General features: G+C 36.1%; 2 protein-coding genes across 3 annotated transcripts; both read right to left on the bottom strand.

Annotated features, from left to right (window-relative positions):
• Nucleotides 1-793: 793 nt before the first annotated feature.
• On the bottom strand, nucleotides 794-61,974 carry LOC129269418 (BAI1-associated protein 3-like). Its single transcript, XM_064105742.1, has 31 exons — nucleotides 61,833-61,974; nucleotides 57,267-57,416; nucleotides 54,952-55,045; nucleotides 50,586-50,672; nucleotides 49,226-49,333; nucleotides 47,502-47,561; nucleotides 46,141-46,207; nucleotides 36,374-36,563; nucleotides 35,964-36,008; nucleotides 34,345-34,422; nucleotides 32,743-32,827; nucleotides 32,214-32,315; nucleotides 28,493-28,689; nucleotides 27,288-27,405; nucleotides 25,219-25,343; nucleotides 24,141-24,231; nucleotides 23,314-23,583; nucleotides 22,492-22,622; nucleotides 21,641-21,764; nucleotides 19,509-19,577; nucleotides 18,964-19,038; nucleotides 14,522-14,623; nucleotides 13,688-13,972; nucleotides 12,449-12,528; nucleotides 11,026-11,092; nucleotides 9,732-9,782; nucleotides 9,260-9,415; nucleotides 7,797-7,923; nucleotides 6,963-7,086; nucleotides 6,500-6,699; nucleotides 794-5,642 (listed from the first exon to the last, which is right to left on the bottom strand). Exons 2-31 carry the CDS (start codon nucleotides 57,362-57,364, stop codon nucleotides 5,551-5,553), a joined length of 3,498 nt encoding a protein of 1,165 aa, XP_063961812.1. The 5' UTR covers nucleotides 57,365-57,416; nucleotides 61,833-61,974; the 3' UTR covers nucleotides 794-5,550.
• An 11,606-nt stretch (nucleotides 61,975-73,580) lies between these two features.
• On the bottom strand, nucleotides 73,581-96,377 carry LOC129269417 (coiled-coil domain-containing protein 40-like). Of its 2 annotated transcripts, none has more exons than XM_054906915.2 (19): nucleotides 96,199-96,377; nucleotides 89,465-89,538; nucleotides 88,989-89,017; nucleotides 88,179-88,629; nucleotides 86,769-86,953; nucleotides 85,442-85,745; nucleotides 84,892-85,049; nucleotides 83,922-84,062; nucleotides 83,053-83,156; nucleotides 82,426-82,669; nucleotides 81,912-82,094; nucleotides 81,201-81,446; nucleotides 80,528-80,741; nucleotides 79,398-79,567; nucleotides 78,744-78,835; nucleotides 78,217-78,337; nucleotides 76,870-77,058; nucleotides 74,823-74,981; nucleotides 73,581-74,169 (listed from the first exon to the last, which is right to left on the bottom strand). In XM_054906915.2, the coding sequence occupies exons 1-19, from the start codon at nucleotides 96,210-96,212 to the stop codon at nucleotides 73,921-73,923; spliced, it is 3,327 nt and encodes a 1,108-aa protein (XP_054762890.2). In that variant the 5' UTR covers nucleotides 96,213-96,377; the 3' UTR covers nucleotides 73,581-73,920. The 2 variants fall into 2 exon arrangements, with proteins under 2 accessions (XP_054762890.2, XP_054762889.2); XM_054906914.2 differs by having other exon boundaries at nucleotides 89,450-89,538; nucleotides 96,199-96,281.
• Nucleotides 96,378-121,896: the final 25,519 nt, after the last annotated feature.

Here is a 121,896-nt window from a genome sequence, read left to right as displayed (position 1 = left end):
CATCTCAGTGACATGCAAATGAGACAGTCGATGATGACCATCACTCACTATTTCTTTTGTTTTTTATTGTTTAAATTATACAATATTTCATATTTTACAGATTTGACAATAAGGACCAACTTGACTGAACCACAAAATGTAAAAAAAAATGGAAATCCATGTTTTCAGGGAGGAATGAAACTTAGTTTCACATGACAATGAAGAGAAAATCAAAATATTTCATATTTCATATAATGAAATACAAAAGAAATAGTGAGTGGATGACGTCATCAGTCTCCTCATTTGCATACCGACCAGGATGTACATATAACTGTTTTGTGAAATTAAGCAAAACTATAAAATGTCATAACTTTCTTATTTTACATCCGATTTTGATGAAATTTTCAGTGTTACGCTTGTTGGATTTTTCTCTTTTTATTCAAATCAACTAATAGTTGGGGTGGACTTGGCCTTTAAGTTTCGCTTAATTTAACAAAATAGTATATTCACTATAGTGAGGGACATCATAGACTCTCTCATTTGCATGTCAGTGAGTTGTGCATATAACTGTTTTGTGAAAAATAAGCAATTTTTTTAATTTTCGTAACTTTCTTATTTTGATAAAATCTTCACTGTTATGCTTATTTGAGTTTTCTCTATTGATTAAAATCAACATTTTTCTGTGGTGGACTTGACCTTTAAAGAACTACTGTCAGGTTCATAAACAGCACTTTATTAAATATCAAACAGCATTTTTACAGTGTGCAAGTAAATCAGAAATATGGTTAGAGTAATCAAAGACACAAAATGAGTGTTTAGAAGCCATCAGGATTTATTTGCATTTCAAGATAGTTGCAAATTTGATTTTTAATCATACAAGTCATCTGGCAAACCTTCTTATTCAACAATAACATTGACAATATAGTATTCATTTTACAGTTACACTGATATAATATGATTTCACAGATATCTAGAAAATAATGATTCTATGGACATATAAACAAACATATCTCATATATGCATCTATCAAAATTGACTACAGTAAAGTCTATCATCTAATAAATAAAATAAAATATTTACATACCTCATGTACAAGTATATAATGAATAAGAAATTAACAAATTTTATGGAGGGAAAGGTAGATATTTTTGTATAGTCTTTATCATAACTGAATTATAAATATATTTCAACCAGTCTTAAAAAAAATCATAAACCAATAAATACCCTTGACTATTAATACCCTTAATCCGGTCATCCATAAAAAAAAAAAACAATATTTACTATTTCCTGCACTTCACAAGTCAAATATATTAAATGGCATATATCAAAATGAAAGATATTTTTATTTCATTATTTCCTCAATGCTGTATAATCGTATACAAATTTTCTTGATAATTATGAAATATAAAGATAGATTGGATCTCATTAAGAATGATGAAGAGAGGAATAAGATCTTTCCTAAAAAAACGAAATTGATAGGTACATAATCACAAAATATAGCATCTTTCAAAAACAAGGAATTATTTTTGTTGTAAGGCATTTTGATTGAGATGAAAGACCTGTATAGGCACAGAATAGAACTCTGGAATGATTTCAGATCAATGCATTAAGCTCCTTAAAAAAATGTTTTAACATATATACAGCATTACACAAATGCTGTGAAACATCACTTAGGTGAACATCATAAATCACTGAAAATTCATTTATGTAGTGCAATGTATACAATCATGTAGAATAATATAAAACTACACATATAGTAATGCCTGTATGTAGAAATAGAAATTTGCTTTTAAAAAAAAATCATGAAAGATTTTTTTCCCTAAATACTATTCATAGACATCATTGCATTTTCCTTCAGATTTCGAATTCATCCACCCCTCTCACATTTTTCCCATATGGCCCTGGGACCAAACCAACCACAAAATTATTCTACATTGTACAAATAACATACATATATATGTAGTGGAATCCACTTAGAACACAATTACCGTGTTTACATGTGATCGGCTTTTGGTTCAGAACCAAAAGCCGATGCAGAATCAGCTTTTGGGTTTATCTTGCACCGCGTTTACACGCTGCATCGTGTCAAAAACCTGAAATAATTCCCGCACCAACAATATATGTCATAATAAAGACAACGCTGGATCCGTGCGCTTATACGTACGTCATAATGGTAAAGTAAATGAATATGCGCATCAATTGCTGATGCAGAATCGGCTTTCTGTTTACACGTAGAAAAAAAAATTATTCTGCATCGGCTCGCGGTTCTTAACCTACTACTTTGGTGGTGCAAAATTGCCGATTCTGAACCGAGAGCCGATGCACGTTAATCGCGTTTACACACAATGAAAAAGCCGATTATGCATCGGCTTGCGATTCTGAACTGCGAGCCAATGCAGGGTGTAAACACGGTAAATATTGATACAACAAAAGACCTGCAGAATATTGTAAAGTAACCCTTTTTTGTGTTTTTCTTAATAGAACAATATTGAAATACTATATGGAATAACGTTCATTGATTCCTCATTAGCCAAAAGACATTCATTCACACAAGACAAAACATTAATAACAGATACATGTTGGCAATAGCAAGCTTAAGTCACTGACAGTCAAGATGAACAAGTAACAAATATATAAAAATTATCTTTTTGGTTTGTGCTTTGCATAATAATGATTTATAAGCACTTAGATAAGTACAGTGTATGTCTCGACCACCTTTAAAGATCTCATTTATTATTACCATTTATTGTGATAAAACTAAGACCCTGATATACTTTATATATATTAAAAGGTTAAGTTTTTGATGAGGAATGTGTTATTAGGAATATCGGAAGTATCTGAATAAAAGTTTGTTGACTAAATCTTGTTCAGCATCGACTAGTCAAAAATACCTTGTATTAATTATACATGCACTTGTGCAAATATTAATGATAAGTGGCGGTGGGTTAAAAAAGTGTACTTTATTGTACAACGCCTACTTAGCTTGTTGTACGCGAGCAAATGTGAGGCTGAATGTCAAACATTCGTACCGTTGCACACAAGACGTACCATACAAAATGTACCGTTGCACGGCTTTAGGAGGCGACGTCACAATACGATTTAATTCATTGCGCTCAGTATGAAAATTCAATGCGCGTATAAGCCTGCTGGCTAAATGCGCAATGCTGCCCAAGGTCATGTGCGCTTGTGGGATTTTGCTTTTCGCTTTTGATTTTTGCTCCCTTTTCATAGATTACTGCAGGGAAAAACTCTTGTTTTTTTCATATTTTCACTAAATTCCAAGGCGTTGTACAACACAAATAGCGAATATTCTTATTCGTGCAATGGTGAAAATAATACTGTTTTGCATTCGGTGAAAGAAAGAGATGCTCTATTCAACTCAACGCCTTGTTGAATAGAGCATCTTTCTTTCACCTCATGTGAAATCTTGCACCATCGCACTCATGCCTATTCGCTATTTGTATACTGTCCAATCATGAAAACTTTTCATTTTTATCCATTATATGTTTAACTTGAGAAAGAAAAAAAAACAAGATGATGGAACAGAAAACTAAAAATATCACTGAATGTAATTGTAATCAATACCTTCTTCCTATCATTTTTTTACAGCCTGATGTGAGAAATATGGCATACATAATATGACATTACCATGACAACAGAGTAACCAATACATTCAAGAATGTGTCTTGTATATCTTCACTCTGAGATCCCCAAATCAGATTATTTATATCCTGAAACAATTCTATTTTGGAATGGGATGAAAACAATAAAACCAGCATTAACTGAGTTTCAATGAAATGACCTATATCATTGCCATTAATGTTGGGTAGGAAAGAAGAAATATAGCATACCTCAGAAAAGTGGACTATAGTTATCATTTAGTCAAGACTTAGACCAGGATACCATCTTGATACTTAATCATATACCTAGGGTACCATCATATACATCTACAGTCATTGCCTGATTTAGCACCACACAAGTTGACACGTTATCCAAGTATATATTCCTCTCATAAATACAGCTATTGATTTGTTGGTAATGTAATTCAAATTTTGCATTTGAAGTTTGTATAACTTACAGCTATGTCAACAGTCCCAGCATATATTTGATTTGGACAAAAGTTCCACTGTACTTGCAAGCATATGTAGATTGAAATAAAAATACTTATATTTCTCTCTTTACCCCAAAATGAAGTAGAGTGTAAGGTCAAAAGTACAAATGGGTAAAAATCCTTTGTTATACATTCTGTGCATATCAATTTGAAAGACATCAGGATCACGACAAACATGTACAATGATTTATTTTCTGAGAAAAATCATACCAATATGAATGCATTTCTGGCATACAATTAGATACAATCCCACAATAAATTGTAGACATACTAATTCCTGACCTCAAGGTTCCATTCACAAGTTAAGCTTAACCGCTTACAAAATACGCATTTTATAAACTGTACATAAATGCAAGGTTGGATGTCAGATTGTGTTCGAGGTAAATCACCAGATCTGTTGGGGCTCTGATAATGATTTTACTTTCTTTTAATCTTACTTTAATTGTCATAGTAATCAGAAAGTAGGTTTACCACTTGCTTATATCATGTACTTTTGATTTGTGAGCGGGTCCATGGGCACAATCTTGCACACTTCAACCAATCAAAAAAGTACACCTTCAAAATCTGTCTTGATGATTACCATAAAAGATGAGAAAAAAAATCGCGATTCTCAGAAAAATAACTCATGCTTTCTGTTTGCTAAAACAAATCCCGGTGTTCTTCACATGTTCTTCAAGGTTTAAAGTATGCTTTTTCAATTTGACCTTCTTGCAAACTACAGTGTTCCATTAAGCTTTATTTAGATATTTCCTCAACTTGTATTGTGTGGTTATGATTGTAATATGATTGAAATAAAACACCCCACCAAATTAAGGAAGCATATGCTACAGGAAACTACAGCCAAGTGACCCTGTCCTGGGAATAGAGACCCTGCATCCCTCCTTATTGCTTCTAGACCAAAACCCTGTTCCATTGTAGAGAAGAGAGGGGGGGGGGGCAGTGTAAGTAAGAAGTCACTGCTCTTTCAAATCCAGTCAGGTACATAAAACAAAATAATAAAGCCTGTGTATGATTGAAAATATTTGTTTTAACTATTCACAATCAACTAAAAAAATTGGCCTCAACATTCACCAAGTAAAGGATACCTAAAAAATTTGTTCCGTGTGAATAACATGGACCGAGATGCAGAGCTGAAAGCTTTTTTTTCCATTGGGAATGGCAATGAAGGCACTCACCAGTCTGTAAGAACAGGCAGTCATATTCACATGAGTTGTAGAATTGCTAGCTCCTCCTAGCTGCTGCTCAAGAATCATGTACTGTGCAAGCCAATAATTCTGTACATAGATATCTTCATGATTCCCCACTACTATATTCTGCATATATGATCATGATGTCAGCTTTGCCTTCACGCAAAACAAATTTGACAAGTAAGTCATAAATCTCTTAAGCCATTGGCTCTTTACAGTTCTAAAAATAAACCATATCAGAACTTCTAGCTCATACAGCGATTCTCATTTCCCTCATTTTAGTTTATGAAGCTTGAGAAATTCTGCAGCTTCTTTGTCCGAGGACCTTTCTTTGAGAGTCTGGACATACATCCATGCTTCATCATCTGAATAAAAAACAGAAATGGAGAAGGTTTAAAAAATATAACATGTAGCACTTAATGAGAGCAGAAAAAAAAAAATGATTAGGGATGATCGTAATACTATTCAGACCATTTATAGTACAATAGCACAATATTATGTCTCAGTGAACATAAATGAACAGGGGAAATCATGAAAATGGAGTAGCAGATAAGAAATTAAGTTGGAAACTGAAGGCAAAGTTATCATTGATGACAAAATTACAAATGAGGACAAAATAGAAAATGATGGGAAAGGTAGCAATGATGGCTCAGATGACATCAAGGGCCAAAGACACACACTCATATGCCATCAAGGGCCTAAGACACACACTCAGATGTCATCAAATGACCCAAAACACATACTAAGATCACACCAAGGGCCCCAAGTCACACACAAAGATGCCATCAAGGACCTAAGACACACACTCAGATGCCATCAAAGGACCTAAGACACACACTAAGATCACATCAAGAGCCTAAGACACACACTCAGATTCCTTCAAGGGCCAAAGACACACACAAAAATCACATCAAAGGCCCAAGACACAAACTAAGATACCATCAAGGGCCTAAGACACACACTAAGATACCATCAATGGCCTAAGACACACACTCATATGCCATCAACAGCCCAAAACATACACTCAGATGCCATCAAGGGCCCAAGACACACACTAAGATCACATCAAGGGCCCAAGTCACACATTAAGATGCCATCAAGGGCTCCAAGATACATACTAAGATGCCATCAAGGGCCCGTGACACACACTCAGATGCCATCAATAGCCCAAGACACCCTAAAAGAAAGAGGCCATCAAGTGCCTTAGATAATGACTACTAACCTTTGGTTACAGCTGGCAAAAGATGGAGAGAGATGGCTGCTTCTTCACCAAGGTTCTTGCTCTTCTTGCCATGGACACCTGGGACATCATTGATCTGCACGTAGGCCTCACCGCCAAAATCATTCCTCAAGAAGTCATAGTCCATAAGGACAAAGTGGACGGTAGCACCATAGGATAATACCTGACTGTGTGGAACATTGCTGTGATGGTGGAAGAATAGAATTTTAATACATTCATCCTTCACTTGTCAACAAGTATAAGTAACATGACATTGAAAGAACAGATTTCCATTATTATTCATCAAACAGCAAATTCAGAATACAATACATATCACATGTAGATGAAATTAAAGCTAACAATTAATTAAGAGAGTCTCCAGTGGAGACAGTGCACATAATATGAAACGATGCAGTTCTGTTGACTTGACAAGAGCTTTGATACATGTAATTTAATTTGAACTCACAATTCAAAGGTCTCGTCAAAGAGTGGATGCAGCGTCTTCTTGATGACCTGCGTCTTCTGAAAGTGACTTTGAGGAAAGACATGATGAGGCTGTAGGTACACTATCACATATGGATCACTCAGACCTGTAACACGAAAAACAAGCATTAATGCCTTCAAATTGGCAACATCCACTTTTTGCATGTATGAGTTTGTTTTCAGGGAGAGAGCAACATTTCTATGATGTACTTCAACATCTACAACCTAAAGTGTGGGCCGAACCTGGAGGCCAATCCACACAAGAGTTCAGTATGACTTCAATAATGTTGCACTGTATCACACAAAGTGGAGATGGAGTATTAAAGGGCAATGGCCAAGTGTGAGGTGAATCCTGTTACCCATGTTCGATGGGGACAAAACCACTTTGAAAACTTAGGACTACTGACTTACATTCCCAATTGCATGCAGTATTATGGAATTGCTTTATTTCCAAAATTTTGAGAAATTTATTATCTAAAAAAATGGCAAATAGGCCTCAATTTTTAGGACTTTAGAAGCAGGATTAAATCCTGCTTCTAAATTCCTAAAATTGAGACCTATATGCCATGGAAAGGTTATGCATTTGATAATAGCTATTATAAAAGCCCTTGTTTTTTCACCCCACTATCTGAAGCATAATACATTTTTATATGATTTGGTACAAACTGCACCCAACAGCATCACATGAATAAGAAGATGCAAAATGAATTATAATTCTTGCTTCTATGATAAGTATATATTGCCAAATTAAGAAAATTTAACAATGATACACCAGTATAATAAAGAAAAAAGTTTATACATTACACAATTTGCATACCATTGTCATCCATAGGACTGATTTGAGTAGCATTCATCACCCGGACCCTGAGTTTCTGCTGACTTTGTTTGTAATTGCACTTGACTGTTAAAATTCCTAAGGGTGAATCTGACTTGTTGGCCTCTTCCTACAATAAGATAAATGAGCAGAAATTGATTAATTGGCTTTACAGCCAGGCCACAATGCACCTGTCTATTACTGAATGCTGTAATTCCCATAGGTTTTTAATAGAACATTCAGTTCCAGCAAGCAACTGGTTGAAAACTGTCAACAATCATATATATGTGTCCTTGTTCTTGGTAGCAAGTTCACATTCTCTGTAAATTAATTGTTTTGAGAAATACCCCTTTCTTATTGACAGATATAGAGGCCCTTTTGCAGATTGAGGAATAGACAGAATAATCGTAAACTCAACTCAAGTGCTGTGTGAATGTTGATATTAACACGTTTTAGTCCGACATAAAAATTTACCTAGACTCATATTTGGACTCACAACTGTTCCTCATCTAATCACAACCGTCTCAATCTCAAACTCATCTCTTGTGTGACCACATTTCAACCAGATATAAATCTCAAATAATTGCTGCAAGAATCTCAAAATTTAATACGTATCAATTTAAAATGCATCTCAATCACTCTCAGACTCACCATTGGGAGCTGATCTAAACTCAACTTAACTCAATCTCAAATTACAAGTGTCTAAATCCCACACTTCCCTGTTGCATGACCGAACCCATGACACTTCAATCAGTCCCCTAGTGAAATACCAAACTTGCTGAGTTTACAGACTGCATTCTTGAATGCAGGAGACTCAATCACATCCATGGGTAACCTTTCCCCTTCTCAGACTCAACTCTTATTCTCTCATAAACTCAAACATGTCTTAATCTTAAATTCACCTGTTGCATGACCCGAGCCATGAGATAGTCTTCTATCAGTCTCTTGGTGGAAGTACCAAACTTGCTGAGTTTACCCATGGCTTCCTTGTATATGGGACACTCAATCACATCCATGTGTAACCTTTCCCCTTCTCAGACTCAAGTCTTATTCTCTCATAAACTCAAACATGTCTTAATCTTAAATTCACCTGTTGCATGACCCGAGCCATGAGATAGTCTTCTATCAGTCTCTTGGTGGAAGTTCCAAACTTGCTGAGTTTACCCATGGCTTCCTTGTATATGGGACACTCAATCACATCCATGTGTAACCTTTCCCCTTCTCAGACTCAAGTCTTATTCTCTCATAAACTCAAACATGTCTTAATCTTAAATTCACCTGTTGCATGACCCGAGCCATGAGATAGTCTTCTATCAGTCTCTTGGTGGAAGTACCAAACTTGCTGGGTTTACCCATGCCTTCCTTGAACATGGGACACTCAATCACATCCATGGGTTACCTTTCCCCTTCTCAGACTCAAGTCTTATTCTCTCATAAACTCAAACATTTCTTAATCTTAAATTCACCTGTTGCATGACCCGAGCCATGAGATAGTCTTCTATCAGTCTCTTGGTGGAAGTACCAAACTTGCTGAGTTTACCCATGGCTTCCTTGTATATGGGACACTCAATCACTTTCATGGGCAACCCTTTCCCTTCTGCATGGAAGAAGTTTCCAATGACCTGGAGATAAAGATAATGAAGAACTTCGATAATCATTTCCCCCATGATAAAAAATAAAAATTAGCAAAATTATTTCATGAAATGTTCTTTTATCTGCACATTTCATTCAGGAAAGAACTTGAATCAAAATTGAACCACCTTGATCTATTAACTGTAGATTCTTGTAATTCCATCACCTGAGTTTCAAAGCACACTTGTGTATAACCCCAAGTCAATATTGTCTAATGTGACTGATATTACACGTCAGTCATACCTCTATCAAGGCCCGTGTATATAACATGTATTTGAATAAAAGGTACCGGGTAGTCTCACTTACATCATAAGCATCATGCATTCTCTGACCAATCAGGGGATGTTGATTCAGCGTCTGTTAAATAAAAAACAATAACAACAAACAAATGTGAAGACTTTTCACTCTACAAATAGATGACAAGACTGTGCCTTATATCATAATGCTTGATTTCAATATCTTATTCTGAAATTCTGCAATTCATGATCGATAAAAACTCAGAGTGCACTAATGACAAAACAGAAATGGGTATGATATAAAGTTATCCACATAATCATTAGAAAGCATGCATTTCCATGACAATTGTGTTAATGGCTCATTAAATGTCACCATTTTAGTACTTTTAACTTAAAATGGTAACCCTCACGTCTAACTTGTCACTGATGGTAGTAATATGCTTAAGAAAATGTGACACAGAAAGTTAGCCAGGACATACACAGACTGAATATAATATAGACTCAGAGTAATAATTGTGGATCAACCTCCCTCATGGTATCAGATTCATAACAGACTTTTAACGATTCAAATCTGTGTTTAAAACATACCTTTTTGAGAAGCACTTACATTTATAGCCATACAAAAAATTAAACAAACCTTCCACATGCATAGAGACCATTAATTCATATGGTATTATGCATCAATAAGAACTGAATTTCATCACTGTTATCAATATAAAAGATGAAATACTGCATTGCATAATGGATGTATGAATCTTACATTCTTTGCTTATTATTGGCCTGATCTAAAATTTTAAAAAATCTAGAACAAACATATGTCAGAACAGAAGCAATGGAGGAGCAACATTTCTTTGACAAAAACCTTATGACCTGAATTCACAAAGGTGGTTTTTAAAACCATCAGTTGAACCCATGATTTATGCAAGATACTCATGTTTACGCTTATTTACCTCATATATTAAAAATTGTCCAATGCTGATGCGCGCTTTTGTCACAGTGTGCCAAATTGACGCCTGTTGCCATTGTTATCCACGCTATTTTATTCATCAATCCACTTTTTTGAATTAATGAGTCCACTCTTCAAACAGTGGACTCATGAATAAAATAGCGTACTTAACCATGGCAGCAGGCGTCAATTTGGCACACTGTGACAAAATCGCGCATCAGCATTGGACATTTTTTAATATACGCGGTAAATAAGCATAATTTATACAGGAAATCTACATAAACCATGGGTTCAACCAATGGTTTTCAAAACCACCTTTGTGACTTCGGGCCTTTATGTTTTAAAGCTCATAGAACACATGCAATATCTTTTGAGAGGCTATTAATCTGGATAGAATGATAAATTTATATGATTTTACCTTGTATCCATTGTTGATCATTTCTTTCAGGATGTTTAACACAACAAGCCACAGCTCTTCTAGAATTCTGACAAGAATTACAAGAAAGAAATAAATCACATTACACTTTATTGCTAGCTATCCTGATAACACTAACTTACAGGGTCAGCAATGTGAATTATGAGTAACATCTAATAATATTTGTGAAAACTTCAAATATTCAATTCTTTATACCTTAAGATAATTCATATTTCGCAGAGTGCTCAGAGGTGGGGCGGATCATGGAGAGATATGGCCATAGAAAACATGCAAGGAGTATTAGGGCAATTCTATGGGAAACAAAACTATTTGTTCATTCTATCTCCATTTTCTTCTTTTCAACTGCTCTTCATAAACTGTTCAAGGCAGGATAATTAGAGGGTTTTACACCCTTTCACATGAAGAACAGAGTGGAAACAAATCATTTCAGGTAAGTCTCACATACAGGGGGTAGGATGTACATTATACTTGATATAATTTCCCATTATAAAGTGGGAGGCAAGTACATGTTAGAGGGGTGTGTTGAGGATCAATACTGACAATAGGCAAAGTGAAGGAAGGGGACAGTGTGACTTGCGTGTGGTATAAAGGCATCACTACATTGATCAAATCATGATAAAAGGATGCACGTATAAATCAATAAAGATAAGAGTTACATATCAAGTGTGCATTGATTCTTAAGCATGACTCTAAGGTCCGTATTTTGAAGTCAGGTTTAACTCAGACTCCGGTCTAACTATGTGCTACAATTATGGGGAGCCAAAAACTAAAAAATTCTGTTTACATTGTATATTTCTTATGTTTACTATTTTGTTTCCATTTGCTTTCATAATGAAGAAAAATCCTTCAGTTATCATTCTCAGCAGTTATGAATGATTTGAGCATCATGTGAGTTAATAAATTGAATTGTGGCTATCCACAGTTAAACCACTGACAACTTTAAACCAGGGTTTTAGAATATGGGCCAATGTCACACTTAACTCTTTGTGAAACATCCCTCATATCTTTTAAAAACTACAATACATAACATATCAAAAGGCAAGATATGTACAAATTTATTTTAAAAAAACCAATCCTTATTTTTCAGCGCGAAGAAAACATTTTGGGAGATGAGCATCCAAAGAAAGGGTCTTACATTTTATTAATGCTTCATTCAAATCAATAAAATCAACTCAAAACCAACTGATGGTATGTCGGTGGATATAATGTATTTAGATTTAATCAACTTGGAGTCACTTTTGCTGGGTTGACAGTGGTAGAACACCTGAAATGTCTGAATTCAATAATTGTCAATAAATGTCTGAATTCAATAATAAATCTTTGTTTTATGTATCAAACAAAGCTCACTGGTCATAATAAAATGCTACATTTAAGAAAAAAATCCAGCAATAAATGTGCTCTTTACCTTTGGAAGTTAGCCTTCAGCAGACAACTATGTAATGTGATAAGATTGCTATCAAGATATTCCATCAAAGGTGTTATCACCTGCATAATAAAATTCAAAACATTAAAATACTAAAGGTCATAAATAATAACAGAAAATTTAATGACTTAATGTAAAATACATGTATAGCCATTGTTTGAATACTGAATAAGCCAAGCTATCCAAAATGGTATGACATGTATTTCAGAAACGAATTTCCCAATTCAATAAGGCATAATTAGCACCTGTCCTGTGCAGTAAATTATAGAAAATATTCAAGGCTGGAGCTTTTGCTGAATAAATACACAATTGTCAAAATAAGCATGCAAAATATATAGAAAGCAAGCATAGATATGGACCTTGAAAGTTTTTTTTTTTTTAATTGTACTTTAAGAGTAAGTGATATTGCTATCATGGCAGACATTTGTTTTTCTTTCCAGGAATTCGCAATCTGTTAAATCTTTTCTTTGAAACAACAGGCAGTGGGTTCAAGAAAGATCAAAATCACATTGCCTTGGTTGCTAAGAATAAAATATGACAAGGGGTGGGCAGGATGTGCTTAGAGGAAATGGGTTGACCAATACTGCTCCACAATTGCAAAAGGAAGCAAGTGACATATCAACTAAATTAGAATTTAAAAAAAAATTCACCTGGGCCCTGTTTTCCAAGGAAGTGTGATAATTGATCTAATAACACTAATGATGATAATAGAGCTCAGAGCACTAATTGTCATTATAAGCCTATGGAAAGCCAGAAGCAGCTTAATTCTTTGTCTGTCTAGGTGTATGCACATAAATCTTTGTATGATAGAAGATCATTCCAAATGATGGACCAAAGTTATTACATTGCATGAGTATTTGTCATATTTAGAGAACTTAACTTGAAAGGGTATAGGCATATTGTATACATGACTATCCTGCTTCCATAGAATGCTCAATATATTGGAATGATAGGGACGTGTCTTATAACGCTTTACAAATATACTATCACCGGAGTCATAGGTTTTTGGCTTTTTTTTTTTTTGGGGGGGGGGGGGGGGCACATAAATTTAGAGATTTATGTTATGTCTATGCATTTACATCAAACTTAATCTAATTCAACTTCATTGTTATCATGATCAATATCTTTCAGGATATGTCACCTACTCCCTTTTGCCACCATAAAAGGAGACTAATCCAGGGCCCAAACCATGTACAAAGTTCAACGTTGTTTGCTACTCACATCATCAAGGTTGGTGTCTGGTGCAGCAGACATGAGCGGTGCCGTGTACTTCCTGAAGTCTGGTTCCATCTTCTCACCGACGTGTCTGATCACCTTACCAATCACATTCAACATGTCCTCGTCCGCACTGGCCAGCATGGTGTGGAGGGTCAGTCCACACTGCTCCGATCCCACCGACCCATGCTCGATGAGGAGCCCATCCAGCACCCGCTCGAAGTCCAGCTGGACGGGGAGGCTGGAGAGGTAGCGACGCACTTGCTCGATGTTGTTGACTGCGATGCAAAGCTGGTGATTTGGGGGAATAACGATGATGATGATGATAATGAAAAATTTCACAAATATATTACATAAGTGTGTAAAAATAATATGTGTAATATGAGTGATTCCCAGAATTTGTATACACCTAACTAAATGTATTGAGCATTCCCACAAAGCAGAGATGTTGGAGGGAAAACAATAAAAACATTTGCATCACAGATGGATCATTATTATTATGGTCTAATGCACAGGTTTCCTCTTGTCATGCTCTCCACTCTGACATCTAAAACTACTCTATAAGACATGTAAATCTATCTAAAAACATTAATAGGTGCAGAATCTTCCAAATAACTTATCATTCATAAAATTTCAGGAAAAATTAATATTCAAATTTTGTCAAAGTAACTTGAAGTACATTTATGAGAACTTGACCATCATGGTAACAACCATAAAACCCTTGAATGTGATTGGCTGCTGAGCCCTGTTACCATGGTAGTTACAGGAATGGCATGGTTACCACAACCAATATTAGCCCTTTCATGAAATGGGCACCTGAAGCGAATAGTAAAAAGTTACCTGGTCTGTGACGTCAAACTGACCCTCATCGTCATAGAATTTATTCTCTTCCAGTTTTTTATGGATGATATTTGCATAATCCACCGCTCCCTGACGAATATCCTGCCAATGAAATATACATATATCAATATTTTTTCTAATATAATTATCAGATTTGGCAAATGTCCAGTCTTTAAAGTATACACACAAAGAAAATTCACGAAAGTGATGATTATAGACAAATTATATATGAATGGAAAGGTCTTGTCTTTTTATACACAAATATGTCACTAAAAAGTCTTATCGATGTCGTGGAAATGCAAGAAATGAAATTATTAGAGACCATTCTAAGCCCCCCAGCCGCCCCCCAGACCGACAGTTCACGCAGTGAAAACAGTCGAGAATAATGACGTCACACAATAATCGAGCCCATCATCCCTCTGTGCACAATACACTGAATCACCTTACTGACCTCTTCAATATCTTCCGAATTTACCGTTTTCTTCATGTAATGTGACATCCGAATTCTGTTTTCGACAACTTCAGACTATAAGGGAACCAGAACTGTGTTATTTTGCCCGTTTTTTATTGAATTGTGAACTGGAAAGATCGATTTTGTCCACTCGACAGTCTTCGTTGTGTTGCTCTACTAACTATTGAAAAACTCCAAGCTGCACGGTCCCATTCACTTGCTCCCGATGCATGTTGCAGGCTACGCTGTTTGATCCAGTCAAAAGTCAAGGTAAGCATGTTTGGAAACTGTACTTGTTCTGACGATGCATTCAGGTCAGATGACAGATACAGATCTGATATAAGTTTAGAATCATGCATTTTGGCATAACTACTATTAAAATTAAAAAGTTTTTATTTTAGAAATAATGTTTTTGTACAATTCCACCCAAGGCAAGGGTTCATTACATGCCGCCACGCACAGAAAAATCAAGCCATAGAAGTCGTGTGTTGTGGACCCAAGAAGTGAGATCCCAGACGCCTCCAGGCTAAGCACGCGCGACCCACTAGTTAGAAATCCACTGCCAAACGCGGTTCGTGGTGCGGGGTTAGTATACTTAATACGTGTGAGTGGCACAATTCCAGCAGATTTTTTCTTCAGATTTCTAAAACTGGTCAGGACTCAGGCAGGCAATTAAATTATTTAGGAGCACTGAGTGGTATGGACCATGGCTGAAAATCTGCTGTTTCAGAGGAATGTTTAAGTTTTTATTATACACAGAATTATATCACCATGATGCCGATGTCATGAAGCCAGACAAATTTTCAGCAGTGATTACCCTGATTCCTGGCCAAAATCACTCACACGTATTGCGAGGTTAGTATTAGTATACTACTAGTACGTATTGCGAGGTTAGTATTAGTATACTAACCACGAACCGCGTTTGGCAGTGGATTTCTAACTAGTGGGTCGCGCGTGCTGGGATCTCACTTCTTGGGTCCACGACTTCTATTGCTTGAATTTTCTGTGCGCGGCGGCATGTAATGAACCCTTGGGTGGGCCAAAATTAGAGTCTGGTGTTTCTTTCTGATTAGAGTGTTGCTGCATATATGCGTAATGCCTTCAACAATGAAGATAAATGCAATCTTTGTAATGACACAGAGACTCAGAGAGCACCGTACCTCAAGTGATGTTCGTGTAGTCTCCACTTCACTACTGGAGTACTGCTACAGCCTACACTACGCTACACACTTACCCGGGTAGGTGTGGCGTACATGTACGGTAGTGTAGCGGTAGTGAAGTGGAGTGGGGCCTACACAAACATCACTTGAGGTAGAGCACCAGTGTTCTGAGTGGAACTTTTCAGGTGTCTAAACCTACTATCATTTGTTGTTGACCGGGAATTACATGCCACCGCACGTCATCAATCATCACGATAATTAAATTCATACTTTGATTTGATTATTTAAACTATTTCTTTTTTTCTCTCTTCTACACACAGATCTGCACAATTGCTAACTCTGGTGACTTCTGGTCTCTGCTTGCTACCTCAATCTGGGAGATTCCATCATGTCCTTTTACTATGATTTGGATATAGCCATTTTTTTCTTCACTCTTTCCAGGACCTACGGTTTGCAAGTTGTGGAATGATAATGATACAAAAGAAAAAATTTCTTTATCAATCTTGGAAACAATTTTGAGCACAGTTTTGGAGAGAACTAAGAAATTTTACTCGGACAGGAATACAGCTTGTCAAAAATAATAACACACAATTTAAAACGAAAGAACAATTTTAATGTTACTAGGGCATTTTGCGAGAAATGTTATACTCAATCACACGTCCCAAATCAAGGGAAAGTCCTTTGATTAAACATGTAGTTGAATTGCGATTGCAACTCGACCTTATTACGCTTAAATTTGAATTTAAGACTTACGCTTGATTTGCAATTGAACATAAGTTTCTTGCAGTGCCCCATAATTATGTTTTGTTATCAGATATTTAACGTGCTGATTATTCTCGAAAGGTATAACATATTTGTCCTTTTAAACGGTATTTGAATATGGGTACGCCTTTTATTTGTTTTCCACAATATTTATTGCATGTATGAACAGAAGTGAAATATTTATTGTGAAGCACTGTGAATGTTGTGTGATGGTTCATCATCAGACTGAAAGCCTGGTGGATGTGAGGAAGTGGCCTGGATGAAAGAAAAGTGAACATGTGTCCAATTACTGATTTGCATATTCTAAGACAATTTTGTTTCTGGATAAATTTTGCTATGCATTCCCTACATTAAGAGTAAAGGAGAAGTCCACGCAATCAAAAATTCATTTGAATTTAAAGAAAAATAACAAGATATTGCAGGAAATTTCATAAAAACTTTGATTCAAATTTATATAATTACTATTTTAACAGTTCCGTAAATATAACCTATTGTGATCAGATGAAGAGTTTCCTATCGTCAAATCTGCAAAGAATAAAAAACAAAATGCCACAAAAAATAGAAACGAATGTGATGTGAGTGACAACTCTAATTTGCATATCATTGTTTTGTGTATATGACTGTTTTGAGTAAAAACAACAAGGGAAATCACTCTATTCAAATAATTTTTAGTTGATGTGGACTTGACTTTTAACTCTACCCCTCCCATCCCAAATAAGAGTAGAAATAATATAATCAAGAACTTGAAAATCAAAAGCAGCAATTAAGAAGCAAGATTTGATAAATACAGGTCTGAATAGAATTTCACAAGAAAATAAAAAGAGAAAAAAAAGATGGGTAGGGACGGGGAAGGAATAAAAAAAAAATACCCAGAAAAAAAAAATCCGAGTTTCGAACCAGGGTCCTCGCACATGACAAAACAATGGCCAACGCATTTGGCCACAGACCATCGCCCTAACAGGAAGGCATTTTTAAGATATATGAAAGAAAGTCCGCTCGCCGCTGTTTCCTAATAATGCTTCGGCAATTCAACTGCAATTTCAGTCATTTCGCGATGGATATTGCCGTGTTTTTTTTGTGATTCCTGACTTTGCTACTTAATGAAATTTCATAATTTTTGTTCAGTCATAAAGAAGAATGTCTATGCTTTATATTGACTATAACATTAATGTGACGCAAGTGTGATTTCTACGTGAAAATATGCTTTGTTTATTCACCTATATTTCTTGAAAAAAAAAAAAAATTCTAAGCTAAATATCGGTCACCAAAATACGTTAAATGTGCACTTTTTTTCACTGTTCAGTAAATTCAAACTTTTATCTATATAACAAGACCAATCTTAAGAGGAATAAACAATTCTAAGAGCAAAAAACGCTGATTGGAAAGATCGTCTCCAATGGGCTGCTGTCAGCTCAGCTGCTCACTGCTCATTGTGTGACGTCACTCAGCTGGAGCTCGCAAGAGGACCGGTGGAAGGCAGAAATATGGCATGAAAATAAATCATTTTTGAGAGCTGATTTCTGCAATCTCTGATCACTATTTTGAAAAGTGAAGTTATATATCTGATTAGTAATACTTCCCCTTTACAATGATGACCACATAAAGTCATTATAAAATACTTTTGATTCTTTGGATGTATACTTTAAAGGGACTAATGAACAATAGTTTAAGATTATCTGTTTGGTATGAACAATTGACTTTTGGTTGAAAGTCAAAAGTATTAACAATACAGAATAATTTTTTGCGCAAATTTTTAGAATGAAAAAAAAACAAAAATTGTGCTTGTTGTGAGGAACAAAACAACAAAAAATTATTTTCTGTCACTTTCATTTTATTTAAGTTCTTATCTATTCTAATTTATTTAACAGTATGATGCTTCTATATCACTTTCCTGCAATAACATGTACATGAATGATTTGTAGTGCCATTCACATTTTTGGATGTCATTCATAACCTTATCCACGTAACTGTGCTCTAGTAAATGGTTACATTCATGTTTAAAATGTATGCATTGTATTAATTCAACACTTTCCTAGCTATGAATGAAAAGAATGAAAAAGACTACTTACATCTGTGACCTTGGCAATAAATACATACGCCCCAGACTTATCTGGCCAACTCAGCTTGGTCCAAAATTCCTTGATCTATGAAAGAATACAAAAACAGACATTCTGATAACAATCTTAACCTGTAGCTGACTGGAACCAGAAGGTGCCTGTACAAACTCTATTGGAATGAGACTAAAATATTGTTTCAAAATAACATCGAAGGAATATGACATCTCACAAAGTTTTTTTTTTATTTCACTTTCTCAACAAAGAACCTTTACCAATATTTCCAGTTATATCTGTTAAATGTTTTTCTTTTTTCATTTGTAATTCAAAGATCGGCAATTACAAAAAATAATAAACCCTTTTATACACCCAACTTTGATTTTATTTCATGAACTACCCAAATCATGATCATTTGAGAGCATTAGACATTTTCATAGCTACTAAAAACAAAGAAATAGTAATTTAAGGGAGATCCCACACAAAAGGCCCAGACATAAATATTTAATGAAAATTCCTAGATGTACAATGCCACCATTTGACATCTCTCACATTCCACTCACCTGAACAAAGGTTGTATTGACATCTACAGCCGATGAACTGTGCTTCACCATGGAATCAACAAGCCTCACCTGAGATCAAACAACAGAGGGCGACGTCTAAACTTAACATATATCACTCATTGAATTTTTTTTCATTTGACTACTAGGCATTATATCCTGAAAATTTTCAGCACTGATATTCCTTTGTGTTGGTTGGTTGTAAGATGCTGGTTACGTTTTACTATGGTAACTGCCAATGACAACTAGTCAGTGATGACAATTTTCTTTAAAACAATACTGGGTAACCTGGTATGTTCCTTTGTTTTGAGTTCATAAAAATCTATGTCTAGATGCAGTTTGTCGCTTTGTGAACCCTACATAAGTCATGTAAAATGTGTAATTGAGCTTAAAGCGACCTTTAATTGACAAATCATGGGGAAATCAAGGCTAATCTCGGAACAGAGAAGGGATTCAAGTCTTTCACTTGGCCGCATGCCTGGGGGTGTTATGTAATAGACGCCGGCATGTCTGGGGGGTCTATAGGAGAGCAATTAGTTAGTAGACTAACCAACCAGAAGTAAACTGCATGTTTTCACTTTTGAAACATTTAACTTCACAGAGGTTATTTTTTTTGGTTTAGCAATCAAGAGACATGCTATGAGTCTAGGAATTGGGATTGTTGGAAACTGAAACTGCGATGATCTGAAGTAAATAACCATCAAGAGTTCGGTCAAATTCGTGCTGTACGAACTTTTATCGCATTAGTCCGAAGGGCGCTCATGACGGACAGATTATATTATGCAAGTCAATTGGCCTTTTGCAAATTTCGTATTGAATCAATTTCCCCATTATTTGTCAATGGCTGGCCCCTCTAATAGGTTGAGATAAGCTGCCAATTGACATAAACATAAAGGAGAAAATCTGCTCAGTGTAATACAACATAAATCGAGTTCTCTACAAAAGGCTCTAATTTTGAAATAGTGTTGCCAATTTAGAGCTAATCACTGAAACTCCACTGAGACTTGTCAAACATTAATAACTTTCTCTAGTCCCATCTTTTCATTAACCTGTTGCTTAGTGGAAACAAGTAGTATGGTAGTGGATCGTATTACCGAACACTTTTCATGAATTCAATCATATCAAACAAATTATTCTCATCAAATTCGTCAAACTTTCACCATAAATACACAATTACCTACAAAATATAAATATGTAAAAAATTTTGCCGAAATCGTTTTTCTGTTTTATGATATTAGCTTCCAATCGAACCCCTCTTCGCATGTGAAATATTTTGGTCACTTGAAAAAGGTATCGTATTACCGAACGTGTGTTTTCTATGGGAAAAATTGAGAAAACAACAAAATCACCGATGAGGTTTTTTTACCATATCTTATTATTTCTAGAATATTAAGACTTTGAAAATGTGTTTTTGACCATTTTTCATCATCTTCCTATTCAGTTTCTCTTTGGAAGAATGTTGCAAAGTTTTGAGCGTATGAAATTATTTTCTGACGTGTATGGTGCGCGCGTTCGGTAATACAAGGCTGGTCGGTAATACAATCACTCACTATACCTGTACAAAGTGTATTTGGTGTCAAGGGATTTGTTAGTTAGCGGGTTAATATAGAAAATAATGCATATCAGTGAGGGCATTAGTACAAACTACACACACAAGGTACCGTAGGAACAGTGATAACATGCCAGACGTAATCCCAGGGATGTCTGGATTGTATCATGGGTATTGAGTCTGGACAATTATACTAATGCCCAAGTAAAATGATGTGTATGTTTCATAAGATCCTTGTTGATTTACTAACCATCTTTATCTCAAAATTATGACCGGTGTTTATAATTTACTACTGACTGCCCATCAATGGTAATAGGAAAATTTACCAGTTAGGAAAACTAAATGCCTTACTCGATGTGCACATGCATTTCATAAAATTGATTCTTCCTAAAGAGTTTCAGTTCCCTTTTATGTAGGCCTATATGATATATAAGCAATGTTGTTATCAAGTCCAGTCGATTCAACAAGGGTACAAGTCAGCAAATTACTGAGTTGCAAGTCAAGTCAAATCATCAGTGTTTCGAGTCAAAAGCTGTAAGAGTCGCAAGTCGAGTAAAGTCATTCTTCAATGGAGCTGCATAAATACCTCATCGACTTCTACAGCCTTCTGTATGCGTGCTCTGGCCTTGATCCTTGCAAGTTCAAACCACTGTTCAACAGACTTCTTGAATACCATGTAATAGTTCTTGGTCTCCAAGTCTGATCGATATCTGTAAGAAATATAGGAGACATCAATGAATACCACTATCAGCAATTGAAGCTCTAGGATAACATCTTTAAAACTAATAGTAGCATACATAATATTGCCTTTGCACATAAACTGAAAAACAGAATGCACTCAACATAAAATCACATACATGTATAACCACAATATACCTAACTAAATAATCTTTGTACATAAGTACTCACTTTTTAACCTTTATAAAAGCTTCAGATAAAAGCTTTATACATGACAATGGGTGGGTATTACACTGAGCATCTTTTCCATTCTATTCCCCCAATTTCTGCATAAACGTATCAATGGGAGATCAGAAAAGCTACTTTGATGCTACTTTGATGCTACATGTGGCAAAGCTGATAGATATGGCCTTTATTTAGTGGATACTTTAAAGTATAATTTGATGAGGAAAGCTGGTAATAGATTTACGAGGGATCAGGGCTGCATGGTTTCCCCTAACTGCCAGGGAGAGGGAGAAGAGAGCAATGGGTGTCGGATGACAGGAAACCTCCATGCAATCACTAAAAATCCCCAAATTGGCAATGCTATTTGAAACTTAGAAAACACTATTTTCACATGAGAAGTAACAAATCTTTTACTAGTAAAGACACTGTATCAATCTCTATTTATTTCTTATACATTAAATTCAAAAGGAAAAATTAAGCAGTGAAAAAAAATATAAACTTTGTCAATTAGATAAAAGTTGGAAATTGTCTCACGATTTATCAGCCGCTGCATGGAATCCCCTGACTGCCAGGTATAAGGAGAAGAGAGCAATGGGTGTCTGATGGCTGCCATGATAGGAAAGCTTTCCAACACTGGATACAAGTTCCTTGATCTCAGATATGATCTACACAAACAAACAACAAATATTATTAATATTATTGAATTTGAAACTTCCTGTGGCAGTAACTATCAAAAATTGATTGTGAGTGGTATAAAACAAGATCATTGCACCTTGAGGAGAAATGAGAGCCATTATATCAATGGGTCTGAAAAGCATGATCCATTTGTATCTTTTTAAAGTAATAATATAATACTATTTTCATTTGTATTTTTCATTATTGTAAACTAAACATTTTTTGGTTTTTATATGGTAAATAAAACCAAACTAAACCGAGGAAGATTATTACATTGGTCAGACTGTGCCCTATAAGGTAAATTGCCAATTCGTCCACTGCCAATTCGTCTACTCACCACATAGTCAACTTTCATTTGGTCTAATGCCATTCCATCCATCACCATTTCGTCCATGACCATTTCATATCCACTTCATTTTCTTTCATTTTGCACAATTAACACTTTAGTCCAATTAGACCAAATGGTATATGGACTAAATGGCTATTGGACCAACTGGTTATTAGACAGAATAGCATTAGACCAAATGAAAGAAGACCATGTGGTAAGCGGACGAACTGATGGTAGACCAAATGATAGTAGATGAGTTGGCAATTGGACAAATTGGAAATAAACCCCCTATGTTACTGCATCATCATTAATTACAACATGATATGTGTGTTTGTGTTTAACTACGACTTTACCTTTTCAGCTAATTCCATGTGTATCAGCCTGGTGAAATCAATGTCAAAGGCTTTCTTATAGATCAGAGCTGGTGGCCTGATCTGGACTTTCACATGGTTGATCATGTTCTCAATGAGATTGACCAGGATGGCAACTTTCTTAGATTCTTCTGTCTCTTCTTCCTCATCAGCGTCGACATCGTCATCGTCTTGGAAGAGAACGTTTTTCTTGGCCTCATGGACCTCCTCACACAGCAGGCTCTGCTTCACAAACCAATCTTTGGTGCTTTTCTACAAAAACAAAATTTATAATTTTACAAACAATACAACAATAAATAGTAATGAAAAAGAAGATTCTGAAGTAATTTCCTATGAAAGGACAAGAGCTGGGTTTTATAAAATCATTTTGTTTTTTGGGTTTTAACTCTTGCCTTTCAAACAGAGGGTTGTGGGTTGGAACTCCAGCCATGGAGTTGATTTTCCTCAATGACAACATGATGATGATAATAATTATGGTGATGAGAATGATGATGATATGGATTGATGATAGTGATGATGATGAGTATGATGATGATGATGACGAAGGGGATAATGATGATGACAATGATAATGGCCAAGATGATGATTAAAATAGTGGAGATGGTGATGGTGTTGATGGTAACTTTTAAATAATCATGGCTTGTTTTCGCTTCTCTTACCTTGCCTAAACTTCACAGTATTGTACTGCCATTAACAAAAGCTTGCTGCTTTAATTTTAATAATGAATTCCAAGCTTATAACAAATTTTGCCAAATTCCTTACAATTTTTCACTTTTTTAGTTCTTGTTGAAGACCAAGAATAGACTCACCTTGATGGCATCTGTGATGAGATCTTTAACATCTCCTTCAAATATATCCCATGAACGCTTCTCACTCAACTCTTTGATCACTACCATGCATCTATGCAAATCAGATAAACAACAAACAAAATACCATGTTACAACTTGAAATCTGATTATGCTTTCAAACTGTCCTACGCATATTTTGCAATTCAAAATATGCACAAATGTGGATTGTGAGTATATTATTTGATGCAAATTAGGCAATCATTAATATAACTGCTTATGTGCAAGATAACCCAATTTTGAATTGAGTTTGGCTTAAGCACATTTATGTTAAGTTTAATATCCACATTTCAAGCAACTGACCAATCACGTGACACATTACGTTTCATGAGATCAATGTTATAGTTTGCAGTGAAACACATTTTTTAAAGATAAATTGTACACTGTAACAAGCATTTGCCAATCTGTTCAGACACTTTGCTGACAATTCCAGAGAAATCCTTGGTTTTGATTGGTTCAGAAGCTCTAGAATTTAACTGAACTATGGTAACTGTCGGAGAAAGACAACTTGTTAGTGTTGACAGCTTTCATGAAACAGTCCGCTGAATAATTGTATAACTATGAGTTATGAAGTAGTCATGTAAAATAAATATACTGTGAAACTGTCTATAAAACCACCCAATGGAGATAAGAAAATCAGTCTTTATAGTCTTGATGAACAGGTTCTCGTAATACATTCAATTGTTTCATGTACTATTCAATACATCGATTTGTCTAACAGTTGAATACACAAGTCCATCCATCCCATTCACATTGATAAAGCAACCAACTCTTCATCATTTATCTTAATTTCTAATATTTACACATTTTGCATAATTTTAAACATGGAAGAATTCTTCGTTGAACTATCTTAACACATACTTCGAACTATTTCTCTTCACTGATTCAATATTTATTCATTTCATGTTTCACATAAAAAAAATTTACAATGAAATATTAATATGAATCTGCTATGCATGTATATTTTCCCATTTTATTATAATACAGGGCTTCTTTATAGGCGAATAGGGGAATAAATAAATCACTCCGAGGCGATTTTTACCTGAGAAGTAGATGAAGTTGTAGGACAGCCTCGGTGTCTCTGAATGGGAATGCTTCATGTTGCTTCTGTAACATCCTCATAGAATGATCGACAAACTCTCTACAGGACTTGCAAATATATTTCACCTGAGGTGAGAGATAAAGACATACAATTAATAGAATTAATAGTAGCAATTGATTGTAACTTTGTGCATAGTTTGCCATAGATATGCATGTACACAGGAGTTTTTAATTGCAGAATTGATAGTATGATTTTAATGTTACACGGCCCTGGGAAAACAAAAAAGGACACATGTATATACATGTACCTGTACTGTTAAAGTTCATACAAAAAGGAAATTAATATCCATTAACTTGGTGCATGTATTTAACCAAAGCCTACATCATTTATAAACCATTCATCCACACATTAAATTACAAAAATATTCTTGATATCCTTCTTGAATTGCCCCAAAATAGCCTCTTCCATGAGCGTGAAAACTCCTTATCATAAATGGGTCAGTCTGTGTGACGTCATGTCATGCCTTTAGAATATTCAAGTCACCAGTTGTTGTGCAGAAAATAATGCAAGATTCACAGAGAAACTTGTAATGTGCAGTGAGAGATCAGGGAATTTTCGGGGGGGGGGGGGGGGTCACTCAGTCTCCCATAATTTTCCTTTCTCTGTCTCGATTGTGCTCTTGACATGATGATCAACATCTTAATCATATTCCAGTATAAAAATAACATGTAGGTCGGCTTGGGGTAAGTTAAAATTACGCTCATACATGTAGTTTATTCATTGTAAATTCAGTGGACTTGACGTGCAAAGCAAGATATCATTAGTGATTCCCACACTCGGCTCCGCACCCTAGCTGGCAAAAGCTTCATCACTTGCAGATGAATATATTATTCAATGTTATTCAATTCAGTCAGCTACAAACAAGCAAACAGGAAAACTTTATTAAAACTTGAATTGATAGGCTTGTTGTTATGACAATTATTCTCAAAATATTTGAATTTGAAACCCAGGCAGTCTGGCATGATGTGGAGTACATATGATTGTAGTTCAGTCATGTAGCCCTCATATTTCCCAAATATTAGCCTCTTACATGTATATCGTATTTGTGTATTTTTGTTTATTGACATTGTTTACCTGAGCTAGTTGCTAATAATCTTAGAACCCTTCCAAAAAGAATGTTGGTGATGATTATACAGAGAAACTGTCCACTGCATTTATTGCTACATGTATATTATTCTTCTTCTGAATAAAGTAAAAATCTATCAAACAACCAGGCTTCCAGCGAGTAATATAAGCTCTGCTGTTGAGAGAGTATTTGCGTGGGCTTGTACCAGAGGCAGATCCAGGATTTTCCAAAAAGCGGAGGGGGCACATTTTCTCAAGGAAAAATTTGTCAACAAGCAAAAAAATAAAAAATATAAATATAAAGGTCTTAACTTTCAAAGGGGGGGGGGCACACTTGCGTTTTAATGGCATTTTCATATTACAAATCTTAATTGTGACTCTCAAAAGTGGGGGGAGGGGCACGGGCTTGCTGTGCCCCACCACACCCCCCCCCCCGATCTGCCACTAGTTTGTACTATGCTTCTATACAGAAACACAATACCATTATTTGACGTCACCTGAACGGACCAATATGAGTGATATTGCATTTCCGACCTTCCAGATTTTAGTGTAGTTTCTTCATTTGATATTTTCATTTGGTGTTGTTAACTGGATGGAGTTGGATGCTATTCTTTCTTTTGATCCGAAAATCTCAGTTTTTGTGATCGTCCCATCAATGGTAATGGGAACTAACTGATGAATCAACAATATGAAGTTTAAAACTAGTCAAAAAAAATTCTTGGAAGAGACCTATCGCTTGTTGTGGGTAAAATTTCATCAAATTTTTACCCTAATAACCATCCATGCACTAGGTTTTTTATGTGAACTCCAAGTTAACTTCCAGTTCAACAATGATATATCAGGATAAAAAGGAAACTGCACGCATCCATCCGTTTATTGAGGTACTGTAGCAGGGATTGTTGACCAAGACTAAAGAATGGTTGACTACCACTATATAGACTTACCATCTGCTCATCTGGAGGACCCTGGTCCCATAGGTTAGCTATTCCTGTGATGATTGATAGCATTACATTGAGATCTAGATGGGGCAAGACACACTGCTGACTGTATGCTATCCACTGACTGTATTAAGTAAAAACAGCACATTAATCGCATCATAAGGTTTATCGCGAACCAGCAAATATCAACAGAGGTCGCCGCACCGCAAAGCATGATGGAATTAAAAAGGGGACAAAGACCCAAACAAAAACAGCACAATGGTCGCCACCGGCCACCTGGCATGATAAAAATTCCTGAAAATAAGGATAAATTACGTTACTCGCAGCCGCAAGTGGAAATGTAAACAAGCAGTCGTCTGTATAGCAGCTAGCTTGCCCCCTTTTCGATCCCATGACGCATTGCGGTTCTAATTAGCGATATACCTTATTGACGGGGACACTGCACCCAAATGCCAAATTTTTCAAAGGAGTGAATATGAAAATTAGATAGAAAGGTTTTTTGATATTGTCGGATGTAATGAAATCACACTTCAAATATTAATTTAAAAAAATATCAATTTAAAAATGGGGGATTTGTTTGAGCTAAACTGACTCACTCAAATACATGTATCACTTATGCAATAAGCATACAGTCTTCTTAAAGGGGAGCATTCAAGAAACCACTCGCATAAAAAAAGATTTCCCTCATGTGCATAAATGAAGTGTTGCATAGACAGTTCCTGTTATCATGTGAATACCTGAATTATTTTGATAAAAATTCACCAGAAAAACCTGAGAGGAAAATCAGTAAATTTCTAGTATGGAAATTTTCAATGAAGTCGGAATCATTTGCAGGCCAATTATTCTTCAGCTCTTACTTCGGAACTTAACATTTAAGCCCAAATTCACTTTCAAGATAACCACTCAGAGACCCAAACTATTAAGTCCATTTTAGCTTCACCTGTGGTAAAATAATTGGAAGCTGAAAATATCAAAGTTTTGTTTACATTAAAAATTTATCAGGCTTAGTGTGCTAATTCCTCAGGCTTGAACTATTTCAGTGATCATTCTTAGACAGTTATCAATCATTTGATTGCCAATCATGCTGATCAACAGAACCTTGATGGTAATGATCTTCTTTCACCTTTAGCTATCCATAATTAAACCAGTGATCTACTCCATGATGTATAAAGTTTAACCAGCATTCAGAATACAGGTCATAGTATATGTACCTGGCGAGTTGGTATATTTCAGGAAGCTGCTGCTGTTGAGCCAGTTGATGTAAGATGGCCTTGGGTGCTTGGGGAAGCTGACCATTCCATCTGTATTGAGTCATGGCATTGTCACAGACCTCGTGATGGGTGAATTCATACCATAGGTACTGGTGGGCTGCACCCATGGCTTCTGTGCTTGCCTTGGGCGCATCTTTCTGTAAAATGGACCAATAAGAATCCTTTATTAACATTATGACCTCAGAGATGACCTCAGAGAATAGGTTGCCATTAGAATGAAGAGAATGGCAAAGTAGAATGAAATGGAGAATTGATAATGATGAGGCCTTCCTTACCAATACATAGAGAGAAAAGACTGGATAGACAGATTGTAAATATTATGCGAGGTTTCCACTTTTGCCAAACTTATCAACTTGATCAATCCTGATTAAGCTATACTGGGCATTGCTAGTTGAAGTAGGCAAAGTAATTGGGGTCAATCTGCCTTGATGAGCCTCCTACACGAGTATTTCAGACCTGCTCACCTTATATTCATGACGGAAGCTACAGCGATGTGGATCAAGGTCAAATACCGCACGATGGGTTATTTTTTTGATACAAGATGACATCTGTGACCTTTGACCCATGACCCAACATCTAATCATAATCCCTCCACATACATCTATGTATCCATGAACCAAGTTTGAAGTTGATCCCAAGAACAATTCTTCGGTTATTGCAAAAACAAGATCTTTCAATGTGCATAACAACCTCTGCGACCTTTGACCTTGATCCCTCGAAAGTAATCAGATTATTATCACACCTACATGTACAATTGGAGTAATTTTGAAGTTAATCAGTAAAATGACTTTTTAGCTATTAAGAGAATGAAAACAAGGGAGAAGGTTGGACAGACAACAGCCCCAAAATATAATGACTCGGACAACCAACAACATTGGGAACAGGCATAAAAATAACTTTCAACTTTGACCCCTAAAAAGATGACACAGCTAATGGAAAATACATCCACAACCAAGTATTCTAAACTCAACACTACATGCAGTTGGAAATGACTTCAACTTAAATAAAAACATACATGTACCATCCTTTAACTACACCCAATGTGAAACAAATACTGTAAAATAACACCGAACAACAAAAAATTCAAATCTAAGAGATGTGTACAGACTACACAGTAAACAGTGAACTCAACCAAATGTGCATATAGTAAACAAAAAAGTAATTTTTGTATTAAAGCTTTATTCCTTAAAAGATGAAACAGAGTATGCTTAACATCGTCCATAACCAAAAAAACCCCTCTAAAACTCAGAAGTAATTTTCATAGATCAAAGAGTGATCATGTGAGAAAACAAACCAACAAAAAAGAGCTAAAGTAAAATAATTAAAAGAAAGAAAAAAAAATTAAAGTGAAAGCATCATCAAAACAAGATTGTAACAAGATATGCTAGAAATAGCAGAAAAATGCAAGACGAAAAAGTGCAACATCAACTTGGGACATAAAAATGAAAGAGTTATTCTATGTGTATTTGAAACTGTGTCCATTGATATCAATATCAAAGACTACGACAAATATAAGTAGTTATATACTTTTCAAACAAAGACTTTCTATATAACATTAAGAGAAACTTCTGATAGTAAAGACACACACAACATAAGATCTAATTATTTAGGGATGATCAGTCATCAGATATCTCATCAGGGACATAAAAATGAAAAACAAAGTTCATCAACTGAAAATCTTTGTGAAACTATTAGTCATTACATCAAACAAATAGTTGTTATTTAACTCTCAGGAACAAACGGCCAGCAAAACTCCCCTCAACACTTTCAACTTACATAAACCTTGCTCTTCCTATACTGGGAAAATTTATCGCCATATTTTTTCTTGACTTTATTCATGCTTTCTTTGTTCCCTTGAGCATTGCTTGATGCTTTGGTTTCTTGTTTATTGTCAAGGATTTCTTCATGCTGGGCAAGAGTATTGTAGGATTTAAAAGGATGCAGATGTGTTTCATTTTTATTAGGACAAGGCAATATGTGAGGCAATACTACAACAATAAGAAACAGAGAAATTTATGAAATATCAACCATTGAATTACAATTATGATGAAATTTCTTTTGTTCATTTATTCAGAAATTTGAATGAATAAAACTGAACGAAATGAATCAGAATAACGGATGCATAATCAAATTGGATTTGAAGTATGTTCACTCATAAATGCATATAAAGAACAAGTGGAATGCCTCTGGCCGTCTCACCTGCATCACGCGATTCAATATAGCAGCAGTGCTGATTTTGAAAACTACTATAACTCGCACAAGATGTTCAGTGATACTTGGTTACTCTTATTTCCACGTTTTATGAACTAGACCAATACACTTATAGAGATATGATGGCAATTCAACAAATACCCCCAACGTGGCCAAAGTTCTTTGACCTTACATGACCTTTGACCTTGATCATGTGACCTGAAACTCGCACAGGATGTTCAGTGATACTTGATTACTATTATGTCCAAGTTTTATGAACTAGACCAACACACTTTCAAATTTATGGCTGTAATTCAACAAATACCCCAATTTGGCCAAAGTTCATTGACCCTAAATGACCTTTGACCTTGATCATGTGACCTGAAACTTGCACAGGATGTTCAGTAATACTTGATTACTATTATGTCCAAGTTTCATGAATCAGATCCATAAACTTTCAAAGTTATGATGGTAATTCAACAGATACCCCCAATTCGGCCAAAGTTCATTGACCCTAAATGACCTTTGACCTTGGTCATGTGATGTGAAACTCATGCAGGATGTTCAGTGATACTTGATTAACCTTATGTATAAGTTTCATGAACTAGGTCCATATATTTTCTAAGTTATGATGACATTTCAAAAACTTAACCTTAGGTTAAGATTTTGATGTTGATTCCCCCAACATGGTCTAAGTTCATTGACCCTAAATGACCTTTGACCTTGGTCATGTGACATGAAACTCAGGCAGGATGTTCAGTAATACTTGATTAACCTTATGGCCAAGTTTCATGAACTAGGTCCATATACTTTCTAAGTTATGCTGTCATTTCAAAAACTTAACCTCAGGTTAAGATTTGGTGTTGACGCCGCCGTCGCCGCCGCCGCCGCCGCCGCCGCCGCCGCCGCCGTCGCCGTCGGAAAAGCGGCGCCTATAGTCTCACTCTGCTATGCAGGTGAGACAAAAATGTGGTGAAACTCTCATTGCTAAATAAATGGTTTTTATAATATGCTCATACAGTATCTCATATTTTGGATGAACTTCTCAACTTCATACATGTATATGGGAATGTATAGAAAGGTAGAACAAATAGAATTGTTACTCTTGAAGAAACAAAGTACCTAAATACATTTTTCAAAATTTTGAATTTGAAGCAGGAATTATCATTTTGATGCACAATAAAATCCCTTGTCCTGAAACTACTACATTTACTGAGCTGGGCAGTCACAGATCATGATTATAATTCAGGAGAGCATTTCATGAAAAAAGTCAATGATTTTCACTGACTATAGTTATAAGCTACTGAAATCCTTGCATCTGATTGGCTGAGAGCAAAGTAGTTAGTAAAAATCACTGACAAAACTTTTCATGAAAAGCTTCCCAGATGTCTACATAGCAACAATACAACAAACAATAATCTGCAAGAAATGGCAATGTTACATGTATGTTGGGATCCACATGTATACATACCTTAAGTGCTAGCTGTAATTTCAGTTTGAGTTCCCCTTCAACCTTACTCTTGCCCCGGCTTTGGAGAGGAAAGGAGCATTCTAAACCATTGCTTGATATAGTCTGTGGAATGATGATGGGAAATGAAAAGGTTCAATAGATTCCATGATAGTTGCTCCTGTGAAACTTTCTCTTGTGAACGGAAAATAAGCACATTAAAGCCAAACAAAACACCATACATAACCTTCCTTCAGACTTTTAAGAATCACACCGACAATAATTTCTGAAGATACCCTTTAAAAATGCCTGTGCCATTTTTTATTTATTTATTATCATTTTTTTAGATGGAATCATGCTCTGTCTTTTCTCTTGCAATCACAACTCCCTTTTGATGCATTTGGTAGCATGGTATCTATTGTCCTGCGTCAAATTATAGAGCCAAATCACTTTGGTGATTTTGTTCCAAATGGGGTAGGAAATGATTTTTTATTCTCCAAAGTGTAACATACATGTTTATTTCCAGATACCAGATTTCTACTATCCTACTTACATTGAGTGGTATAGTAACCCAGCCAAGGAAATCATCAAGATTCTTGCCATCTTTCTTTGCTGATTGGGCGATTTCCTTGAAGAATCTAAGAGATGAAATAAACAATACCAGTATAAGAACCTTGTTTTAACTGTTTTGTGTTCTTTATTGTCTTTCCCTCCCCTACACCTACTCCTCTTCAGACTTTTCCCAATCCTTCTCATCCTTCCCCTCCTCCATTTTGTTCCTACACTGTACACCAAAAGCATGCATATACACCTTGTATAGTTAAAGGACAAGTCCACCCCAACAAAAACTTGATTTGAATAAAAAGAGAAAAATTCAACAAGCATAACACTGAAAAATTCATCAAAATCGGATGTAAAATAAGAAAGTTATGACATTTTAAAGTTTCGCTTCATTTCACAAAACAGTTATATGCACATCTCGGTCAGTATGCAAATGAGAGAACTGATGACATCACTCACTCACTATTTCTTTTGTATTTTATTATATGAAATATGAAATATTTTGATTTTCTTGTCATTGTCATGTGAAATGAAGTTTCATTCCTCCCTGAACACGTGGAATTCCATTATTTTAACATTTTGTGGTTCAGGCAAGGAGGTCCTAATCGTCAAATTCGTAAAAATTGAAATATTGTATAATTCAAACAATAAAAAACAAAAGAAATAGTGAGTGAGTGACATCATCGACTCTCTCAATTGGATGTAACTGGCTCGTTCATATAACTATTTTGTTGAAAATAAGCGAAACTTTGAAATGTCATAACTTTCTTATTTTACATCCGATTTTGATGAAATTTTCAGCATTGTGCTTGTCTGATTTTTCTCTATTGATTCAAATCAACATTTTTCTGAGGTGGACTTGACCTTTAATAATAACAATAATATATAGCATTTATGAAGCGCCGATTATCTAGTTGCCTATTCAATAGCGCACTATATATTACCCCAGCTTTAGCTCCAGCTGCAAAAGGTGCTTGGTGCATTAAAGGAATTATTCCTGCCAGGTATCCATTCACCTCACCTGGGTTGAGTGCAGCACAATGTGGGAAAATTTCTTGCTGAAGGAAAGCACCCATGGGTAGGATTCAAACCCACGTCCTTCAGATTGAGAGACGAGAGTCGTAACCATTAGACCACGACGCCCCCACGTCAAATCACTTAGTTGCATTCAAACCAGTTGAAGTAAATGGGTACCTGCTAGAATTAATTCCTTGAATGCACCGAGCACCTCTGGCAGCTTGAGCTATCTGTAGCCGGGGCAATATATAGTGGGTCATTGAAAAGGCAGCTAAATAGTCGGCACGTCATAAATGCTATATATCATTATTATCAAGTAGTTGCTATTGTAAATGGTAACTGGTGTTGATTTTTTACCTCATTGCTAAGAAAGCATGAATGCTTGTAAGCAAGTAACCAGGAGACCGACGGCTTAAGGTCCTCTCCGAGGGACCTGGTAATGAGGATAAATGCAAAGGGCACTAGCGCACCAATTAGGAATCGAACTCGGGTCACCGGAATCCGAAACCCCTGCTCTACCGACTGATCTACCGCGCCTGTAGGTTTGGCTTTGATCAAAATCATTACATCTACGTACCTTCCCATGCCCTTCAAATTGTGAACATCTCCCACACCCTTAATGATCTTCCCAACAGATGAATCCTCATCGTGGTCCCTGTAAAAATACAAAGAAGAAAAAACAAGAATAAATAACAAGAAATAAGATTGCTATGAAAAAGTAAAATTTGTCAGTCAACAACAGGTAAACTGGACATGTTTACTTCTTTTTTTCTGGCTTTGGAATGATAAATATACTAAAAATAGGTCTTGTATTTGTAAGATTTTTCTTCATGATGATGTTAATTTGGCAGCGTTCTAAGAATGAATTTGGCACATCAGAATTTATTGTTAAAGGAGAATGAAACCCTTGAAACCAGCTGAATCCATATCAAAGAGAAAAATCAAAGAAACATATTGTTGAAAGTTTGAGGAAGATTGAATGAATAATAAGAAAGTTATGAGCATTCGAATATTGAGATCACTAGTGCCATGTAGATCCTCCCAACGGCAATGCGACCAAGATCTGTGATATCACACACGTACAACTCCCTCATTACGTTAGTACTTATTTCACTTATATTCTCACTTTTATAGAGTCTATCACAAGGTGAGGTGTTTTCTTTATGAGATGACAAGTACAGAGGTTTCACAACATTATATCATTGATGAATCGTTTGTCATATGATTAGAATGAGCAAAAAGAGATGTTTTGGGGTATATTTTCAGTGTCCAAATGGGAGAGTTGTACGTGTGTGACATCACAGATCTTGGTCGCATTGCCAATGGGAGGATCTCCATAGCATTAGTGATCTCGACATTCAAATGCTCATAACTCTTTTATTGCTAGTCCTATTTTACTCAAAGTTTTGTTGATCTTATTCTTTGATTTTGCTGCTTTCACAAAAGCTAACTTGCTCCAAGAGTTTCATTCTCCTTTAAGATTTTGGAAAGAATTGATTCAAGAAACTAGTGACAGAGATATATATATCTCCATTCTTTTTTAAAGCAAGATGTAGAAATGAAAAGTTAAGAGAACATGGAAGAACCGAGGAAAATGGTTCAAAGTACATATGAATTTGGATTATATAGAATCACATTACAAATAGTTTTATCACCATCATCATCATCCTGATCATCATCATCATCGTCATCGTCATCATCATCATCATCACCATCATCATCATCATTGTCATCATCATCATCATCCTCATCATCATAATCATTATCATCATCATCATCATCAACATCATCATCATCATCCTCATCATCATCATCATCATAATCATTATCATCATCATCATCATCCTCATCATCATAATCATTATCATCATCATCATCCTCATCATCATCATCATCACCATCATCATCATCGTCATCATCATCATCCTCATCATCATAATCATTATCATCATCATCCTCATCATCATAATCATTATCATCATTACCATCATCTCCATCATCATCATCATCATCATCATCATCATCACCACCATCATCATCATCATCATCATCATCACCAATATTACCATAATAATCCTCTTTCTCATCATCAACATCACCGTTATTACTATAATCATCATTTTTACAATTATTATCATCATTATCACATTGGTGTACAAAACTGGAGGAAAAAAAATGAAAGAAGAATTAACTTACCAAACTTCAACTTGGAGCTGTTCATTGTTGACATCACCTACATCACTGTAAGGGAAGAATAATAATAAAAAAAAACATGGTAGATAAGAAGGTATTTTAGGAACAATCATTTGTAATACCACTTGGTGTTAATCTAAACACATCTAATTGAATATGTCTACAACATGCTCTGCCTACAACCTGCAAATCCAATGACCAGGTAGCTATTATTTGTAACCCAAATCGATAAATTATTTTCATTCATTTAAAAAGTTTCTATGACAATGTTCATTTCATCTAATTCTGATTTGACAAAATGGTCATTAGACAAAATGTAGACAACAATGCTTCATGAGAAAAACTGCTTTGGAAATAAATACAATTGGTCAAAGTGGGTAGTTGGTGGATAAACGTCCATAATAAAGACTTACAATCTGAACTGTTCCCTCCAGCATGGATTCAGGTTCTTCTCTTTCACTTCCGTGACACAGAGGGAGTCCTTGCTAGCGTGATCAAGCAGGAGATCATGCCTGGCTTGCGAGATCTTCCGCTTTGGAGACTCCGCCATGTTCTCACTCCACAGGGGTACGATGCCGAGAACACAGAATGGATCACTCAGACCTGTGATAGTAGAACAGATTGAGGAACCGGAGCAAAAACAAATAAACAATTGGATTCATGGGATTAGTGATAGATAATTTGATTGGGAGGGTATGTGGTATGAAACAGTAGGGGGTGAAGGAGAATACACAGTATGCTAAACAGGTGATGAAACATTTTTTTTTCTCTCTCTCTCTCTCTGTTGTTGTCACTGTCTGTATGTCTCTCATTCCATATCTCTTCCCTTCAAGTGTTTTATCCATCTTTCTGGTCTCTCAAACATACCACCTTTTCTCTCTCCTTTTATCACACTCACTGCTTCTCTCTCTGTTTCTCCCTGTAGATGTCTCTTTCCGTTTCTCTCACTCTTTCTCTCTACATGTGTCTCCCTCTTTCTATCCCCATCTTCCCCACAGCATCTCTTTACTGGTCTCTCCCAATCACATATTCTTTCCTTTACTCCTGTTTATTTACTGAAACAATATATCATCAGAAAGATGATGTCCCTATCTATATGAACTTCTTATTAACATTCTTACATAGATACTAAAAATTAACCTTTGATACTATACTAATCCCTAAGAATCAGAGTGCAAATTTATTGGATTAAAACTGCTATCAGATGAACATACAAAAGGGATTATCATAGCCTAGACTAGAATGCCTCTTTTTTACAGATAATCTGTACGAAAAAAGGAAATAACCACCCCCCCCTCAAAAGTTAGAAGTAAAATAATGTGATGATTTAAGAAAACAGAAAACAATTTAATAAAAAAAAATATATAAAGGAATTAAAGCTTCAACTGATGTTTCTTTTTTGGGACCTATTAACTGCCATGGAAACCTCACATCAAAATGGAAAATTTGCCATGGAAACCTTGATGTTGATTGGCTGCTATTAAAGTTTTCATTGCCTTGGTATAATGACAAAGTTATTATTGTCATGAATTCTACATACAACATGCTCCTAGATCTTCTACCGTACTATGAGCACGGAGCTACAAGTCAGACCAGTACCTCAACGCTATGAGTGTGTTGACAGATGTGACCATCATAAAACAAACATCTTTCAAACAAAGGCACTTGTCAAAGGAGACGTAAAATGCAAACATAAAGAAGACCAAAGTTCAATTCTGAGCTTGATTTATACCTTAATCATTCAAGAGATGACTTTATGCAGACTGATCTAGGTTTATAGATATCATGATAAGTCCCTTATTGATCTTTGCAGTATACATGTAATCAGGTTTTAATCTGGTGTTGAATTTGATGGATGATATTCACTCTTCATTGTTGGATAATTAAAATTGACAATTGATAAGATATATTACTTAATTTTCCGACAATTCAATTTATTTTATGAAAAAAGTGGAATGCCTCTGGCCGTCTCACCTGCATCAGGCGATTCAATATAGCAGCAGTGCTGATTTTGAAAACTACTATAACTCGCACAAGATGTTCAGTGATACTTGGTTACTCTTATTTCCACGTTTTATGAACTAGACCAATACACTTATAGAGATATGATGGCAATTCAACAAATACCCCCAACGTGGCCAAAGTTCTTTGACCTTACATGACCTTTGACCTTGATCATGTGACCTGAAACTCGCACAGGATGTTCAGTGATACTTGATTACTATTATGTCCAAGTTTTATGAACTAGACCAACACACTTTCAAATTTATGGCTGTAATTCAACAAATACCCCAATTTGGCCAAAGTTCATTGACCTTAAATGACCTTTGACCTTGATCATGTGACCTGAAACTTGCACAGGATGTTCAGTAATACTTGATTACTATTATGTCCAAGTTTCATGAATCAGATCCATAAACTTTCAAAGTTATGATGGTAATTCAACAGATACCCCCAATTCGGCCAAAGTTCATTGACCCTAAATGACCTTTGACCTTGGTCATGTGACGTGAAACTCATGCAGGATGTTCAGTGATACTTGATTAACCTTATGTATAAGTTTCATGAACTAGGTCCATATATTTTCTAAGTTATGATGACATTTCAAAAACTTAACCTTAGGTTAAGATTTTGATGTTGATTCCCCCAACATGGTCTAAGTTCATTGACCCTAAATGACCTTTGACCTTGGTCATGTGACATGAAACTCAGGCAGGATGTTCAGTAATACTTGATTAACCTTATGGCCAAGTTTCATGAACTAGGTCCATATACTTTCTAAGTTATGCTGTCATTTCAAAAACTTAACCTCAGGTTAAGATTTGGTGTTGACGCCGCCGCCGCCGCCGTCGCCGTCGCCGCCGCCGTCGGAAAAGCGGCGCCTATAGTCTCACTCTGCTATGCAGGTGAGACAAAAACACTCACATAAAACATGTTGCATATTGACAATTTAAGAATATGATATTTAACCCATGATGATCAATATCATCATCATAATCATCATTGATCATCATCATCATAATCATCATTGATCATCATCATCATCATCATTATAGTCCGGGGGCTGGGAGAGTTTATTCAGCTGATCGGGTACAAAAGGTTTGATGGTCCCAAGATGTTGGCATGATATCAGTGGTAAAGAAAATGTGTTGCTGCCGGGTCAAATCCTGTACGGAAGGCCCACAGGTCCCGATTTTTGTCGGCCATCTTGAATTTTTCATGAAAATCAATTATTTTCATATTTTTGCACAAACAATGGAAAAATATTAAATAAATACGCATTTCACATTGATTCAGACAGTAGAAATCGATTGCAAGTGTTTTTAGGACAGTCCGGTTAATATTTTTTGAAAAATATAAGAATTTATGCCAAAATTTTCATGTTTTTAGGCAAAAATTTGCATGTGCATTGATATCTTTCTGTTTTCTCATTAATATCAGCAATCAATGCAAAATATCAGCATTCAACACGAAAGAGAATATATTAACGAGGACATTGATATGCTTCATGACAGTATTAATGTCTTAACTTGCTTATAGATATAGGGAAAATACCTCCATATGCATTCCCCGATATTGCAATAAATTGACACCAAAAAGCAACCTCCGTCACTAGTCACACTAGTAATACCGATTTCAATGCGCTCGTTAGCTTGCCTTTCAAAAGAGTACAATAGACTCAATCGGTCTTGCCTCGCCTTTGTTGGTGTGACTAGCACGCATTAGTGCATGTAAAGGGCGCCGCGATAGAAAAGTGTTTATTACATTATGGCTATGAGGGCAAAAGGCGTTTTCTTTTATACATTTAAGCAACTTTTATGTTAATGAACCCTCTTGGAAAAGTTAGAGGAGGGATTGCCCTGCATGTCGCAAGCAATTACATTCGGACACCTCAAAACATAGTCCCGCAAGAGCCTGTCGAAGGTACCACACCCTTATCCGAAGCTTGACTACTAAAATATCTTGCCTTTTGGAGCCCTCAGTGTGGCAAAAATGATGCTTCGGTTAGGTAAAAAAACAACTTTTATTTTCTTGAAATCACTTGGAGACGAAAGAGTAGGCTTTTCTCTATCGGCTACATTTAAAGAAGTGAGGGCACAACACAGCCTACCCTCTCAGGGGGCTGCCCCAGGTCACCCATCCCGTTTTTCGTATTTTGCCCATTTCTTGGAAAATTCGTCATTTTGGAACCACATTGATGAGAAAAGTGTTTCTACTATGTAATGAAACCACTTTTATTGTTTAAACCACTTGAAGACAAAAGAGTAGACTTTCTTCTATCTGTTACATATAAAGAATTACTGGAAAATGGAAGCCACCCCGTCAGTGGGATGCAGAAAACACTCCCCTTTTTTCCGTATTTTGCAAATTTATGGAAAAATCTGCAATTTTGGAGCCCCCACTGAGGCTAAAGGGTTTTGCTGCTAAAAAGTAATCCATTTTCTTCTCTTAAAACCACATGGAGACAAAAGAGGTGCCTTTCTTCTATCAGTTACATAATAAGAGGTGCTTGTACAGCAAAGCCTACCCCCATCAGGGGCTCCTGAAATTACTCACCCCTTTTCTGTATTTTACATTTTTTATTAGAAAATCTGCGAATTTGGAGCCCAAATTGGGGCAAAAAGATGTTTCTCCTAAATAGCAAAACACTTTCCTTGTCTTAAAACCACTTGGATGCAAAAAAAGTAGTATTTTTCTATCTGCTACATTATAACGAAGTACCGCCACATCGAGCCTACCCCCTCAGGGGGCAGCTGAAATCACCCAACCCCTATTTCGCATTTTTCTAGGAAAATTCGCCATTTTGGAGCCCCAATTGAGACCAACGGCGTTTCCGCTTTGCAGAAAGTCATTTATATTGTTTTGTAACTCGTGGGAGACAAAAAGGTATGATTTTCTCCATCCGCTTCATTTGAAGACGCGCTCTCACACTGAAGCATACCCCCGCCAGGGGCTCCCAAAATTACCCACCCCTTTTCCGTATTTTACCTTTTGATTAGAAAATCTGCGAATTTGGAGCCCACATTGAGGCACAAAGATGTTTCTCCTAAACAGCAAAATACTTTCATTGTCTTAAAACCACTTGGATGCAAAAAAGTAGTATTTTCTCTATCTGCTACATTACAACGAAGTGCTGCCACATCGAAGCCTACCACCTCAGGGGGCAGCTGAAGTCACCAAACCCCTATTTCGTATTTTCCTAGGAAAATTCGCCATTTTCACGATTTTGGAACCCCAATTGAGACCAACGGCGTTTCCGCTTTGCAGAAAGTAGCTTTTATTGTTTTGTAACTCGTGGGAGAAAAAAGGTAGATTCTCTCCATCAGCTTCATTTGAAGACGTGCTCGCACAAAGATGCCCACCCCCAACAGAGGCTGCCAAATCCCCCCCTTTTGCCTATTTTCCCACTTTATTGAATAATTCGCAATTTTTGACCCCTTGTTCAGATAAATTAGCATTCCTGCTATATAATGAAGCTAAATAATTTTTTTGAAGCAACTTAAAGGTGAAAGAATAGGCTTTCTTCTACATGCAAAAAAGCTACATGCAAAAAACGTACTGGCGCATCGAAGCTACTCAATTCCAGGGCAGCTGAAGTCACCCCCACCTTTTTGCCTATTTTCCCTCTTTATTGGAAAATTCGCAGTGTTTAGCCCCATTAATGCAACAAGGTATTTCTGCTATCAAGTAAAACCATTTTTATTTTTTTCAACTCCCCTGGGCTTGGGGATGAAAGAGTAGGCTTTTTAAATAAAGAAGTGCTGCATGGCACATCGACGCCTACCCTCTTCAGGGGCTGCCGAATACTAAGTCACCCGATCCTGTTTGTCCATTTAGTCTCATTATTAGAAAATTCGTTATTTTTGAGTCGCCATTGAGGCAAAGGGCGTTTCTGATACAATAGTAAAGTCACTTTATTTTTTCAAACCACCTGGAAATTAAAAGATTTTTTTTTGAAATATCAGCTTCATATAAAAAGATGTTGGCACATCGACGCCTACCCTCTTCAGTTTCTCCAAATTGGCAGATTTTTCCCATAAATTGGCAGAATACGGGAAGGGGCCGGGTGACTTCAAGAGCCCCCTGAGGGGGTAGGCTTCTATGTGCCAGCACTTCGTTATATGTAGCAGATAAAAAAATATCAATTTTTTCTATCCAAGTGGTTTTAAGACAATGAAAGTTGTTTGCAAGATAGGAGGAACATCTTTTTGCCCCAATGTGGGCTCCAAATTCTCAGATTTTCTAATAAAAAGGTAAAATGCGGAAAAGGGGTGGGTGATTTCTGGAGCCCTTGACGGGGGTAGGCTTTGCTATACCAGCACTTCGTTATATGCAACTGATGCTATGATAACTGCTATTCTTTTGTCTACAAGTGGTTTAAGACAATGAAAGTGGTTTGATATACATAGGAGAAACATATTTTTGCCTCAATATTGGCTCCAAATTTGAAGATTTTCTAATAAAAAAAGGTAAAATACAGAAAAGGGGTGAGTAATTTCAGGAGCCCCTGACGGGGGTAGGCTTTGCTGTACAAGCACCTCTTATTATGTAACTGATAGAAGAAAGGCAACTCTTTTGTCTCCATGTGGTTTTAAGACAAGAAAACGGATTGATTTTTAGCAGAAACACCCTTTAGCCTCAGTGGGGGCTCCAAATTTGCAGATTTTTCCATAAATTTGCAAAATACGGAAAAAAGGGGATAGTGTTTTCGGCATCCCACTAACGGGGGTGGCTTCCATTTTCCAGTAATTCTTTATATGTTACAGATAGAAGAAAGTCTATTCTTTCGTTTTCAAGTGGTTTAAACAATAAAAGTGGTTTCATTACATAGTAGAAACACTTTTCTCATCAATGTGGTTCCAAAATGACGAATTTTCCAAGAAATGGGCAAAATACGAAAAAACGGGATGGGTAACCTGGGGCAGCCCCCTGAGAGGGTAGGCTTTGTTGTGCTCTCACTTCTTTAAATGTAGCCGATAGAGAAAAGCCTACTCTTTCGTCTCCAAGTGATTTCAAGAAAACAAAAGTTGTTTTTTACCTAACCGAAGCATCATTTTGCCACACTGAGGGCTCCAAAAGGCAAGATATTTTAGTAGTCAAGCTTCGGATAAGGGTGTGGTACCTTCGACAGGCTCTTGCGGGACTATGTTTTGAGGTGTCCGAATGTAATTGCTTGCGACATGCAGGGCAATCCCTCCTCTAACTTTTCCAAGAGGTTTCATTAACATAAAAGTTGCTTAAATGTATAAAAGAAAACGCCTTTTGCTCTCATAGCCATAATGTAATATACACTTTTCTATCGCGGCGCCCTTTACATGCACTAATGCGTGCTAGTCACACCAACAAAGGCGAGGCAAGACCGATTGAGTCTATTGTACTCTTTTGAAAGGCAAGCTAACGAGCGCATTGAAATCGGTATTACTAGTGTGACTAGTGACGGAGGTTGCTTTTTGGTGTCAATTTATTGCAATATCGGGGAATGCATATGGAGGTATTTTCCCTATATCTATAAGCAAGTTAAGACATTAATACTGTCATGAAGCATATCAATGTCCTCGTTAATATATTCTCTTTCGTGTTGAATGCTGATATTTTGCATTGATTGCTGATATTAATGAGAAAACAGAAAGATATCAATGCACATGCAAATTTTTGCCTAAAAACATGAAAATTTTGGCATAACGTCTTATATTTTTCAAAAAACATTAACCGGACTGTCCTAAAAACACTTGCAATCGATTTCTACTGTCTGAATCAATGTGAAATGCGTATTTATTTAATGTTTTTCCATTGTTTGTGCAAAAATATGAAAATAATTGATTTTCATGAAAAATTCAAGATGGCCGACAAAAATGGGGCCCTGTGTGCCTTCCGTACAGGATTTGACCCGGCAGCAACACATTTTCTTGACCACTGATATCATGCCAACATCTTGGAACCATCAAACCTTTTGTACCCGATAAGCTGAATAAACTCTCCCAGCCCCCGGACTATTATCATCATCACCATGAAATGATTAAACAAATTATGAAGAGAATTGAAATCCGACAGATATGAACAAGCATTGCTTGCACTGACCAGAATAGAAATCAATAAAACTACATGGCTGCATGAGATTCAGGGGAGGGGTACGTGTAGCCTAGGGGAGGAGACCTTTATTCATTTTGTCTTTTTTGAGGGGAGGGGGAGGTTGGAGAAGGAAAATGTTTAAAAAGTCAATATAAAACTGATGAATATATTATGGGTGTATAGTCAGAAAAATCCATGTGTACAGTCAATGCAATATTAAATTACTATAGGAAAACATGTAGCTGCTATGACCCCCCCCCACCCCCCCCCCACCCCCCCCCCCCCCCGAGTAAGTAAAACATACATTTCTTATCTTTTGATAATTAAAAATGTGAAGTATTATGAAACTTTTATGATTTTAAAAAGCCTTACATATAAGTACCAAGAAAATTATGCCTTTGAAAATCATATAGCACTGGTAAAATGTTAATGTGTATTGTCAGTTACCGACAAGTAATGATAAAAATGTTCAAATCAAAGAAAGGAATTAAGAAAAAGATTTTTTTTTTCATTGAAATGTTCCTAGAAACTTGGGTATACTTCCACATCAAGCTCACTTTCATGTGAAGCCCTGCACAGAAGATACAATGCAATGATTCCACACATTTGACTTCCATGTGTTATCTCTATGGCAAATTAAGTGTAACGTCAGTTACCGTAATGTCAGTTACCAGCATGGTTGTGGGAAAATTATCATAGCCCCCAAAAGACAAAAACGAATTGTTTAATATTTTTACACATCTTAACCTAGTAACGGAGGTATATTTACATATTTAAATTATTACTCTATCTACTCAGGGACATGAGATATTTCAATTTTAATGAACACCCTGAAATTGCATGTCTTTTTACGTAATGTCAGTTACCGACACATTTATGCTTGCTGATGCATAAAAAAATGTGGTTACATAGGAAAACTTAGTATCAGAGTATACAGCAAGGTTCACTTTATTAACTCTATCAAAAGCAAACTCCCATCATTTGTTGTTTTAGAGATACACACAATGAAAGGTGTGAAAACATTGTGCCGTGTAATGTCAGTTACCGTGAAAATGCCCATCATCATCACCATCACTATCACCATCACCATCACCATCACATCATCATCATTATCATCATTGATCCTCATCATCATCATCATCATCATCACCATCATTATCACCACCACCATCATCATCATCACTACTATCACCATCATCATCATCATCATCATCATCATCACCATCATTATCACCATCACCATCACATCATCATCATCATCATTACCATCATTATCACCATCACCATCACATAATCATCATTATCATCATTGATCATCATCATCATCATCATCACCATCATTATCACCACCACCATCATCATCATCACTACTATCACCATCATCATCATCTTCACCATCACCATCACCATCATCATCACCATCATTATCATCATCATCATCAGATTTTCACCAAACCTTCATCAATGTGTGTCTTTATATTTTTGTGATTTTCATCACAACAAAGTTACATGAGGGTGAAATTCCACTTTAAACAGAGCAGCATTACGCAGTTCAAGCTGATTTTCATTAAGTACAAGCAATAAAAAGTCTTTCCTGTACCATGCCTATAAGTGCATTACAAATATAATATCCATACAAACATCACAATAAACTGCTATAATCAGAATGTAAATAATGAAAGCGAATCCAAGAATAGACATTACTCAAAGCATTCTCATTACTTTATTTTATTCCTATTAAAGCAATTATCTTTCAGTAAACACTCCAAACCCGATATGCAATCAAATTCGGAAACATTGAAACGTGATATTTATTCAACAATGAATCAATCTATGTATCATTTACACTATATACTGTCCCATATGTGATTTGAAAGAAACAAAGTGTTTTTATATTTCTTTTACGACTAGCAATAGGCTTCCCTCCCATTTTCATACTTACTTCAATGTTTAGAAAAACATTACCTTTTCTTAAATTCATTTATCTGTCACAACTTAATATAGTAAAATATTCTGTACCATACAAATGGACTCAATATGGAAATTAATTGTGCAAACATGCGTTAATCTATGTACAGTAAATGATATATTTCACTGAGCATGTACTTACCGTTAGCATCTTTTGCTAGCAGATCTTTTGCTGATATGACATCCACAACCATGATAAGTGGGGGAGGCTGTCAATGGAGAAACAAATTATTTCTGGTAATACGTTTCTTCAAGTGTATCAAACATATACATATACATGAAAAGTTGTTGGATGAAGACAAAAATTCTGAGAAGCAGATACAATGACGGAATTGAATTGATAGCATTATCAAAACCTACATAAATGTAAACTTGCACACTATGGCCCGTATTATAAACTCTGGTTTAAATTAAACCAGGGTCTAAGTCCAGTCTAAAATTATGGGAAGCTATGAATGTAAAAAAAAATCAAACTTTAATGCATAATGTCTATGATGCTTCCCATGCCATGGTTTAATGATGAAGAAGTCTGTAATTATCATTTTGAAAAAAATTTTACGACTTGAATGCCAAATGTGATGATATATTGATCATCTAATTATAGAAATTGATGTCACATTTGGCTCCCCATAGTCAAACCATAACTTAATACCATGGTTCAAGTCAAACCAGAGTTCAGAATATGGGCCTATAACTCCATATACGGTAGAATAAAAATACACAGTTGAGGCCAGTAGTTTACATACACCCAGGAAATTTAAAGAAAAGCTGACACTTGCCAAACATCATAAAATTTACTGTATCTTATAAAATATTTGTGCTATCATGACGAATTTGATATCAAACAAATGAGTATGTCATGCCCCTTCATCACATTGCTTTGTCATCAGGAACTGAAAAATATTTAGGTGTCATTTTTTCCCCCAAAATATTCATATTTTAGACAAATTAAAAATAAAAACTTGACAAAACATTTCATATATGTGCTAGTTACTTCTCAACACAAATATTTAAGATTACACTTTTTTGTTCAGTGGTGACATATCATGATAGAAAATGTAATATAAATCATAGATTTGACATTTACACATTTCTATGAAATGATGTAATATAATAACAAACAATAGAATACATTTGGCTCGAATATTACTTTTTTTCTTCAAAGAAAATTCGACCTGAAATATACTTTAATCCCAGTAATGTGAAAGAGCTTAATATGCTCTTTCATTTGACACCAAATTCGTCATGGTAGTATTATATTTTTGAATATATAGTAAATTATACACGATGTTTGGCAAGCAAACAAATATAACTGAATTCCATTGGTGTGTACCAGTATGTAAACTTTTGGCCTCAACTGTATATTAAAATTATTATGCTCTTATTGTCATACAAAATGAAAATCAAACAATAGGCACAATGGACATGAGAGAGGAAAATTATGTTACAGGCATTTGAGTATAAACTCTTAGCATCGTAGAGTGTATTTCAAATATAACTTACAAGGCCATGTGACACTTTCTGTAACAGAGCTTCATGTTCTTGGGGATTCATATTCAAGGTCTGTCAAGAAAAAAAAATATACACAAAAATCAATGATAGGGAAAAGAGAATCAGGTCCCTGATTAGGCCTAAAAATAATTAAGCTGCCCCCATAAGCTCAAAATTGGAAATTTGGTTCTGTCAGTTGTTTTACTTTTTTTAATACCTTCGTTGCAGCACTGCACATAGAAAATCACACACGGAATGATTTATTTCTGCTGTCAAACATGTCAAAAGGCATTAGAGTGTCTTTTTAAGTCACTGAATACAAATTTGAGCAAATTCTTTTCTCAAATCTAAAATTTTCTCACAATAACATTGCATTTTCATATTTTCGGTTTGCTAAAGAAAAAAAATATCCACTGTTTTTTTTCTTCACATTTGACAGTCAGTCGGATGAGGGAAAATAGGCCTTAAATCTAGGTAAAGGGTGGAACATAAAGAGATACGAGTAACATTTACAATTCATTGTAACTTTTTGTACATGGTTTGCCATAGTGAATTGATCAATTGTATCTTTTATGTTACAGGTCACTGTAGGGCTGGTAAATTATTGCCACCATTCATCATAGCGGCAATGCTAAACAAAGGAAAAATGACTTAAAAGCTCAGTTGAATTCTTAAATGAATGAATTTTACCATCAACATTGGTTGATAACCAGTAAACATAAACCCTACAAATTGCATCACTGTATTAAACCAACACTGCAAATCCCTGGCTTATTACGTCATCCCGTCATCATGAAAGCCTTCATATATATATGTACATCAGGTACAAATCTAGATAAAACTTTCCATGACAAAAAGAATGCCTTTTTCCCCACGCTCCCACAGTAACCCCGGAGGTACCATGCAACCAGACATTGACATTACATACTGGCTTCCTGTTGAGTTTGCTTCATCATGATATTAGGTAGCAACCGCACGCATCAACAAAGGAAGAAAACAAAGTAAATTCATGAACTCAAATTCCAAAAGACAGACTGTCTCAAGACCATTCTATAAATTGTATCATATAAATGAGTACAAACTTGTCTGCCTCCAAACATGAAACAATTCTTTTCAATTTCCTCAAAAGTCTCAAAACATGTTTCCAACCAATCAAGAAAAAGCTACGGACTCTGCCATCCATGAAATGTCAGAATAACTATTTCAAGCCATGAAATATAAACAAACCATGAATGAATGAATATGAAGATGGTGTCTGATCTTTACACAGTACAGTACTTCAAATAAATTGGGAGCATTGCTAGGGAATGCTCGCAAAAATTTCTGTTTTCAGATATCCACTTACTGGAGGATTTAAGAAATAAAGATTTTTCATTTTTTATCTGTTACAAGTCAAAATAAGGAGGAAAAAACAAAACAACAAGAACCACCCAATCTTATACAATCGAGTAGTTTATATAGTGGTGATATACATTTACCTAGTAATCAACACATTCTGATATAGAACTTACTATGGCCTACATGAATTTGTATCTCCTAAAAAAAAAAACAATGTCGGCCTAATTCTATGGCATATTGTATAAAAATGAAAGTATTTTAAACAAAGAACAAAGTACTGCTACAATCTGAAGTGCAGTCAGCAGTTGAAATTCATATTTTCAATGGTCTTTTTATCAAGCCACTGATATTCAATTATCAGGTTTTCTGAATAAACATCTTGTGCATTAATGACTCACCTCTTGCGTATACTGGAATAGTTGTGTATTTGGTAGTTCTTTTACCTCATAGGTCACACCTAGTCTCTGGTTGATTGTGACTAGAGCTGATCTATAGAAGAACTCAGCCTGAAATCAATAGAAAATAATACATTGAAGAAAGAAGGTTATAGCCACATCAGAGTTTTAGTACCCCCCTATAAGAACAACAATTTTTAAAGGACAAGTCCACCCCAACAAAAAGTTGATTTGAATAAAAACAGAAAAATCTAGCAAGCATAACACTGAAAATTTCATCAAAATCGGATGTAAAATAAAAAAGTTATGACATTTGAAAGTTTTGCTTAATTTCACAAAACAGTTATATGCACAAGAGGAGACTATGACGTCATCCACTCTCTATTTCTTTTGTTTTTTATAATATGAAATGTGAAATATTCTTATTTTCTCCTCATTGTCAAGTGATACAATGATTAATTCCTCCCTGAAAATGTGGAATTAGCATTGTTTAATACTATATGGTTCAGTCAAGTAGGTCCTTATTGTCAAACCTATAAAAAATGAAATACTGTATAATTCAAACAATAAAAAACAAAAGAAATAGTGAGTGATGGACATCATCGACTAGCTCACCTAGTTGTGCATATCACTGTTTTGTGAAAAAATAAGCGAAACTTTAAAATGTCATAACTTTCTTATTTTACATCCAATTTTGATGAAATGTTCAGCACTATGCTAGTTTGATTTTTCTCTATTTATTCAAGTCAGCATTTTCCTGGGGTGGACTTGACCTTTAAATTTTGATTTATTAGAGATGTTGCTATATTTCAATTACTAGCACCAAAATGAAACACAACTGAATCATGAAAGAAACAAAAGTGCATATATTTATATTTTACATTTGATTTTTTTTAAATAGCATTAAAATAAAACACCCTACATTGTGATATATATAGTTAATATGTAAAAAAAAAATGTCTTTTACAGATATTAGAATATGATATTACAAATAAATTGTTAAATGGGAGGAAATATACAAATACAACTTTTCATTTTATGTGTACCTTTAGTGTCATGTTAATCTTTCCCTCAAATGTATCGGTTGAATCTATAACATGATTGGTTGTAAATCTAAGGGAATAATGATATTGGTAAGAGGAGATTGTACTTATCTTAGAACTAAAAAAATCAAATTTTCACAAAAATTAAGAATGAAATCAACCAGTTTCTGCCCCTATTACCCATGACAAAAGTTTCTGCCATAGATTCTTACATGTAAGTCCCTGGTGACTACCAAGCGACAATGATGTGTGTACATAAAACACTACCAACATTTCTACATAAGTTTGCCGTAAGTACACAGATTAATGTATAATATTACCTCTCGGCTCGTTGGACGTGGAATATCTTTGTAGATCCCCCGACACTGTGTGAAATCAATGGTGGAATTGTTGTTTGCTGATTCATCCTATAAAAAAAAATGTATCATTTTACAGATGGGCATTTCCATATTAAAATAATAAACCTTTCCTACATTCGACCTCTATTTTTCTTAAGTTTTACCTCACTTCACAAACTGACCAAGTCATGGTCATTTGAGAATATTACAGACTGTCAAAAGAACCGGAAACAAGAGACAGAAAAGTTTCATGAAGGTCCGACATTTAAGGGGTCGGACGTACATATTTTATGGAATTGGCCAGATGATTATTAGCTTAAGTAAGAAATGTGTACATACAATAAAACAAATTAAATCACTTGGTAACATCATGTAGAGAATCTGATAAAATTACATGGCAGTTACTGCTGATTTACTTGTTTCACATAAAAAAATTCTATGATAAAAATGCTTACATAAAATGTATATGTATAATTATGTTGGATACAACACAATTTCAGTAAAACAATCCACAGACCCTTGCCCAAGTTACCTTGGGCATAAAGCTCAAAGCATTATTATGTACAGCAATATTGCAAAAACTGAATAAACTGCCAAAAAAAAAAACTACCTGTCAACAAGGGTTTTGTTTGGCGAGGGTTGTATTCCAGTGCAAGAAAATGCTAAGTGTGTTGATACTGCCTGCTTTGTAGGCCTACATGGAAACGTGGGTTTCCATGGACATGGGTTCGATTCTAATCTAAGCCTTGGCGTGTATTCCTTCAGCAAGAAATTTACCCACATTGTGCTGCACTCAACCCAGGTGAGGTGAATGGGTACCAGCAGGAAGTAATTCCTCAAAAAGCTGTGCGCACCAGAATCAGTAGACTAGCTTAGCCGGGGTAATATAGGAGCGCCTTGAGCACCTACAATGGAGCAAGGTGGATACGTGCGATATACGAATCCTATATTATTATTATTACATGTAGGCCCTATATTATTACATACTATATAGGGCTACCACACTGTTTTAAAAGATAAGTAGTGGTGTAAAAGAATTGTGTTCTAAAGAGTTACAAACTACATGTATGCATGTTTATGTTTTCAGTGATACAATTTATAAGAGAAACATTAATTATACAGTACCTACATGTAATACCATACACAAGATGAAATCGATTGATGAATTGTATTTGAATTGATTCTACATGTATACATGCACAGAAGATCAATGCCATTTGAACAATGAAACACAAATGAACTAGCAGGTAGAAATTGATTTCATGAAACAATCAATCCTACCCTCTCCCCACCACAAACAAAATGAAATGAGCAAACAACCAACCAATTAAATACTGTATACATGTAAGTAAATAAATGAATAAATGCTATTCAAATAAATGAATATTTGAAAATTTATAAGAAATGAAATATAGAAAATGGAATTAGATTTGAAAGGACTAAGAATGTTTACTACAGAAATAAAAAAGAAAAGAAAATGAAAGTATGTACAGGAAAAAAAGGTGAGATGTTGTCTATCCATGTTCTCAAATTATAATACATGCATGTCTCTCATATTTTCCTTTCCATTTACCAGGAAATACCCTTTTGTTGAATGCATGAAATATACATGCAGCTTCTCATTTGAATTGTAAACATGTATCTTTTCATAAAGTAGTGCAACAGCAGCCATCCCATTCAATAAAATAGATTAGGCATCATTTATACCACAGCAATTGGCCACTGATTTACCCCACCGAACACCGTAGTTGTTTTTTTTAATGCTTGCAGAATTCCTGTGACAGATGAAGCTATAGATGGAAACCTCCATTGATCTAGACTGCCTTGATTGAACAAACCAAGGCAATAACCAACCAAAACAGATCACATATATATGACAAAATTACCATGGATGGTTGGGCCCCAGCGAAGGTAAAATATATAAAACTCACTGAAAAAGAGGTTAATGATCTCACGGTTTGTGAGTTTTTTGTGAGTTGAGGATTTTATCTGTAGAGTGAAAAATTCTCTAATTGGGGATTCCTTCTGTTGGAAAGTTGTAAACAATCATTGTGAGTTTCTCCTTCTTTGTTTCTGTTATTTACTGAAAAGAATATATCATACCAAAGAGGTCGACTGGAAAGAATTCTCTTTGGATACTCTATAATTCAAAATATGACAAAGTAACAGCTGAAATATTTGGGCCAAACATTTGTGTGTACGGTGATATAAGGCAGATACTCATCTAGTGAAAGTGGTGTAATATTATATTCTTTTGGTTAGCAGTTAAATGTAGGCCTACATTTTTTGCATTAAATCAGGTCTTTAATCATAATGAAATTATATTATTATCACCTATTCAGTGAGTATTTAAAATTTTACAATAGTCTCTTGAAACAGAACACATTCTCATTGCTTGACACTTTCTGTGTAAGTAGTCATGAGGACTTCCTCTATACATGTATTTCCCCAGGTACAAGTGAAACTACTTGATTTCCTATAACAGGAAATAAGGGAAGAGGATATGAAATTTAAAATCAGGTATGGCCAATAAAGAGTGTTGATGAGTTTCTGTTTAGCTACTGTCTCAGTATCTTGGATTTGTGCCAGCGGAGAAAATATGCCTTATTCAAGATTCAAATTACTCCTTTTCTCCTCCTCCTCTTTTCATGGCTTCTCCTTCTCCTTTAACTCAACGTATTTTATGCTCTTTCCCCTCTTTATCTCCCTCTCTTCCTTTGATGAATAGGCCCTATATTAGAAATGATGTAAGTAGCACACATTTCATTCATACTGAAATGAGATCAATCACTCTGTAACATTTATTCAATTGATTTCCTGTGAGCTGGAACCTACGAATCATCGGGGATGTTTTTTCTATTTAAAACCAAGCAAAATTTTTATTTTGATGTTTCCAATCACAGCAACCAATCTTTATCCTTACCATGACCTCATGATACATGTAGGTCTAAATGTATACGTGTACTACAATTTCTTATCATCGTTGCTCAGAACTACTGTACAATTATGTATCGCATCCTGGAATATATTCAATGTGTACAAGAAATGCATGAATCATATGTTTTTGTTTTGTTTTCACTTTTTTTAAATTACAGTACATATGTACATACAGATTACAAATGAAATGTAAATTATACAAATGGGGTAACATTTGGATAATGCACACAAATATCTGCTATCAAAGGTTTTTAGATCTGTTTGCATTTTGTTGACATAGAACCCAATGAACTGCAGAATGACCTTTCTGCCAAGACATCAATCAATGCCCTGAATGTTTTTGTTAAAAGATTCTTGAGCCATATGTACCCTGGAACACAAACTTTCTCAGAAATCTTTTCAAAATCACTCTTTTCATAGTTTAATACTAAGCTTAGGGCAGATAAGTAGAGTGAAATATAGCTGATACTTCATCAGTATCCAGGGGTCTTCTAGCCATGAGGCATTGATCAGCTCCCCAATTCCAAATAATACTAGTATCAGATCACATAATAGGCTCTTTTCTTGTTGTAAGTGTTGTTGAATAAAAAATGAAAAATAAATAATGTGAATATCTTTAGAAGATAACTAAAATAAACAATAATTATTTAACAAATTAGAAGAATTTAATGGAAGGAAAATAAAGATACACAGTTAAGAGAAGGTTTAATAAGCAAATAAAAAACAACAAACAATATGGTATTTTAATTTCACTGTGCTCTTACTATATTTAAAAAAAGCTAGAAATTATTTAAAGCAATCTAATTAAAATTGCCATGTAAACTTTTCAAAAAAGTTTCATTCAAAAGTACTTTCTCAATATGGGCAACCATTTTGACTGAACATTGTAAATTATTCATTAAATGGGTTAATAATATGATTTTACAGAAAAGAGAGATATCATTCTAAATTTAAATGATTCCCATTGTCAATTCTCTGATAATAAATCAACTCAATTTTGTGAAGGATTCAAATTTTCTTTCAAATTTGGATCACATGCAGTTCACACAGAAAAGAATTTATTGGACTACACACAAATGATCGGTCAGTTCGTCTCTTATTTTCGGTATTTCAACAGTAACTTGAATGTAATATGTTGGACAATTATTGTATTGTAAGCATGCTAAAATTTCAGCCATCTGGCTGCCATGTATGCAATTGAACTTGTCAAATAAATACCATTATTGAATTGAAGTGCATTGAGTAATCCTATTAACCTCTGCAATGGACAATTCTTGAAAGATATTCTTACAGAAAACTACCATGAAAGAAAATTGGACAGGTTACAATCATTATTTTCATCTTTTAACAAACAATCTTCATGAACACCCCCCCCCCCTGGCGCTGGTCAACATGTATATTGTAGCCTTACCTGAATTGGTTTGAATGTATCTTGGCCAGCTTCTCCATCAGCAAACCTCAAGGCGATGAACTGTTCAAAGAACTTGCCGTCCATAGCAGCAACCCTGCATATGAAACAGTATTACTCATGATTACCTGGCATAGTGGCAAGACATTCTAGCAGCAAAATAAAGTGCTTCAATCTGCAGGATACTCTGAAATCAAAACCAGATGTTGCAAGGATGTTGTTGATCAATCTTAAAGGTTTGAATTTCAATATTGTGCTGAGATGATGAGGATACTAAAACCAAAGATATATTCTCTGACAAAATTTATTGTGCTGCTGTCACTTGTTTTGTCGGAACAGGGGAATGAGAGAAACGGTGACGGAATCCGATCACATCTGGTTGATCGCAGTGTTCCGACATGAGACAGCCTGGTAAATATATCTGATATACCCTCAAAATTACAAGCAGGATCTATGAAGGAGGATTGAAGTGTGGAAAATAAGAGTTCAAGAAAATTATAACATAAAATCCAAATATACTCAGATGAAAAAAAAAAACTTAAGCACACATTCTAATGAATGACTTATCTCTCAACTATTAATCAAAGGGCAAAATATAAACAAATAATACATATCAATAATAATCATTATCATCATCACCACACAGTGTACATATAAAGAAATGACCAAAAACAATAAAACATAATAATATTATATTAAGAATGATAACACAGTACAAGTCCACTTATCCTAAATGGACAATGCGACAAAAATTGTCACATTGGAGCGTTGTGGCCCAGTGGACTAGTCTTCGGACTTTGAAACAGAGGGTCGTGGGTTCGAATCCCAGCCATGGCGTAATTTCCTTCGGCAAGAAATTTATCCACATTGTGCTGCACTCGACCCAGGTGAGGTAAATGGGTACCTGGCAGGAATTTATTCCTTGAAATGCCACTGCGCTGTAAAAGGCTGCGGGGCTAAAGTCACAGTAATAATATCCAATGAAGCACATAGGGACGCATTTGGCAGTGATATGTGCTGTTGGTATTATTATTGTCGAAATAATTATCTTACCCAATAGGACAAACGTCCGCACAGAGTACACATTTTCTTGCGACATAAACTAAAACATTTCCCATTGTGAAGAGAACATCCAAGCAAATAAGATTATCCTAGAGATCAATGCACATCGTTTGAATAACAGTACTGATATGCCCTACATGTAGTTGACACTGCAAATGAATACAATCATGTTCACCATAAAAACTTAAACTAAACCACAATTACTGAAAGATGATATTTCAGAATAATCCAGTTGGATAACTTTAATTATGAAAGTTCCATACTGCAGATGTAGAGCTACGGGATACTTGGCTAGCTCCACTGAAGGATCGCAATGCAAAAACTACTTGCACTTGTATGTTATGTTCAGACCAATCTCTCTTAGTAGAGAACATTTAGGTGACATAAAAAAAAAATCAACCAACATGAGCAACCCGATGACATTTTAAAGGATTACCATGACACAGTCCTACCAAAAATCAAAGGGGGAGGGGGGGGTAGAAAACTTCCCATTGTTTTTATTTTATTTTTTTATATTCATGAATAAAGTGAGAGTGGCTGGTAGGCTTATCATGAAGTTGATTTTTTTTAAAGGCATATTTTCCACTCTCTAGAGTGTGGTGCTGGGTAAATGTCGTCTTTAGACAAGTCTATTGTTTCATAAAGCTGTCAGTAAGTTAATAGCGACTTCAAGAAAGACTGGTGAATCTTTCTTACGCGCTAATAATCACCAATGAACATTTTTGGTTATGTCATTTACCACAAGAAAGGATCACCAGTTGTTCTTATAGGCCCGTATTCTGAACTCGGGTTTAAATTAAACCCTGGTTTAAAATTGTGGTTTAACTATGGAGAGCCAATTGGGGCAAGAATCCCTCAGAGTGCATATATCCTATTTATTCACTCATATGACACACAAATAGTCTGGGAATGACAACTGAAGTATTTTTCTTCATTATGAAAGCAACAGGAAACTAAATAGTAAACATAAGAAATATACAATAAAAACAGAATTTTTGAACTTTTGGCTCCCCATAATTTTAGCACAGAGTTAGACCGTGGTCTAAGCTAAACCTGACTTCAGAATACGGGCCATAGTCACTACAAACAGCTTTATGAAACGCCCCCCCCCCCTGGTAGTCTGAAAACTCAGACCACTTTAGAATGTGTTAGACAGCAAAGGGTTTGTGCCTTCACACTACTATTCACCTGGCTTGAGAGTGGCAAAGCATTGTATATGGGAACATACAGTACATAACATTCCTAAAGACACTTACTTTTCGCTGCTTTCTTGGTAATCAATGTCCTCATCACCCGAGTCATCTTTCTCCACTATGTGATAGATGGAGTGACTTCTTCTACTCCGTCGCATCATCGTCACTGCGTCTTGTCTAGTATGTTGTCATCAAGAAAAGTTTACTTCCAATCTAGAAATCAAAAGAAAGTGAAAGGGGAGTTGTAATACAGAATATGGATCCATGCAATAATAAAGAAATAAACAACAAACATATAAGAACATTATAAAATGGCTTATATACATCCTTGGGTAATGTATTTCAAAACTAGGCTTACAAGCACTAGTGCAATATGTGACATCTAGGAGAAAAATAATAATTTATGAACGATATTTCTCCAACTTGTCTTTGTGCAAAACGAGAACTGAATTGAACCCAGTGGCAATTACATGGTTCTTTTGCCATTTATCATGGATAGGGGAGATCGGGGTTAGTTGGAACGCGGGGTAAGTTGAAACATTGTAATTTTCTTTAACGCCTTTAAATAAATTTATGCAATACTGCCCTCAATTTATTGCTACTATCAACAGCCATCCATCTCAGAGAAGTTTATAGATCAAGTTGGCCTGTTTGGGGGTATAATGGACACTTGTACCAAGCTACAAAATAAGGTTATTAATATGCCATGGTGAAGTCCCTTTTTTGTGCTGTAAGCTTATGAATGTCAAATGGGCCTCTGGGGTTAGTTGGAACAAAATTGAAGGGGCTAGTTGGAACATGTTCCAACTTACCCCAAACATAATTATGAATAAAAACATTGGGTATGAGAAAAAATGTATACAGTATTTCATACTCTTCTGAACATGTATTGTATACCATCCGTTTTGTTTCTCAGTTAGGTCTGAGTGTGCATTTAAGGCCTATTGTAGGCCTCTAATGCAATGTTAACCCTTATCAAACTGGGGGGTCAATTTGAGCCCCCCCTCGACAAATTTCGTCACTACGCCGTCGCGCGAAATATTTTGACTGCACCGCTCGGTGACTTTACTTTCAAGTCTTGCAAATCTTTTGAGACCAAATTTGCGATGCCTGGGTGCGCGGTTTCGAAATTACGCAACATTTTGTATGTGCATATCTGACCCAAAATTGCTCAAAAACATGATTCCATGTACAAGGTCAATGATGCAAATTGTGTTTTTCAACCAAAAATCATAAATGTATGATTATTTTTACTTTTGTTGGTTCAAATGGATTTATTTTACGCTATTTATGATCGCAAAAGAGTCCCCGACAAAGTTCATCAGAGAAAAACAACAAAAAACAAAGGTTTGAAAAAACAAAGAAATACAAATTAAAAAAACAAAAAATACTTATTTTTCGCTATTTTTTGTGGATATTTGTTATAAAGGTAAAAATTGATACTCTCACCAAAAATTAGCATTCTACTAGCTTAATAGATAGAGTTAAAGGCAAAAACATACCAAAAAAATTTAGGGCAAATTTCATATGCTTATTTGCATAATTAATTAGTAAAAAATATAAACAATTAATTTTTGTCATGTAAATTTGATGCAGAAGTACATGAAATTGCTGATAGTACACTTAATTGCATGTAAAATCAAACGCATTAAAGTGAAATTCTACTACACAGTTGGCTTGCGTGAGTGGCTGTATAATAGAAAACAAAAAGTTCAACAAATCCACTTTTAATATTTTGAACTTGAAAAAAATAAAGCAAATATGCTAAAATCATGTAATATTATGGTTGTAAGTAGTTTTAGTATAATTGTTATACCCCTTTCATATTGCGCTTTTCACTGGCGAAGTTCGCCAGCGAAGGGGAAAGTGTCCAGTATGAAAGCAAACCGGAGAACTTCTCCTCTTTAATGTCGTCAGAGGTCAATTTTTTTCTCTCCCGAAGTCCCCTGTACCATGGACCTATTCCATGCCTGTACCGAGATTCCGCGCGCGATAGTTGCAAGCTCCGCTGAATGCTATGGCCAAGTAGATACCCTCGAACATAATTTTTTTTTTTACTAACAATATTTATTAAAAAGCACATTTTACATGTATAAAATGCGCTAAAATATAAAAACAAGGTGATATTGTTTGTTTTTATCGTAATACTTCCAAAATATGTTGTAATTAATTTTGTTTATACCTTTTTGTAATAGGTAAGAAGTAATGTTTACAATTTTCTTTCGTTGGTTCTACAATCGTCAGTTGACTTTCCCCGGGGAAGAAATGTCAGTGCGAAAGGGTACATTTTTTTCTTCGCCGGGGAAATGAGGAATGCGAGGCGGAAAAGTTCGGTGAAAAATGAAGAGGGCAGTATGAAAGGGGTATTAATTGACCAAGCAGTGTTCCAACCTACCCCATACCATGTTCCAACTTACCCCGTATATGGGGTAAGTTGAAACGCATGCAATGGCCTTGTTCAAGGTGGATTTTTTTTCAGTAACCATCATAGAGTTAAAAAATGGTATGGGGTACATTTGAAGCCCTTAGATATATATGCTTCAAGCTGATATATTGATTGTTTCTCAAATAAAATATATTTGGATTTTACAGCCATTTTTGTCAAAAATGTTCCAACTAACCCCGATCTCCCCTAATTTGTGCATTTTGGTGCAGCTCACCAAGTATACATTGTACATAAAAATATATTGTTGCCTGGTGCCTACATAAACAAGTGGAACGCCTCTGGCAGTCTCGCCTGTATTACGCAATTTAATATAGCAGCAGTGCTAACTTTGAAAAATACTATAAAATAATCATTCACAAAAACACCATTCATATAATGACATAATACCACGTTCATTGACCATAAATGACATTTGAACGGTGACTTAAGACTTGTCAACTACACCCATGTCCACATTTCATTCACTCTATCTATAAACTTTCAAAGTTATGATGGCAATTCAACAATTACCCCAACATGGCCTAATTTTATTGACCTTAACTGACCTTTGACCTTGGTTTTGTGACCTGAAACTCACAGGGGATGTTCAGTGATACTTGATTACTCTTATATCCCAAGTTTTATGAACTAGATCCATAAACTTTCAGAGTTAGGATGGTAATTCAACAAATACCCCCAACACGGCCAAAGTTCATTGACCTTTAATGACCTTTGACCATGGTCATGTGACCTGAACTCGTACAGGATCTTCAGTGATACTTGATTACTCTTATGTCCAAGTTTAATGAACTAGATCCATAAACTTTCAGAGTTAGGATGGTAATTTAACAAATACCCCCAACACGGCCAAAGTTCATTGACCTTAAATGACCATTGACCATGGTCATGTGACCTGAAACTCGCACAGGATATTTAGTGGTACTTGATTAACCTTATGTCCAAGTTTCATGAACTAGATCCATAAATTTTTGAAGTTATGATAGTAATTCAACAAATACCCCCAACTTGACCAAAGTTCATTGACCTTAAATGACCTTTGACCTTGGTCACGTGACCTGAAACTCGAGCAGGATGTTCACTAATACTTGATTAACCTTATGCCTAAGTTTCATGAACTAGGTCCATACACTTTCTAAGTTATGATGTCATTTCAAAAACTTAACCTTCGGTTAAGATTTTGAAAATAATTCTCCCAACATGGTCAAAGTTCATTGACCCTAAATGACCTTTGACCTTGGTCATGTGACCTGAAACTCAGGCAGGATGTTCAGTAATACTTGATTAACCTTATGTCTAAGTTTCATGAACTAGGTCCATATATTTTCTAAGTTATGATGTCATTTCAAAAACTTAACCTTAGGTTAAGATTTGATGTTGACGCCGCCGCCGCCGCCGCCACCGTCGGAAAAGCGGCGCCTATAGTCTCGCTCTGCTATGCAGGCGAGACAAAAATTGAGATGTCAAACAAGTACTTTAAAAAAATGACACGGCCATCTCACTACAATGGAGTGTCCTTTTACTTCCCTGAAGCATGGATCAACACCATTTGAGAAAAGGAGTTATCTATAATCCCTTCAAGAAATAAAATGGACAGCAAAGTACTGCTGATTGACTGGGAGTGACTTTTTTTAAAAGAATCCTATTGGACAATGGCTTTAAGGTTTGCTAACAAAATGAAATAGGCATAAAACATTAATATGTATGATGATTCATAATCGTTTTAGATAACATGCAAGTACAGTTGGGACCAGCATCCAATTCAAAACCACAATTGGATTAAGTGATTTTTATCTGTGACAGGTATTCATTTAATAGCATTATTGATGGAAAATTGATTTAAAAGGGTTGAACAGAAATACATGATTTTATAAACGATGAAATAATTTCAGCATTCAACAGGTCTGGTAAATTAATCTATTTGAATATGAAACATACAAGGGCTTTCAATCAACAACAGTCACTATAAATACTCACAGATCAACAGTTATAATTGTCGATGTAAATAATTTGCTGTTAAGCAATTTCACATCCGGTAATGATTGATACTACTTTGCAAAAATAATCTCTGATTTCCTGCTGATTTCATCCCAGCTCCAATTCCAAACAGAACACATACAGTGACATAAATCTTCCTTAAGGCTGAAAAAAGGTAAAGGTACACTACCATGCTTTCTGGTACATACCGAGTATCAGTTGGACTACTACCATGAACTTCAACAGATGGGCGTAATTTAAGAATCATACGCTGGTATCAAAAGACCACTTCAGCCACAGAACTTGCCTTGCTTTGTCACACACTTCTCACACCAATAGCCTGATCAAAACAGGATTTTTGGACAGTGTTAATAATCCTAGTTTTTACCTAAATAGCCATAACCTGATTACAAATCCGCAAATATCAGGATGTGATGATGTCATCGGCTCAAGCAGGAATTACAACGAGTAAACAAACATTGACTCTCCAAGTCTCCATACATTGTATGTAGGCCACAGCACTCTGAAGCAAGATAGATCGAGCAAACTCTCTTGATTCAAATATTAGATTTGAAATCCAAAAATTTAATCTAGATGTGGATGAAGGCCTATACATGTATATATGTAAATTGATTTTTCTCTTAAATGTATTCATACCTAACAAGATAATAAGGTCTAAAAGTTACACCTCTCATTAAATGAACATTGACCAGGGATAAAGTTGAGGCTTATTCAAATTCAAGTTGAGGCTTATTTATTACGCATTGTATTGTGCCTTGCAATTTATGCACACAAAAGCGAATCTTTGAAAAGATATAAAAAGGTCTAGACTGTCTGGGGAGAAGATTCATGTATGACCAGAAAAATATATGCTTGTTGGCATCTGATATGTATGTGATGTGTTTCATGCATAAAAAATGTCCCATAGAAAATTTGATAGTGGCCTTGGCTTAACCCTATCTAGGCCGGGGGGGGGGGGGGGCCCCCTCAATGATTTGTGCAATATTTTCACTGCGCGAAATTTTTTGATTGCGGCGCTCACTAACTTTTTACTTTCAAGTCTTGCGCAACTTTTGAGACCAGTTTTGCGTCACCCGGGTATGTGGTTCCGAAATTACGCAACATTATGAAAGTGCATGTCAGACCAAAAATTGCTCAAAAAACGTGATTTTGTGTACAAACGATGCAAGTAGATGTCTTAATTTCATGCTTTTTATGATCTCAGAAGAGTCCCCAACAAATTTCATTGAAAAAACAATGAAAAACAAAAGGTAAAAAAAAACAGAGAAATACATAAGAAATTGCAAAAACAATATAATACATAAGAAAATGATTTGATATCACAATTTTGTTCATGTACATTTGCTAAGAACACCACAAAGAGTTTCTATACCAAAAATTAGAACATTTAGAGCTTTATTTAGGGAGTTAGAGGAAAAAGTATGATTTCGCATACTAATTACATACGCATAAATTAGCATAATCACTTGATAACAATTCGCATGAAATAAATTAGTAAACTACTATACAATTTTGTAGATTATGTCCCAGACAACCCGCGTGCCAATTTTTGGCGCGATCGCTTGGTCGACGGCTGAGTACTCAAGGGGGGGGGGGGGCCTGAGAGGCCCCCCCCCCCCGGCCATATGAACTCCCAAAATACCCCGGCCTACATGTAGATAGGGTTATGAAAGTATGAACATATTTTTTTTTAAATTGGATTTTGTGACGTCAAAGAGCAGCTCCTCCATGTGTTGTGAAATTTTTTATAAATTGTTTTCTAAAAGTAAAAATATTGTATTGTGATCATACCTGTATGGTGTAGGCCTACATATCACCAGACACATCATTCATACCCAGGTTCTATTTGAAAATATTTTTAGTTCTCACGTTGCATCAAAAAAATGTAATTTATGGAATTATATCACATGTTAATGATATATTGGGAGCTGCTTACATACATGTATGAGATCACAAATAAAAAACTTTTAAAATTCATATCTTTATTTAATACTCTTTGGTGGATTTTCATCAAACCTTTACCAATATTTTTTCTAACATTTTTGCTTTTAGTATATTCAAACCAACTTATTGTCTGGGTGAACTTCCCTTTTAAAAGGGAAATGTTTTTATAAAACTAATAAAATTGTATTTCTAAAAACCTTTGATCACACTTTTTTTTTTGGGGGGGGGGGTGGGTAAATATTCTTAACAACATTTTCCTTCAGTGATCAACATGCAGAATCATAGCAAACATAGGGTGCGTTTATCCGCCACTTTTTTACCCTATAATCATGATTCCAATCATGATTCAAATCACGATTCTGCAGAATCACGATTGCGTTTAGTCGAAATTGAATATAATCATGATTAGAATCACAAACATGAACTACGAAAAAAAGGGCGTTTGGAAAGACGTTTCTGCAGAATCACGTACGAAAATGTTCGGATAAACGATATCGTGATTTGAATCATGATTATATGACGTCATTGTGTCGAGCTATTTCCGGTTCTTGCCAAGGCGCGTGCCCCACGTTGTCACATCACATGTACGTCGCCGACCTCCAATTAAGTGTCCAACGTTGACCTATACTTCCTGGGTCAAACTGCGCACTGTGATGCGCACTGGATCGGTCCGAATCCGAGGAGAAACAGCGTTGGAACGAAGGTCGTCTAAACCCTGATTCTGTAGTAATTGTGATTCATGTTTGTGATTTGAATCATGATTCCAATCATGATTCAAATCACGATTCTGGCTTGAGGTCGGATAAACGCAGCCATAGTTAGACTACAGCCATATTTACATGAGTGCCCTATCCACATAATTTGACTTTTGTCATTTGACCGAGTCCAAACTGGATTACTGGTACACATAACAAGTGAAATTTATTCCGTTCAAAACGAAGACTCTCTCGAAAAAGATGCAAAATAAAAGTCCTATTAACACAAAACTTAAGTTGTAAACAATATGCATAAATAAGGCATCTATGGGGGTATATATCAACCAAAAATGAGAGAGGGTCTATCTATTTTCAAAAACACACTGACTAATCCACACTCTGACTGCTCCTAAGGTTTATTATTACCCGTATCAGACATCTGAGCTGTTAATTTACAATCCTTTATTGCCCTTGTTTTCATGAACATCGGGAGTGAATCGGGTTGGCCCCAAACTATTGATTGGATTTTCCTTGGTCTCTCTGCCCGTACTGACTTTGCGTGCAGAGTAGGCTTGGGCGGTTCCCACCTTTCCCAGAACCGACTCTGGCTCTGACCCAAGGCTTCAGTTCCGAGAGGAGTCGACTCCACAATCACTTAACACACTAGTGAATTATGAGATACATGCAGAGCTCTTTTCATGTCCATAAAGTGAATGGAGCTACTAGGTGGTTTCAAACCGCCTCGATCACAAGAATCCCCGTTAAATTACGAGAACATTTTTAGGCTAAAAAATACCCATTAATTATTCCTGCATTCACACCGCCCCGAAACATACCCTTCGGGATAAATTCCTGAAGTTAGGAGCATGCGCAGTATGGTCTAATAAGCAGGCAAGGCGCGAGATTCAAAACCACTAGCCCAGCAGCCACCCACGGCGCCCGCGCCCAACGACACGCTGGGCTAAAAGTTCCCGTAAATTGCTTTCACATTGCCAAAATACCTGAAACCTTGGAAAAATCCCTGCGAAAGTTCTCGTAATTTCTCAAAGTACCTACTATTTAGCGGGTATTTTCTTTCGGGGAAATTACACGTAGTTTGCTTTCACATTACCAAAATACCTGGTATTTTCTGATCGGGGTAAATTTCCCGATCAGAGAATACCTGGAACTGACGAACTTTGAGGCGGTCTGAAACCACCTACTGTGTACAATAGCAAGATATCCCCTCTCACTCTCTCTCCCTCCCTCTTTCTATATAGCCTACTCCTCTCTCTCTTCTCTTTTTCAAATCAAACTTTTGGGTTTCTTGTTTGTTCCTGAAACCTTGAAAGTGATCTTGAGGGGGCAATTATGTGGTCAGTAGATAAGAGAAGCCAGACATGTTCTGTTTGGATTAGTCTGCTTGCACAGCCCCTATATGACACTAATAGGTCTAGAGAGCCATGGTCTGGCACAACTACACACTAAACTAACTTGTGTATTAGATTTCCATAAAATGATTTTAGCTTGCAATTGTAAACTAGGTCGGGAATTCCCTTCAGCAGGGCATTTATGTGCTGTTGTAAAACAGAATCGGTTCTCTTGTAGAGTGGATCCCTCAGGCTCGAGTAATGAGCCTTGAAAGAATGGGGGTGACTCCTCGACTCTGGTGACAAGAATCGGGTAGACTCGATTACTCGGCTCTGATGCCCAAGCCTATAGTGCATAGACGACGCAAAATATACCTTTGTATTTTCCCTGGTCTCACATCCGGGTACTTGAGATGAAGACTGCAATAAAATATTTGCTTGCGATCATCACTCCGCGCACAATACCGATATGACACACATAAATTTCGCATTGAGATTGCACGCAAAAAAGCAGACGTTCGTGTGTATCGAACATATCGGCGAAGCTGGCGCTCCGTGAGAATTCACTGATTTTCGACCATTATTTGTAAACAAACATGGCAGCCCCCACTTCCACGAGATTTGCCAGTCTATAAGAAGAGGAATATGAACGCCTTCTCCAAAACAAAGACACACTCAACACTAAAAAGTCTACGAAGACGGCAGTGACAATATTCAGGGAATATCTCGCCGAGAAGAGCAAGAATTCGGATTTCCAACTGCTCGAGAAGGGTTTAACTTGCAGCGTTGTTAGCGAAGTTTTACATTGAGGTGCGACGCACCGATGGAACTCACTACAAAACTAGTTCACTTCACAGCATTCGTGCAGGCTTAAACAGGTATTTGAAATCTGAATATCACAATGTTATTGACATAACCAAGGATATTGAATTTACTCACTGTAATGTTGCTTTCAAGGCTGCCACAGTGGAACTGAAAAAAATAGGAAAAGGGTTTGTGCAGCACCACGATGCCCTTGCATCTGGTGATCTCCAAAAGCTGTACTCATCCAATGCATTTGACCAAGACACGCCCAGTGGATTGCAAGCTAAGGTTTGGTTTGAGATTGCTCTGTACTTTTGCAGGAGAGGGAGAGAAAATTTGCGTGAACTCAATAAAGACCACTTCAGAATTGAATCGGATGAGAATGGACTTGAATTTGTTAAGTACTCAAAGTATTGATGAGATGACGAAAAAGACACGTGAGGACAATCTCTCTTCGCGCACAGATGGTGGACGAATGTATGCCACAGGCAGGGATGATTGTCCTGTTGCTTCATTCAAGAAATACCTATCCAAGCTTTGTGAACAAAAACAGTCTTTTTCAGACCCCAAAATATTCTGTTCCCTACAGTGGACCGTGGTACAAAAAGACCCCGCTGGGCAAAAATAGTCTTGGGAACATGATGTCAGTGATATCAAAGAGAGCTGAGCTATCAAAGGTGTACACAAATCATTGTGTAAGGGCTACATGTATCAGAATCCTTGATACTGGAGGATTTGCGAGCAGGGACATCTGCCAAGTGTCAGGGCACAACAACGAAGGAAGTCTGGCTTCATATACTGGACGTGTAAGCACCGACAGAAAGTATGAAATGTCGTCCACTTTGGCACAGGCTCTCGGAATGCAAAATGTGCCAAAGCCAAAGGAAACTGCTTTGCCAGCTGACATAACATGGCCACCAGCAACAGCAGCTGATATCGTAGCTCCACCACCTGCTACAGCTTCTACTGCTACACCTAATGTTGCCCTTTCAATGTTAGATGATGATGACTTAGAGGTAAATTTTGACTTGGGTTTGCAGTTGTCCCTGGAATTCGAATGTGAAGAAACTAATGTTGTCCAGCATGAAGCAGTAGTCCCTCCTCCAGTAAGTGATGTGTTACAACCAGTTGTGAATAATCAGCAAGTTGCTGCAGGATCTACATGTACAATAACAACCAGCAGTAGCCGATCGAGTAGAATGCAGGTACAGCAATCACAGTTTGTATTTCACAACTGCAACGTCACCATCAATTATTTCAAGGACTAAACCAACAAACTGAGACAATGTAAATATGTTGTGTTTAACAGTTTGAACATAGTTTTGTATTTCAGCGTTCAAGAAATTTTGTTCGAGTGGAAACTTGTGGTTATTGATAGTTTGAAAGTTAAAACATTTTTCAGCGTTCATGAAAAAACTTGTTCTAATGGAATATTGCTTGTTTGAACTTGACATTTCCTCATAATTTTGGAATACACACACTTTGGAGCAATTTTGTCATTGGATGTGACTCTTTTGTGTTCACCATGATGAATGAGGTAAGAATGATATTTCCATATTTCATTTTCTTTATTTGAAAATGTTGTTTGCTCTAGATGTCTGATTTGGATAATTTAATAAAAATATTGACTGGCTTTTCTTTCGGGATATACCACATATATTGCCCGTCTAGACCCATATTGCCCTCGTCTGCGACTCGGGGCAATATGAATCTAATTGGGCAATATATGTGGTATATCCCTCAAGGCCAGTCAATATTATATAATTATTAAAGCCAAAATAATTGAGTGGCTAAATTTTATTCAAACCTAGATTTTCATGGGACCCATTTCTATCTGCCACTTCACCTCTGTACCATTTTCATCTACCACTCTTTACACTATATGCATAAAATTATACAAAATATAACAAACAATACCAAGAGAGAAGAAACTATAAAAAATAACAGCATGCAGGAAAAAAAATTGAAGAAAAAAAAAGACATTGAAGTCGTCCTGTCATGTTATCTTCTCAGCTGCAAACATGAAGAGGCTTGAAGTTGAAAGTAAATTCTCTATAGGCTGGGCCTACTTTTTGTAAAGTTTTTGATTTTGTTGAGAATCCAGCCAATTTTACCAATCCATTTTGTGATATTCATTTATCTCTCGTTTCTTCCAAATCAAAATGAATTGTCATGTTATGTGCCCATTTTAATTTCCACACACTAAAGATCAATAATTACTTTTCTGGGTCTACAAAATTAAAACACTGGACTTGTTCAGTGCTTGCATTTTCCAGAGACAAAGTTTGTCATGATCTTAGTTTAACATCAATTTACGATAAAGTTTTTATTCATATTTTTGTCTATTTTTCAAAAGTTGATAAAACTGTTTTAGATCTAGATTTAGACATACATGTATCAGGTTAGTAAATCAGACCTTACAGAATACTCAGTGACTTTTTTGTATTTTGCTTGATTTGAAAATAATGAACAGTCTAGCATGGACACAAGGGATTACTTTCAAAGAAACAATCGACTCCTTCTCATCCACACATTCTGGAAAAGTGGGAATTGATTGGAACATTTCTCTTACAATCAACTCCTTCTATCCAGAATGTGTGGATAAGGAGTTGATTGTAAGAGAAATGTTGCCTTTGATTTGAGGTCTATTTGTGCAAAAAAAAAGGGGGGGAGGAGTGGATAAAATTTATAGAGGACAATTCTGTTATTTATTGAGTCGGTGTTGGGTGTTTTTTTGCAAGATAATCAGATCTGCGGTGGCTGGCTGATCTTTTTTCTTTTTCTTCGAAATGTATGTTCTTCTTTATAATTGTCACTATTTTTTATTTTTACTGCCGTTATTACCTTGTTTTTCCCCGCCGTTATTACCTTGTTTTTCCCCATTAATTTTACCAATGATATGTAAATATTGCGATTATGTTTGTGATTGTAAAACCAATAAAACTCAAAATAAAAAAGTGTCACAGGCAGTGCAGTGCCGAAATTCTAAAAAAAAGAAAAGAGAAACACTAGCCATTGGCATTCACAGATTTGGTACATGTGATGTAGTTTAATAGGCACCTTATTTAACATAAGTCCAGCTCAAACTTTCACTCAAAGTCAAAGTTTCGAACCCAAACAAAAGTCAAACTTTAAATGTTAATGATAATAATATATCTGCATCGATCTAGTTATCAATACCGCCCGGTATCTAACGACACGTTACGGTACTCGTTCGTTTTGACGTTAGACTAATAAAAGTTTTAGTTTATAAAGTTCAGCGAGTGCAAGCATGGCAAGCTAATTTTGGCATGCCCTAATTCTTCCAGTTACATAGCAAATGTGATAAAGCTAAATCCACTGTTCATTGAAGGTTAACTTGATATAAAGTTGATTACGAAGAGCTCCGAGTAGTCAGACTGCAGCCGCAGCAGGCTGAACACACCACCATTTTCAGTCATTCGACCCACGGGGCGCGACCCCGAGAGAAAGAGACCAACTCATGGTCCAACAGTCCGAAAACCAACCTTCCAACTATATTTTTATAGGCCTATTCTACGAACCAGCCTTTTCACAAAATACATGTCATGATCTGTACCATATGTAACATACAAGGAAAACTACAAAAAATGAATTAATACATTTCATCTTACATGAAGTTATATAAAGTGAGAAATAACTTACATTTAACGAGGGTTGTCCGCGTCTGATAACAGGAAAGTCCTCTGTTCGCATATCATGCAGTGGTCTTGTACGCGCTTTAATATGCGCTAGATATAGCGGCCGACGACCAGCGCAGCCGGCTAGCCAGGCGCGTGAGACGCAACAGCAGAGCTTGGTTGAAATGGTTATTATACTGCCGCTTCTCCTCTGACCCCCTCTTTTATCATTACTTCTTTTTTTTTTTGGGGGGGGGGGGGGGTCGGGGTGGGGGTGCATGGGGGACTAGGGGAGGAGTTGTCAAATATTCTCCATAATTATGTCACATCAGGGCCCACAAGACAAGACAACAATTCATATCTCTGATGAAACTAACCTGTCAATATAAATTGTTAGATTTTTATCACATATGTAGCACCGGCCTCAGCTAATTAAGCTAGCTCATTACCCTCATGCATCCCTCATTCCACTACACTGAACCTGGAAATTGTAGCTCTCTAGAAAATGTACGTGTACTGCCTGTAATTGAAACTGAAAGTTTGTCTTTCACATTTATATTCCCAATTTTTCACACTGATACACATATGGTGCTCAATATTTCCCATCCAAAGTCAACTCAGTACACCTGTCACCCCCACCCCATTCTCCACACAATCTTCTCTCCCCTCCCCCCTCCCTATCTTTTTTTAATCTCTATTTCTCAGTATGTCTCTCCATCCGTATATCCCTGATTCATTTTTTCTATCTCTCTCTCTTTTCACTATTACCTTAATCTTTTTTACTTTTCCCCTTTTCTCTCTTTGTCCACCCCAGTAAAAGGTGAGAAAAATCAAATAAGCATAGTGCTGAAAATTTCATCAAAATTTGATGGAAAATAAGTAAACAATGACGTTTTAGAATTTTGCTTTATAAAAAAAAAACAGTTGTATGTACATCAGTCTGTAAATGAGGGAACCTATGTCATTATATGAAATGTTTTTTTTTTCTCACTATAATGTTAAACATTAATCCTTGAATATGTGATATTGCAAATGGTTGCAACCCACTCATGAAGATGCCACTTTCTTGTGAAATCTGCCAAAATTGAAATATTCTATATATTTCACATAATGAAATACAAAAGAAATAGTGAGTGACATCGTTGACTCCCTCATTGCATGTAACTGTGTTATGAATATTGTTTTGTAAAAATCAAGTGAAATTTTATGTTACAACTTGAAAATGTCAAAACTTTCTTACTTTTTTATATCCAATTTTGATGAAATCTTCAGCATTAAGCTACTTTAAGGTGGACTTGTCCTTTGAATGAAGTCCTTTACATTTAACAAAGGTACGAGAGAAAATGATTTGAGAAGCTCCCGAGATGGATAGAAAATGAAACTTTTAAAAACAAATTATCAACTTTATATTTCCTTTCATTTTAATCAGAATTTACACATACGATATGATATTTCACAAATATTTTACAAGAAGCAAATAAATTACATATCAGCAAATGCAAGTTAGCAGTATGCTTTGAAAAGATACAAATATGTATATTATACAATTGGCTTCTCTCAATCACACACATTACATACACATAAGTCTGCACTTTTATGAATACAAATATTTACACTATTCATATAAATTTTACATTAATTTAAATAATCTGTTTCAAAGGGAATATGATATTCTATGAATATACTATTCACATCAAGGTGGTTTTGTGTAATCATCACTTATTTATCTTTAGTAAAATAGTTACTGGTATAGTACTTCCATGTATCTAATTACAGAATTCAATTTGTAACTAATTAAGTGGAAGAATCCATAAATTTTCAAATTTAAACACAACCTCCTCGTTCTATTTTTCTGGGAGCACATTTGACATTTGAAGAAATTTTTCTTTGCATTGAACAATACAAAATCGGGTCGGCCTTCATAAAGCTGTTCGTGTTCGTAAGTTACAAAAGATTTTAGAAATAAATGGTGACCCTTTATTGTGATCAATGATATACTGCAAATTTTCATTGGTGTAGGTTTAGCTTCTAAGAAAGGATCAGTTGTTCATAAAGTTGTTTGTAACTTACGAACAGCTTTATGAAACATCCACCTGGTCCTGTAACATCGAACAATTAATCATTGTCTATTGCAAACCATGTATAAAAAGTTGCAATTGATTCCCAATATTGATTGTATCTCTTTATGTTACAGGGCCCTGTTTAGTATAAGACAAAGTGAACTGACACCAGTGTAACATACAGACTACCTGGTGGGTGTTTCATAAAGCTGTTCGTAAGTTAACAGCAACTTTAAGAACGACTGGTGAACCTTTCTTGTGGTAAATATGCACCATTCAATGTTCATTGGTGATAGCTTAGCGCATAAGGTTCACCAGTCGTTCTTAAAGTCGCTCTTAACTTACGAACAGCTTTATGAATCACCCTCCAGATATATCGTGAATTAAATTGGGTATGGCTGCATACTGTGACAATAATATTAAAATATTGTGGCATTGATCATCGGATATTGAGTCAATGATACATCAATTCTCACAATTATTTCACTAAATTTGAGAAAGGATAGCCGCCTTGGTATGTGATCATTGAGGTAAGGTCATAAAACAAAGCCATGATATTACCCTAATTACCCTAATGCAAGTCACAGGGTAAAAGGGAGAGTGTCATTATAATATTAACCCTAACCAATCTTTCTTCATCTACTGCACCTATGTTTTAATGTTAGATCTAAGTAAATAGACAGAATGTGAACATTCTTTGATGTTGTTTGATGATCATCACAGGTTATGATATATCCCCATAACAAGGTATTACAGATGACGTGATGATCAAATATCAAAATATGCATCACTGTGATCTAATGTGATACCAGCACTATGATGATGACTGGCATTGTATAAAGGTACAAATTAACTAGGTAGGATAACTTAAAGCCAAGCTTTCATTGATTTTACAGTAAAACTATTATGCTAAATTTAACATTTTCACTGAGAAAAACCTATTAATGCATACATGCTGCAAAGGGCACTAAATATGCACTTTTGCAAACCATGTATAAAACCACTGAGAATGGCAAGGCTTGCAACATATGATCAATACTGTATGTACAGTCCTTACAATGCATAAAATTCCAATGTTGTCTGGAATGCATATACCGGTACTTATTTAAAACCCAAACAAAACTGCTTTGATAATAAACTTTGAATAAGGCAATTTGTTGATCTATGTCCATGTCCCACTGGCATAAAAACTTGCCATTAACAGCAACCCTGCAAATCAAAATCAAGGATTCTACAGACGTTTATGCTGATAGCAGTAGCAACAGTGGCGGACCGTGACCCGGAGGAGACAAAGCATTGGAGGGGCACAGCATTGTTCACAAACAATACAGTGCCCCTCCAATCAATTGTCTCCTCCGGGTCACGGTCCGCCACTGAGAAGCAATAATTGGGAGTGTTATGTGACAGGCCCATATCATGCGTAACAAGGCCATCATAAGCTATATATTTTCCCTTTGTATTATTTATTGTAAGTTGTAACTCATTTAAAAAAGACACACCCTTAATTCCTGAAGACCAAGAAGAAAGAACAAACAAGTTTACAAAGAAAAATTGAAATAGAAGACCTACCTGAAACAAAAATGAGGAAAATTCCCTCCCCAGGTGCATTTGGTAAATATAAAAGTAAACAACAACAGAGTTTGAGGAGCAATCATTGTAGTGTATTGCTGGTTCATCCCCATTTCTTTTTTAAAAAGCATTTAAGAAACAAAATATCACAAGGTGGCTTCCTCAGTGTAACAGAGCGGGTTGTGCTTTATACTATCTGAAGGGAAACTCCACTCATCTACATGTCATCATCGGCTCCACCCCTTGAGCTCAGCACCATCTGGACGCGTCGCATGGCTGGCTGGATCTGAGGGAACTCTGTGATAAGACGGTCAGCAATGGTAGCAACGGTTTGCATCTTGTCAAGCTGCTTCTGGGACTCGGCCTCGAGGGCAGCCTCCGTCTTGCAGAGCAGAGTGTACTTGCCATCCTTCAGGGCCTGGTAGTTCTTGACCTTGCGTTGCCGAGAGACGATATCAGCAAGATGCTGTTGACAGTGAGAAGTGAAAGAATTGTCAAGGGGATGACAATGTATAAGGAATCATTACTTCTATACTCTATGAGGCCTGCACCTTATTATTGTCATCACCATCATCACCATCATCATCATTATCATCACCATCATCATCATCACCACCATCATCATCATCATCATCATTATCATCATTATCAACATCATCACCATCACCATCATCATCACCATTAATACCATTACCATCACCATCATCATCATCTTAGACATTGTCGTCTTCAAAATCATCATCATCATCATAATCATCACCATCATCATCAACATCATCAACATCACAATCATCCTCCTCCTCATCATCATTATCATCTTCAAAATCAACATCTCGATCATTATTACCATTAAGGTAAAAACTTAATTTCTTACTTTAGGGGGCTACTTTTCGTAACCAACAGTCTAATCTGTGACAAAGCTTTTACATGGCAGTGAACGGGGACTCTGGGGCTCTATTGCATTATTTTCCAGGGCTATTTTGAGCTCCAGTGTAATTATTTCAGTTACCACTTTTATTATAATAATTATTATAATATTTATCATTATCATTGTTATTATCATCATTATCACCATCACAATCGCATCATCATCATCATTCAATATCATGAATTTGTTACCTTTTGTTTGAGTTCAACTAATCTCTCAATGTCACCGTCCTGTGTATCAGCCATACTCTGTAGTTCATGGAACTCTCTCTGTTTGTTATCAAGCTGCTGGTTCAACATCTGTTGATGGCTACGCAGCTCAGAGATGTCATTGTCACAGCTGTTTGCATCCTGTTTCAATAAACAATAACAAGAACAAGTGAAAAATATATAAATACAAGTACAAGGAGAGACAAGTACATATTTTGTATGATTACATTAATAAAGAAAAATATGCAAACAAGCAGGATTAAAAAAACTAATTGTCAGAATTTAATTTACGATAGATTATTCATTTATAAATAATTATTTATTCATTTATTTATAAAGCCCTGACCCTGGCTTTGTTTCATAAAATATGATAGGTGTGATTAACCATAAATATCATTACTACTACAGCTACCACAAGCATCATAAATAGATCATAAATACAAGTACAAGGAGAGACAAGTACGTATTTTGTATGATTACATTAATAAAGAAAAATATGCAAACAAGCAGGATTTAAAAAACTAATTGTTCAAATTTTATTTACAACAGATTATTTACAAACTCTTCCATAGATCAATACTGAAGCAAGTAAGCGGGTTGTCCATTACACCACTCCTTAAAGGAGAATGAAACTCGTGGAGCAAGTTAGCTTTTGTGAAAGCAGAAAAATCAAAGAATAAGATCAACAAAAGTTTTAGTAAAATAGGACTAGCAATAGAAAAGTTATGAGCATTTGAATGTCGAGATCACTAATGCTATGGAGATCCTCCTATTGGCAATGCGACCAAGATCACAGATGAACAACTCTCCCCTTTTGGACACTGAAAATATACCCCAAAACATCTCTTTTTGCTCATTCTAAATATGAACGATTCATCAATGATATAATGTTGTGAAACCTCTGTACTTGTCCTCTCATAAAGAGAACACCTCACCTTGTGATAGACTCTATAAAAGTGAGAATATAAGTGAAATAAGTACTAAAGTAATGAGGGAGTTGTACGTGTGTGACATCACAGATCTTGGTCGCATTGCCAATGGGAGGATCTACATGTAATTAGTGATCTCAATATTCAAATGCTCATAACTTTCTTATTATTCATTCAATCTTCCTCAAACTTTCAACAATATGTTTCTTTGATTTTTCTCTTTGTATGGATTCAGCTGGTTTCAAGGGTTTCTTTCTCCTTTAATATACTTGTAAGAGACAACATATATTTAATTTTGGTGAAATAACCATTTCCGATGCGATTTGGATGAAGATTATTTGTAAGAAAATACACAGAGCAACAATTCTGCCAAAGAGAGTACACATGGAGTGACAAACACTTTCATTTTGTGTATACTCCAGATAACAGCAACATTCAACTCAAGAGATCATCACAGAACAAAACAAACAACAACAACAACAAAATCCTGTGATTGATCTGCAAAATCTGCTATAAACAAATAAAAAAAATTACATGCTTCTCTTTTTATCAATGCCAAAAGAACATTCTGAGTATTTGGAAATACAATGGAAGCTTTTAAGAAGCTAGCATCAAGTATCCCAGACACTTGCTCCTGAAGATATATGGCAAGCATTGCAATGAGGTTTTTCGGTTCAGAATGTGACAAATAGTATTCAGTAATATTGGAGAGTTAATGCCAGCTTTCAGTGTGCAGATTCTCTGTAAACCAGCATTCTTTTTTCAGGAGGAAATATCATGGAAATCTAGCAACTATAATAATAATAATAATAGGCATTTATATAGCGCCATCTATCTAGAAATGTTCTATTCCAAGGCGCGATGTTATTATTATTATTACCCCGGCTTTAGCTCGAGCTGCCTTTCAGCGCTCATGCATTCAAGGAATCAATCCTGCCGGGTACCCATTCACCTCACCTGGGTTGAGTGCAGCACAATGTGGATAAATTTCTTGCTGAAGGAAATGGCTGGGATTTGAACCCATGACCCTCTGTTTCAAAGTCAGAAGACTAATCCACTGGGCCACAACGCTCCACAACTATTCAACAAAGGGCACAAACCTGCTGAGTCTCCTTGATCTTCTTCTTGAGCTCCAGGAGTTTCTTCTGGAATGCTCCCTTAGTCTCTACCTTCTTGTTCATCTTAGACTGGGCGTCGCCTCTAGTCACGATGGTGTCACGACGGGATACAGCCTTCTCCATGTCTTGGATGAGCTTCTCTTGGAGTTTCATCAGCTGGGTGTGACGCACCTAGGTTATCAACAGAACAGAATATAGCATTTTTCAGAAATACATAAGAAATAGATCATTATACACTCTGAAGGTTCTATAATACATCAATATCAATACCTGTGTAAAATGTTAAGGGCAGTAGAAGGATTCACTGTACATCATGCAATTCTTTCTGTCGAAGTGCATTCCTGATAAAGACATACCAAACATTGATGATTTGGAAAGTTCATTGTTTTGTTTTAATAGAGTTCAGCTTCATCATCTTGTCCTATTATTACCATAGTTACTAAAAGATTTACAAATACATGGTGTATGTTATAAATAAAGCTAAAAAGATTGATATGAGCATTTCAATTCATATGCTTTTTAAATTATTCACACACTGATATGAGGATTAAACCGCATTGCTATACATGAGAAAAGGCTATATCCCTTTACTAGAATCAGCATTATTAGCACCATTATGGTACTGGAAATAAACCATCTTATTTCATTCTATCCATCAACAAATCATTGGAATATGTTTTGTTTTTACAAATGTATCAAAAGGGCATGGGATCTGACAGAAGATGGCATAAGAGGAAAGGGAAGACAAAAGATAACATGGAAAGATATCATGTAGAAGGAAAGCAGTAAGGTTGGCCTAAACAAGGAGGATGTTCAAGACAGAAAGAAATGTGAGGGAGTGTCATCATGGTGGAAGAGTCAAGTAATCCTTTGTAAGCAGGAAAATGCTGACTAAAATAAATGATGGTGACAATGATAATGATGATGATAACAATGATGAAGATGATGATGATGGTGATGATGATAATGATGATAATTGCAATGATGGTGTTGTTGATGATGATGATGATGATGTTGATGATGATGATGATAATGATGGCAATGATGGTGATGATGATGATGATGACAATGATGAAGATGATGGTGATGATGATAAAGATGATGGTGATGATGGTGATGATGATGTTGATGATGATGATAATGATGGTAATGATGGGGATGACAATGATGATGATGGTAGTGATGGGGATGACAATGATGATGATGATGATGAAGATGATGACGATGATTATGATGATGATGAAGATGATTATGATGATGACGATGATAGCGGCGATGATAACATTTTGCTAAAGTTTGTCAGTAGAAAATATGTTGATGATAACTAACCTCCATACGATGTATCTCAGCAGTCATCGCCCTGATCTCTCCCTGACCGACCTCAGAGTCTACTGTAGCCTTGGCTTCTCTGGCTAGCTGAGTCTTCTTCTCCCATAACATTATCTGACGTCTACACAAGAACACAAATAAAATTTCAATATTGAAAATGATACAGGTCTGAAGTCTCAGGTATGCTGTGGCTATGTTTTAGTAACCGTAAACTGAAATATGAATCGGCCAGGTTTTCCTGTTCAGAACTATTGCTATCTTAAGGCAAAATACTGGAACATCATTACTTGGGTATTAATTATGTGTTGTGTGTATGCATTATCCAAACTTATTTTATCTTTGTCAAAATATGATTAGGCTTATAGGAAATCCTGTCACACTTATCAAAATACTGGTGAAAATATGTGGTACCTCATTGAGCACAAGAACATGTTCGAGCAGTTTCTAAGTCATGAGTTACTTTAGGAACACCTTCACAGAACGCCCCCTCCCAATCAGCTTGTAATCATAAAGTAGGTCACACTTACTCTGCCTCTACCAAGCTGTTGAGGAGTCTCTCCTTCTCCTCACCAAGTTCATCAAGTTTGGCTTGCATCTCAAGTGATTCTCTCTCAGCCTCCTGCAAAAGAAAATATATATCACAAATAAAACAGAAAAAATAGAGAGATTAATGACCATTTAAACTTAAAGTAAATCAATTTGTCTAGACTAACCCATGTATCTATTAGCTCTTTGTTATAGCACTAAGATAAATGCTATAACAGGGAGGAACATGATCATTAAATTGTACTACACTAATCAAATACTACATGAAATAGGCAGAGCCTAATTTGTCAAGTACAGCAAATGAATATACAAACCACTTAAAAGCAAAATAAGAACACACAAGGGAAATTTCTAAGTCATGCATGACTTTACACACCCATGGTGACCTGTTCTTGTGCCCAATGATGTCTGAATGTAGCTGGCTTAGCACCTATGTTCCATTCATTTGTAAAGTCATCCACTTTATGAAACATCACCTGAATCAGATCAAACTGGCATTAGCCAAAGTGTGATTAGACCTCATGGCAAATCATCAACAACAATGTTATTCAATCGATCAAAATTGAACTTTCCATGGAAGTAATATATTGAGCTGCAAGAAAGCTTGGGAAAGCCTCATGATAATATAAACATACCCTGAGAGAAAGCACAAAGTCATTCTCAATGAGAACATTATCTTGTTGTAGATCCTGTCTTATCTTGCCTTCCCGGGTGAGTAGTTGGTTTAGTTTCAGCATGTCATTCTGCATGTTCTGTATGCTCTTGTCCACCATCTTGCGATCGTAAAGTTGTCCTTCGATCTCACCTAAAGTAGGGAAAACATTACATTAAATTGGCAGGCTAAATTGCATCAGGTTTGGTTAGCAAGGGCAATTTTATTTAACACAAAATACACAAAACCTTGCAAAGAAAGGGAGAATAATTTGTGACAAATAATCTTAATTACAAAATCACAATATTGATAGAATAAGAGTTTACATAAATAAAGAAAATCAGTCTGAAAATTATCAAATTTGCAACATATTGAGAGGTTCAAACCATTGAATTCAATATGGCCCTGACCCTGGCTTTGTTTCACAAAATATGAGAAGTGTGATTAACCATAAATATCATTACTACAGCTACCACCATGGTCATCATTAACACCACCAACATCACTTTCCCCAATCACCACCAACGTCATCCCCACCATTACGGCAATCCAAATTATCACTAACTAGAAATTTTACGTGTCCAAAGGACACAGATGCACCCACTTAACGCAATCCGAAATTCATTCAATATGATTGAACTAAATAATATCGTGCAAAAACCAATATGCATATATAAAATGAACAAATTTAGACCTTTGAACCAACTCGCATATATAATGAGCTGTGACCTTTGACCTGCGTACTCCGAACTTAGCCTGTATTTTGGTGTCATCTACCTACACACCCAAATTTTGTTTAATCCATTAAATGTTTTTTCGAGTTATTGCGCGGAAACAAATTCACATATTTAATGAGCTGTGACCTTTGACCTGCGGACTCCGAATTCGAACTTAGCCTGTATTTTGGTGTCATCTACCTAGTACCTACACACTAAAAAAAATTTAAATCCATTAAATAATTTCGAGTTATTGCGCGGAAAATAAGTGGGGGGACGGACGGACAGACAGGGGCAACGCTTAATGCCCCCTCCGGACTTCGTCTGCAGGGGCATAATAAAACCACAACCACCAACACCATCACTAATCTCCATCCCATCAACCCTAGCCTCTTACCTTCAATCCTCATCTTCTTCTGATGGAGGATGGTCAGAGCTTTCTTCATGGTGTCTACCTCCATCTGTTGGTTATCCTTGTCTTGGGTCATCTTGACCAGTTCACCCTGCTGCCGTAGCCAGAACTGCTGAAGGTCAGCGATCTCCTGTGTCCTGGTGTCAATGTTCTTGGTCAAGGCATTGACTTCCTGCTCTAGAGGGCCAAGCTCTTCACCCTATGAAAGAGGAGTCATAAGAATGTATTTATAGAGTATTAAGTTCTATTTTTCTGCAATTTATTTTTTAATGTCTAATGGGATAAGAGTATAGATATCCTACAATTTTCAAACAGGTTGTTACACATCAGATAATTTAAAGAGTTAACTGAAAAAGCACTAATTTTCAAAGATGGTAGAATAATTTGATATTTCTCTCCTAATGTTATACATTTATCTATTATCATTCTTCCAGCAATGGCAATTATGAATCTGTCTGCAGTAGAAGGTCATATACTTCATAAGCCGTACCATTTGTTATCGTTTATCTTAAAGATTGCCATACCTACATTGCCAAAATGCTAATTTGACCACTGCTGCATATGAAAACTAAAAGTGTCAATATAAGATCTTGTAAGTATTCTAAATACCTTTATGCCAAAATATTTGACTATATAGTAGGAACACACTAATACTTACACCTTGAGCACTTGTCACCGCCTCTATCTTCTTGTTATACTGGTCAATTTGTCCCTGCTTGCGCTCGATGACAGCATTCCTCTTCACGATCTCACCCTCGCTACGAGAGATGATCTGGTTCTTCTCATGGATCTCATTGTCTAGTTCCTTGAGAGACTTCCGTAGCTGTTCAACCCTGGTGTTGGTGTTGGACAGGTCCAGGGTGTCTTGGGAGATCTCATTCTCAACCTTAGCTTTGGCAGCTTCCTGTATTATACAAGGGAAAGAGTTTACTAGAGTTTGAATTGTGTTTGGCATGACTGAAAATGATTACCTAAAAGTGAATCACATTTAAAATGCATAATCTGAAACGTATGAGTATCATAGAATGGTCTTCAGATCTCTTGCCAGTATTCTCTCCAACTTAATATGTGTTCTCAGCCATAACTTAAGCAGATTCCTGTATCCTTGAGAAATATATTACTCGAGATGGAATTGCAAAAAATGAGGCATTTTTACTGTCCATGAACACCATAAAAAAAAATGCTGCAACTTAAGTTTGAGGAGGCTTTACTTTAACTCTGAAACCATCATACGTACAATTGATCAAGAAATCTAGTGCTTCATACAAAAATCTTTGTCAAGCTCAGTATGTTGGGATTACTCTTGAATCTAATTGTATTCAGACATAACTTCTACCCCTCCCCCCTCCTAGGACTGCTCAGAACTAACCTGATCAGCGATGCGCTTCCGGATGTTGCCCGTCATCTTCTTGGCATAGTGGGCAGCCTTGTCCATGGTGAGTTTGTTGCGCAGGGTGTCCATGATGGATTCCTCAAGCCTCAGCTTCTCCTGATATTCTCTCTCTATCTGCTTCCTCAAGGCGGTCAGCTCGTTGACCCTTAGTGTGCGGTCCTACAGAGATAAATAAATGTGATTAATCATCAAACTTCATAAAGCAGATAGGAAGAGAGAAACACTTTACAGAGAAAGATACATTTCACAGATTCATATATTAATGATCAAAGTCGTGAGATACCAATCTAGGTTGTATGCAAGGAAGTTATTCAGCTAACTTTATTGATATCACACCATTGTAAGGATGGGAACTTGTCTTCATAAATTCTTGACAATTCCTGATTGGGAATACTCTTTCTTTTTAACATTTCCCCCAAAATGATGGACCACCTTTTAGATGAATGATTATTATTGATATTTGAGAGATAGAGTCTCAAATAAAACTTACTGTTGTTGCCCTGTTGAGGGCCTGCTCCGTCTCATGGAGCATACGTGAGTAGGTGCTGTATTCCTGTTTGATCTTCTCCTGCCTATCCTGGCTGGTAGCAATCTGTTTCCTAAGTGAGTTGATGTCGATCTCGTTCTTCTGAAGCAGCAGCGTGAGGGTCTCGTTGTTCTCTTGTTCCTTCATGATAGATTTCTTGTAACCCTCGATCTCGGTGGCCAGTGACATGATGTGCTGCTTCTGCTGACTGTTCATGATAGGATATGTTATAATGGTTATAATGATATTGCATTCATTTTTTAGCCTATCAAAAGATTCACAACTTGTATAAAATGTGTAGCAAATGCAGGTATATCTATCCTTCATTCCAAAGGGCATGCATTGTCATTATAGAAATATATTTACCTAAAGTTCAAAAAAGTTTTGTTTTCTAAGCAATTGCCAAAAATATTGTAGGATTTCACTCCATTTTGGCACCTCAACAGTGTTTCAGTTAAAACAGAAGTCACCCTACGACATCACTGTGGTATGAAAATGCCATACAACCTCAGCAAATGCCTGCTATTTATAATACCTTTTGTACAGTCTAGTGAGCACAACAACTTGATGAGTGTTTCATGATGTGCTTACCTGAGGGCTTCCTGCATAGCAGCATGTGCTTCATCTCTACGTCTCATTCCAATCAGACTGCTGTTCCACTGCTGAAATAATTGCTTCTTTTCAAGATTGATGGACTGTATCAGAAAAGAATAGAAAAAGAACCCTTGGAATTTTCTCCTTTCCCTTTCACACCAAAACTCAAATTTCTAATCATTTGAATTCAGAATTGTGGCAAAGAAAACCCTTGAAATATTTATAATTCTTCTATTCAATATGCATGGGTACCCGGCAGGATTAATTCCTTGAATGCTTGAGCGCCTAGGCAGTCCAGCTAAAGCCGGGGTAATAATAGCAGGGCCCGCTGGGAGAACAGTTTTCGGAACTGAAGCGGCTACCCTGGGTAAATATACCGCTATTATTATATTATTATTATAATACAAATAATTATCATTAAGAATTTTCATTTCCATCTGCTCATCATATTCAAGTATTTTATGAGTAACTACTGGACACATTTTTAACCCTATATCATGCCTCATTACACAAGAGATGGATTGGAAATATGACAGAACAACTATGATAAGTTCTGTGTTTTAAAGAAATGTACATTTAACACCTGGGTCCCATTTCATATAGACTTGTTATAGTAGCAAATGTACCACATCAATTACAGGTTTACTATCAGCCAATAAAATTGATGGATTTCAGTAGCTTTAAACTGTTATTGTAATTTTGTTATAATAACAAGGTTTTATGAAATGGGCCCCTGATCTGGAATGGTAATTGCCATTCAGTGACTGATTGTTAACCTTTGCATTACAAAGCCAGTTACTAAAAATGTCTGACCGTAGCACATAATTTCACTACTCACAGCATCACCAAAGAATTGGTATACTTACTTCAATTTCCATCCTAGCTTCTGATAAGGCCTCCTTGGCTGCTTTTGTTTCCTCTCCCTGAGCTGAGCTCTGGGCTTCATACAGGGCAATCTGCTCCCTCAGTTTATCTACTGTCTCAGTCAGACGGTCAACATACAGGTCCTGAAAATAACAGATTTGAGGCATGATTTATTTTAATGTTATACTAGATTTTTTTTAACAGCAGGTAATGAATTATAGAAATAGACCTACAAGCCATGAAAAACACATGGCTGCACGTAAATTTTTTGAAAGCTGGGATTAAATTTGACTTAGAGATATTAGTACAATCTGGGGAAATCTTTCCAAAGCAGGTAATAAGTTACAAAGATAAACCATGAACAGTAAGTAAACTTGATAGACATTCAGATTTGAACTATGGCCAAGTCTTTGAAGAGTTACAACTTATTTAAACCAATCTCAACTCCAACATGCATACTTCAATGAATCTCAAATCAAGACTGATTTCAATCACTCATAATGTTTTGTGAGACAGGACTTTCATACAATTTTCATGGAAAGTACTCAGCCATCCTTCCAGAGCATTTGCTTCATTGAATTTGAAATTTATAATATCAATATTCCATTGAAGTAAACACTGAAGACAAATTCACCATCAATGCCAAACTTTCTACAATCATGCTCGGGTTCTATCTTAAATCCAGGGTCCCCTCTGACAAAGAGTTGCGATTGATTTGATCAATCTCAACTATATAGACATCCATCATTGTCATAATATTTCCTACCGGAAATTTGCAGAGTGTCCCTTGTAAACAAAGAGGAAGCACGGTGAACTGCCAAGACAATAAAGAATGCAAGAGTATACACCATATCTAAAAACATTTTAAACAAATGCATTTTAGATGTTGGCGTTGCTGGCTTTCCGAAGTTGCAGTTGACCGGATCGATCGCAACCCTTTGTATAGTGGGGCCCAAATGTGAATGAATGTACCTGTTTTTGCTTGTCTTCCTCTGCATTGGAGACCTCTGTGTCCGCCTTCTCCGCTGCCCTACGCATGACAGCAATGTCTCCCCTGATGTCTTCCTTAGCATTGGTCATGTAGTACAGATGAAGGGCCAAGTTTTCAACTTCAGTCTGGAGTGCAGCCGCTTCAAAAGAACACCAAAACAACAAACTCCCATCAATATCAAACCAATAATATTAAAATTTCCTACTTCTTATTTATTTATGTATTTGATTGATTGTTCACTTTGAACTTATAGATTGTTCTCAAAACTGAAGGGGAACTGTTAAAACATTCATGCCTTTTAAATCCTCTACCATATCTAGATTACATACATAAGTGGACACCTGTGAAAAAGAAGTTAAACTGGGCAAACTGAAATTGCAACTCCGTAGTTGGTCATAAAAAATGAGCAGTTTGTAAATGATCATGTTTAATTCATCAAATTCTGTAGAAATCTCTGGTAATTGGGGTGATTTTGCAGCTCCAAGACCATCCAAGCATTACACATTCAAAAGAGACCATAAACCTACTCACATTCTTTCCTCTGGCTATTGACATTCTGCTGAGTCTTCTTATACATCTCCCTGACCTCCCTGAGCTGTTCCTCGCACTGTGCCCTCATCTGTGAAAGCTGCCCCATCTGATCGTGTTTCTTCTCCAGTAGAGTCTGCTGTCTAGCAAGTTCCTGCTGCATGCCGTAGAGATTGACTCCAAGCTCCTCCCTGTCATGGAGCTTGCCCTTGAGGGCCTCCTTCAGCTCCCGCACCTCCAGCTCCACCTTCTTCATCTGCTTGGTGAGGTGGCCCTTCAGGGCGTCTTGGAAGCGTCTCATCAAGGGCTAAGTGAGAGAAAAGTTTGGATCTAGGAATTAGAGCAGCTGGGTACTGTTTCATGAAAGTTACTGGCATCAACTACACTACCACTTCTGACAATTTCAGTGAAACCTCTGGTTCTGATTGACTTACAAACACCAGTCTTTGACGGTTACTAGTGTAACTGTCCAAGAACGACTTGTCAGTGCTAACAAACATGATGAAATGGTACCATTTGAAACAGATTTTTAAACCATGGTTTGAAGAAATTAAAATATCATGCTTGAAATGAAATCTGTAAAATTTTACAACTTACTCAATCCAAATATAAGTTTAAATACTTCTTGATACAAATTACATCCATAACATTGCTCAGTTGTCATTCAAGACATTTCAGAAGCATCACATTATGGGATATCACAGAAGCTTGAATAATAAATTGCCACTTGGCCTTTGTCTACCATCCATTTGGTAACAGCCTACATGGTATAATCCCATTTTGTCTAACAACTTTTCTGTCTAATGGACAATTAGCCAACTTTCATTCCTGCATAGAAATACAAATTAATTTGAAGAACACAATAAAAATAAAGATAAATATCTGATATCTATTCAGTATTTTTCACATACTGCACATCAGGGATACAAGATGGGAACTGATGAAAATGCTTTTAAATTAGTTGGAATTTTGCACTCAGAGTCCCGTATTCTGAAGTAAGGTTTAATTTAAACTCTGGTCTAAAATTATGATTTAACTATGGAAAGCTAATTGTGCAATAATTTATATGCTCAAATTATTCAGAGCTATCTGTAAATGGTGACTAAAACAGTTTTCTTCATCATGAAAGCATGATCAAAGAACATAGCGAATATTAAAAATAAACCAAGAGTTAGACCATAGCTTGAGTTAAAGCAGACTTAAGAATACGGACAAGAGATTCTAATCAATGGCCTAGAAGGAAATTCAAAGCGGCCTGATATGCATCTTAAATGTAATATCATTCATGTCCAAAGGTCACAGCTCCTTAAAAAAAAAGATGGAAACTTACATGGTCTGGATCCAGGACCACCATCTCACTCTCATCATCTGATGCCTCTGAGTCTACATCATAATCTTCTTCTCCTTGTCTTCCAAATCTGGGTTGGTATTCTTCCTCCTCTTCCTCCACCTCACCACCCATCATCTGGGCGGTATCCATGGGAGGGATGCTGGTATATCCCTGGGGAATGTCATCTGGGTGTAGTCATCAACATGAAATAGTTTGATTATAAACAATAAGATATGTATAATAATAATAATAATAATAGCCAGTTTTTATAAAGCGCTTTTCCCAGAATGGCTCAAAGCGCGTTACAGCATATTATCACCCGTATCAGACATCTGAGCTGGTCATTTACAAAACCGTATTTTCCTGTATTTTATTATTATCAGGAAGGGATAGGTATATTGTTTGTATTTTCCTCGGTCTCAATGCGCGTATTGACTTTGCATGCAGAGACGACGCAAAATATACCTTTGTATTTTCCCTGGTCTGACATCCGGGCCTTTGAGGATGCGAATGAAGTGATACGCTTCATAATGTTCCGCGCACCAACGATCTACGTCATAATAAAGACAACGCTGGATCTGGGCGCTTGCAAGTACGTCATAATGGTAAAGTGCAGAGCCTAGACACTGATATTATCATGTCACAACAGAACTCTATTCTTAAAAGATATCGCTGTTATCATGATTTTTGCTCTAGATATCTGATTTGGATGATAATAAAAATATTGACTGCCCTTCTTTCGGGGAACATCAAATATATTGCCCTTAAAAGACCCATATTGCCCTCGTCTAAAGACTCGGGCCAATATGATTCTTTTGCTGGCAATATATTTGATGTTCCCCTCAAGACCAGTCAATATTATATAATTATTACCCCGGTCATTGGATTCATTTCAATCCCGCACGAAAAGTGCACAATTTCCACTCCCTGGGTAGCATTCCTTGCATTCATCGCAGCCTCATTATGGCGCTGGCAAAATCAAACATACAATATCTTTCGCATCCTATAAAACAGTGAATACATTTAATCCTCACATTGTTATTATTATTACCATATTTGATACTTCAACATTCTTTTTGTTCAGCGAACTTATTAATTGTAAAATGTGTATCTATCTGTTCATTTTGTTGTTTTGGTTGTTGCTGCCATTGTGACCTTGCTTATTATTTTTTATCATAATGATGATGAACAAATTTGGACAATATATCAATGGTATTTATTTGATTTCAAAAAGTTAGAAATCACATCATATATTACCCTTCTCCACTCCAATAGATCTGGACATTAGGAAAGTTATTTCCTACATTATTTTTTCTATGACTAATGAAAACAACTACACCGTACATTTCAAATTACATGACAAATTATTAATAGAAAACAAAAGAAATATTTCCAAATATTAATGCAAACCTTGTTGGGGTATTCCTGCAGGCTCGGGTTCAAGTTGTAAAGGACCTGCATCCTCTTCCTCAACACCAGGGGGCGTGGCAGGGGGAGAGGCTTGGGCTGGAGCAGGTGATCTTCTCTCTCCAGATGGAGGCCTCTGGGCACCTGACCCAGATCTTCTGGAACCAGATGCCGGTCTTGCCCCTGCAGATGGGGGACGTGCAGCAGACGAGGGTCGACCAGCTGAAGCTGGCCGCCCACTCCCTGCAGAGGGTGGCCGGGTAGCTGAGGGAGGGCGTTGGCTGGCTGAAGGGGGCCGCTGGCTGGCTGACGGCGGTCGTTGACTGGCTGAGGGGGGCCTTTCTGTGCCTGACGGGGGTCTTTGTGATGCAGATGGAGGACGCTGAGATGCAGAAGGAGGTCTCTGTGTTGCTGATGCAGGCCTTTCTTCAGCCACTGGGGTAGGAGCAGCCTCCTACAAAGATATGCAGGACAGAATTTAATAAGGTTTAAAATCAAGACTTACAATGTACATAAAATCATTCCATTTTACATTGAAAAACAAAAGCAAAATTCATTATGCAATTGTGATGTATTCCAATTCTAAAATTTGCTTGACCAAGTTTTGACACAGCAAAATTTTGGGAGGCCACACACAAAGAACAAGCATTACACACAGTGCACTCTTGGCTAGCAACTATGGGCAATTGGGATGTTGTTAAGTTTTGTTTCCATCCTAGGAAATTTGAATGATATTAAAAATTGCACCTTCTACTTTTCTTATTAGACAATCTTTAATTTTCTTCTATGGTAAATTAACAAGGAGAATCTTACCTCTGCTACTTGATCCTCCTCATCAGGAGCTAATGTAGAATAGGGGAGAAAAGGGGTAGCAAATCAGTTCAATAAATCATCAAAACTTTTCTATCAAAGAAAATTTCAGTAAGAATGTATTTTTTTACTGACAGGTTACAGATGCACGTCTGCATATTGCCTTATTTGTGGACACTTTTAACCTCTATATACAATGATAAAGTATGTGATGCCTAGAAGCTTTTTATTCTTTAAATCGGCAATGGGTAATTTTTCTTTTCATCTTATCATCTTTATACATGTAGATATTTGTCAGAAATTTACCAAGATACATGGAGGGGGAAACAAACAATGAATTATTTAGCCCATCATATTGTAATTATCATTATCACTATTACTCTCAAAATAATCTTATTTCTAATTTGAATAGTTTCAGAAAAATTAAAGCATGAATTCTCTTTTGTTCCCAACACAATACACACCATCTGTCAGCTCACCTGGTTCTCCTTGTAGTTCATCAGCTGATGGCTCATCCATATTACCAGCTTCTATTTGCTCTTTACTTGATGGTCTACAATAAAAAAGAGCAATAGCAAAATACATTACTAGATCTTCACAGGACAGAAAATCAAATTCACTGATTCATACAAAGGCCACAAGATCTATTCTAGACTTAACAAGTAGGTGTATTATAAGCTACAGTACAAGGTTGGCTGATTTAAATCAAATTGATTTGAGTTATTATAGAGAGATAGCTGCCAATGATTTAATTGCTTAAAGAGAAACTTAAGTTATATATCAGAATAAAAAAAATGTTGTGAGCCATGTTCATTATTTTCATATTTAGTCTAGGAAGAATACTGCAGTAGGGATGCATGGAAGTAGGCAAGTACATGTATATCAGTAGAGAAGTGATGTTGTCAGGTACAGAGAGCTCATCAAATAATTCTGAGTCAAGTTCACTTAGGATTGCGAATGCTTACAAAAAATCAATCTTTACTCAATTATTTCATAGACAACAAAGAGGAAATATGATTACTGTTTATTAACTTTTAATATGGAAACCTGGGGGTCTCCGATTACATATTTTTCACACCTGCAATCAACTCATCAACAAAGGGGCAAAATTTTCAACTTTCCACTTACAATTAATTTTAGGGACAAAGAAGGAGTGATATCAGACTGGAAAAATGCAGCCAAATGAAGAAGTGGAAATGGGGCATCATTTTTTTTGCGTACAATCTTCTGAAAATGACTGGCCAAGGTTTTTTTTAAAGAAAATTATATTTCTCTCATTTTTTATATTTTTGCCACACTTACTCAAAAGAAAATAAGGAACATTACCAACTGAATTTTTTGTGGAATAAAAAGACATTCAAGTTAATTGCTAGGTGCGCAGACATGGGGCCCCTCTTTATACAAAGGCATCTAACTTGAAATGGTGTAACAAGGTAAATTAGCAATCACATGTTGTTGAAAAGATCCACTAACATTCATCATGAAATTGGTCCATAGAATAAATTTTCTCAGATAGACTAGCCTAAAAGGCCTAGAGTCTACTCTGGGACTAGTCTGGATTGTAGCTAAATTCCACAAATGTTTTTTTTTTTTTTCAGAAAAGTAGATCATGAGATTGAATAAATCTAGATCAAGGAGAGATATAGAGAATAGAAGGAAGCAAAAAAGACATTCTAACAGTTAAAAAGGGAAAGAAGACAGAGAGAGAAAAGAAAGAAGAAAGGAAAGTTAAAATTGAATTTTAGAAAGATGTCATCAGTTCCAGCGTTGAGGAAATAAAAAGACAGTACAGAGTAACCTGCCCACAATTCGACATGTTAAGCTTTTCTGCAATATACCTGTATTTTGTTCTAAAATGTCTTTTTCACAAAATAAAATTTGCATCAATGTTTGTTGAATAGGTCTATTTGTCTATTATTAATTGCAATGCTCATTTTCACCTTCTATATCAAAATTTCATAAAATCTTGAAATGTATCACCATCATCGCCATTCGACAGCCCCGCCCTACATTCGAAATAGCACACGTATAAAAGTCAATGCATGCCAGCGCCGCTGAAATCAAAAGTTAAATAATGCTCTGGAAATACATGTATGGCGCAGAATCCAAATTTTAATGGCAAAATTTGACCTTTTTATCGCTAAGGGGATTTTGGAGTTGAAATCGGGACTTTCATGTGGTGAGTGAAAGAAATCTAGAATTCCAGGCGCGCGCATTACTGGATTAGGCCTAGCCATTTCATCTTTTCTAAAACCCACTCACGCTTGAGAATTTGACTCTTTCGCGACGACGTCGACTGTTAAAATGCAGCTGTTACTGTAAGTGTCACTAGTTCTACCCCGTCGGTGGCCGGCCCGGCCCTGCGGTTAGTATGATGGGGTGTCCAAACTTCACGGACTTTTCAAAAATATTCTTCAGGCTTAAATTTGTTTATAAAATATTCACAATTTATGCAAAACCAATTCAAGAAATAGTTACCACATTGACGGCAAGATCGTAAACTATAAAATCATTGACGAAAATGTGAAGTAGGTCAAGGGCTTTCGCCGGTATTGCGATCAAGGGCTTTCGCCGGTATTGCGATCTCCAAATTCTATTCCGATCGACGAATGCGCGCTGTGCTGGAAAACCGTTCTGAAAAAGTGTGACCTAACTTCGCGGACCAAGTTTTTGAGATTTAACAAAACCTCAAGCTCAAAAGGTGAGATATTTATATCAGATTGATAAAGATATGTTATAGAATCAGTCAGTACCACATTTAACTCACATTTTTAAAGATATCTGCTTGCAAATACCGATATCGTGATGCTTGTTGAGAATATCAGATTATTTCGGAACGGGCGCTAAAGTATGATGGGGGGACCTAAAGCTACGCACTTTGTTTTCAAACAATAAAAACTATCCCAATTTTAATATTTCAACAAATATCTTTCACTAATTTGTGGCAAACATTCTAAAGATCATTAACCAAGAAGAAAATATCGCAAAACTCACTAATACGAAAATCCCGCCGTGTTTTCCGAACACCTCTTGATTTCGCCACCCGATGTAGAAGGGGTCCTAACTTTAAAGCTTCGCACTCGATTTATCATGCAAAAAAATTGTATTTCCTGTGCCTCAATTTCTAAAATATATTCATATATTTTTTATTTATAGGATAAAATGAAATTTAAGCGAATATAACTCAAAAATTCCAAACAGTTGTTGGTTTTCTCTGCATTTTGAGATTTACTGCAGCCTCTGTAGAAAAAATTGAATAGGAATCGTTCATCACTCTGCAGTCACAGTTCCACACACAGAGTGCGCATTTGCCATAAAAACTGTATGCGCGATGAGTGGTGCGTAGTTTAGGACCCCCTACCATATGATGGGGTGTCCAAACTTCGCGCACTTTTCAAAAATATTCATCAGGCTTAATTTTTTTCACAAAATATTCATAATTTATACAAAACCAATTCAAGAAATAGTTACCACATTGACGGCAAGATCGTAAACTATAAAATCATGAACGAAAATGTAAAGTAGGTCAAGGGGATTTGCCGGTATCGCGATCTCAAAATTCTATTCCGATCGGCGAATGCGCGCTGTGCTGGAAATCCGTTCAGAAAAAGTGTGACCTAACTTCGCGGACCAAAGTTTTTGTGGACATTTAAACAAAACTCAAGCTCAAAAAGTGAAATATTTATATCAGATTGATGGCAAAATGCTATAGAATCGGTTGGTACCACATTTAACTCACATTTTTGATGATTTCTGCTTGCAAAATGGTGATATCGTGATGCTTGTTGAGAATATCAGATTTCTTCAAAACGGGTGCTAACGGTGACAAATTTGCCGATCTTTTGCCAATATTTTCATGAATACTGAACTCATCCTAAAGAAACTTACAGTTAGGCCTACACCAGAGGGTAATTTTAGGTCGCTTTTCACGTTGATGATGTCAGATTTTAAGGATATTGGCTAGTTTTTTAGATAATGACCGTTCGCGAAGAATGGACACGCGCGAAGTTTGGACTCACAGTCACAGCCATACAGCTACAGTAATATCAGCGCGCTTAGACAGTGTAGCTAGGCCGGAGAATCAGGGACAACTCGGACCACGGGACATCTCGGACCGTGGGCCGAGTTGTCCCACCCGTTTCGTGATTTTTTTTCCACAAACTTGCGTCTATTTTTCCGTCAATTCGAAATTTCTTGTAATGATTTTCTAGAGATATGGTCTGTTGGTAATGTTCTTCACTTTCTATTACTTTTTTTTCGCTGAAGTTAAAAAAAAAGTGTAATTTTAGGCGTTTTTCGACAGCTTGCGATTCCCATAGGCGCGCGTGTATTAACTGTGTTGGTGCTCGGCTCGGCCCCGCTCAACAACTGACTTGATTTTGTGATCATTTCTCCTCAAGTTACCACTTTTATCGCAGAAGATGGACATTCTTGTATTCCATTCACTCTATTTATTCATCACAAGGATAAAATTCGATGTATATGCACGATTCTGTTAAAGTTTTTCACCTTTTCTCTCTGGTCCGAGTGGTCGTAAGAAGCGAACAACCGATGAACGGTCAGCCGCTCTTCATCGCAATTCTACGTAGCTCGGCCGCCGAAACTGGGGGGGTGGGATTCAGCCCGAATCCCCAATGGAAGTGGGCGTGCACAGTCGAAGAGCAGCTGAGCTTGACTGAGTGAGAGAGAGTGAGTGAACTGGAGCTAGGCTCTGCTTTTTTTTTGTAAATATATATATGTATTTTTTTATTTTGTCTATATTGATTTTCCCTGGTGTAGAGCTTTAAGATTGTAATAATTTAATATGCTTCAATTTCTTTGACTGAGTGTGACTGTGGTGTGGATGTTTGAGTCGCACAAAAAATACTTTTACGTGGGTGGGGGCTCGGGGCGATTTCACTCCTGCCCCCAAAATGTGAAAAAATATTTGCGGTGTAGATGTGTGGGCATGCTAGGCTGAGGGTATAGCCATCAATAAAAAATGTTTTATTTGGGGGCTTAATTTTGAATTAAATTATTTTTTACAGGAGTTAAAAAATAAAATGATGTAATTCATTGTGCCCCTTTCCATTCCTTGTTTTTCCCTGATTTACTTTCTTTAATTTTATTTCTTGGTCTTAAGGGTGGATGTCAGGCTGCCGGGGTGGAATTCAGCCGGAATTGCCAATGGAAGTGGACATACTTGCACAGTAATTAGAGGAACAAGGAATGGAAATGAATTGAATCATTTTTAATCCTTTAAAATAAAAATAATAATTAAAAATTAGGCCCAGAAACAGAAAATTGATTGAAAAACCCCCCATATTATTCACAACTACAGGGCCAGGCTAGTCTCCCAGCTCAGGCTGTGCACATATGTCCACTTCCACCATTGGTGTTTCCGGCTGAATTCCACCCCCAAAACAGTCGTGTGGCTTACTCAAGTAAGCCACACCACTTGAGTAAGCCACACCACAAAAAGGCACAGAACTAAACTTAAGTTCTACACCAGGGAAAATAAATTTAAAAAAAAGAGGGAGCAATTGAAGCGGGCAAGCTTGTAATGGGGGCGCCTTGTTTCCCTTACTCAAGTAACAGAAAATTGATTGAAAATAAAAACATAATATTCATAACAGCAGGACCAGGCTAGTCGAAGGCTGTGCACGTATGTCAACTTCCATTGGGGTTTCCGGCTGAATTCCACCCCGGCAGCCTGACGTCCACCCTTAAGACCAAGAAATGAAAATAAAGAAAGTATATCAGGAAAAAACAAGGAATGGAAAGGGGCACAATGAATTAAATCATTCTATTTTAAATCCTGTAAAACTTAAAAATAATTAATATGAATTGGGGGTGGGGGGTTGAGTATCAAATTTTTTTTAGGGGGTTTGAACGCCTGTAAACCACCCCCTGCGTACGCCACTAAATTGAAGCATATTATTGCAACTTAAAACTCAGCTCTCTACACCAGGGAAACTCAATATGAAAAATAAAAAGGAAATTTATATACAAAATAAATAGGCCTAAAAATAATCAGTTTAATTAAAAATTAAGCCCCCAAATGAAATATTTTTTATTGATGGCTATACCCTCAGCCTGGCATGCCCACACATCTACACCGCAAATATTTTTTCACATTTTGGGGGCAGGAGTGAAATTGCCCTGAGCCCCCACCCACGTAAAAGTATTTTTTGTGCGACTCAAACATCCACACCACAGTCACACTCAGTCAAAGAAATTGAAGCATATTAAAATATTACAATCTTAAAGCTCTACACCAGGGAAAATAAATATAGACAAAATAAAAAAATACAAATATATATTAACAAAAAAAAAAGCAGAGCCTATAGGTACGTCCCAACCCCTTTCTTCAAGCTGTAGTTCACTCTCTCTCACTCAGTCAAGCTCAGCTCTTTGACTGTGCACGCCCACTTCCATTGGGGATTCAGGCTGAATCCCACCCCGCCAGTTTGGGCGGCCGAGCTACGTAGAATTGCGATGAAGAGCAGCGGACCGTTCTTCGGTTGTTCGCTTCTTACGACCACTCGGACCAGAGAGAAAAGGTGAAAAACTTTAACAGAATCGTGCAAATACACCGAATTTTATCCTTGTGATGAAAAAATGGAGTGAATGGAATACAAGAAAGTCCATCTTCTGCGATAAAAGTGGTAACTTGAGGAGAAATGATCACAAAATCAAGTCAGTTGTTGAGCGGGGCCGAGCCGAGCACCAACACAGTTAATACACGCGCGCCTATGGGAATCGCGAGCTGTCGAAAAACGCCTAAAATTACGCTTTTTTTTTATTTCAGCGAAAAAAAAAGTAATATAAAGTGAAGAACATTACCAACAGACCATATCTCTAGAAAATCTTTACAAGAAATTTCGAATTGACGGAAAAATAGACGCAAATTTGTGGAAAAAAAATCTCGAAATGGGTGGGACAACTCGGCCCGCGGTCCGAGATGTCCCGTGGTCCGAGTTGTCCCGAAGGCCATGCCCAGCGGGGTGGATAACTGTTGCCAGTCCGTCCTAACCCTAACGCGCGACAATAATCTCTTTCCCATCGAAATTGTTGTTTAATCAACGACCATATATTTGTTAAGATAACATATTTGAAACATATAAATACGGGAGGATTAAAATCAAATATTAAACTTCACAAATTATTGTTATTTTACAAAATATCATTCTCTCAAATCAAATTAACAGAAATATTGGGACACAATGCTCACCTTCCGTCGGACATTTCGATTGGATTGGGTTGCTATGCGAAAGACAAACTTCATCGTAGACTCGATGCTCCAGTAGTTTTGGGGACAAAACTTGAACGCAGATATCCAGGGGAATGTTTTCTGGGAATGTTTCACCATATGCAGTAGCTTCATGGCCGGGTTTCACGAGAGGCTTTTCCGAATGTTTTTACACAGTAAAACGCTGTTTAAGAGTTTATTCAACGCTGTTTACTATATGACCTTACAGCTAGTATTTGTTTAACCGTTTAAACAATCATGTTTAATTTATTGAAGAGTAGTTAGATATATAGTAAACAGCGGCGTAACAGGGGTCGGTGGCCAGGGGGGGCAAGAGCCAAAAATTTCCCGGTCATATCATGGTATGAGCAGGTGTAATGAGGCGAGTATTTTGGGAAGGCAAATATTGCGTATCAGGCAGAATTTATCTTTAAAAAAAAGTTGCGAGCGAGCGAAGCGAGCGAGCAAAAATTTTGACCTTTTTAATACAAAAATCAAATTTTGTGATAGATTTTGAGATGATATCCAGAGAATAATATATTTCCCTCTTCTCTCTTTAGATTCCTTTTTTGTGGTCTGTACGCCACTGTGAACAGGATTCTTTGCGGCAGTAGCGTGAAGAGTAAAAAAAAAAAAAAACCGAAGGGCGCAGTATAGCACATGTGCTAAAAAGCTGCTTTATATAAGTCCCGGGCGAGCGAAGCGAGCGAGAAAAAATCACCTTTTCCTGATAATCTAACTTTGAGTTATTTTTTATTCAGTAAATAAAATCATATCCTACACTTTTCCTTTGCTTTTCTTTCCTCCTTTTTTTGTTGTTCTTGTTTGTAGAACTTTTTGAAGCCATGGCCCAACCCTTCCATACGCTGTGCTGTGCGGTTGGGGTCCGGGGCGGAGCCCCCGGAACTGCTTGATATCAAAGCCATTTAAACCTCGCAGATTGCCGCTATTTTAATCAAATCGCGGGCATATACAGAATGTAGCTTTATTTTACACAACACATTTATTCAACCCAGTTGCGTAATGAACCAAATATTTTGAGGGAGCAAAACATTGCAATGTGGGAAAAATTAGTAAAAAGTCGCCAGCGTGCAAAGCGAGCTGGAAAAAAAAATGCCCATTGTAATTAAATTCTAATTATGTGATAGATTTTTCCATTATATTCAGCAAATAACACATTTTATTGTTTCCATTCATTTCATTATACGTTGTCTCCTATAATTTATTTTATTTCCTTTTGGGTGTGGAACCAAGACCCCCCCCCCCCCGCCTGTCTGCCAGTGATTGAACGGGGGGCGTTATAGATGAATGTTATAAATGTAGAGCCCCTACTGCGTGGGGTCTGGGGCAAAGCCCCGGTAGCTTATTTGCATAACATTTAGCAAGCTTAAAGCACAATGTTGTATGCAGTCCATTAGCTTTTGACTAATTACATTCTACCTTCGTTTCCCGCAATTGTTTACCATTTTGTCATCTTTTAATTTATTTCCCACTCTGCTATTGCATTACATAGGCCTATTTCGGAATGATTTGCTCTTTCTCATATGTTTTTCTTTCGTACATTTTTCTGCTTTCCTTCCTTTTCCATTAAAAAAAAGTTTTTTTCTTCGTTTTCTTTTCACTTTTCCCTTCCTTTTCCTCCTTTCCTTTTCCCCTTTCCTTCCCCTTTCCCTTTCTTTCTCCCTCTTTTTTTTTTCTTTTTCCCGTTTTTCTTTTCTTTTCCCGGTGAAATCCGCCAGGGGGGGCAACTTGCCCCCCCTGCCCCCCGCCTGTTACGCCACTGATAGTAAACAGCGTTGTATAATTTTTTTTTACTGTGTATACCAACAGTCTGTTTCATCTCAATGGTTTTATCACAGGGGCCGCTCCGGGGGGCCGCTGAACCGGGGTGGGCTGAGAGCTTGATTGTGAACTCGAAATTATTTCATCTTACTGAATTAAATGTTAAAGGGGGGACTCGATCAGTTACATTTTCATCCGACAATTAAAAATAAGATGTCAGATCTGGCTTTATGACTCTCCCGGGACTTTCCTTGAGTTTTATTGGCTGCGAAGCCAAAGTCTTTTCATGATTGTGGTTTTTTTTTTAAAGACATGCATCCCGATATCCCCCCCCCCCCCAACTTGTGGCGACCGGATGAATCCAGAAGCAGTGATGGTAAAATGTGGAGGGAAGAAATAAGCATAAATAATAAGGAGAGGCCTTGGTCTTGGTCGAGTATTTTTTATCCTAATTCATCTCATGGCCGTATTCTCATATAAGCGTACGTGTATTTCCGTATTAGCTCCTGACCGAAATTCTATAGGCCTTGGATATTTGTCAAAGATTATAGGCCTACTCTCAATCTTTTTTCTCGTCTCTGATTATCTATTTCAGTGTATGATTTTGGACAAAATGGGAAAGAAAATATAATTTACGGATTAAAAAGCAAAAAATTGTACAATATTAAAGATTTTATCCCCCAAATCGAGACTCATGTTTTACATGTTTTTACATTCAAGTTCGAAAACAGTGGGGCATCATGTTCAAGGATTTTCCATGAGCTCATATGCCCCGTGTTTTAAAAAATTTTCATACTGAGCTAGCGGCATTATATACCCGTATACGCCATTACACTATACTTAAAGGGATGGTCCGGGCTAAAAGTATTTATAGCTTAATAAATAGAGTAGAATTCACTGAGCAAAATGCAGAAAATTTCATCAAAATCGGATAACAAATAACAAAGTTATTGAATTTTAAAGTTTAGCAATATTTTGAGAAAACAGTTTCATGAATATTCATTAGGTGGGCTGATGATGTCACATCCCCACTTGTTCTTTTGTATTTTATTATATGAAATTAGGTTTATTCATTTTTTTTCCTCCAAGAACTAGAAAAATTGGATTGACAACTGATTTAGTGCATGAGATATTATTGCTGCAACTTATTTCATTATAAGGGAGACATATTATTCACACAAGTATGAAATAATGAAAAAAAAATATGATTTTATGTAATAACATAAGAAAACGGAAAGTGGAGATGTGACATCATCAGCCCACCTAATGAATATTCATGACGACTGTTTTCACAAAATGTTGCTAATCTTTAAACTTCAATAACTCTATTATTTGTTATCCGATTTTGATGAAATTTTCAGCATATTGCTTAGTGAATTCTACTCTATACATTACGATATAAATATTTTCAGCCTGGACCATCCCTTTAAAGGTCAAGTCCACCCCCACAAAAAATGTTGATTAGAATCAATAGGGAAAAATCAACAAGTATAATGCTGAAATTTGATCATAATCGGATGTAAAATAAGAAAGTTATGACATTCTTAACTTCCGCTTAATTTTCACATAACAGTTATAAATTCAGTGCACAAAATAATCAGTGACATGCGAATGAGAGAGTCGATGATGTTCATATCACTCAGTATTTATTTTGTTTTTAATTGTTTGAATGATACAATATTTCAATTTTTACCAATATGACATTATAAGGACCAACTTAACATACAATTATGTACAACGGGAGGAATAAAGCTTTGTTTCACGTCAGGACAATGGGGAGAAAAAGCCGGCCCATTCCGCCCCCCCCCCCTTGAGAGGCACAATTAAAATTTGTAATGTAAAACTACCGTTTAAACAGAAGTGTGCCATCCATTTTGAAAGTGAAGACTTTTTTTTTGCTTGTCAAATTTTTCCTCTGGAAAATGTGCCCCCGCCCCCTGCAGGCCCCTGTCCCCCTGTTGGAAAATCCTGAATCCTCTCCTGTTTCACAGTGAGTGATGTCATCATTCACCTCATTTGCATATACCGATCAGGATGTGCATTTTTTTGGTGAAATTAAGCGAAACTTTAAAATGTCATAACTTTCTTATTTTTCATCCGATTTCAATTGTCAGTGTTATACTTCTTGGTTTTTTTTTTTTCGTTTTATTCAAATCAACTTTTCGTTGGGGTGGACTCCCCACGGTCCTTTAATTTTTGGTATAAAAAAAAATCCCTGTTGAGTGAGGTTTTCTGAGGGGGTAGTTTTAAATACATATTACCTTTATTCTTTCAACCTCAAAATGCGAGCTAGCGTGCATGGAGCCCAAGCTCAAATTCATTGAGGACTGAATTTCCTAATTTTTCAGCTCGCGCTTTGCGCTCGCAATAATTAATTAGTGAGATGCGTAATGTTAATACTCATGAGGGCTGAAAAGGGACCTGTTAAAAGTCCATCCCAACCAAAATTCCCTTGCCCCCCCCCCCCCTGGGATTTCCGCCCATGACTGCATGATATATTCGGACATCACCCACTCACTCTTTCTTTTGTATTTCATTATGAAATATGAAATATTCTAATTTTTTCCTCACTATCTATGAAACAATGTTTCTTTCTATGACTGTAAATTTCATTTTAAATGTTGTTATAAACTGTAAATTGTTTCTGCGGGACAGAAATTCTATTTTACAAAAATTTCCCTGTTGCCCAGTTGATAGTGTTTTCATAGAAACGACTGGGAATACGTCTGTTAAACAAAATCCGGGGGTAAATCGACGTGACGTGAGGGAGTGCGGAGTGGTAGGCACTTTTGATGACAAAGTACAGCGAGGGGCGATGAAATGTCCAGCTACTACGTCACTATCAATCCGACGGTTCGCCGATGAATATTCATTAGATCGTGGTCTTGTGCATGTGTGTGTACAATACCGAGTATAAAAAACCAGAGAGTTTTCAAATGTTGTGTGTGTATAAAACAACGTAGGAGTCTATAGTGTAGAAAAGAAAAGTGTTTGATGAAGTTTTTACAAAAGAGGAAATAATACAAATATATATGGAGGAACATGTAAGATGAGGTGAGGAAAGTGTACGGTGATGGTTTTATCAAAAAAATATATAATGATAAAATATATGTAGAGGACAATGTAAGATGAGCTGAGGCAAGTGTGCAGTGAGGTTTTTTCAAAAGAGGAGATATATGGAGGACAATGTAAGATGAGATGAGGCAAGTGTACAGTGAGGTTTTTTTTCAAAAGAGGAGATAATACAAATATATATGGAGGACAATGTAAGATGAGATGAGGCAAGTGTACAGTGAGGTTTTTTCAAAAGAGGAGATAGTACAGATATATATGGAGGACAATGTAAGATGAGATGAGGCAGGTATACAGTGAGGGTATTTTCAAGAGAGGGAATAATACAAATACATGGAGGACAATGCAAGATGAGGTGTGAGGCAAGTGTACAGTGAGGTTTTATCAAAAATGTATAATGATAAAATATATGTAGGACAATGTAAGATGAGCTGAGGCAAGTGTGCAGTGAGGTTTTTTCAAAAGAGGAGATATATGGAGGACAATGTAAGATGAGGTGAGGCAAGTGTGCAGTGAGGTTTTTTCAAAAGAGGAGATAGTAATTCAGGATATATGTTGAGGACAATGTAAGATGAGATGAGGCAAATGTGCAGTGAGGTTTTTTCAAAAGAGGAGATAGTACAAATATGTATGGAGGACAATGTAAGATGAGATGAGGCAAGTGTACAGTGAGGTTTTTTCAAAAGAGGAGATATATGGAGGACAATGTAAGATGAGGTGAGGCAAGTGTGCAGTGAGGTTTTTTCAAGAGGAGATAGTACAGATATATATGGAGGACAATGTAAGATGAGATGAGGCAAGTGTGCAGTGAGGTTTTTTCAAAAGAGGAGATATATGGAGGACAATGTAAGATGAGGTGAGGCAAGTGTGCAGTGAGGTTTTTTCAAAAGAGGAGATAGTACAGATATATATGGAGGACAATGTAAGATGAGATGAGGCAAGTGTACGGTGAGGTTTTATCAAAAATTGTGTAATGATAAAATATATGTAGAGGACAATGTAAGATGAGCTGAGGCAAGTGTGCAGTGAGGTTTTTTCAAAAGAGGAGATAGTACAGATATATATGGAGGACAATGTAAGATGAGATGAGGCAAGTGCATGTGCAGTGAGGTTTTTTCAAAAGAGGAGATATATGGAGGACAATGTAAGATGAGGTGAGGCAAGTGTGCAGTGATGTTTTTTCAAAGAGGAGATAGTACAGATATATATGGAGGACAATGTAAGATGAAATGAAGCAAGTGTACAGTGAGGTTTTATCAAAAATTGTATAATGATAAAATATATGTAGAGGACAATGTAAGATGAGCTGAGGCAAGTGTGCAGTGAGGTTTTTTCAAAAGAGGAGATATATGGAGGACAATGTAAGATGAGATGAGGCAAGTGTGCAGTGAGGTTTTTTCAAAAGAGGAGATATATGGAGGACAATGTAAGATGAGATGAGGCAAGTGTGCAGTGAGGTTTTTTTTCAAAAGAGGAGATGGTACAGATATATATGGAGGACAATGTAAGATGAGATGAGGAAAGTGTGCAGTGAGGTTTTATAAAAAATTGTATAATGATGAAATATATGTAGAGGACAATGTAAGATGAGCTGAGGCAAGTGTGCAGTGAGGTTTTTTCAAAAGAGGAGATATATGGAGGACAATGTAAGATGAGATGAGGCAAGTGTGCAGTGAGGTTTTTTTCAAAAGAGGAGATAGTACAGATATATATGGAGGACAATGTAAGATGAGGTGAGGCAAGTGTGCAGTGAGGTTTTTTCAAATGAGGAGATAGTACAGATATGTATGGATGACAATGTAAGATGAGATGAGGCAAGTGTACAAAAACGCAAAAATGACCATAGAATTGTGATTTTTTTGCATTTTCAGCACCCCCCCCTTTTGCTCAGCCCCCCCAACTTTGAAAACCCTTCCGCGGCCCCTGAAATATATATAAAGCTAATATTTATGCTCATGACTGGTGATCTCATTGGATGTTGAGATCAGGTTAAAAGTCATGCTATAACAGTCAGTAGGCAAGTCCTCAAAAAGTAGCTTCTTTTATACAAGTTATCATAGTCAATGATGAGAGAGGTTTTGCATATTTAATGAACACCCAGGCTCTTTTAATTTGTCCATCGTTGCTCTAAAAATGGAATGTTATCTATTTATTTATTTATTTATTTGGTATTATTTATACAGGGTAACCCCATCAGTAGTCAAATACTGTTGTACTTGGGGGCCCTGTATAACACAAAACCACTGGCGTAAATCCCGGGGGGGATGGGGGGGATATATCCCCCCCACTTTTCGAGGAGGGGGGGGGGGTGGCCTGTACAAACATCCCCCCCACTTTTTACGAAAGAAATGAAAAAAAAATCACAAGAGATAATTGTTTTATTGGTGAAAATTCTTCCTGAAATACCGCTTAACAAATAAAACAATATTATTGAATCATAAAATGCAAATAAAGAGCCAGTTCACCATTTCCAAACGAAATACTTATGTCCTTATCATAACATTGAAGAGAAACTCCCGTTTCTTCCAATTCATCAACGTTGGGGTCTTTGGCAAGGGATTAAGATGGAATGTCAATTCGTTTTTAATATAATCTCTAATAAAACCATTAAACCATCATGGGGTAAAAAAGATAATAATATTGGAGGGGTATTTGCCATATGGACATACAGTGGCGTAACTATGGGGGGGGCATGGGGGCACGTGCCCCCCCCCCCCAATCGGCTGACAAAAAAAACGGGGGAAAGGAGAAAAGAGGGAGAAAGGAAGAGAAGCGTATAGTGGGAAAGAAGGAAATATTATTCATTATAATGTTATATTATAATTATGTTATGTTACATTACATAAGAAACATTTTTATCATAACTTCTTGAAACATAATTTGCCCAGGGCCTGGTGCTTGCATTGTCTGTTGACGAGATATATAGTCCTGTTGTACTGAAACATCCCGTTTTCAATATAAACCAAATATATTTCCTAGCACTTGAGTTATCATTGTTTTATGAAGTGACATATGCTTCTTTTTCATGACTCAAAAAGTGATTGCCCCATGTTAAGGTCTTCGTATATATGAAAATTTTTTTTGTCTGTGATTACGTTCGCATTAGTGGATTGGTGAGATATGTCTGCTCTTCATGAATTCCTAAAATCAGTCCTTAAAATGTCCCTTCTTCTGATCTGAATATCAAAAATTTTCAGCTCGCGCTTCGCGCTCGCATCATTTGGATATTAAAATACGTATGGTCCTAGTTAATTCCTACAAAGAAACCTTAGAATGCCCCACTTCAGGTCTGAATTATCTAAATTTTCAGCTCGCGCTTCGCGCTCGCAATATTTGATTAGTGAGATGCGTATGATAATCATGATTGCAATGACTACAAAAAGTGTTTCATGTGTTCAGATGTAATTCTTATAAACCAGCAAGCGCTTGGCACTCGCATTAGATGACTATGGTGAGATATGCATACTCTTAATGGATTCCTAAAATATATTCCTCAAAATCTCGCTGTTTGGGGTCAAAATATACGAAAACTTCAGCTCGCGCTTCGCGCTCGTATTGTTTAGCGAGACGGTACCTATCATGATTACACAAATTTGATTATAATGTCTCTTTTTAGGTGTGAATATAACAAAATTCAGCTCGCGCTTCGCGCTCGCATTATTTGATCAGTGAGATGCATATCTGTTTAATGACATAGTCCAGAAAATGTCTCTATTAGGTCAGTATAACTGGCAACTGACTGCGCTCACTCAGTGATTCAAACATTTTGCTGGTGCCCCCCTCCCCAATGCCGTGACCCACGGTACGCCACTGTGGACATATCAATGACAATTCCTTGCATATCTAAAAACATGATTGCAAAAAAAAAACCCAAAATATTTCAGTCATCCCCCCCACCCATCAACACGGATTTACGCCAGTGCACAAAACAAAACAAAATACAAGCATATATACAATACAAATGGAAAATACAAATCCTGAACATAAACAGATGGAAATTTCAAGTATAAATCTAATAACAGAAAATTGTGTGTGTAATTGAGAACAATAATTTAACCCAGAGCTACAAGTCGAAAGTAATAGGGGAAAGAAAGATAGAGGGTAAGGATGAATTGAGGTAAAAGAACACGGCAGAGAGCTAGAGCGGGAGAAGAAGGCACATCACCATTTACACTATAATGCAATATTATAGTCGAAAAATATAATTCTTGCTTATATATTAAAATGGGTGTATCTATATATACCTCCAATATGACGATGTAAAGGAAGATTTCGACGTGGAGTTTTTAACTTCATTAGGAAGTTGATTCCACAGGCACGCACCGTGATGGCCGGGAGAAGGCTCTTTTACCAGCTTTGGTGCGTGCCTGTGGAACCATGATTCCATGGTTCAATGCATTTCTAGAATGATGGGAATGGACAGAACTAAATCTCGGGAACAAATCTTAGAGGTAACCTGGGGCTTCGCCCTGCATAGAATTAAACATAGTTTTGCACATTTGAAATCGCCATCGTTCTTCAAGTGGTACCCAATTTAATCTTCCAAACATTACTGCAGTAGGTGTATTAAAGTCTACCTGCAAGACCAGTCGAGCCATTCGTTTGTGCTGTTTTATCAAAGTGTCCTTTAAGTTTTGGTTACAGTTGGTCCAGGCGTTATCCTGTCGGTCTAAACTCTTAATTTCGTGCTACTATTTTTTTATCTTGTCTTTTTTTTATGGGAAAAGTGTGTTCTTGACCTAATCGGATGGTGCCACATATAAAAGTGACAGTGTGAGAAAGGACAGAAATTCAGCTTTGTGGTGATGTAGATATCAAAGTGGCTTAAAGGAAGAAAATTTATTTTTGAGGCACTTTTTCAGGCCAGAAATGCAATTATCAAAAGAAAATTATAAAAAATATATAGATGACCAATATTAAAGAGAAACATTTACTCTGTCCAAATGTGCAATGATTTAATTTTGACTTAAAGATAAATAAGGTGAATTCTTAGTGAAAGAAAATCTTAAGATTCACAAGATTTTGCATGGAGGGGGATTCAGCCAGGAGAGGATTTGATGAATCTGGCCTATTTGTGATTAGCATAGGGACTTACGATCAGACTATTATAAATGTTAATATCTCTTTCTTCTGAACTCTTTGAAGGGATCAATTTAGAAATCGCCTCATTTGTTATTGAAGATTTTTTTTCTTCAAAAGGTTAATTGTCAGCTAGGTCATGTTAAATATGTAAACATTTGATATATTCTAGCAAAGGCAGTGCCTTACATTTTGACCACATGTACATTTAGTAGAGAATCCATCTAGTTAGTATAAGAGTTTCTAATTGTATCGATTCAACTTATTGCTCTTACGACTATACTTGCTAATATTAGATCATGCAAGTATCAACTTTGTATATGATAATTCATTGTTTGATAGCATTAATCAGTTTTGAGGCTGATCATTATTCTGTGACAACTATTTGATGTAAGATTCTATGCCATTAGTGTATAGTGTTTTATTTGGTATTTTTTTTTATTTTTAATTGTACTCATACCATTTTAGACAAAATTTGCAACCATTTTGCTGCCTATACAACAGTCTTAGGAGAAGGTGCAGAAACATTGTTAACATGCATCTGTTATCACAAATTAAACTTTGGTCATGTTTTGACTACTACTAATACTACTTCTACTATTATAACAGTACTTGCCAACATCATACACTAGTATGATATTTTATTATTTTATTGATCCTGCCACTACCATTTGTAAACAAACGTTATTTATACTATTGTATCATATACATATATATATATATATATATATATATATATATATTACATATATACACTCTTAAAAATGTTGGGCAACATACGGTCCACACAACAATTGGTTAAAACTTTATCCAATTCTGGGTAGTTTTACACCAATACTGTGTAGTTTTCACCCAAAGCACACATTATTGGTGTAAAACTACCCAGAATTGGATAAAGTTTTAACCAATTGTTGTGTGGACCGTATGTTGCCCAACATTTTTAAGAGTGTATATATATTTATTAAAACTTCAGTTTCTTTTTATTATCATGTCCTGCTAGTATAATTGCCAGTAAAAAAAAACATGTTAATCATAACATGCTTTTTTGGCAGATAAAAATATATATTTGGGCAATACCATGAAATATGTGTGGGACCTTCCTGAAATTTTTTGTCTCTGATTTCTTGTTCTTTTGACAGTCTTATGTTCTCAAAGGACCATGACTTGGTCAGTTTATAAAGTGAAGTAAAACTTGAGAAAAATTGGTGTCACTTGTAAAAAAAAGTTGATCGTTTTAGGCAATTGACAAGCTATATGTCTCCAGCCATCCTAAAACCAACAATAAATGCCATATACTAATTTGAAGATTTTCATTTATCTTGAACAAGCATACCATGAGCTTTAAAATGATATATCAATTGAGGTCAATAATGTCTCTCTTAAGTACTTGATTGAATGCATGAAAATTGGTGAGAGCTTCAACGAATTGGGAGAAAACACGGTTCGATATTTGGGGTTCACTAATTGTGAGATGGGTAATATGCAAACTTAAACTATTAAGCAATGGTTTTCAAAGAAACTCTTGTGTTTTTGTCTTCAACTTTTACAACCTTAAATTTTGACAGTATAAAGAAAAGTAATTACTTTTTTAGATTAACTAAATTTTGATATTTTTTTCTTTTATTAAATACTATTGTGCTTATTTACTAAAAACTTTCCATGGCAACTTATTGTTGATTCTGGGTGGCTGGTCACATTTAGTTTTGATGAGAAAAAAACACACACACATAGTGTATGAAAAAAATTATAAAAAAAAGTTGCCTAGCTCTTGGGATTTTCTTGTATTTATTTTGTTATCTAACTCTTATAGATTTCCTTTAATCACAACAACCATTAATCTTGCCTCAACCATGCAACTAATATTGTAACAGTAGGCCTACTTACAAAACTTGATAAATCAACAATATATAAAGCTGTGATGTAGAAGAACTTAGTGATCCTATAATTACCATTAATTACATATAAATAGATTGTCTTTCAAGCGTTATGACATATAATCTCTTTCCGTCCAATATCACATTGTACTATTTGATTCAGCTTACTGTCAAATGCAGAGCTTGCAAATTGTGAAAGTTCTTTTGTTCAAATAGGTTGTTTTACCTGTTATGCATTTATACTGTTTGTTGTTGTTTTTTTTTTAAATATATTCTTTAACTTCATTTCTGTACATGTGCATGGTCTATATACTGTATCTTTTACAAATTAAGTCAATGTATGCTTACCAATTAAAGTCGGCCAAACACACAGTAGGTATCAACAATCACTGAGGACAACCCCCTCCCCCCCAAAAAAAAAAAAAAAAAAAAAAAAACAATTGAAATATGTATAGCTACATAAACCTGAAGTATAAGTCAATCAAATCTACTATGGCTAATTATATACTCTGACTTTTATTATTATTATTCTAGGCTTCCACTTGTGCAACAGTATGTCATATATATTTCAATTTGATCAATTTAATCAATTCAAGACTGAGTGGTATTTTGGCATAATGTTATAACTCAAGTGCTGTTGTCCTCTCACAGTTTGGTGTAGTAATAATGTGTGCGTCCCGTTACAACAGAAAATTATTAATCAAGCATGAGAGCTAGTTGATTGACTCAAAGTGTGAGAGTTGAAGTTTGTGATGATGTAGGTGGTGTGATGTATATATGAAAGTGATCGATGGTAATGATGATAAGGTTCAGGGCTGGTATTCAATTTTATGGTGACGGGTAAAAATGGCAGAGGTAATAATGGCAAAGGTAAAAATGTCACAGGTAAAAATGGCACAGGCAAAAATGGCAGAGGTAAAAATGGCAGAAGTAATAATGACAAAGGTAAAAATGGCAGAGGCAAAAATGACAGAGGTAAAGATCATGACATGCTAGATCAGCAAGGAAAAGATATAGCCTTTCCACTTGATATCATTTATGATTATTGACCTTGAATGGAATCCTATCGACAAAATGAGTATTATGAACTGACAAGATATTAGTTTTTTTTTTCTTTTTCAAAATCAATACTTAGAGTTGAACCAGCCCACGTAAATTTGCCTCGGTCAATTTTGTCTGGGACCACAGTTTTCCTGCTGACTTGGGTGAAACATGACTAAGAAAAAATAGTATTATTTTCTCTGGGACCACAGATTTCCTGCTAACTCTGGTAAAACACGACTAAGAAAAAATATTAAGACTATTGTTTTGCATATTCTGGTTAAAAAAAAAAAATTATTTCTATCAGATTTGCATCTTTTGGGAAGAGATTTTATATATTTTGGGAGTGGAAAGGTTAAAAATTCATTCATGCAAGGAGGAGGTTCAAAGCACTCGAGTTGTTAAGTTCACTCCCAAAAAATTGGCCACCAATTAATCCATATGATTTCAGACTTGCCTCACCTCCACATAAGTCTATTTTAAATACATTTTTTTCTTAAAGGTCAAGTCCACCCAAGCAAAATGTTGATTTGAATAAAAAGAGAAAAATTCAACAAGCATAACACTGAAAATTTCATCAAAATCGGATAGAACCTCACTGTACACTTGCCTCATCTCATCTTACATTGTCCTCTACATATATTTTATCATTATACAATTTTTGATAAAACCTCACCATACACTTGCCTCATCTCATCTAATTGTCCTCCATATATATCTGTACTATCTCCTCTTTTGAAAAAAACCTCACTGCACACTTGCCTCAGCTCATCTTACACTGTCCTCCATATATATTTGTATTATCTTTTGAAAAACCTCACTGCATCCTTGCCTCAGCTCATCTTACATTGTCCTCCATATATATCTGTACTATCTCCTCTTTTGAAAAAAACATCAGTGCACACTTGCCTCATCTCATCTTACATTTACTCCTCCATATATCTCCTCTTTTGAAAAAAACCTTTCTGCACACTTGCCTCAGCTCATCTTAAATTGTCCTCTACATATATTCTAACATTATACAATTTTTGATAAAACCTCACCGTACACTTGCCTCATCTCATCTTACATTGTCCTCCATATATATCTGTACTATCTCTTCTTTTGAAAAAACCTCACTGCACACTTGCCTCAGCTCATCTTACATTGTCCTCTACATATTTTTGTATTATCTCCTTTTTTTGAAAAACCTCACTGTACACTTACCTCATCTCATCTTACATTGTCCTCCATATATATCTGTACTATCTCCTCTTTTGAAAAAAAAACCTCACTGCACACTTGCCTCACCTCATCTTACATTGTCCTCCATATATCTCCTCTTTTGAAAAAACCTCACTGCACACTTGCCTCATCTCATCTTACATTGTCCTCCATATATCTCCTCTTTTGAAAAAACCTTACTGCACACTTGCCTCAGCTCATCTTAAATTGTCCTCTACATCTATTCTAACATTATACAATTTTTTATAAAACCTCACTGTACACTTGCCACAGCTCATCTCACATTGTCCTCCATAATATATTTGTATTATCTCCTCTTCTGAAAAAACCTCACTGCACACTTGCCTCACCTCATCTTCCTTTGTCCTCCATATATTTATATTATTTCCTCTTATGTAAAAACTTCGTCAAACACTTATATTTTCTACACTATAAACTCCTACGTTGTTTTATACACACACACACACCATTTGAAAACTCTCTTTGGTTGTTCACACTCGGTATTGTACACACACACATGCACACGACCACGATCTAATAATGAATATTCATCGGCGAACCGTCGGATGGATAGTGACGTAGAGCTGGACATTTTATCGCCCCTCGCTGTACTTTGTCATCAAAAGTGCCTACCGTGCGGAGTCGAGAAAATAAATAAAAGCAGAGAAAGTACCGGTATAGTCGCTATTTTTTGTGAGTATTTTGCCATTTCATGTATTGAAATAGATAATTTATCTTATTAATTTATCTTACTTATTATTTCTGTTGACAGAATGTAATTATGTTCTTCAAATCATAAAGGAAATTGTACTGTTTTGGGTTGAACCCGTTTTTTTATTTTATAAACAACACTCAAGACAGTCCCATTAATTAGAATCTGTGTAACGTTTGCTTCTTCTGTCTTGACTCACACACATGCGACTGATGCGAGGTTAGTATCATCATCATCATCTGCTGTAATCTTCAAAGGGCTCTGCAGCCTATCACGAAGATGAACTGAAACTTGGACGCACGTTATGAGGAGGAGTGAGGAATATTTTCAAGCTGATTTTGCAGAAGCTTTTGAAAGCTGTCAAGCGAGACTGCATTAACTATTTGGAAAGGGAGTTTATTCCATTCAGGTACAGATCGTTGGGCAAAGGCAAATTTGTCAATATTGCCTCTTGGACGATATGTCTGAAAACACTTGTTGTGATTTTTCCTAGTGACAGTGGTGCTTAAGGAGAAGAATTTGTCTTGGGGTATTGCAGCAAGGTCATTTACAATCCTATACACCATGCTGAGTCTGCTTACAGTGCGTCGAGAAGACAGACTAGGCCACTTCAGCTTGGTGAGCATGCTGGTTACGCTGCTGGTTCTACTGTAATCAGCTAAGACATAGCGAGCCGCTTGCCTTTGGATTCTTTCCAAAGCCTATATTAGTAACCTCGCACAACGCATGTCGTTTGACAATGGATTTTGACGTTTTCCTTCATCGTATAATGGTGGGGGAATTAGTTACTGCGGCAGCCCGAACACGTACTGTGTTCGGGCTGCGTTGTGATTCACCCCGACTCACCAGATGAAATCAGATGAGCATCGGGAATCAATCAAAAATACATAAAATTGCACAAAACTGTTACAAAGGAATCAATACATACTTACAACTTAAGCCGCAATATGGGCGGCCCTCAAAACTTCGAAATAATTCCCCAAAACGAAGCAAAAACGTCGGAAAATTTTGCCGGTGTGCATTAAAACTCGTTCGTACATACAGGAAGCAATGGAGGATTGATATAGCCTTTTGACGAGGCAACGAGATAAATTGATTTTTATTACCAAACGGGCAAAAAACAAAAAACAAACGATAAAAGAGAAAAAATACTTTAAAAATATAATAATAATTGAATATGCGATTTCAGTAAGTTCTTATTATCATCAGATCCTGCCAATACCACTAAAGTCCATATAGATAATACAACAGAATGCCCCGACAAAAGGCTATCATTTGATGCGTCGGATAGAGATTGTTATGAATATTCATGAGTCTAGTTCCGTAAATTCTTGCTTCACCCTTTGCCTGGCAACTATTTTAGCTTCGGCTTTTTCTTTGAAAGAAGTAACATATTTTCGTTTGAATTATTTGTTTTTCTTTCTCCATTCTTTTCTTTTCCCCCTTTTTTATTTTTATTTTTATTTTTTCCTCTACCTTCTTTTCATTTTTGGGGTCTGTTTTCTTTTTCTTTCTTCCCTTTTTTTAAATTCTTCTCTGTATTTGCTCTTTTTTCTTTTTCCTTTTTTTCTTCGTCATTTTTCTTTTTTTTTTGTCTTTATTCTCTTTGTTCTTGTTTCTTCATTGTTTTCAAGAGATTATGCACATGGTATCGTACTACACGTTTTTTTTATTATTATTATTATTATTATTGGAAACTGTATAGATATATGTAAATAAAAAAGTGAAGAAATAAATGAACACTCATATATTAAAGGAATATATTCGTTGATCAAAATTATTGAGTGATCAGCAAACCATCTCTTTAAGATTTTGATGCCTATTTCTGGAACCCAGCCTCTGACAGGGCTTTGCTGGCTTAGCCTAGAGGACTCCGTGATGCAAAATGATTTTAAAAATATCACGGAATCCAATGCTGGCTCCCACATATTTTTTCTCTCTCTCTCACTTGTTATGTTTTCCATTTTGTTTATTTTGTATACTGTGCATGTATCCTTAGTTTTAATTTGAATTGTATGTTGTATGTTTTAATGAGAATTTAAAATAAATAAATGAAATGAAAATATATGCAAATCTCATTATCATCCAACAACCATTTTCATTATTGATGCCTATATCAATATTAATTTGTAATATTTTTGAACGGAGATTATGGAATCATGAAATATGATTAAAATTAATATGTTTGTTTATAGATTACTATGTTATCTTTCATCTTTTTTGCATTCTGTAAGATTCAATCATCGAGTATATAAATCTCTGCGGGATATTAAGTATAGGCCTTATTATCACAAAGAATTGAATTGCTCATTATATATAGGACGCATAAAGTCGCCGCGAATCTTGCTTGTCTGATTGTTTTCTTGGCATCCAAGAGGCGTTTTTTTTTCTAAAGACGTCTCGTGCTTTATCTTAATTGTTTTTACTTAAGAATTAATTAATAATAATGGTGACACTAAATCAGCTTATCTATATACTTCTACTACTGTACCACTGAAGAATTGATGCAGAAATCAAATTTTGTGATAGATTTTGTCATAACATCCCATTAAAAGTTAGGGCTTTATCATGCACCTTTTCAATTTTTTCTATAACAAGTGCGTCGCAAGGAGGTGGTGGGGTGGCCTTCCCCATCCTAACGCCCCCCCCCCAGGACAGTATACACGGTGAGAGCGAAGGGGAAAGCAATGGCGAAAAAGATAGCTTTGCGGGATTTTCTTTCTCATTTTCTTTCTCTCTAAATATTTGCTTCCGCGCAAGTTTGCGAGGAAATTATGATAATATTGTTTTTCTCCTTTATTTACCTTTCTATACTACCTCGTTTTCCCATCTCGGCTTAATGCTAGTGTGTTTCGTGGCGGCATCAAGTTTAAAAAAATAATATTTGGGAACGGAACTAGTATTAAGATTCTATGTCAAAGTAATATTTTTCTTTAAATTGAATACCAACTTTCCTGATCCTTAGGTAAGGGCAGTAAACTTTATAAAAACAATGCTGTCAATTACCCACAAACGCTACGGTACTTCTTTTGCTTTTCAGCTCTTTACTTATTTATTTAGGGCCGCGGACGGCCTTATCCTGAGCATTTAAAAGGAGGCAGTTATAAAAATTGTGCCGTACAATATATATGTGAAAAAAAGAAAGTACAATATTACTAGATGGAAGTTCATATGTCATCAATCTCCTTTCGCCTATTTTGCGCCATTAATTTGATATTTTGCATGTCATTTAAGTTTCTAATCATTCAAGTACACTGTTAAAAATGATTGAAAAAAAAAACGCTGTTTACGACATGAATCACACAATTGTTTAAACAGTTTAAACAAGTGTTTAAATTCTTAAACAACGCAGTTTAAATTCAAATATTTGATAATCAGTAATTAAATTCAAATATTGAATAATCAATAATTAAAGCATGATTTTTAAGACTTTAAACACTTGTTTAAAATGTTTGAACTATATACTGTGCAATTCACACAATAAACAGCGTTGTTAAAATTATTTTTGACAGTGTAAGCGCTTCGTATAAATGAGTTCAATTAGTGGCGGAACCATGATTTTCAAGGGGGGGGGCACATTTTTTCCAATGAAAACTTTGACGAGCAAAAAAAAGAAGAAACGTTTTTCAACCAAAAATTAAGAAAATTTCGTCCCTGAAAAAATTGACTCGCCAAAAAAAAAAAAAATAAAGTCTTCACTTTCAAAGGGGAGGGGGCACAGTTCGGTTTTAACACCATTTTTTACATCACAAATTTTCATTTTGCTTCTCAAGGGGAGAGGGGAGCACGAGCCGGCTTTGGCCTCCCCCTGGATCCGGCAGTGAGTTCCATGTTTTTAATTTGAATTTGACAAGCAAAAAAAAAAAATGTCTTTAACATAAAATTGGAGGTCGTTTTGTATTAATTTTCTTTAGAGGGGGGGGGGGGGGGGTGAGGCGGGTGACTAAAAAAAACTATGCTACTGCCATGAGGTGAATTAAACAACAAATGGTAATTAGAGATTATCAAAGCGGCAGATTCTTTTTTTTTTTATTATAATTATTCTTTACAATATCTTGATATTTCTTTTTAAAGGAGGCAACGTTGTTTTTAAGTATTTCCTTTCGTTTTAAAATCATATTCAATCCTTCCTCGTTGTTATAACAAGTGAAAAAGATGTATAAAATTAATAAAATCAGAATTCGTATTTAAGAAAATCGTAAATTGATTTTTCTAAATGTAAAATTAGAATCTGTAAATATTTCTTTAATATTTCGTAATCACAAAGGGAATAATCATAATACAGACTAAAAATTTCTACATGATCTAGAAATCTCTTAATATAATTATAAAACACAATCATACTGTTGATACATTTTATTTTGTTCAGGAAGTTATGTAAAAAACACACACACACACCAAGAGAACACAGTCATGCTTTACCCCCCCCCCCCTAAACAAAGCATAAAAAAGATGAAAAGGAGAAAGAGATATAACAAATTACAAAATTAAAAAAAATATATTAAAGAAACACAGAATGCAACAAAATAAAAATATCTATGAAATAAATTATTTTTTCATAAATAGAGATTTTTTTTTTAATGAAAATGAAAATATGGTATTGAATTATATGCCTAAAGTATAAATATGGTATAAATAACGATTTAATTGAATCGAGGCAGCTTGCCGAAAGTTTTGACTTTACATGCATATTCATTAAACTGTGTTGTAAAGACAGTGATGTCATCTTATAAATATTCATATGCGCATGCGCAGAAACTATTTTTCACGTTCTTCAAACATGGCGATCTCGCGATTGGAACAAAAGTCCGAAAATTGATGCTCTTTTGAAGGATTTCATGGAATTATATTCATTATTCTTATTTCAAAGGTAAGCTGATTTAGGAACAGTTTGTTTAGGTAAGATTGATATTACTCGTTAGATTTTTAATTCATTATGATCATCGGTTTTCTAATGCCAAACATCGCGAAGTTTTGTACTCCGGTGATAATGAGTGGTAGCATTCAGGACCTCGACACTGTCTTAAGACGTGTCGAGGTCCCCGGGGCAAGGGGAATTAGATGCCCCAAAACTTTCTATAGTAGGCACACGGCCAATATGGGAGACTCTCCAATAGGGGAGACAATCTCCCACATTATTTGGAGAATTGCTTTGCATTTTGCAAAAGGACAAAAGAAACAACACCAACAAAAGCATGATTTCTTCCACCCAAAATTTTGTCTCACTGAGGTCAGAAGCCCATTTGTTTTGTGTGTGATTGACAACAAAAATCCTTATCAAAACAAAAGTAAACGGTGAATTTTTAAAGTAGACGGTGAAAGGGCGTAATTTTTCATGAGGAATCTGCTTATCACATATTTATTTGCCGCCAAGGTAATCCTTTTGCAGCAAATGTAAACAAAGGAAATTGGTCTCCAAAACTGGAGACTGTCTCTGAAATTGGATACCCAAATTCTTTACAAAAGTCTCTGATATTGGAGATAATCTCCCACATTGGAGACAGCTGACAGTCTCCAATATTGGCCGTGCGCCTCTACTGCTAACTGCATTACTTTTGAGATATTCAATAACTAAGTTAAATCTGTTAATGATAAAAATATATAAACATTGTTTTTAAAAATGATTTTTTTTTTAAACGCTTAGGCCCTACCTCCGAAGAACCCCCGAAGATCCTTTCATACTGCAGTGGAACTCACGCAAACAACATTTTTTCTGATTTAACAGTCTCGATATAAGTCGTCGACATATAATAGGAAATTGTACAAAAAATCAACGGGTTGCATCTCATGTTAAAACTTATAGGTGAAGTACGCCATCTTTTGACAGCAAAAAAAAACGAGGGAAAAATGTGCCTAGAACGCAACTAGCAATACAAGCTTCCGATGTAAACAAGCAAGCATATAATATCGCGCGCCCTCTCACAGCTCACTACATACATCATACGCGAAAAATCCAGATGTGAGATCCAACTTGAATCCAACCTTCTTCGGCATCAAGAGTAATTTACATCATCATTTTTATAGAAAGACAAAGTCGAAGAGGGAAAGTGTGGCTTCATATAATTTGGTAAGTTTTATGGAAAAAAGTGATGTCATTAACAATGTATGATCTAGTGTCTAAATAATAAAAAAATCCATGGAAGTTTTGCGGGTGTTGTGCCTTGTGCCTTGTAATTTCCTGTGCTCTATGCCCGAGTTGGAACCTTGAGTGGTCTTGACTCTTGTTTAATATGTTTTGACTTAGAGTCTTAGACTCTATGGCCCGTATTCTGAAGTCCGGTTTAACTTAGCCCATCGTCTAACTCTGTTCTAAAATTATGGGGAGCCAAACATTAACAAATTATGTTTATATTGTATAGATATGTCTCTGATCTCTTACATAAAAGTATGTTTAACATTACACGTTAAAAAATTTAATAGATCCTAATATTTTGTTTGTTGCTTGAGTGACATGATTAATGAAGAAAAATACTTCAGAATACTTCATTTATCATTCCCAGACAATTATGAACAATTTGAGTGTCAAATTGAATGTGTACTGTTAGGGATTTATGCCCCAATTAGCTCTCCATAGTTAAACCACAACTTTAAAACCAACCAAAGGCCAGGTTTATCTAGACCTATTCCTTTCAAAGAGCAATACGACTTATAACAAATTCTAATTATAGACATCCAAGTACTCCGTTATTTCTTCGTCTGAAAATGCTACCACTTAGTGAACTTGTGTTGTTCAATTGTGCATTGTTCATGTTCAAACTACAATCAATGCCCCAAGAATATACCTTTAAAAAATTATTTCTTCAGAATTCACAAATACATAATTATAATACATGTCAAAAGGATCTTATTCGTCAGCCATTTGCGAGAACAAATGTCACTCTGACCTCATTTCATATATCATGTATTAAAGAGTGGAACAATTTACCTGTAGATAAAAAAAATAGTAAAACTGTTTTCATGTTCAAAAGATTATCAAAAACTTACTTTCTTGACAGATTATGATTATTTTTCTCAATATGTATTTTAAGTTGATGTATTTGCATTTAAAGAGAAATTCCAGTAGTTGCAGTAAACACTGATTTCATGAGAAAGTCTGTAAAACCAGGCTTAATTGTCAGTATATCATCGAGGATCTAGATCTGGTACAGTTACATAAACTGAACTTTGTGAAATCTTGAAATCTACGCTGAATAATGTTCAGACTGAACTTCCCCAACACAGATAAGCGCACGTGGGACAGTGTATAATTATTGCTTTGAGCGTCGGGCCCGACGCTCTACCCGAATCCTGTGCTTATTTGCTGATTTCTCAGCAATTACACAATTTCTTCCAGAATCCTTTGGCACATGCGTTTTATTCATACAAACAGACACTTTGGTGGTCATTTCATTGGATTCTGTACGAACTCATTTTGATATCGTTACCAAAACTAGCATTTACCTTTAAGTTGATGACCTACTCAAAATTTATGTTTAGTATGTGCATGTGTGGGTGGATGTGGGTGTGTGTATATATGTGTGTTTGTAATAGTTTTCCATTCTATTTTTAGCATCTTAACCTTATTATACATTTCTTTTCTCTCTTGTATCTTGTAGATTAGTATATCCTATGTGTTATGTTAATAATCATAAGTACTCCAGGGCCCTACTCACAAGCTTTGCTTTTAAAGGGGCCCTAAAACCAATTCGTCTATGCTATTATCTGATTGATGTATGTTTATGTACTCATTTACGTTGTATGTATATCTATTTTGATTATGATGTGATGTTTTTGGTTTTGAATAAATAAACTTGAACTAAACTTGAACTTGAACCTTTCGTCATCATGGTAATGGCCGTACGTAAAAAAAATTATATTGGGGGGGGGGGCAGCATGTACTATCAGGATGCTACATAAGTTTTTTGGAGCACTTCCCCGTAGGGCAAGTGAATTTCTGAATAGTTGGAAAATATATCACTTGCCCGAAAAAATCCTCAAAGTTCAAACACTGTTTTACCACTTCAAAAGATGGTATATTGCTGTTTTATTACCATTGACTTTTTTCCTCTCTTTTTAACATGAACTGATGTACCTTTTAATCTGGGCTTGTAATATTGTATTTTTTTTTCCAAGTGATTTTATCTTGCCTGCCATGACCAGTGTCAACATGGTCAATATGCCATTTGATTAATTACCTCTCATATATTTTCTTGTATGACCATGGCCCAAAATAAAAAGAAGAATCACTGAAAGAAAGAAAGTATTTTCACTGATCTCACTACAACAGGCAGGTGAATGTTACGTTGAGACAATTTTTTTTTTAAATACTCTTTTTGTTCATTCTAAGAATACTTTTTTTTTGTTATAGAAGGTTGGCAGGTCTGAAGAAAGAAGGAAAGAAAAAATAAAGAATGAAAAAAGGATTAATGATAGGAAGGAAGGAAGGAAAGAAAGAAAGAACAGAAAGAAAAAGGAGAGGAAGGGAGAAGGAAGGAAAGAAAAATTTAAGGAAAGAAAGAAAAAAAGAAAGAAAGAAAGAAAGAAAGAAAAATAAAATAAGAAAACAGGAAGGGAGGAAGGAAGGAAATAACGAATGAATAATGAAAGAAAGAATATAGGGGAAAAGGAAGAATGAAGGAAAGGAGAAAATATAGGATGAAAGAAAGACTGAAGGAAAAAGAGAATGAAAGAAGAAAAAGAAAGAATAAACAGTGAAGGAAATAAAAAAAGAAGGAAAATAAAAAGAAGGAAAGAAAGAAAAAAAGGAATGAGGGACATAGAGAAGGAAAGAATGAAGAAGATAAATGAACACAGAGAAAGGATCAGGAAAGAAAGCTAGGAAAGATTGAAAGCAAGCAGCCAGGAAGGATAGAAGAAAGGATGAAGAAAGAAGGAAGGAAAGAAAGAAAGAAAGGAAGGAAGGAAGGAAGGAAGAAAGAAAGAAAAAAGGAAGGAAGAAAGAAAGCTCAAACTTCAAACAAAAGTAAACAAAAATTCAATCATCTTTAACAAAAATCTTACTAATATTTTTTGTAAATATATTCTTAAATTTGTAAGAAAATTAAAATGTTTTAAAATGAGTAAAATTTTAAATTGAAACATTGATTATCAAACTTAATTAGATGAATCATCGCGGTATGGCACACATGCACAGTACACACCTTCAGTTAGCTTTCTTCCCATACTACAAGTTCGCTCTGATTCGGAGTTTGATCGATGTACCGATGCAACAGCATTGAGAACAATCAATCTGCTCCTGCATGCATGCACATGTGCTGACTTAGTGTTTGTGTGTAGATCACCCAGGGGGCCACTTCCATTGACGAGTGGATACCATGCGCGACCATGGGTCCCGAAAAGCACCCTAAACACGTATTTTCCATATTCTGAAAATGCACCCCTTAACAAGTATTGGCGTGTGAAACCCTACCCTTAATAAGTATTGGAAACAAAACGATATATTGGCAAGTATTCCCTGAATTGAACCCCTAAACCTTTACCTTCATCATTGGGTTTAGTACAGGTAGTACAGCCCCACCTCCCACACCTCGCGCAAATCATACTCTAAACACGTAGTGCTGACGCTTGGAGCAAAAAGTACATCCTTTATAAAACATTTTAGTCTTAATTTTTTATACCCCTCGCAAATTTGACCCTAATCACGTAGCTTTCCTAGCGAAAATAGATACCCCTTTTTCATTATTTTAGTGTTTTTGATACCCTTATTACGTTACGTACGTAACGTGCCCTATCTTGAAAAAGACATCCTTTTTACGTGTTTTTTTGGTCGCGCATGGTATCCACTCGTCAATGCAAGTGCCCCCCCCCCCCCGGGTAGATCAAAGAAATGGCGCAAACTGGCTTGCAATTTGAATTTAGGAAAGTTATTAACTTTGTTTTTTTCTCTCTCTTTTCTGTATTTTTGCTTGTGAAATATTGGAAAACTTTGTAAACTTTATTTCACATTGAGAATTAAGTTAATGTCTAAAATATAGAAGCTATTTTTACTCATACTGTAATCCTTTGATTTTGAAAATAGGTTTTGACTGGGTTGATGATTATTACAGAAATCACTGATTTTTAAGCAGGGACAATCCAATGAATGTACTTGCAAAGAAGGTGAAGAGTTTTAATTTAGGCAGAGTTTTTGTCTTTACTGCAAAACACTTGCCTGACTCTAACTTTTACTTGCCCCAGGCAATCGGGCAAGCGCTTATGTCGCACCCTGACTATTAACTTTTTTTCAAAAAAAAAAACTCTAAAGCGAGGGAGTGGAGCGATGGAGCTTGTCATTGGGCACTTTTGCATTTTGATATTTGTAGGGATTTCATGCATACTTTTGGTGAATTTTGTGAAAATTTTAATTTCAGTAAAAAAATGTAAGTTTTCAAAATTTCGGGGGGGGGGGGGGGGGGAGAACTGCCCCCTGCTGCATACTGCCATGTCTTGATGCTGTGGCCGATTGGTCTAAGGTGCCTGACTATACATGGAAAATATGGAGTTCGATCCCCCGCCGCGGCACCTATGCCCGTGAGGGAGGCATTTTATCCTGCATTCAAATAAATGGAACTGCCATACACATTCTTGGGAACTAGGTGTGCTCTTGTTTAAAAAAAAAAGTTTCCGTCAAAGAGAGTGAGCATGGTTTACTGCATTATCAACATGTCCAGTTTGTTTCATCAACTGCACCATGTACAAATGGAAATCCTGATAAGTTGCAAATCCCATATGCCAGAACCAAAATATATCAAAACACATTCTTTCCTGATGCTATCAGAATATGAAACTCACTCCCAGCCAAGATAGTCCACAGCACCTTTTCTTGCATCTTTCAACAGGAGGTGCAGCAAAGGAACCTTCGTTTATAAGGCCTTTTCTGTTTTTAGCTGCACATACCGTAGTTTTGTAGAGATTTTT

This window comes from Lytechinus pictus, chromosome 10 (genome assembly GCF_037042905.1).
Source record: "Lytechinus pictus isolate F3 Inbred chromosome 10, Lp3.0, whole genome shotgun sequence".
NCBI classification, from domain to species: domain Eukaryota; kingdom Metazoa; phylum Echinodermata; class Echinoidea; order Temnopleuroida; family Toxopneustidae; genus Lytechinus; species Lytechinus pictus.
This window is presented reverse-complemented; position numbering and strand designations above follow the sequence as displayed.

Bases quoted from the DNA above. Each gene is read 5' to 3' on its own strand.
- LOC129269417 (XM_054906914.2), bottom strand. The intron at 84,063-84,891 runs GTACATTCATTC...TGTTATTTTCAG, and splicing joins AGGAAGACAAGCAAAAACAG to GACCTGTATGTTGACCGTCT. The intron at 82,095-82,425 runs GTAAGTTTTATT...TTATCTCTGTAG, and splicing joins CCCTCAACAGGGCAACAACA to GACCGCACACTAAGGGTCAA.
- LOC129269418 (XM_064105742.1), bottom strand. From the start codon at position 57,364: ATGATGCGACGGAGTAGAAGAAGTCACTCCATCTATCACATAGTGGAG. The intron at 34,423-35,963 runs GTAAGTTAATTC...GTATTTTTACAG, and splicing joins CAGCTCCAAGTTGAAGTTTG to GGACCACGATGAGGATTCAT. The intron at 32,828-34,344 runs GTACGTAGATGT...TTCATCTCTTAG, and splicing joins AATTTGAAGGGCATGGGAAG to ATTCTTCAAGGAAATCGCCC.